At 42.2% G+C, this 121,896-nt stretch overlaps 2 protein-coding genes across 3 annotated transcripts; one reads left to right on the top strand and one right to left on the bottom strand.

The window, feature by feature from the left end:
- The first annotated feature begins 767 nt into the window (after positions 1–767).
- EIF2AK3 (eukaryotic translation initiation factor 2 alpha kinase 3) lies at positions 768–79,846 on the top strand. Its single transcript, XM_043468772.1, has 17 exons — positions 768–1,283; positions 16,599–16,728; positions 40,102–40,296; positions 42,232–42,365; positions 44,669–44,903; positions 45,905–46,067; positions 47,051–47,191; positions 48,045–48,167; positions 50,173–50,390; positions 50,770–50,882; positions 55,968–56,090; positions 60,150–60,299; positions 62,019–62,799; positions 66,067–66,234; positions 70,605–70,706; positions 76,402–76,464; positions 78,646–79,846. The coding sequence occupies exons 1-17, from the start codon at positions 973–975 to the stop codon at positions 78,844–78,846; spliced, it is 3,351 nt and encodes a 1,116-aa protein (XP_043324707.1). The 5' UTR covers positions 768–972; the 3' UTR covers positions 78,847–79,846.
- Positions 79,847–100,750: 20,904 nt separating this feature from the next.
- On the bottom strand, positions 100,751–105,025 carry TEX37 (testis expressed 37). 2 transcript variants are annotated; one of them, XM_043470459.1, is made up of 4 exons: positions 104,753–105,025; positions 103,950–103,986; positions 103,123–103,215; positions 100,751–101,278 (listed from the first exon to the last, which is right to left on the bottom strand). In XM_043470459.1, the coding sequence occupies exons 2-4, from the start codon at positions 103,974–103,976 to the stop codon at positions 100,856–100,858; spliced, it is 543 nt and encodes a 180-aa protein (XP_043326394.1). In that variant the 5' UTR covers positions 103,977–103,986; positions 104,753–105,025; the 3' UTR covers positions 100,751–100,855. The 2 variants fall into 2 exon arrangements, with proteins under 2 accessions (XP_043326394.1, XP_043326393.1); XM_043470458.1 differs by having other exon boundaries at positions 100,856–101,278; positions 104,946–105,022.
- Between the last annotated feature and the right edge of the window lie 16,871 nt (positions 105,026–121,896).

The raw sequence follows: 121,896 nt of genomic DNA, 5'->3' as shown, positions 1-121,896 counted from the left end.
TAACTCCTTATGTGACTGTAGACAAATGACGTAAGTGCACCGGCCTTGTGCTCCTTCTCCTTTCGAACAAGGAAGGGGCGTGTCGGATAGACTAGATTGCTGTAGGTCACCGAAGAAATCAGCATCTCTAAACAAGCCGTAATTCCCAGCCCGATGGCTGGATCGTCTCCCCAACTCACGTCACCCCTTCCACTTTCAGGAGCTACATGTTTTGTGCGGTCACTTATTTTTCCTGCTCTTCTTCTGGCTTTCCAAACGGACCAGGCTTTACAGAGATAACTCCTTGAAGATCGGCCACCTCCCCACCACCAGGGACTCGCCTTTCACTCTTCCCTTCACTTGGGACTGTCCTCTCCGCAGTCAGAATCCGCCACGTAGTAAGTGCTGCTTCCAACCAATCAAGAAGAAATTATCTCAGACTTTTGAAGGACAGCCGCTTCCACCAATGATCTTTAAGTATTCTCTAGCGCCTCGCTTTGAGGGGCGAGGCCAATCAGCACAATGGCCAATCTTCTCTGGGGAATGGTGTTCTGGGTACTGCCAAATCAACCAATCAGGTAAAAAAACTGCTTGGAGGGGCGTTTCTCATTGGTAAGCTCGTCCGGAAGAGGGCGGGCCTCGGGCTAAAGGCAGTACAATTTGATTGGCAGCTTTGCTGTTGACAACCCGGGAGAGCCCACCTACTCCAACAAGACTAGCGTCGGTGCCCAGAGTGGCAGAGTCTGCAGCCAATCAGCGAGCAGATGCGCGGAAAGCTCGCTCAATGGGCGATGTCCGAGGGAAGCTGTCACTCAGGTGGCGCTGGCGGAGGCCGGGCTGAGACGTGGCCGAGAGAAAGCTGCTGGACTTCCTGACCGTCTAGGCGGCGGCGGAGTCCCTAGCGCGTCCTCGCCTTGGTCGGGGATTCTGAACTGCGGGAGAGGCGGGCGCCGGCGGCTACACCTCCATGCCGGCTCGCGGGGCGGGCCGCTGATGGAGCGCGCCACCGGCCCGGGGTCGCTGGCACGGGCGCTGCTATTGCCACTGCTGCTGGGGCTCGTGGCAGGGACAGTGGCCGCGCGGCGCACCTCTGACCTCCTCGCACCGACAGCGGAGGCGGCGTTCGGCCTGGGGGCCGCGGCGGCTCCCACCTCGGCTACGCGGGTGCCGGCGGCGGGCGCCGTGATTGCGGCCGAAGTGACGGTGGAGGACTCCGAGGCGCTGCCGGCGGCTGCAGGCGAGCAGGAGTCGCCGGAGCCGGAGCCGGAGCCGGAAGAGGAGCCCGATATTCGGCCATGCGGCAGGTAAGGGGCGCGGGTAGAGCACCGGGATCACTGACCCCCTGGAGGCGACTTGTTTATGCGCGTGCGCCGCGGAGGATCCGGGGGCCGCGGTCCCCCCTCCTCCGCGACCTCTAGCTGGCCGAGGACCGCTGGTGACCTGGGGAAGAGATCGGTGCCGCCTCTCCATCCCCTGGACCAGAGAAGGGCCTCACTCTGCTCCCTGGCGCCCAGTTGTAGTTCCCTAGTACGAGCAGCATCCTCGAAGGTACCTGGAGGATGCTAGGAGAACGGACTGCGACGTGGGAAAGAAACGTTACTTTCTTTCTTTGATTGCTTTCGAGCTTTACTCGTACCCCAAGCAACTTACAGCACCCCCCCATCTTTTTTTTTGTTTTTAATGAATTACCAATTTTCTGCTAGTGTGACAGCTGTTTGGGGAAAGAACTTCACAAAGAGATTTCAACATTAAAAAAAAAAAAAAAATCCCTGTAGTGCCCACGCACCAAGGTTGAGGTCAGTATTTCTCTAATTGAGATCTGTGGAACACCTGCATCAGAACCGCCCGGAGATGCTGGTGGACCGTACAGTTTTCTAAGTCCCATTCCAGATTGACTGGATTAGACTGCCTCAGGGTAAGAAACTGGGATCTGCACATTTAATACGCACTGCAGACAATTCTTGAACACACTGAAGTTTAGAAGCTATGGTTTTGTTTGTTTGAATTTCGGCAGTTCTTTGATATTTAGAGGGTTTACTATATAAACATTTAATATAGGGCTGTTTTGGTTGAATTGTTTCATCTCCTTAAAAACGTTTCTTCAAGATACATGTTTTAAAGCACTTTTCATGGCTGGGCACACGTGTGAGGCATTTTAATGGTAGATTATTTCGCAGATGGCTAACCTTAGCACACCGGAGGAGAAAGTGAGATCCCATTTAATGGATGGAATGATAACAGGAGCATTAGGTAAATTAAACCAGAGGGGGTTACTGGATTAGAAAGTATTTTAAGTTTAAATGTAATAATGACTAGATTATGACAAATTAGGTTTAATTTTTCAGTTAAATATCAGAGCTTTGATCTGTATGCCTGGGTGAGGGCGCTAAGTCACTTCAGTCATGCCCAGCTCTTTGTGACCCTATGAACGGTAGCTCGACAGGCTCCTCTGTTCATGGCATTCTCCAGGCAAGAATACTGGAGTGGGTTGCCATGCCCTCCTCCAGGGGATCTTCCTGACCCAGTGATTGAACCCACCTTGGCAGGTGGGTTCTTTACCACTAGCATCACCTGGGAAGTACTAAGATTTTAGAAACACCCTTTGAATGTTTATATGTAGATGATTTCAAAATGCCAAACATTTGACAGAATTTTCAGAGGTTTTGCTAATGAATTAGCTATCCAGAAAGAATGTTTTTATTTATCTTAAACTTCTGAAGCACTTGCCCAAAGTGAAGTACATAAAGTAGAGTGGTATGTTTCATGTTTCTTAAAATACAGATCCACTAGAGCAGGTGTTTGTGGTGCTTAAAAGGCCCCCCCACGATACCCTGGGGTTACAGAGGTTAGGCAGTTAGCCCCTGTCCTCCAGCAAGAGGTGCAGTCCAGCAGTGAGGATTAAATAAGATGACCTGTAATGACATTATAGGGCAGAAGCCATGCAAATTAAGTGCTCTCAGTGTCCCATGTTTCTTGTGGGCAGTGAGTGGTACTGGGGTGAGGTTGGAAAGAAGACAAGAAAATACTCTGGCAGAATGAGTTGCTTCCTCAAAAGTGGGTAGAAATGTGGTGAGCAGAGCCTGGACTTGAGGACACAGTGAGGGGCACGGAAGCTGTGTGTTTAGGGAGGGCTTCCCAGGTGGCACTAGTGGTAAAGAATCAGCCTGCCAATGCAGGAGATGCTAGAGACGTGGGTTTGATCCCTGGGTCTGGAAGATCCCCTGGAGGAGGGCATGGAGCCCACTCCAGTATTTTTGCCTGGGAAATTCCACGGACAGAGAAGCCTGATAGGCTGCAGTCCCCAGGGCCCCAAAGAGCCGGACACGACTGAGTGCATACACACACACCCATTATTTTGTTTGTATGCATTTGTGTGTATGTGTGCATGTGAGTGACCTATAGGCACAAAAGAGTTACAAACATACATACATGTGTGCTGGGCAGGGAGGGGTAGAAGATAAGGCTAGAAAAATAGGTTGCAGCCATATTGTATATATACAGCTGTATGCTAGTAACATCATCATCACCTGGAAATGTTAGAAATGTTAGAAATCCAGAATCAGGCACTGCTCAGACCCACTGAATGAGTATCTGCATTTTAACAAGATCAGCATGCAGTTCACATGCACTGTAGTTTGTTTTCGGCTGCACCCCTTGGCATGTAGGATCTTAGTTCCCTGAATGGGTGCATGCTGAGTCACTTCAGTCGTGTCTGACTCTGTGACCCTATGTACCGTAGCCTGCCAGGCTCCTCTGTCCATGGGTTACTCCAGGCCAGAATACTGGAGGGAGTTGCCATTTCCTCCTCCAGGGGATCTTTCCATCCCAGGGATCGAACCTGTGTTGTTACATCTACCTGCATTGGTAGGTGGATTCTTTACCTCTAGCGATACTTGGGAAGCTCCCTTAGTTCCCCAACCAGGGATCAAACCCGTGCCCCCTGCAATGAAAGTGAGGAGTCTTAGCCACTAAACCATCAGGAAAGTCCCCCACACACTACAGTTTGAGAAGTGTTGTGTAGAGTATCTCAAATGCCAGACTTGATCTAAGCTTGTATTTAGGGACCGTTTCTCTGGCATTACCGTGTACATTAAAAAAACTTGAGGTGTGGAAACCAGAAGGAGCATGTTATGGCAGTGCCCATGAGAGGTGCACTGTCCAGTGGATAGAGAACAGAGGAGGTGGAGATGAGAAATTTCAGGTGGAACCTTGGTTCTTGGCAAACAAATTGATTCCTCCTCTCTTGGCACCACCGGCTGAAGATGCAGATGGGATGTCTAAGAAGTAGAGCACAGGTGGAAAGTGGAAAGATTAAGGGGAGCAGAGAGGAAAAGGTAACTGGTTGGTGTTGGACATGGTGACTTGGCAGTGCTGGCAGGATGTCTAGAGGGAGAGATTAAGTAGGAAGTTGAATGCCTGCAGGTCGAGAGATGTCAGGGTAAATTGTTGAAACTGCAAAGAGGAGCTTGTGATAAAAACTTCAGGAAATGCCCTTTATGTTTTGGAGAGATAAGCCGGCAAAGGAGACAGGTACAGCTGGCCAGGTTGTACAGGAGGCATAGGGTAAGGACTGAGAAGATGAAGGTAGTGGTAAAGATCCTGCCTGCCAATGCAGGTGGATGTAAGAAAGGGTTCAATCCCTGGGTCAGGAGTGACAACCCAGTCTAGTATTCTTGCCTGGAAAATCCCATGGACAGAGGAGCCTCGCAGGTTACAGTCCATAGGGTTGCAAAGAACTGGATGACTGAAGTGACTTAGCAAGAGAGCAAGCATACCTAAAGAAGGGGTTAAAGATTCATCCTTTCTGGGAATTCCCTAGTGGTTCAGTGGTTAGGACTCTGAGCTTCCATTGCTGGGGGCATAGGTTCAGTCCCTGGTTGGGGAACTGAGATCCTTTAAGCCACGCTTCACGGCTCCCTGCTCCCCCTGCCCCCCAAAGAAAAGATTCATCCTTTTGGCCCCACTTCCTCAGTCCCTCACTGTTAAACCTATTGGGATCGCTGATTTTCTTTATACATTCGGAGAGTGGGAGCTTATATAGACAGGTTGGAAAAGGAAGGAATAGGAGAGGAGGCGAAAGTAGTTGGCAAGCAGAACTACTTCTTTCTCAGAAAGAAAAAGAGTGAAGAGAGGAATTTCGCCTGCCAGAGAGTGAGAGATCTTTGGCAAACAGTATTGGTTAGGATAAGATGGGCTGGGGTTTAGGGGTCTGCCTAGTAGCTTAAGATAGTACGGAAAGTTTGAGAAACCTTGAGTAAATTGGTAGAATCAGCAAGAGATAAGCATGTAGTTTGTAAAAGACTTTTTTTTAAGTGCGCTACAGAAAAAAGTGAGAAAAAAGAGAGAGAGAATATCAGTTCTGTAATAATAAATCAATATCCTGTTTATTTAAACAAGGAAGATTAGGGGAACAAATTTGGATTAACCAAGCGTTTATTGCAGATAACTGTGAAGAACCATAGTCTTTGCAAAACTTTTTAAAAGTAGGAGGTGGGAAATTGAGATCTTTGTTTTTACAGGTTGTCTTTTATCTCCCAAGAAGCAGAATGCAACTTGCTCATTCTTTTTTTTTTTTTTCTCTTGATGGACTTTTCATTTTCTTGTGATGGAATTTTCAATCTAAATGCTTACTCTGCATCTCAGGCATGTAAATGAGTGAATAAATAATTTTTTTTCCCTTTAAAAAGTAGCTAAAATGAACTTGTTTTTCTTGTAGCAGTCTTGTTGTCAGCGGTTCTTCTGGTGAATATTACATTTAGTTGAAATTTAAATGAGACGGTCATTGCAGAGTGTTGGGAAGAAGGTCAGACTCTCACCTCACTGTTCAGTTTTATGCATGCATGTTGGCGTTATATGATGAGTTACCAGTTTTCTGACTTCAGCACAAAAAGCAAACTGCAGGATGTCATTTGGCATTCTTGTGATGGGTTGAGCATCCTCCAATTGATATCTGACAACCTTGGAAATTGTAAAGCACTAGTTTTAGCTATCACACCAATTTTAGAGGCAAAGTTCCTTTTGCCTCTGATTCCCCTCTAACAAAAGTATCACTACATTTGACATTCATTTCATCTCTCATACTTCTTTAATTGGTACATCTGTAAACTGGAATTTTTGGATTTAATGAGTTGTAACAGGAAAACACTTCCCAAATGTAAGATGATTTAATTTCTCTTTATTTTTTTCTCCTCTCTATCCTTTACAAGCTGATCTGATCTGAATCAATGGTTTAGAAATCTAGTCTTCCTCAGATTTTCAAATTCATAATCAAGCCTTTTTTTCCCCAACTAAAATGACCATTGAATAATAGAATTACAGGATACAGTGTTAAAAGGAAAGTCAGTTATCTGTTCACTTTTCTGACCCCAGACTTTTTTTTTTTTCACTTATTTAAAACTTTTTATTTTGTATTGGGGTCTAGTCGATTAATAATGTGTGACAGTTTCAGATGGACAGCAAAGGGACCTAGTCATAGATATCCATGTATCCATTCTCCCCCAAACTCCCCTCCCATCCAGGTGCCACATAACACTGAACAGAATTTCATGTACAATGCAGTAGGTCCTTGTTGCTTACCATTTTAAATATAGGACTATGTACATGTCCATCCCAAACTCCCTAACTATCCCTTCCCCTCGGCAACCGTAAGACCCCAGACTTTTAAAGTTGACTAAGAATCACACTGAAAGAAGAATTTGTGCATAACTTTCAAGGCAGGCTATAAGCCAAAGTAAATATACCTGGTGAGTAATGGATTATCCTTCCTGTCCTATAATTGTCTTTTTAGTGTAATTGACACCTGGACTCTGGCTTTGATATTGACAGGGTTGAAGAAACTGTTCTGTGTTCACACTCCTGGGCGCAGAAGGTGACCTGTCTTTATCACCAGCTGTAAGCTGTGGCTTCCACGTGGTCCTTCATTCCATAAATACTGTCTGGAAACTCCATCGGTTTTTTTTGTTGTTTTTTTTTTTGGTAAGATAGGAGCTGATTGTTTATTTTTATTACAAAATGTTTTAAAATGCAGAAAGGAAAGCTGGTAGATTTTAGAAATAAGTGTGAGGGGGGAAATTTTTTTTTAAGTTTTTCAGAAAGAGACAGACTTAAGAGAACAAATTTATTATGATTGACGTGGGGAGAAGGGGTAGTTAGGAAATTTGGGATGGGCATGTATACACTGCTATATTTAAAATGGGTAAGCAACAAGGACCTACTGTATAGCACCTGGAACTCTGCTAAGTGTTATGTGGCAGCCTGGATGGGGAGTTTGTAGGAGAACGGATACATGTATATGTATGGCTGAGTGCCTTCACTGTTCACCTAAAACTAACACAATATTGTTAATTGGCTATGTGCTAAATTACTTAGCTGTGTTGGACTCTTCGTGACCCTTTGGACTGTAGCCTGCCAGACTCCTCTGTCCATGGGATTCTCCAGGCAAGAATACTGGAGTGGGTTTTCATTTCCTCCTCCAGTTAATTGGCTATACCCCAATACAAAATAAAAAGTTTAAAAAACACTGTTTTAATGTTTTCCACCCTGTTCTATTTGTCAATAACCATTTTATTTAAAAGATTTCATAGAAGAAAGCAAAGTGCTTCAAAAATGTTTAATTCTAATTAGAAATGGATATCTGCTTCCCTCACTTGGTTTATGACATTGAAAACTTAAGAGTATTTCTGTAAGGCTTAGCTGATATGTCAGAGTTATATAGTCAGTCATTTTTGGCACTATATTTGTTTATATTGGGGGCATGACTAGTCTTGTGACAGGTTTAAATAAAGGAAGTTTAATCTGAAGATTTACTTAGTAGGTGAGGACTACGAAGTAAAGCCCAATTAATATATTTGTTTTTCTTTTTTTCTTTTTTTAATATATTTGTTTTTCAGCAAGAATATATGCTTCCTTGAGTGAGAGCATATGTTTTAGGTAGAGGATTCTTGGTTACATTAAAAAAAAGCAGATTTAACCCAATCACATTTTTAATTTTGTGACTGTTTTTTTTTTTCTATGAAAGGAAATGTGCAATTTTAAAATAAGCAGTTGTTAACATAGAAACCATTCAATCGCTAGAACTTTCTACTGTCACCTACTTCTGTTTCAAATGGGAAATTTATTCAGGCCAAGTTACTGTATGAAAGAATTCAGCATTTACTTATCAGACTCTGATAAACTTAATTATAAATAGGCAGGGATTCTAGGTGATGGACGTTGGAGCAAACAAAATTTTTTAAAATTGGTATTCATTGTGGCCTAAGAGCATTTCTGCTCAGTTAAGGGCATAATCAGAGCAGTAACAGATGTGTGACATTTTGATGAGATTTCTGGGGGAAATAAAAGCTGCACATTATAGTAATATAGGAGTCGCCACTTATGCAGACACATAGTTAACAGAATAGTTGAATTAGAATTAAAAAAAAAAACAAAATTTATGCTTCACAGTTCTGTCCAAAACCTCTTTTAGGTGCATGACCTTAGCCAAGTTGCATCTTTTCACATCTTTCTCAGCTCCTTTTTTGTTTTATGTGAGTAGTAGTATCTGCCCCAGCAAAATTTATTCATCCAACAAACATTTACTGCCTCTTACTAGGAGCTCCACACTATTGGGTGCTGGGGATGGATACATGGACTGTCCTTGAGTCCAGGCCTGAGAGGGAGCTACATGTGTTAAAGAATTAACTGTGCTGAAATGGATGATAATGACATAAGAGGAGTTTGAGAGCGAAGAGAATGGAGACGTCAAGTGAGCGAGCCCTTGAACATGAAGTGTCAGGGAAGGTCTCGGCTGCTGGGATGATGTGAGCACCGGCTCAAAGCTGTGGTTGCCAAAGCAGGGGACCCTTATGTACTTGCTTGTCGGGGAGCCAGGAGATGGGTTCCATGTTTTCCAAATAATATAAGGGAAATTGGCCATTCACTGAGGAGAAGGCTAATTAAAAAGGCAAGTTTTCTCAGTTTTGCACTGGAACTAAATACCAGACTTAATTAGTAATATTAGCTCTTTCTTTCCAGAAGTCTTGAATATTTTGATTAGTACTTAAATAGTTTCTCTGAAGATAGGAAAATTCATTAGAAGTGATATTTGGGGGATGTATAAAATCATTTAAGACACGAGACAAAAAAAAATAAAGAAAAAAAGACGTGAGACAAGAGCCAAGTTAACAAAGGAACTTTGTTCAAAGAGTTAGAAACCTAGGTTATGCCAGATTATGTGTGATACCAAGTAGTGTGGCCTTTAGTCAGTGGGCACAGGGAGCTTTGGAAGTTGATCAGATTTCAGTTATAGAAACAAAACTGTCAGAAGAATAGAGGAAGGAAGAAGCCAGAGGCAGGAAGTCTTTTGTTTGTTTGTTTTGGGTTTTGTTTTCTGTTAATTTTTTTTAGTCTTTTTTTTTTTTTGGTTTGTATTTGTATAGGCTGGATGTCTTTAAGATGTTCTAATGCGACATGCGAATCTGTCATAGAACAAGGGCAGTGAGACTGAAGAAGAATGAAAAGATTTAAAGGAAGCTTGAAAAACAGATCAAGAGTACACGACTGTTGTTTAAATGCAGGGGGTGAGGGAGGAGGCAGGTTTCATTTCTGATATGGATGTTCAGTGATAGGGTGGATGCAGAAAGCCTGGGGAGAGAAGGGAAGCTTTCTGAACGCGTTGTGGTGATGCCTTGCTGAAAATGCTGAAGTGGGGTTGGGAGAGGGATGAACTGTAAATACTACATTAGTTTAGGGATCTGTCAGATTACACATACAGTAAGTGGCGACTTTGGATAAAACTAGAACTCCTCGGCCTGCTTTTTGGAGATTGAAAGCTGTCAGGATGGCAGGTGAGGATGGGGGCAAGGACTGGTCTAGAATGGGAGACAGCCAGTATTCCAACTTAGGGCTTCCCTGGTGGCTCAGTGGTAAAGAATCTGCCTGCGATGCAGGAGACATAGAAGACACAGGTTCAATTCCTGGGTTGGAAAGATCCCCTGGAGGAGGGCATGGCAACCCACTCTAGTATTCTTGCCTGGGAAGTCCCATGGACAGTGGAGCCTGGTGGGCTGCAGTCCATAGGGTTGTAAAGAGATGGACACGACTGAGTGACTGAGCCCTCACACTGTGTCCCAGCTACCATTAGAGGGACAAACCTGATGAGGGGAGGAGACCTGGCCATCAAGTCGAGGTCATTGCGAACCTTTCTTGAAAGGGGCTTTGAAGAATCACGCTATGAGTGAGAGAACAGTGCTTGCTGTTGAACCATCCAAACAAATGACTTTGTAAACCAAAGTAGCCTGTAAGTGAGAGAAATTTCTAGAGTTTGCTGTTAGTGTTGATCAGTAGGCCATCTTCATCCAGGTAATGGATTATTATTATTTTTATTATTTTTTACTCCCAGGCAATCACCCTTTGAGGTAAATCACTCTTTGCCAGACTGGTCTTATCTTGAGACTCACCTTGGGTACTTGTTAAGCCACCATCTCTGAATCCCCTCTGCAGAGGGAACCAGTGAACCTTTACTGGTTTTTAACAAGCTCTCCAGATTATTTTGGTAATCAGGTCAATTTGAGTTATGCTGAGCTGGTGAAATCGTCCTGTTTTATCCATGAAAAAGCAATTTGAATGGAGCCATGAGCAGAACAACAGCAGGGCCATGGGGATGGGTACACAGGGTTGACTTCAAAGCTCTTTCCACTGGAAATGCTGCCTGTGTAGTTTTTTTGATTTTTAAATAAGTTAAAGAGTTTTTCATCTCGTTCATAGAAACTGCCAAATAGAGTAGATCATGGGGAGATAAACGGCCTTAGATTCTCCGTTTTTTTGTTTTTTTGTTTTTTTTGAGGAAAGGGAAGGCCTTGATGTTTGTTCTAAGTGCTGTATCTTATTTTGACCTCTGGTTGTTCTGAATTCAGCTGGAGGGACTGTTTTTCCAGCAGTGTCTGTCTCCTTCATGTGGCTCTCAACCAATAGTATGTCAGAGCACCTCTCTCCAAGAATGTGATAAGATGTAACTGTCTCAACTATTAACTATCTCTTTGCCCTCCAGCTGTTACTCATTTCCAGCAGCTGCAGAAGGGAAAGCCCTCTTCCAGTGATGTGCTTGAGACAGAGCCCATAAATTGTAGCAGTGGGGATAATGAATTTTTTTTTTTTTTTTGACATCTGACATGTGCTTCCCAAGTGGCTCAAGTGGTAAAGAATCCACCTGCCAGTGCAGGAGATGCCGGAGGCACAGGTTTGATCCCTGGGTCAGGAAGATCCCCTGGAGAAGGAAATGGCAACCCATTCCAGTATTCTTGCCTGGGAAATCCCATGGACAGAGGAGCCTGGCAGGCTATGTTCATGGGGTCGCAAAGAGTTGGCCATGCCTGAGCGTGCAAGAAGAATTGACAGGGTTTGTTATGGGAATTTCTGTTATTCCCATTAAGAGGAGTTAAAAAGAATTAAGGATATACCATTCAAATCTAAGAACCAGATTATACTAAATATCAATGGCCAGTTTAAGAGCGTGATGTACTTAATTGTCCCTGCCTGCATGTTTTTCTTTCTTTCACTTATTGCTTAAATTCACATATACCCTCTAGATCCAGTTCATCATCTGAAAATATCTTGTTTATTTTAAAAAGCAGAATCTTTACATAAGACATATGCATCTTTAAAAAAGAAATGTTTATTCTTGGCTGTTCTGTCTTCGCTGCTGCTTGGGCCTTTCTCTGGTTGTGGTGAGCAGGGGGTTGCTCTCCATTTGCGGTGCTTTGGACTCTCACTGTGGTGGCTTCTCTTCTTGTGGAGTACGGGCTCTAGACACGCGGGCCTCAGTACTTGTGGCACACAGGCTCAGTAGCTATGGCTTGCAGGCTTTAGAGCGTGGACTCAGTAGTTATAACACATGGGCTTAGTTGCTCTGTGGCATCTGGGTTCTTCTCAGACCAGAGATTGAAACCATACAGCAAAGTGACTCAATTGAAAGTACGTAATATACTCTATTTTATATATATATATATGTATATTATTTTTCATATTCTTTTCCATGGTGGTTTGTCAGGTATGAATTTTTTTTACCTTTCATTATGATATAATTTTTTGGCTCACTGTATCCTTCTCCATCTCCCGGTAGATCTCTATAGAATGCAAGATAATGTGTGGGGAAGGAAGTCCAATTGTTCCTTTTCTTTTGGTTTTTTATTCTAGTTTGTAGTATGGCAAAAATGTTTATTTTCATAAATTAGGCTAAGAGTTACTACTTGAACAATTCAAAGTGAAAATTAGTGTATAGATAGGGAACTAAATTAAATTAACACTTTTATTCACTTGATAAATTTATTCATTTGCTAAATGAGTAAGTCCTCTGAAAGGTTTCAAAGGAGTTTACTTGAACTGGCTTGTCTTATTTTCTTTGAAAGGTTTCAAAGGAGATTACTTGAACTGGTTTGTCTTGGTCAACTTGTAGCTTTACTTTGAATTTGTATATATCATATATGAAGTAGAATAGATAAAAGTAGCATTTTATAATCCAAGCCAGGAGTATAACTGTCTATGTTTGGAATTTGTGTCATCTTCGAGGAGTAGACAAATATACCTAACAAATTCCCAGAAAGACTGTTCTACACATCTTTTCATTCCGCAGATATTTGTTGAGAGCTTGTCATGTATCTGGGGTATATGTTCCAGGATGTGAAGGAAGAGCAGGTACAAAGACCTTGAGGGAAAATTGCACAAGATGTGTTTGAGGAATTGGAGGACTCAGTCTGCTGATATTGATTTTAGGTATGTGAACTCTGAGAAGCCTGTTACACAGTCTGAATCTGGCAGGCAGTTAGATATGTATCCCCAGAGTTCAGGGAAGGGGCCTGGAACCAGAAATATAAATTTGGAAGTTGTGAATGTATGTCGTTATTGTTGCTGCTGGCTGCTACTGCTAAGTCGCTTTAGTTATGTCTGACTCTGTGTGACCCCATAGATGGCAGCCCACCAGGCTCCTCTGTCCGTGGGATTCTCCAGGCAAGAATACTGGAGTGGGTTGCCATTTCCTTCTCCAGGGGATCTTCTCAACCCAGGGGTCAAACCCACGTCTCCTGCATTGCAGGTGGATTCTTTACTTTCTAAGCCACCAGGAATAGATGATATTTTAATCTAGGAGAGCACTAAAGAAAAGTACATGTAGGTAGAGAATATTTTTGGAGATAGGAGAGATGAGGAGCAACCAGGAAATGAGACTGAGAAAGGAAGCATAGAATGGAGAAAAAATAATTAGAATGGTGTCCTGGAAGCTGTGTGAGGGTGGTTGATGGAGGATGAACAACCAGGTCCTAATATATGTGTTATTCACTAAGTGGTGTCCTACTCTTTCCGACCCCATGGACTGGGGCTTGCCAGGCTCCTCTGTCCATGGATGGAATCCTAGTGTATAACACAGGGTTATTCAGTTGCTCAGTCATGTCTGACTCCTTGCAACCCCATGAACTGCAGCAGGCCAGGCTTCCCTGTACTTCACCATCTCCTGGAGCTTGCTCAAACTCATGTCCATTGAGTTGGTAGTGCCATCCAACCATCTCATCCTCTGTTTTCCCCTTCTCCTCCTGCCTTCAGACTTTCCCAGCATTAGGGCCTTTTCCAGTGAGTTGGCTCTTCACATTCAGGTGGCCAAAGTATTGGAGCTTCAGCATCAGTCCTTCTGATGAATATTCAGAACTGTTTTCCTTTAGGATTGACTGGTTCGGTCTGCTTGCAGTCCCAGGGACTCTTGAGAGTCTTCTCCAACACCACAGTTCAAAAGCATCAATTCTTCAGCGCTCAACTTTCTTTATAGTCCAACTCTCACATCCATACATGACTACTGGAAAAACCATAGCTCTGATTATATGGACCTTTGTTCGCAAAGTAATATCTGCTTTTTAATATGCTGTCTAGGTTTGTCATAGCTTTTCTTCCAAGGAGCGAGTGTCTTTTAATTCATGACTGCAGTTACCATCTGCAGTGATTTTGGAGCCCCAAAAAATAGTCTGTCACTGTTTCCATTGTTTCCCCATCTATTTGCCATGAAGTGATGGGACTGGATGCCATGATCTTAGTTTTCCGAATGTTGAGTTTGAAGCCAGCTTTTTCACTCTCCTCTTTCACCTTCATCAAGAGGCTCTTTAGTTCTTCTTAATGTAACACAGGGAATTACATTCAATATCCTATAATAAAGCAAAATGAAGAAGAATATGAAAAAGAACATAGATATATGTAACTGAATCATTTTGCTGTATACCAGAAGCTAACGCAACACTGTAAATCAGCTACAAGTTTTTTAAAAAGTGCCAATAAACTAGAGGGAAAAAAAATGTAGCTGATAGAGAGCAGGAGAGGTGGCTGGTCATGTGCTACTGGATGGTCAAGTGAATGGAATTTGTCAATGTGAAAGGCATGGATGAGTCCTATGAGAGCCTTTTCAATGGAGGGGTGGAGGGAAAAACTTGGTTAGAAATAGTTCAGTACAGGAATGGGGGAGAGGATTTGGAGACTAAGACTACACAACAACTCTTTCAAGGAGCTTTGTTCCAAAGTGGGGCAAGCAATGGATTGGAAGCTGGAGCATGGAGAGTTAATCTTCATGTTTAATCTGGTTTGGTTTTTAAGTTGGGAGAAATAGTAGCAGGTTTGATGGCTGGGGGTGGGGAGTGCTGTGTTAGTTGGGAAATAATTGATGTGAAAGCAGGAGGAGAGATTTTGAGGAATAAGTCCTCATATATGCATGGGGAAAGTACCTGTTGCCTGAGTGGAAGTGTTGGGAGTGGATGGGAATGTGGACAATTCACTTGCAGTACTAGGAGGTGAGGGGGATTTCATGGGTCCAAGTGCTGATACATAGAGAGATGGGATGGTGGGGTCTCTTGATTATTTGTTTTCCTTGGTAAACACCTGTCTAGGAGGCCTAGCCCCTGAGTTGCACGAGCTTGGAAGAAGTAGTGGAGGAAGTTTGAGGACAAAGGCAGAATGAAATAGTTAACCTAGGGCAGTGGGAGAGGATAGACTAGGGAGCCATATTATGATTGTGGAACATCATTTGTAGTCCTTTTGACGTTGATGGTAAATGAATAAAAGTGATACCTGTCAGCATGGTTATGTCTGTCTGTCTTCAACCACACAGATGCAAGAGGGAGCAAAGGCAGACAATTGAGTTTAACTCGGGTTGGAGTTCTGCTAGTCCAGTGTGATGTGTAGGAGAGGAAAAAGGGAGTTGAAGGCATGAACAGGGAAGTGCTTAAAATGAAAGATGTGGAATTTAAACTGGATAAGAGGAACTTCGCTGGCAGTCTGGTGGTTAAGACTCAGCATTCCCAATGCAGGGGTCCTGGGTTCCATCCCTGGTCAGGGAGCTAGATCCCACACTCGGCAGCAAAGATCCCTCATGTGAGAACTAAGTTTTATTTACTTAGTAAATAAAAACTATCTTGGCTTTAAGGAAATAAAGTAAATAAAAACTATCTTGCCTTTAAGGAAAAAACAAAAACAAAAAACTGGATAAGGACAAAGTAAAGACATAATGGTGGTGAAGTTCAGGGTAACAGTGGTAGGATCAATAGCTAATAGATTCTGGTGGGGTCAAAGAAGTAGAGGAGGTGAGCTGAAAAGAGGAGTTGGTGGCTTAGGGTTGGATGCTTAACATTTCAGTGGGACAGGGAAGCTGTGATAGATAATGACAGTGTCTTAGGCTCTGATCATGGGAATGACTGGGGCAAGGTAGACAGATCTTGAAAACCCACAGAATGTGTTAATATTGACAGTGAACCAGGAGCCCAAAATTTCCAAGGAATGGAGCCAAATGACCCAAAGATCAAAAGATAATTATTAGGAGGGGTAATGGATGGAGTGATTTGATCCTGAGGGTTTTTAGAGAGGAAGGAAAGAAAATAGTCTAGAAATGGTAGCACGGTATGAGGACTACACTTACCCCATCACTGGACCTGGTAAGGGTGATGGAGAAAAAAAATTCTCATAGCTTCTGAAGGAGTGTCTTCAGGTTTCTATTAGAGCAAAAAGGTGAGTGGACATTCAGGGGAGGCTGTTTCAGGGTAAAGGCTTCAGGAGTTGGGGAAATACAAGAGTAAGGGACAGAAGAGGGTATGTTGAGTTCCAAGTGGGGATTAGAGTGTGGGGACGAGGAGTGACCTTGGACTCTGGGGCTTTTCATAAGTGGCACAAACAGAAAAAGGGCATAGTGCAGTTGTCTTGGAGGGCTCAAGACAAGGTGAAAAGACTGCAGGTGTCACGGGGATGTACCCCTGCTCCCTGCCCTTACAGATAGAGGCCTGGGGAGAAGCTGGTTTCTTTCTTCATTCTTTATTGGCTGCACTGGGTATTTGTTGCTGCCCTTTGGCTTTTCTCTAGTTGTGGTGCGTGGACTTCTCCTTGTGGTGGCTTCTCTTGTGGAGCACAGACCCTAGAGCTTGGGCTCAGTAGTTGTGGCACATGGACTTACTTGCACTGTGGCGTGTGGGATCTTCCTGGACCGGAGATCAAACCCATGTCCCCTGCACTGGCAGGTGGATTCTTATCCACTGGACCACCAGGGAAGTCCGGGAGAGGCTGGTTTCTTTTGAGTGTGTGCCTTTGGAATCTTTTTAACTCTGTCCTTTTCATTGTGAATTTTACAGATCATTAGTGATCATCAGCACTTTAGATGGCCGAATCGCTGCCTTGGATCCTGAGAACCGTGGGAAGAAGCAGTGGGATTTGGACGTGGGGTCTGGTTCCTTGGTGTCATCCAGCCTTAGCAAACCAGAGGTGAGAATTTTCTGTTATGTGTTGACAGGAAAACTTAGTTAAAATGAGCACTTGCTGCTGTTACTAGTAGATATTTGCTTATAGGACTGGGGCTCAGGAGCTGGTCACCTAGGTGTGGGGGGTGTCTGTCTCTAGCAAGCTGTGTCCCCTGGAGGCATTTGCTTAGCTCTTCTTTCCCTCAATTCCCCCTTCTGTAAAATGAGGTGGATGATGTCACCTACTTCTTAGGATTGTTTGGGGCCTGAAATGAGTTAATCGTATAAATGAGTAATTGAGGATACTATCTGCTATACCAATAAAGCTCATTAGCTGTAACATGATCATAATTTCTTCTTCCTAACATCATCATCATCACCATCACGAGGTCCCTAGGAATAATAAAACAAATGTAAACAACTGTGTTTTAACAGTTGGAAATACATGTTGCAAAACCCCATAAATTATTCCCTATGTGTTCCCTCAGTTGTCCATCCTAATTTTGAATATAATTCATCTGACATTTTCTTTGAGTGTAATTTTAGACAAATTGGATTATTTGCAGTTAGCTGCTTTCAAAACTTTTCTGGCACATGACTCCCAAACTTGCACAGGTAACTTAGCCCCTCAAGAGCTTTAGCATCTGCTTGCGTAAAGTCACGACATTGCCTACCTTGATGAGCGGAGCAGGTTAAGGAGAATTAAATGACAGAAGTTTATTTTTCTGACCTTTAGTCTAGACTCAGATGAAGTCTCTCTCCTTTTCTGGCACTCTACCCTCTTGTTTAAATCATTTAAAACAGGTCCCTCTTTTGAGTTATGACTGCTGACATAGAAGCAGTCATCTGTTTTCTAGAACATTCTCAGCCTTTTACCTTGTTCTTAGAGGACAATCACTAGGATACTCTTCCTCCTCCTGCCCCCACCCCCACTCTTTTTTTTTTTTTTTTTTGCCTCACCTTGTGGGATGTGGGATCTTACTTCCCTGACCAGGAATCAAACCCAAGCCCCTTGCAGTGGAAGCATGCAGTCTTAACCACTGGACAACCAGGGAGTGTTAGTCTGTCAGTCATGTCTGACTCTTGGTGACTTCGTAGACTGTAGCCCTGCCAGGCTCCTCTGTCTGTGGAATTCTCCAGGCAAGAATACTGGAGTGGGTAGCCATTCTCTTCTCCAAGGGATCTTCCCCACCCAGGAATCGAACCCGGGTCTCATGCATTGCAGGCAGATTCTTTACTGTCTGAGCCACCAGGAAGGCCCCTCTGGAGCACCAGGGAAGTCCCCCTTTTTTTCCCCTTTCATTATCAATCTTTCCCTTTCAGAAAGCTTTTAAGCTGGTAACAAGTTTGGGAAAAACCTAGCATGAGGGGCTTGAGAATGACCTGATTAGTGATGATGGAATAACTGCTATCAGTGACCCCACTGCTCTCTAGAAAACCCAGGTTGAATTGTGTTCCGGAGCACCCAGGCAGATACTTAGGGAGATGGCACCGCCCAGCCTCCACGCTTGCTGTGTGCTGAGCCTTGAATAGACTTTCAGAGTGCCTGCTGCTTATCCAGCAGTATGCTGAAAACATCTGTTGAGAATCGTGAACTTCTCTGTTGTGAATTATTAATATAAAAGCACTTTGATTATAAAGTATGTTACAAATTTTGAATCAGGTGCAATAGTCAAATGAATTACTACCCAGACTGAAGAGTCGTTTATTTGTGTCCTCCTGGGATAATGCTTGGGCATGCACATTTTGCTTTATTTTCAAACTAGACATGAAAGATGATGAGCAAAATCAGAAGACTGTAAGCTGTTTACACCTGAGGTAACATTCTGGTGTGTTGTAGTGGTGTAAAGCATGTGTACTTTTACAAACTAAAATATGCATACTTACAAAAAGAGAAATTGCATGTTATGACAAATAGTTGTGATAACCTGGGTACCATTGAGTGTGTTTAAATTATAAGCAACTGGTCAACCTTGAAGCTTTTCTTACTATAGCAGTTATATTAGCTATTTTTAAACTACAGTTTTCTCACTGTCCCTACCATTTTCTGTGGCTTATTAGGGCTCTCTTGTTTTTTGTTTTGAAATTTATATATTTTAACTGGAGGATAATTAGTTTACAGTATTGTCATGGGTTTTGCCATACATCAGTAGGAATTAACCGTAGGTGTACATGTGTCCCCTCCATCCCGAACCCCCCCCCACCTCCCTCCCCACCCCATCCCTCCAGGTTGTCACAGAGTACTGGTTCTGTGTGCCCTGCTTCAAATATCAGACTCGCACTGGTTATGGGACTCTCTTGTTTTAAATGTCATGTTTCTAGTTTAATAGAAGACAACTTGATTTTCCTGTATGCTTCTGCCTTCAACATGTTGCATTGTTGTTTTGGTTGAGCTATATGATGAAGAAAATCCACAGGTAGTTGGGAAAAGATTTTTTTAGTAGCCTTTTCAGATAATTGTGATCATTCTTTTTTGGTTCTACACAAGAACAGGTGAAAGTTTCTGGAAGGTTAGTTGCCCTATGGAATCTGAAATCATATCAATGAGCAGTTGTACTCTGTTCCAGTAACATCCATTGGCCTGTCTTGCTTTTTACTCATGCATGATCTTCTAACATCATTGGGAACATATTGATTCATTGAGTTACAAAGATCTTGCAAATGTTGACATATTTCCTTGCAGAATGTTTTGTAAAGTCAAACTTTTTATTATCCCCACCAATCTCATGAGAAAATCCTTTAAATACTGGGAAGCTCACATGGGAAGATACAGCTTTTACAAGATTCTCATTTTCACTTGGCAACTTAGATTTGATCATTAACATAGTCAATTGTTTTCCTCAAAGTAAGAGGTTCACTTTGCTTATTTTTGAGAAAACGTCTGCCAGATACCCAAGTCTCATAATCATAGCTTTTCTCTCAGTTTTTCAAGTAAAAATGGAGCTTTGTGAGCAGTGCTGCTGGTTCAGCTCAAAACTCAGTCTCACAAGTGCTTTTTCTCAAAACATGCTTCCGTGTGGCTGAAGTCCTTCATGTACACCTCCTGGTTGGTTGGGCAGGATAGTAGAAAGGTATGTATTTGGGTCACAACTTGATGAAATTAATTTTTATTGTTTCATCAACACTCTTTTTTAACGAAATTTATTTTTAATTGGAGGATAGTTGCTTTACAATATTGCGATGGTTTCTGCCATACATCAACATGAATCAGCCATAGGCATACATATGTCCCCTCCCTCTTGAACATCTTTCCCACCTCCCTTCCCATCCCACCCCTCTGTGTTGTCACAGAGCGTTGGATTTGAGCTCTCTGCATCATACTGCAAATTCCCACTGACTATCTCTTTTACATATGGTAATGTGTATGTTTCATTACTGCTCTCTCAACTCGTCCCACCCTCTCCTTCCTCCGCTTTGTTCATAAGTCTGTTCTCTATGTCTGCATCTCCACTGATGCCCTGCTAATAGGTTCATCAGTATCGTCTTTCTATATTCTATATACATGTGTTAATATATGGTATTTGTTTTTCTCTTTCTGACTTACTTCACTCTGTATATAGGCTCCAGTTTCACCCACCTCATTAGAACTGACTCAAATGCTTTCCTTTTTATGGCCGAGTAATATTCCACTGTATATATGTAGCACAACTTCTTTATCCATTCGTCTGTCAGTGAACACCTAGGTTGCTTCCATGTCCTAGCTATTGTAAATAGTGCTGCAATGAACATTGGGGTATCATCAGAACATTCTTGAATGAAACTTTTTTTCTTCTATTTTGTCACAAGTGTGTGACAAGTGAAGATTCCAGGACTACAAATTTGGTGCTAGATTTAGGCTAAAGCACCAATTTTAGTTACTGTTGCTTCTACACCATAAATGCAAGTATCACCCCAGGGAAAGGCAAACAGTACCACCTTCTTATGAAAACCGCTTGACCGTCTGCACTTGAGACAGAATCCACAGACAGTGCTTTGAGACCAGCTGATCTAATATATAATAGAAATATTAGGAGAGTATTGGTAAGGTTATAAACATTAACAAGGAGAGAGAACTGTATTGTGAGCTTGGGTCACTTGTTATTCAGCAAGGTATGTGTCGCTCATCATCTAGAAGTTATGTTCAGAAACTGGACAAAACACCACTAAAAGGGGAACAAAAACTGCTCTTTGAAATGCCCCAGATTGGATGCTTAGCATGACAATACTTTTCTGAATGCATCTGATAGACTTTTTTATGGCAGTCCTTAGCTTTTAGGGAGAAAAATTAATTTTCTCTGTCTGAAACCCAGCATTTGCTAGGGCAGGTAGTGTAGGGAGAAGGACTGGGTGAACCCAGCAGGCAGAAGGAACTGGTGGGGAGATGTAACAGGAGCCACTCAGCTGACAGTAAGTCTCCATTTGTTGACTCCTCTGCTGGAGTGTCAGTTCCTCCATGCTTTCATCAGGAAAGGTATGGTATGAAGGTGAAACAGATTAAACCCAGAAGACCAGAGAAGATGTATTCTCTATGCAGTGATTATGTTTTATTTATTTATTTTTTGCTATTTGTTTATTTATTTTTGACTGCACTGGGTCTTCATTGCTCTGTGGACTTTCTCTGGTTGTGGTGCACGGGCTTCTCACTGCAGTGACTTCTCTTATTGCAGAGTCCAGGCTCTAGGCACACGGGATTCAGTAGTTGCGGCATGTGGGCCCTATAGCGCAGGCTTAGTAGTTGTGGTGAATGGGCTCAACTGCCTGATGGCATATAGAAACCTCCTGGACCAAGGACCAAACCTGTGTCCCCTGCATTGGCAGGCGGATTCTGAACAACTGGACCATGAGGAAAGTCCTCTGTGCAGTGATTATTAAGTGACTGATTGATCTGATGCTTCCCAGGTGACTCAGTGGTAAGGAAACTTTTAAAGTTACTAGTGCTAGAGGAATTGGTTGTGAGTCACATGTACTTTTGCTTGAATAATAGAGTAAGAGCATCACAGGGAGTTTGTGTGGTGTGGTGTATGCACCAGGATTCAGGGGCTAGTTCTAGTGGATACGCTGCTGTTAACTGGCTGTGTGACTTGGCTAAACTATTTCGGTTGTTGTGGCTGTTGTTCAGTCGGTCAGTCGTGTCTGACTCTTTGTGACCCCATGGACTGCAGCATGCCAGGCTTCCCTGTCCTCCACCATCTCCCAGAGCTTGCGCAAACTCATGTTCTTTATTTCAGGAGAGCTTTAATTTCCTTCTCTGTAAAATGATGGATAGGACTAAATTTCTTAAGATTGTCCTAACCTCAGGGCTCAGGTACCATCAAATACATGAAATACCCTTATAAATTATCTAGAGGAATTTTTTCACTTCCCTTTTTAGTGCCTTTAAGGATTCTTTTAAAAATAGCAAAAATTCATGACCGTTAGGTACATGTCTCGTTGCCTCTCAACCTGCTCTGATGATGCCCTTAACCTTTTCTGACTCAAAAGGCATATAAAATAACTTATTATGTTGTTTTAGTCATATTTCAATTATGTTAAGGAAAAAAATAAGTTCCCAGAGGATAAGAGAGATTGATGGTTCCATTAAAAACAAGGGTTTCACGTTATTTTTAGAATGAATTGTGAGCTGCAGGAAGGTTGAGGTGCCTTGGGACAGAGATCTAATTTGCCACTCTTTCCTCTTGACTAGGTGTTTATAAACTTCCTCAAAAGAATAGTGATATAAACCAAGCTAAAACTGTGTGTGTGTCTGTGTGTCAGAATGAATGATGAACCTAAAATTTACTCTGTTAGCTTTAGCAGATGTGCTCCTAGGTTCTAAATCTAATACTTTCTTTAAAAAATTATTTATTTTTAATTGGTGGATAATTGCCTTATAGTATTGTACTGATTTCTGCCCTGTATCGACATGCATCAGCCATAAGTATACATATGCCCCTCCCTCCTGAACCCCCCTTCCACCTCCTATCCCATCCCACCCCTCTAGGCTGTCACAGAGCCACAGTTTGAGTTCCCTGAGTCAGACAGCAAATTCCCACTGGCTATCTATTTAAATCTAATACTTTTGACAGTAGTTAAGAATTTTGTTTTTGGTTTTCAGAAGGACCACCTGAAATCCAATTTGCTTTTCTCTAGTGATTTATATGCAGAGTCAAAGCACTCAGGAGATTTGGCCATGGTTCTTCCCTGATGGTTTTAAAATTTTGTTTTGTGACATCAGTTCAGTTCAGTCACTCAGTCGTATCTCTTTGTGACCCCATGGATGGCAGCACGCCAGGCCTCCCTGCCCATCACCAACTCCCAGAGTTTACTCAAACTCATGTCCATTGAGTCGGTGATGCCATCCAACCATCTCATCCTCTGTCGTCCCCTTCTCCTCCTGCCTTCAGTCCTTCCCAGCATCAGGGTCATTTTCAAATGAGTCAGTTTTTCACATCAGGTGGCCAAGTATTGGAGTTTCAGCTTCAACATCAGTCCTTCCAGTGAACACTCAGGACTGATCTCCTTTAGGATGGACTGGTTGGATCTCCTTTGCATGGTTTTTCTTTTTTCTTTTTTTAAATTTAAATTAATTTATTTATTTAAATTTGAGGCTAATTACAATATTGTAGTGGTTTTTGCCATAGATTGACATGAATCAGCCATGGGTGTACATGTGTTCCGCATCCTGAACCCTCCTCCCACCTTCCTCTCCATCCTGTCCTTCAGGGTCATCCCAGTGCACCAGCCCTGAGCACCCTGTCTCATGCATTGAACCTGGACTGGAGATCTGTTTCACATATGATAAATATACATGCTTCAATGCTGTTCTTTCAAATCATCCCACCCTCGCCTTCTCCCACAGAGTCCAAAAGATTGTTCTATACATCTGTGTCTCTTTTGCTGTCTCGCATATAGGGTTGTCATTACCATCTTTCTAAATTCCATGTATATGCATTAGTATACTGTATTGGTGTTTTTCTTTCTTACTTACTTCACTGTGTATAATAGGCTCCAGTTTCATCCACCTCATTAGAACTGATTCAAATGCATTCTTTTTAATGGCTGAATAATATTTCATCTTGTATATGTACCACAGCTTTCTTATCCATTCGTCTGCTGATGGGCATCTAGGTTGCTTCCATGTCCTGGCTATTGTAAACTGTAGCATGGTTTTTCTTTGGGGTCTCTGGATGGCATTAGGATCATAGTTCACCAAATCTAAGTAGACATCAGATTCTTGAACTAGCTGCTTACTTCTCTGTTTTGAAACACACTTATAAATACAAAGACCTTCCTTATCTGTATTTAGAATGCATATTATAACTGTGTATTTATAGCTAGTCTGTCCTTAGACAATATCTTTACCTTTTCTTTATTTAGAGATACCATATTTGTTTTTTGTTTCATTTTTCTGTTAAAATGTCCTCCCCTTTTTTTCCCTCTTAAAAGGAACAAACAATTCTATTATAAGTCTATACTTAGAGTTTGGGGTTTTGTTTTATTTTATTTTAGGCATGTTTCTCCCCAAGGGACACACTGCCTTTCTGTTTCAGACAGGTGCAGAAACAACTATAATCTGAGAGCCTTCCAGCCTCCTCCCTGCCCTACATCAGACTGCATTTGTTAAGACGGGCCTTCATGAGGCTGAGGGTTGGTGGAGGAAGCCTTTGAAAAAGAGTACATTTTTAATGGTTACTTGATTTGTTCATAAAAGGTCCATCAGTAGGCTGTTTTGAGCATTGCTTTATTAAAAAAGGCTCTGTAATCTCTTTTAAAGATTCTCTAATTTATACTGAAAGATGTCTGATCATTTGGCAGTTTTTCATTTGTACATAAACTAGCACAACATGAGTCTTAGATGAGCACCATCTCAGATGGTAGTTTATTTGGAAAAGTCTCTGTCAGTCATGGAGCAAGCCAGTATTTAAATAATTGCTTAGGCTAATTGCTTTTCTTTTAATTATAGAACTGAAACAGTGCTTTGATATAATTTTGTCTTATTCATCCCTTAGCGTGGCTGAAAGCAGTGCTGTGAACTAAATCAATTTGTTCCAGCATGCATGTTGTCAAGTGAGAAATTGATTGACTCTGTTTTGTAGGAAACTGACTCCTTGTGCATATTGTTTTATCTACTTTGTGGATGTTTATTAACCTAAGTGAAGGCAGAGGTAGTTACTAAACTCTTATTTTTCACCATGAATGCCAAAAGTATACTTAAGCAGTTAAGCTAGTAGTTTTCCTTGAGGTATTTTGTTTTGTAGGTTGAGTATAGGTTAAGGAAAGAAAGAATGAAAGAATGATTATCTACTTGGTATCTCACTGCTCTTGGGCAATAATTCAGAATCTTTGATGATTGTAAATTCCAAATCACTTCAGGATTTGTTTTTTCTTCTGCATTTTCTTTCTTTCTTTCTTCTTTTAAATCTACATTTCCTTTTAAGCATGTCACACAGGATGCCTTTGACCAATAACCAAATCTACTGAAAGATTTCATAATTCTTCATGTTCGATCAACTAACTAGTTGTTAACCGTGAGGCCCTCTCCTTAATCCTTGAGGTATGATTCCCTGGAACACCAACCGTTAAGCAAATAAGCTTCCTCTTCTCTCCCTGTCACGTTAATTTCAACGTTCTCGTTGAAATTTAGGGACAAAGACATCACGTGTTAGTCGCTCAGTTGTGTCTGACTCTTTGAGACCCGCCATGGACTGTAGCCTGCCAGGCTCCTCTGTCTATGGAATTCTCCAGGCAAGAATACTGGAGTGGGTTGCCATTCTCTTCTCCAAGGGGTCTTCCCAACCCAGGGATAGAACCTGGGTCTCCTGCATTACAGGCAGATTCTTTTCCATCTGAGCCACCAGGGAAGCCCATCATAATAGAGAGCAAACTTACCATGGTGCTCAGTGCACTGTGAGCACCTGACTGCTGCTGCTTTTTTTTTCTTTTTAATATTTATTTATTTATTTTGCGGCATTGGGTCTCAGTTGCAGCACATGGGATCTTTCATTGCCATGGGCGGGCTTCTCTCTAGTTGCAGCTCATGTGCTTTGTTGCCCTGCAGCATGTGGGATCTTAGTTCCCCAACCAGGAGTGGAACCCACGTTCCCTGCATTGGAAGGTGGGTTCTTAACCACTGGAGCACCAGAGAGGTCCCTGCTTCTTAACCCTAGTGAGAGAGTCAGTGGTACTTGAACTTTAACACACCCAAAACTCAACTGGTCTTCAAGGCGGCAGAGGGTCCCGCAGGACTGTGCAACTGGGGTTTCAGCAATGCACAGGTTCGGTAAGATCCTAGCCGTTATGGAACTTATGTGGCACTATGTGGAGCTAGCAGGGGAGCCAGATATGAAACTATTATAGTGTAAATATCATAGTCTAATTACAGTAACTGCCACAAGAAAGGGTAGAACTAAGAGAGGCTTAGCAAGGGTACCTGACCTCCCAAAGTGGGAGGTCAGAGAGGGCTGCTCAGAAGAAACAGTGTTTACAGCTGAGATCCTGTGAGGATAAAGAGCTGTAAGAGATGGACAGAGATGCTGAGAAGGACTGCTCTGGGAGAGGAAATGGCCAGCATCAAGGCCTTGCAGCAGGAATGATCATTGTGTGCTCAGAGCACTAAAGAAGGTGAGGATGGCAACTAGGATGAGGGTTGAGGGTGAGGTAGAGATGAGTCCATAGAGGGAGGCTGGGGTCAGGCTATATGGGGTCTCGTAATGTATGGGAAGTGTTTCGGATTTCATCCTCAGCCATGGGAAGCCACTGAAAGGTTTTAACTGGGAGAGACTCCTCCATAGTCAAAATGGAAAGGGTTTTTTCACATTGTGTTTTGCTGAGACTTTCAATGAGACTGGTGAATCAGAAGGTTGGCACAGTGAGGCATTTGTATTATAAGCCAGTTATCTCTAACTGTGGAAGTATTTATATTTAGAAAATATTTGTAAAGGGACTTTCCTGGTGGTCTAGTGGCTGGGACTCCCTGCTCCCAGTACAGGGGCCCCGGGTTCAATCCCTGGTCATGGAACTGGATCCCGTGAGTGTGCTCAGTCGCTAAGTTGTGTCCAAGTCTTTGCGACCTCGTGGACTGTAGCCCGCCAGGCTCCTCTGTCCATGGGATTTTCTACATGCCACAACTAAAAGGTCACATGCAGCAACTGAAAGGTCCTGCATGCTGCCATGAAAGTTGAAGATCCTGAGTGCTGCAACTAAGACTTGGTGCAGCCAAATAAATAAATAAAAATGAAATATTTATGATGTATTCACACCAGCTAGAAGTTGTGGAAATCTGGAAGAAAGTAGATAAATTCTTAAAATCCTAGTAAAGCCAATCTCTCCTGTACTCTGCTGACTATGTATATTGTCTGTACTAACCATAGTATACTATGTTACATAGTTGTACTAACCATTACTTTGCCGACAAAGGTCCAAATAGTCAAAGCTATGGTTTTTCCAGTAGTCTTGTATGGATGTGAGAGTTGAACCATAAAGAAGGCTGAATGTTGAAGAATTGATGCTTTTGAACTGTGGTGTTGGAAAAGACTCTTGAGAGTCCCTCAGAAAGCAAGGAGATCAAACCTGTCCATCCTAAAGGAAATCAGTCCTGAATATTCATTGGAAGGACCGATGCTGAAGCTGAAACTCCAATACTTTGGCCATCTAATGGGAAGAACTGACTCATTTGAAAAGACCCTGATGCTGGAAAGATGAAAGCGGAAAGAGAAGGGGACAACAGAGGATGAAGTGGTTGGATGGCATCACTGACTCGATGGACATGAATTTGAGTAAGCTTGGGGAGTTGGTGATGGACAGGGAAGACTCGCTTGCTTTAGTCCATGGAGTCGTAGAGAGTCAGACACGACTGAGCCACTGAACAACAACCACCATGGAAAATGGACTGGAAGAGGAAGAAGAGCAAAAGTGGGGAGACTAGTTAAGAGACTAGTCTGGTACAGATGGGGATAGCTTGGATTGGAGTGAGACAGAGGAAGTGGAGGGAAGTAAAGTGATGGATCGAAGAGATGTTTAAGGAGGGAAGTCTTTGTGAAGTTAAAAGACCAAAGGAGGAATTAGTAGTAACTTAAGAACAGGTGTAGAGAGGGAGAACGTGAATTTGTTTAGACGTGATGAGTTCAGAGTGACTTTGAGAGCTCTCCAAGCAGAGAGGTTAAGAAGGCATTTGTATATATGGGTCTGGTGCTCACAGAGGAAAAGTCTGCACTGAAGGGAAAAGTTAGAAGTATTAGTGTCCTGGGAACTGAGAGAAACCATCACCTGGTAGAGGAGAATGATGAGAAAATGACCTCCAACCAACCTTTCCAAATCCCTAACCCTTTTTTTTTTTAATTTTTAAAAGTGTTATTGGAGTTTTGTTGCTTTACCATGCTGGGTTGGTTTCCGCCCACTGTACATACATCCTCACCTTTTTGGGTCTCATTCCATCTGGGTCATCGCAGAGCACCAAGTAGAGTTCCCTGTGCTCTGTGATGGGTTCTCGTTAGTCATCTGTTTTATGCATAGTATCAATAGTGCATATATATCAGTCCTAGTCTCCCATTCATCCCACCCCCACTTTTCCTCCTTAGTGTGCATCCATATTTGTTCTCTACATCTGTGTCTCTATTTTTGCTTTGTAAATAAGATCATCTGTATCAACTTTTTCTAGATTCCACATATATGTGTTAATATACAATATTTGTTTCTCTCTTTCTGACTTACTTCACTCTCTGACAGTTTCTGGGTCTATCCATGTCTCTACAAATGACCCAGTTTTGTTCCCTTTTATGGCTGAGTAGAACCCCTAACATATTAAAATTCAAGTAGAGAGTGATGAATCAGAGAGAAGAGGGTTTCAAGGATAGATTGGCTTTAGTAGGATTTTAGGATTTTCCTGCTCTCTTCTAGGTTTCCTGACCTCTTGGTTGGTGTGAATTCTTTAGAAGTATTTACAAATATGCTTAGAATGCACATGCCTCACTAAGAGAATCGTCAGTCTCATTGAAAGTCTTCAAGCAGAAGAAAATGTTAAAAAAACACCACCACCAAAACCCTTTCTGTTTTGACTGTGGAAGAATTGGGGGAACAGAGGAAGGAATGGGGAAAGCAGGATCCCCAAAATGGTAGAAACATTCATCCGTAGTTTGGGGACCAAGAGACATATCTTTTTAAAAATTAATTAATTTTAATTGGAGGATAATTACTTTACAATATTATGATGGTTTTTGTCATACGTCGACATGAATCAGCCACAGGTGCACGTGTGTCCCCCCATCCTGAACCCCCCTCCCACCACCCTCCCCCCTATCCTGAACCCCCCTCCCACTACCCTCCCTCCCATCCTGAACCCCCCTCCCACTACCCTCCCTCCCATCCTGAACCCCCCTCCCACCACCCTCCCCCCCATCCTGAACCCCCCCTCCCACCACCCTCCCCCCCATCCTGAACCCCCCTCCCACCACCCTCCCCCCCATCCCTCTGGGTTGTCCCAGAGCAACAATTTTGGGTGCCCTGCTTCATGCATCAAACTTGCACTGGTCATCTATTTTACCTATGGTAATATACAAGTTTCAGTGCTATTCTCTTAAATCATTCCACCCTCGCCTTCTCCCACAGAGTCCAAAAGTCTCTTCTTTACATCTATGTCTCTTTTGCTGCCCTGCATATAAGATTATTGTTACCATCTTTCTAAATTTCATATATTTGTGTTTTTCTTTCTGACTTACTTCACTCTATATAATAGGCTCCAGGTTCATCCATCTCGTTAGAACTGACTCAGATGTGTTCCTTTTTATAGCTGAGTAATATTCCATTGTGTCTATGTACCACAACTTCTTATCCATTCGTCTGCTGATGGACATCTAGGTTGCTTCCATGTCCTAGGTATTGTAAATAGTGCTGCAGTGAACATTGGGGTACATGTATCTCTTTCATTTCTGGTTTCCTCAGGGTGTATGCCCAGCAGTGGGATTGCTGGGTATTATGGCATTTCTATTCCCAGTTTTTTAAGGAATCTCCATACTGTTCTTCACAGTGGCTATACCAGTTTGCATTCCCACCAACAGTGTAAGAGAGTTCCCTTTTCTCCACACCCTCTCCAGCATTAATTGTAGACATACCTTTTTAAATAGCTGTGGAGGGGACTTTCCTGTGGGCCAGTAGTTAAGACCCCAAGCTCTCAATTTAGGAGGCCCAGATTCTATCCCTGATCAGGGAACTAGAGGCAAATCCAGCATCTAAAGTCTAACAAGGGGGACTTCCCTGCTGGCCCAGTGGTTAAGACTCTGAGCTCCCAATGCAGGGGGCCCAGGTTCGATCCCTGGTCAGGGAACTAGATCCCACATGCTGCAACTAAGACCTGGTGCAGCCAAATAAATGAATAAATATTTTTTAAAAATAAATAAATAAAGTCTAACAAGGGAAGTTCTTTTCTTTCTTTCTTTTTTTTTTTTAAGAAAAATTCTATCTAAGAAATGAAGAAAGAATGATAGAATTGAAAGTCATTCTTTTATCATTTTATTGAAGTAGTAGATCCTCAGTTGATACTAAAATGGTGAAAAGTTGATGGGGCTCTTTAAAATGAAGGGACCAGACTGACTCCACTGAATCCACTGATTAATAGTAACACATATGACATAACTCAGGGGTTGGCAAACTTTTTCTGTAAAGGGCTAGATAGTAAATATCTTGAGCTTTGTGGGCTATGCAGTCTTTCTAGTTGTAGTGAGAAAGCAGTCATAGGCGATACAGATATGAATGAGAATGTCTGACCTCTATAATAGGAAGTATACAGCACAGCCTGTGAGGTAGTCTTGTCCCAAAACATCAAAGCTGCATCAGATCAAAGCTCCAGTTGTTATTACACCTTTTAAAGAAAAGGTGTATTACATCTTTTAAATACAGGGAATAGGGACTTCCATGGTGGACCAGTGGCTAAGACTCCATGCTCCCGATGAAGGAGGCGTGGGTTTGATCCCTGGTCTGGGAACTAGATCCCACATGCTGCAACTAAAACCTCGCATAGCCAAATAAATTTTAAAAAGAAAAGAAAAGGGGGTGGGGGGAGAAAGAAAGGAAAGAAATACTGGGAATAAAGTAACAAGTTAAGTCACTTGCAAAATCCACACCGAGGGATATTCTGTAGGATGAATAATCTGGTTTCTCAAGTAAATCAAAGCAAGAAAAAGGGAGTAAAAGGGGCCCTGATAGGGGACAAAAAAAATCAAATGTGATATGTGGACTTTATATTCCTGTTGGAGCAAATGAATTATATAGTTCTGAGTGCTAAGTCACTTCAGTCATGTCCGACTCTGAGACTCCATGGACTATAGCCCACCAGGCTCCTCTGTCCATGGGATTTCCCAGGCAGAAATACTGGAGTGTGTTGCTGTGCTCTCCTCCAGGGGATCTTTCTGACCTAGGGATTGAACCCACGTCTCTCACACCTCCTGCCTTGGCAGGTGGGTTCTTTATCACTAGCACCACCAAGGAAGCCCCAATTATATAGTATGTCTTTGCAACAGTCAGGGAAATTTGAATGCTAGATGATTTTTAAGAAATTCCTCTTAATTCTGTTAGATGTAACATTTGGCATAGTCGTTATTTCTCAGCAGCAAATACTGAAGTATGTGTAGGTGAAATGACAATGATGCCTGTGACTGACTTTAAAATACTGTCCTAACAAATATATGTAGCAGATGAGTGGAGAGTAGCCAAATGTTGATGATTGTTGAAACTGGGTCATAGACACATGGGGTTTTATTATAGTCATCTCTTTACATTTGATGTTTTAAAACTTCCATTTTAAGTTAAAGTTGAATATACCCACCCAAAGTGTATGTGTTGATGGTGGGAGGTTTGGGCTGGGTGAGTGGAGAGGTGATCACATAGAAAAAGAAGGAAGAACCAAATGAAAATATGTTTTTTTCAAATAGGAAGAATTTTTGTTTTTAGTCAGTTCCTTTATTTTCTCAGTTGAAGTTCCTCCTGCCACTTGAAAACAGAGTTCTTATCCTCACATTCTGATTTCAAATAGCAGTCCTTGATTCCGGGTACCGCAGGTATTCATTATGCCATTCAGGTTTTGATCAGAAATGTTAACTGAATTACTTTTACTAAGCTGCTTTGTGACTTGGTGGTTAAAGACTGGGGTTGAATCTTTGATCCCGAGTTTGCCTGCCGATTTGACAAACCTTTTATTTTAAAATTATTCACAGGAAAAAACAAATAGAGGGAAACCCCATCACCACCCGCAGATAATAAGCATGTGGGGTTTTGAAAATGACTGAAGTGGGAAGCGAGGCACGTAATTAGTTTGAGATGCAGAGCATCGAATCAGAACAAATGGCTCCTTCCAGAGACAAACTGGTGGAATGTGAAAATGCATCACCATAACCTACATTTTTTTTATACCGAGAGATTTGCAGCCGACTCTCCGGGTGACTCATTCCTATGCTGGGAGGGTGAGGTAATGCTTTTCTGAGAGGTGAGGTCATCTCTCTACCTGAACTGCAGGCCTCGACCGCTTCTTGTGGCTCTCAAGGAAAAAGCACCATCTGCTTCACAGCTGCAGCCTCAAAGACTTCACAAAGATTGGTGCAGAGGTTAGCAGCCGTGAGTATGACTCATAAGCAGCCAATTAGTGAAGAGCAGCTATTTGAAAGTGAACTTTAAAATCATCATGCAGAAATATGACATGATCAAGGCTTGAATCATAATGCATTTTTGTTTTGGGTTTTGTCCTCTTTTAAAATAAGGCCAAAAAAAAAAAAAAAAACCAGCAGATAAAATAAGGCAGTTTGTCTCCATATGGTCAATCACATGACATCTTCTTGGTTGTTTAAACCATATTTTTAGTTGCAGATAAGTTTACTTTCTTTTACATTTGGAAGCAAAGGTGAACTTTAGCTCCTGTTCGTCTGATGGAGGTTTTTATTTGTTCTTTTTTTGTGTGTGGCGGGGGGAGTGATTGGGGATGGTTGCACTTCGAAGCCTTTGTGTTCCCTAAGGACCTGCTGCTTGTTTAGAGGAAGAGAAGTTGTTTAATGGAAGAGGAAACAAGTAAAAATAAATGTTATTTGTTTACTGCAGACCCACTAACCACTCTTCCTCTTTCTTGTAGTGATAACGCACCTGCTCTGCCTATTTGTCCTCAACCAGTGCTGCTGTTGACATTACCAGACAATACCTGTTTTTTAATTTTATCATTTTATTGAAGTTTTTATTATCATTATTTTTATTATCATTTGTTAAAAAAAAATATTTATTTCACTGCATCAAGTCTTAGTTATGGCATGTAGTAGGATCTTTGCTCTTTAGTTGCAACATGTGAGATCTAGTTCCCAGACCAGGAATTGAACTCAAACCCCCTGCATTGGGAGCGAGGAGTCTTAAGACATTGACCCACCAGGGATGTCCCTTATTATCATTTTTATATCATAGTTTGAATTTATTGTTCTAGTGAATAGAATGGAGAATATAATGTGGAAGGTAGAGAACAGTAAACTTGATTTTCTGACTAATGTATAACTTAAAATGGGTGATTACTTTGGCTAAATACCATGGTAACTTCACCATAGGGTATGTAAACTATGACTAAATCTGTTTTTAATGACAACTTCAAGTTGAACATTCTTCAAAAGATGAAAAACTTTGATTTTTGAAAATAGAATTGTTTATCTGTTGCTACCAAGAAATAGAAGAAAGCAAAGAATGAAATAGTAATGTTAAAACTCTAAGATAATATGCGGTGGTATACATACGTATACATGCCAGTGTCATTTGAGAGCTCATTAAAAATCAAATGTTTATTTTTATTTATGTATTTATGTACTTTTGACCATGCTACATGGCTTGTGGGATCTTAGTTTCCGACCAGGGATCGAACCCAGGCCTCTGGCAGTGAAGGGGCAGAGTCCTAACCACTGGGCCGCCAGGGAAGTCCCCCCAAATTTAGATTTCTTTAAAATAAAGAGAAATAGTTGGAGATCTTTAGATATCGAGAATTATGATGAACCTTCAATCTCATGGTATAGCCTTCTGAGTTTAATTACAGCTGCAAAGCTGAGTATCTTTTCTCTTTAACCTTTTATTTGGAAGTAATTTCACAGTACAAGAAGTTGCACACTTTTTGGTATGAAGAGTAGTACCAAAAAAAAAAGAACCAACCCTTGTATTCCCAGATGAATCTCCTCAAAACTTATTTGCTCTATCATTTGAGTTGTATGTGTAATCTCTCCTCTCCCAAACCCCCATACATGCTCTTTTTTTCTTGAAATATCTAAAGATAAATGAAATATCCATTATAGCTCTTTACTCCTAAATGTTTCAGTGTGCATTTCTTAATAGAGACACTCTCTTACGTAATCACAGTACAGTCATCAACTTCTAATCTATCGTCTATATTCCAGTTTTATCAGTTGACTTAATAATGTCTTTTATGGTGTCTTTCATTCCCAGTGTAGCATCTAGTCTAGGGTCAGGTAGTACAGTTACTTGTCACATTAGCTTCTTTTAATCTGGATTTTTTTCCCCACAGACTCTATCTTTTATGACACTGACATTTTTGAAAAATATTGTCTCTCTGGCTTTTTGCTTAAAAATAAAATAGAATTTTCCTTCTTTTGTGCTTGTCTGATGTTTCCTGATAATTAGATCCAGGCTGTGCATTCTTGGTTCAAAATGCTGTAGGGGTAACCTTCTCTTAGGGTTTCCTGTCTGTCAAACTCATTTGATCATCTAGTCAAGGGATTGTCTAAATTCTCCACTATATGACTTTTCTGTTTTTGTTTTTAGTCTATTGTAACTAATAAGCAGTTGGGAAGATACTTTGTTGTTGTTTAGTTGCTAAGTCATTTCCAACTCTTTTGCGACCCTATGGACTAGAGTCTGCCAGGCTCACCTGTTCATGAAATTCTCTAGGCAAGAATATTGGACTGGGTTGCCATTTTTTCCTCCAGGGGATCTTCCCGACCCAGGAATTGAACTTGAGTCTCCTGCATTGGCAGTCGGATTTCCTACCGCTGAGCCACTAGGGAAGCAGAGGAAGATACTTTAGGACTATACAGATATCCAGCTTCTCATCAAAATTTTCACCTAGATTTTAACAGCATAGCTGATTTTTGCCTGACACAATCTTAACTGCAATGACTGCAAGATGCTAATTTTTCCAACTGCAGTCTTCCCTTCAAATATATCAGTAGACTCTTCGCATTTTATTGCAGTAAACACATTCCCTTCTCTCCCATATGTTGTTTATCTATTTGTTAACAATATGGACTCATAAATTCCTTATTTTTTTCCAATGCTTTATAATTCAGTAGTTAATCATTCTGGTACTTCAGTTCCAGATGTGGTCAGTGACACGTTTTCATCTTTTTTGGGGGGGCATATTCTTACTTTTCAGACCAATAAGATATTAAAGGTTCACCTTCTACCTGCCTTGTCCCAGCCCAGGAGTCAGCCATGTCTCTCAGAGGCCTTTGTTCTTTTGCTGAGGGAATGGAATTTGATAAAATCTGGCCATTAGGTTTGAGTGCATTAATTTTACAGCTACTGTATAAGCATAAATGTGTACACATTAACATATTTAATATTTAACAGTACAGTGAACACTTTTTGAGACTGTAATATTGTCTCAGTATAGTTACAGCAAAAAGTATAGTAGTAAGACTTCTGTCAGTGAACTTCCACTGCTAAAATTTTCCTGGATTTCAAAGGAAAAGCATAAGTGATGCTAGCCTGAAGGCCAAATGGGATTTCAGTGGGCAGAGTTGGTACTGGAGGGTGCTCCAGGGAGAATGAATGACATTGACAATGACATAACATTAAATATCCTGCTTAAGTAATGATGCCTGATTTCCACCCACGTGGGGAAAGGTGAAAGACGAGGAGAAGATTGTACAAGGTTGTGTTTAGAGGACTTTGAATGTTGGACTTAGGATTTGGGGTCTTTAGTAAGAAGATAATGGAGAGCTATTGAGGATTTTTGAATAGTGTCATAACAAGCTTAACTCTGACTTAAAGATTAATCTAGAAGATATGCAGAGGTTAGGTTGAGGAAATTTCCAGCTAAGACCTGTGAAGAGATTATTAAAATAGTTCACGCAGAGATATAAGGATTTGAAATGAAGGAAAGAAGTGGATTAGAGTCCAGTTTTTCAGCCTGTTTTCTAGAACTCCAGGAGTATGGGACAGACCTGGGGGTAGGGGGTGGGGGAAAGAATATGTTAACTAAACAACAACTTAAAACTCTTTGTGACAGAAAAGGATCTCTTTAAAAGATCCCTGTAAGTATCTCTTTAAAGAAAAGATTCTGCTGCTTAAGGAACAAAGAAGTCCATAGAGAATTTTTTTTTTTTAAGTTTATATCGACATTTGTTTGGAGTACTTCTTTCACAGCCCCCTTTCCAAAGTTTTGAGCCTTCACAGTCAGGAAAATAGTTGTTGTCATTAGCTGAAATAAGTCAAGCTGTGTCCTTTTTTTTTTTTTTTTGCACCACATGGCTAGTAGGATCTTAGTTCCTTGACCAGGAATTGAACTCGGGCCCCAGCAGTGACAGCACCAAGTCCTAACCACTGAACCGCCAGGGGATTCCTGAGTTGTGTCTGTTAATGCTGAAAGGCCAGTGTCACAAAGGCATGTACTAATTTAACTCTTCAGAAACAAGGTGTTCTTGGTCAAAACCTTTAGAGTCATCCTGGGCTCTTTTTTTTGCTCGTGTGTATGGGGAATCCACCATGAAATCCTGCTGGCTTTACTTTATCCAACCACCGGCATCACCTCCGCTGCCAACCACCAGCACAGTCTCGGGCTTTCTGCTTGCTCTCCATCCTTTCCGCTCCAGCCTGTTCCCCTCCGTTGTCACCGTGTACTTCCCGCTTAGTACTTCCCGCTTAAGACCTTTGCAAGGGCTGTTCCCCTGTATCAGCAGAGTTAACACTTGTGTTTCAAGTTTGCTCAAATGTTACTTTCTCTGTGGGAGCCTGCCCTGAACTTAACCCTTAATGACAGTCCCTTCCCCTCCCATGCATACACTTTCCCTTCCTCCTTTATCTTGTTCTATTTTTTTTTTTCTTATGGCATTTATGCCCTAACATAGTCTGTAATTATTTATTATGTTATTTAGCTCCCTAATCCAGTTTGAGATCCAAGTTGGTAGGTGTTTGTTTTTGTTTGTTTGTTTTACTTACTTGTGTATCCTAAGCAACTGAATAGTCCCTAACATGTAATCAGTTCAGTTCAGGTCAGTCGTTCAGTCGTGTCTGACTCTTTGCGACCCCATGAACTGCAGCATGCCAGGCCTTCCTGTCCATCACCAACTCCTGGAGTTTACCCAAACTCATGTCCATTGAGTCGGTGATGCCATTTAACCATCTCATCCTCTGTCGTCCCCTTCTCCTCCTGCCTTCAATCTTTCCCAACATCAGGGTCTTTTCCAGTGAGTTGGCTCTTCGCATCAGGTGAGCAATTTATGAAGCTGCTTCAGTTTCAACATCAGTCCTTCCAATGAGCACCCAGGATTGATTTTCTTTAGAATGGACGGGTTGGCTCTCCTTGCAGTCCAAGGGACTCCAAGAGTCTTCTCCAACACCACAGTTCAAAAGCATCAATTCTTCTGCGCTCAGCTTTCTTTATAGTCCAACTCTCACATCCATATATGACCTCTGGAAAAACCATAGCCTTGACTAGACTGACCTTTGATGACAAAGTAATGTCTCTGCTTTTTAATATGCTGTCTAGGTTGGTCATAACTTTCCTCCCAAGGAGTAAGCGTCTTTTAATTTCATGGCTGCAGTCACCACCTGCAGTGATTTTGGAGCCCAAAAAAATAAAGTCAGCCACTGTTTCCACTGTTTCCCCATCTATTTGGCATGAAGTGATGGGACCGGATGCCCTGATCTTGGTCTTCTGAATGTTGAGCTTTAAGCCAACTTTTTCACTCTCCTCTTTCACGCTCATCAAGAGGCTCTTTAGTTCTTCTTCACTTTCTGCCATAAGGGTGGTGTTATCTGCATATCTAAGGTTATTGATATTTCTCCCGGCAGTCTTGATTCCAGCTTGTGCTTCAGCCAGCCCAGCGTTTCTTGTGATATACTCTGCATGTAAGTTAAATAGGCAGGGTGACAATATACAGCCTTGATGTACTCCTTTTCCTATTTGGAACCAGTTTGTTGTTCCATTTCCAGTTCTAATTGTTGCTTCCTGACCTGCATACAGGTTTCTCAAGAGGTAGGTCAGGTGGTCTGGTATCCCCATCTCTCTCAGAATTTTCCAGAGTTTATTGTGATCCACATAGTCAAAGGCTTTGGCATAGTCAATAAAGCAGAAATAGATGTTTTTCTGGAACTCTTTTGCTTTTTCAATGATCCAGCAGATGTTGGCAATTTGATCTCTGGTTCCTCTGCCTTTTCTAAAACCATCTTGAATCTTGAACATCTGGAAGTTTACAGTTCACATATTGCTGAAGCCTGGCTTGGAGAATTTTGAACATTACTTTACTAGTGTGTGAGATGAGTACAATTGTACAGTAGTTTGAGTATTCTTTGGCATTTCCTTTCTTTGGGGCTGGAATGAAAACTGACCTTTTCCAGTCCTGTGGCCACTGCTGAGTTTTCCAAATTTGCTGACATATTGAGTGCAGCACTTTCACAGCATCATCTTTCAGGATTTGAAATAGCTCAACTGGAATTCCATCACCTTCACTAGCTTTGTTCGTAGCGATACTTCCTAAGGCCCACTTGACTTCACACTCCAGGATGTCTGGCTCTAGGTGAGTGATCAGACCATCGTGATCATCTGGGTCATGAAGATCTTTTTTGTACAGTTCTTCTGTGTGTTCTTGTCACCTCTTCTTAATATCTTCTGCTTCTGTTAGGTTCATACCATTTCTGTCCTTTATTGAGCCCATCTTTGCATGAAATGGGGCTTCCCTGGTGGCTCAGAGGTTAAAGCGTCTGCCTTCAATGTGTAGGACCTAGGTTTGATCCCTGCTTTCAATCCCTGGGTCAGGAAGATCCCCTGGAGAAGGGAATAGCAACCCACTCCAGTGTTCTTGCCTGGAGAATCCCATGGATGGAGGAACTTGGTAGGCTACAGTCCACGGGGTCGCAAAGAGTCAGACACAATTGAGCGACTTCACTTCCTTTTCTTCTTTCTTGCATGAAATAGTCCCTTGGTATCTCCAATTTACTTGAAGAGATCTCTAGTCTTTCCTACTCTGTTTCCTATGAAAACCATACTGGAGTGTACCTGTGGGCCCCAGGAGATACAGGTTCTTTTAAATTGCTTTTGGTTGGTAAGCTGTGCACCTTCGTATGCTGCTCCGGAGGCCAGAGTACATCAGGCGTGAGACCATGGCACTATTTCCTGTGACAGGTAATAGGCCCTCCATAAACATTGTTAAAAGAAGGAACGACCTCTAAGAGCATGAAATCATTAAGCTTGGTTACCAGGTTTCTTGCTCTTAGCAGATCTGAGAAATTGCATGAAAGAAAGAGTGGGATGCTGCTTGAGTCAACCTGTGTTCCTTGGACCTGAATCGTTGGTGGTAACTGGCTTGGATAAAACAGGCCTGGAAAGTGCTGCATAAACTGTCCCTTTACTAGAAAATCACATTATCTGTTGGCATGGTAATCACCGTAAGAACTCCTCCAGTAACCTCTGCTTGAACCCACTGAGTCACAGAACTCTCATTTGGTAGCTCTTATTATGGAACACTCTTGGCTCCTGGTGAGCAGAGTTTGAGGAAAATCATATTGGGGTGTACCTGTGGGCCCCAGGAGAGATGGGTGGTTCTTCTAAATTGCTTTTGGTTGATAAGATGTGCAACTTCGTTTGCTGCTCCAGAGGCCAAAGTACATGAGGCATGAGACCACGGCTCTTAGTTCCTACTGATCCTTTTATTTATTTTTTTTAAGATTTGTTTTATTGACATATAGTTGATTTACAGTGTTGTGTTAATTTCTATGTACAGCAAAGTGATTCAGTTATATATACATATATATATTCTTTTTCATATTCTTTTCGTATTATGATTTATCACAGGATATTGAATATAATTCCCTATGCTATAAAGTGGGACCTTGTGGTTGGTTTATTCATTCTATGTATAATAGTTCACATCTGCTAATTTTAACCTTCCAGTCCATCCCTCCCCCACCCCTCCATCCCTTGGCAACCGCAGGTATATTCTTAGCGTCTGTTGTGAGTCTGTTTCTTTTCTGTAGTTAGGTTCATTTGTGTTGTGTTTTAGATTCCACATATAAGTGATATGATATGATATTTGTCTTTGTCTGGTTTACTTCATTTAGCGTGATAATCTCTAGGTCCATCCATGTTTCTGCAAATGGCATTGTTCTGCTCTTTTTTATGACTGAGTAATATTCCACTGTATATATGTAGCACGTCTTTATTCATTCATAAAATCCTTTTTAAAGTTAGCTTTTATTTTAGGTATTTGGGAACAAGATGATCATTCCTTCCCTGGATGGAGACCTCTTCCAGTGGGACCGGGATCGTGAGAGCATGGAAACAGTTCCGTTTACAGTTGAATCACTTCTTGAATCATCTTATAAATTTGGAGATGATGTTGTCTTGGTTGGAGGAAAGTCTCTAACTACATATGGACTCAGTGCATATAGTGGAAAGGTGAGTAAAAATGTTCAATTTGTTTGGGGAGAAGTCAGACTAAATAAGAATAGAAGAAATAATTTCTTAAACTATACTATTACTGGTTGAGATCTGTTATAATTTTCCCCCAAGACTGTCATTTCTTTTGATAAAAGAACTGTGAAGTAGAAAGGGGGAAATACTATTAAGAGAAACAGAATTTATCCAAAATAACAGAATAAACAGCAGAGTCAAACAGCAGAGCAGGAATAGCAGAAGGAAGAGAATGAATAACTGTGATCTGCTGTGTGTCAGTTGCATTTTTCATGCATCATTTTGAAATCATCACAATATTTCTAATGGTTGCATTAAAAAATTTTTATTTGGATAGATGAGGAATGCTCCAAGGATTAATAATAATCCTGATGATAAGAATAATTGCTACTACTATTTATTTCTCTAGTTTGAGCCTGTCATGAGAGAATCTAAGAGGCAAGTCTGTGCTCATTTTTTTTTTTTTTTTTTTTGTGTGCTCATTTTAAGATGAGAAAATTGAGGCTTTCAAAGGTTCAGAAACTGCCAAGGTCAAATTTGATTTAAATCTGTCTGATGAAAAAGTCATGCTGTTAATGACCTATGCTTTCTCCGTTATTAGCTCTTAGGAAATAATCTGACTCTTAAGATTGGATCTTATAAATCCATTGTTGGGAATAAGTAAAAACACACTTTTTTAGGAAGGTAAAAATTTCTTTCTAATCCCTTAACACATCAATACTTGAATATTTGTATATAGACTTGAAAACAAGGAAGAATAGAAAAAAGGTCTTTGATCCTTGAGTTTTCCAAACTTGATGATCCCTTGTCTGAGTGTTCGGCCCATCGGCCATTCTTGTTCTCGCAAACTTTTTTGCCTTCTCCAGCCACCTGCATCTATACTGTACTGAGGGGGCCTTGTGGTCCTCTCTCTCCTCCAGTGCTCTCATTGGTAAAACAGTGGGACTGAACCCGGGCACCTAGTTTCGTGATTTGATGTGCTGCTCCAAAATTCTGGTATCCTCGCAGGTACACTTTCTGTGAGGATTTTGGTCACACCATCCAAAGAATTTCCCCTTTCCTTTGAATGAGGATTTGAAGGAGGTACTTGAAAATGTTAACAGCTGTTAGATAAGGTTTGAATTTTTTAGAACTAAATGCTTCTGTTGTATGGAAACTCCGAGGCGATTTTTTTTTTTTTTAGCTCACCTTGGATTTTATTCATGGTATTATTACTAAGAGATCACAACTAGCTCTCCATTTCTTCATGGAAATGCTCACAGTAAGACTGAAATTGTCTAAATCCTGAAACTCGCTCCCTGAAGTAAATAGTAACTGGCACTTCTATGGTTCTGAATGTTTCATTTTAGGAACTGGTGGTAATCTGGCTATTGCTGCTTTTTTTTTCCAGTTTTTAAAAATTTATTTATTTTAAAAAAATTAATTGGCGTATAGTTGATTTACAGTGTTAGGTTAGTTTCAGGTAAACAGCAAAGTGAATCAGTTATACACATATCCACTCTTTTTTTTTTTAAGATTCTTTTCCCATATAGGCCACTGTCATCATTGTTCAGTCACTAAGTGGTGTCCAACTCTTTGCGATCCCTTGGACTATAGCTTTCCAGGCACCTCTGTTCATGGGATTTTCCAGGCAAGAATACTAGAATGGGTTGCCGTTTCCTTCTCCATTGAACCCATGTCTCCTGCTTTGGCAGGCGAATTCTTTACCGCTCAGCCAGCAGGGAAGCCCATATAGGCCATTACAGAGTATCGAGCAGAGGTCCTTGTGCTAAATAGTATAGCTGTTGCTTCTTAATCCTTGGGTACTTTTTACACATTTCCTCAATTTCCTTTCACTTTTTATAAATTATCGAGAGTCTTTTACTGTCTCTGATCTCCTGGAACATGTTCTCTTTACTAATTTTACACCTGTCTTTTCAGGTGAGGTACATCTGTTCAGCTCTGGGTTGTCGCCAGTGGGATAATGATGAAATGGAACAAGAAGAAGACATCTTGCTCCTGCAGCGCACCCAGAAAACCGTGAGAGCCGTTGGACCTCGCAGCGGCAATGAGAAGTGTGTATTTAGATGATGTTGCTGTTGATGTTTAGAAGTACGGGAAGAGCAGAGTTCATCGGCTTTTTCTTTGTTGAAATTTTCTGAACGGTTTTGTTTCCCCAGAAGCATACTACTTTTTAAGGAGAAATGTAGCCCCTCGATTTATCTGTTTATTTAAGCTGTGCTGGGTCTTGGTTGCAGCACACAGGCTTCTCCAGTTGTGATGCGTGGCATGTGGGATCTTAGTACCCCCACCAAGGGTTGAACCCACGTCCCCTGCATTGGAAGGCAGATTCTTTCCCCCTGGACCATCAAGGAAGTCCTTGTAGCCCCTAAATTTAAAACAGCTTCATGACAATTAATATTAACAAATCTTGAGCTGAACTTCTCACCATGTGCTTTTGGATATGGTAACCAGGAGGACTCCCATACAATGACTGTATATTAGCTTTGTTGTTGTTATTGCTTAGTCACTCAATTGTGTTTGACTCTTGGCCCCATGGAGTATAGCCCCCCAGGTGTTTCTGTCCATGGGGTTTCCTAGGTAAGAATACTGGAGTGAGTTGCCATTTCCTCCTCCAGGGGTTCTTCCCCACTCAGGGATTGAAACCAGATCTCTGCGTCTCCTGCATTACAGGAAGATTCTTTACCAGAGTCACCAGGGAAGCCCGTATATTAGCTTAGTTTTAGGTTAATGATACTTTTCACAGTAACCTCACTGGTCAAAGTTCTTTGAACACAGAAAGACAAAGCTGATGTGGTTTGTTTTACTTGGGCCTGTTGGACTCTGAAGTTCTCTCTGGTAGATAGTTTTGTAGTTTGTCTGACTATCACATCAATTTTAAGATATAATATTTTAATCTATTTTCTTAAAGTGTTAAAGTATAGTTTATTTGGTCAAATACTTTTTTGTTTCCTTTTTCAAATAATGTAAATCTTTACATTTAAAGTAACGTGATTAGGGACTTCCCTGGTGGTCCAGTGGTTGAGAATCTGCTTTCCATTGCGGGGGGATCTGGGACCAATCCCTGACCAGGGAACTAAGATCCAACGCTATGGGGCAAATAAGCCCACATGCCAAAACTATAGAGAAGCCTGCACGCCACAGCAAAGGGTCCTGCTTGCCGCAACTAAGACCCAACACAGCCAAATAAATAAATATTTAAAAAGCTAAAATAAAATTACATGATTGGATTAGATATACTAGTGGTCATAAATTACATGCTTGACTTTTTTTAAACCTAATGTTTAAATTCTAAATTGCCATGCAATAAAAAGAATTTGAGAGCCCATCTTTATCTTTTTGAAAGTGAACCAGACTTTGAGATTTTGTCTAATTTGATGCACAATAACTGTTTCCTGAAAACTTTTTTCAAGTTCAGTGAAGAATGTATTCTCTCTTCATTCCCTGGACTGTAAGTCGAGGGCTTTGCTGGCAACCAGAGCGCCTTTATCCTGATGAGATTTTGTTTCCCTAAATGTTGAATGCTTGTTGCGTGTTCAGCCACCATAGGAGCAGATGTTCAACTTAACAGAATTTGAATTATCAGAATGGGAAGAGTCTGACGTCTGAGATCCATATTCCTTGAGTATCTACTTTTTAACAGATGTCAGAATTCTAGGGCCATTTTATATCTAAGTGTCAAGACCATTATAGTGTCAATAGATATGTGATTTTTCTATATGTTAATTCTAGAGGAAACATTACTGCTACCACTTTACAGATATGGACACTAAAACTCAGACAAGGTTAAGGCTAACCAGATCTCAGTCAGTAGAGAACTAAGGCTGGAGCTGAGGTGTTATGACCTTCAGACTTGGTATACTGGGTCACATTGCCTTTCAAGGCTCTATTTTCATAAAAATCTAAAATTGATGTATTCTTCTTGCCTTTTACATTGGCTTATTGGGATATCCCAATAAGGGTTAATTTCTCTACGCTTGAGTGAAATGTTTCCACATTTTAATTAAGCAGTAGGACTGACTGCAAGCTGCGTCATTTTGATGTGACTTTAATGTGTTTTGAGAAAATCGCCTTGATTTAGAAATGTGAACATTTGTTAATCTTTGAGAGAAAAATCTATCCCATAGCTGTTGTCACATCACAGCTCTCAGAATCCCTTTCTAAAGGGTCACGACCCAAGTTACGCCCTCTTGTGGCTGAAATCAGTAGTGTGCGCTTTTCCTGAAGATTGTGTTTAATTGTTCCTTTTCTCATCACCCAGGTTTTAGTGTTTGTTTCTTCACTCTACAAGAGTTCTTTATTGTTTGGTCCCTTTTTTTAAATGTAAATTTCTAAAACACGCCTTTGTAAATTTAAGGTGGAATTTCAGTGTTGGCCACTTTGAACTTCGGTATATTCCAGACATGGAAACTAGAGCCGGATTTATTGAAAGCACTTTAAAGCCCAGTGGAAACAAAGAACAGTCTAAAATCATTTCAGACGTGGAAGAGCAGGAAGCTGTCATGATGGATACAGTGATAAAGGTCTCCGTTGCGGATTGGAAAGTTATGGCGTTTAATAAGAAGGAAGGACACCTGGAGTGGGAATACCAGGTACCTAGAACCACTGAGAATTTATGAATGTGTTTCTTTCCTTCTCAGTCTGACCAAACATGTTGGGTAGAGGGAGGTGACTGCCATTTTGCAGTTTTTCAACTTGTTCTCTGTGCTCTAAGAAATTTGTGATTTTATATCTTTTAAAATGTGAAAGTTGCTCAGTCGTGTCTGACTCTTTGTGACCTCGTGGACTATACAGTCCTTGGAATTCTCCAGGCCAGAATACTGGAGTGGGTAGCCTTTCCCTTCTCCAGGGGATCTTCCCAACCCAGGGATCAAATCCAGGTCTCCTGCATTGCAGGTGGATTCTTTACCAGCTGAGCCACAAGGGAAGCCCTCTGTTAGAATGGCTATTATGAAAGACAGAAGACAGCAAGTTTGGGTGAGGTGAACAGTGTACAGCAGCGTTTCTTTGACCTAGATGTTATGGAAAACAGCATGGAGGATCCTTACGATATTAAACAGAAGTGAAGAGAGTTGATCTTAAATGTTCTTAAAACACACATACAAAATAACTATGAAGTGATGGATATATCAGCCTGATTGTGCTAATTATTTCACAGTGCGTACATGTACCAAAATAGCACATTCTATACCATAAATGGCTTCCCAGATAGCTCAGTGTTATAGACCCGCCTGCCATGCAGAAGACGCCGATTCAATCCCTGGGTCGGGAAGATCTCCTAGAGAAGGAAATGGCAACCCCCACCAGTATTCTTGCCTGGGAAATTCCGTGGAGAGAGAAGCCTGGCAGACTGTAGTCCATGGGGTCATAAGAGTTAGACATGACTTAGCAACTAAACAACAATATCATAGGTACATACATTTTTATTTGTCAATTATACCTCAGTAAAGCTGAACAACAACAAAAAAGCTGGAAAAGTGAAAATTTTTAAAATAAATCTGTGGTTTTAAATGGTATTTCAGGAGTTGGGATACATATAAATACTGCTTGAAGATATTTAAATTTTCTTTTCCATTTTTGTTTGTTTGTTTAGTTTTGTACTCCCATTGCATCTGCCTGGTTGGTTAAGGATGGCAAAGTCATTCCCATCAGTCTTTTTGATGATACAAGTTACGCCCCCAATGATGGAGTTTTAGAAGATGAAGAAGATATTGTAGAAGCTGCCCGGGGAGCCACAGAAAGCAGTGTTTACTTGGGTGAGTGGATGTCTCTTATCTCGAGATAGTACATGTTGAATTCAGGTTTTATTCCTACATGGTCTCTCCCTACTTCAGGTGTGCCTATAGTAGTTTTAATTCCTTAGTACATTCTCTGGCCTTAGGATTTATACTTTGATTTCTGTTCTGCAGTGTTTTATCATTTTTTCAGTTCTGAAACTTCTGATTACCATAGTGTATTCTTTTTCTTGGAGACCTTTATTTAAAAGGCTTAAAAATGTTGCCATTACGTAGCATGGTTTCATGTTACTTATGTATCTTCAAAGTCTAAAACTTTTTACATTTGTATTGGTATCTCTATCAGCTTGCTTCCTCTTAAAGATTATGTTTAGTTTTTTCTATGTGTCTATACAGCTTATCTGAAAAATTAAAACAAAATGCTTGTGTGCTACTGGGCAATTGAAAGCCTTTAATATAATACATTTTGAAAACCCTAAAATCTAATTATTTGAACTAATTTTGTGGCCAAATACTCATAAAATTCTTTTAGTGCTATCAATGTGCTACCCACCCCTCAATCTCAGTGAAATGCAAGAATTTGAAAGAGTAACATGTCACACACATGATATGACAGTATTTAATTGAATTGTTAGTATCTTGTGAATGGCAGGTGTTTTAGGTTTCCTTAAAGAAAAGGTTACTTCATCTAAGCTATTAGTTTCCGAAGAGAACAATTATTTCTTTCAGTTTTCCTGCCAGAGGGGTTTCCCAGTTTTTACCAAAGATTATTCAGTGAGAAACATTGTAACTTGTACATAACTTTCCTGCCCTGTTTTTGTTGAATAACCTTTGGGTCAAATTTGAGTGCTTCATGCATGAGTCTTTGAAAAGAGCTGTGTAGCACATGAATAATAAATAACTGAAATTCGTCTAATTTTATTAAACCAAAATGAACCTTTTTGAAAAAAAATATCATGGGCACTTGATTCTAAATGCGATTGACAGGGTTCTGGTTGATTTAGGAATGTACAGGGGCCAGCTGTATCTGCAGTCATCAGTCAGAATTTCAGAAAAGTTTCCTACGAGTCCCAAGGCCTTGGAATCTGTCAACAGTGAAAATGCTATTATTCCTTTGCCAATCATCAAATGGAAACCTCTAATTCGTAAGTGAACTGTGAACTTTTATAAATGTTATTAAGATGTTCAGAGGCCTGATCATGACTGTCTTTGCCCTAGTTTTGAGTATCACAAGGATCACAACTGTTGTATGCTCTGTACTTTCTAATGGCCTCCTAATGGCTCAGCAGGTCAAGAACCCGCCTGCCAATGCAGAAACAGGTTTGCTCCCTGAGTCGGGAAAATCCCCTGGAGGAGGAAGTGGCTACCCACTCCAGTGTTCTTGCCTGGAGAATCCCATGGATAGAGGAGCCTGGTGGGCTACAGTCCGTGGGGTCACAAAGAGTAGGACATGACTGAGCACACATGCTCATCCTTTCTAATAAATGGGGAAGGCATTTCAGAAGTTAATGAATTTTAATTATCATTTTACAACATGATTTCATCGAAGCAACAGCTGCTTCTGTAGAAATCAGTGTTAATAATAAAATGTTTCTCTAGACAGGTTAGAAAAACTTCTAACCATTCTCTGACCATGCCTTGGTATCATTTAGTTTATATTAAGAATATTTGTGAAACATTATCTGGCTATCACATCACACTTCTTTGAGACACTCAAATGAATTAAATTCAAATACTAAGCCATCTGTTTTCTTCAGCTGTCTTTCTATACCTTGTATATGTTTTTTTTTTTATCACATATACCACATCATATTTTAATGACTTGTATAAATGACTCATCTTCTCTATAAGACTGTTTTTCAAGGGAAAAAACCTTGGGCCATTGTTTGACTAACATATTTAAACTGAACTGTGGTTGAATATCTGTGTTTTGAATGAATGAGGCATACACATTTTCATTAAAATCATAACAGTTAAGATTTCACCGTTTTCTTTTAGATTCTCCTTCTAGAACTCCTGTCTTGGTGGGGTCTGATGAATTTGACAAATGTCTTAGTAACGATAAGTTTTCTCACGAAGAGTACAGTAATGGTGCACTTTCAATCTTGCAGTATCCTTATGGTAAGTGTGATTACATTTGAACTGAAAATGGTGTCTGATTTTTCTGTTTATTTTAGTTTATTCATTTGAAATTAATTAATAGAATTCAGAAGCAGGGCAGTCAGTTCGAGGGTAAAAAATAAAATATCTTGGGAAGCAAATGTTGTATGTGGTGGCCAAGGTTCCAAAGACTGTTTGCAGGGGTTTTGTCACATGCTAGATTGGACACACCTAACTTACCTATGTCTCTATTCCTTCGTCTGTAAAACAAAGATATAATAATCCTATGCATCTATTTATCGAATTGTTCTAAGGTCTAAATGAGATAATGCAGTCATTTTTGTTTTGACATGTACACGCTCCTATATTTATGTTTTTATTTTTGGCTGCACTGGGTCTTCGTTGCTGCATGAGGGCCTTCTCTAGTTGTGCAGAGCAGGGGCTACCCACTGTGAGAACGCAAGGGCTTCTCATTGTGGTGGCTTCTCTTGTTGCAGGGCACAGGCTCTAGTGCGTGAGGGCTTCAGTAGTTCTGGTGCACGGGCTCATTAGTTGTGGCTTGTGGGACCTAAAGCATCCAGGCTTCAGTAATTGTGGCTCAGTGGTTGTGACTCACAGGCTCCGAAACACAGTTGTGGCATGTGGGCTTAGATACCCCTCAGCATGTGGAATCTTCCCAGACCAGGGATTGAACCCATGTCTCCTGCTCTGGCAGATGGATTCGTATCCACTGTGCCACCAGGGAAATCCAATAATGCTTAGTCTTAATTAGCACCAAGTCTGGCAAATAGTCAATGTTCAGTAAGCCTTAGTTCTTGTTATTACCTCTTATTTAATGATCAGCTCATATAATATAGTCTATGTAATATCTGTCTGTATAGTGAAAACAGATGTTTCCCATAGAGCTATGTGAAAATGCTATACAATGGGATTATTTTAATTTTGTTTTAAGACAAGGAAAATTAGCATGGAAGTCAAAAATAGGTGAAATTTGGCATGCAGCACATTCCTATTTATTTAGGAAAGTGAAAGTGAAGTTGCTCAGTTGTATCCAACTCTTTGTGACCCCATGGACTGTAGCCTACCAGGCTCCTCTGTCCATGGGATTTTTCAGGCAAGAATACTGGAGTGGGTTGCCATTTCTCTCTCCAGGAGATCTTCCCAACCCAGGGATTGAACCCAGGTCTCCTGCATTGTAGGCGGACACTTTACCATCTGAGCCACCAGGAAAGTTAGGGTATATTCAGATATGAAAGTCTTTTGAACAGTTGAACATTAAAAAAAAAATCCTCGAATCTGTATTAGGCAAAAACATAGACTTCTCATCAGTTACTTACCCTTGATGGTAGAACTGGAAAGTTATTGTAGAATTTAAATTGATTTAGTAAAAAAAAAAACAAACAAGGTGCTAAAGTCTGCTATTGATTAACATAGAAGGTAAAAGAGAACTGTGTAATCTGCCCACATGGTGTAAAACAGAAGTTAAAAAGAAAAGCTGCTTTCTAGGACAGACTCATTTTGACAGCCTGAAATGAACCAGAGGGCACAGTGGAAATGTTTTCCTTTCCTTGTGAAGAATTAGTCATGCTAAAATTTGGTATTTTGGAGGGGCTAAAGGGAGGCCTGGCGTGCTGCGATTCACGGGGTTGCAAAGAGTCAGACACGACTGCACGACTGAACTGAACTGAACTGAAAGGAAAGTTTAAAATCCTCGAAGGAAGTTTGAGTACTAATTTTTTCTTCCACTTAAGGGATTGAATCAGATAATAAGAGTTTTTTTTTTTTAGTCTTATTATTATTCAATAGAAAGAAAATGTATGACGTTATGGAATAAAGAAAAATATATCTGTGTAGAAGGAAGAAAAAGCACGGTAAGTGAGGCTGTGGAAATGTTCTAAAGAGATGAAACTTTAGGAAAAGGAATTCAAAGTGTTATGTCATAACAAATGAGATAATTTTTAGCAATTGGTGGTGGAACTATATTGGTTTATTTTTTTTAAAAAATCTAATGTTTATTTTTTTGAAGATAATGGTTATTATCTGCCATACTATAAGCGGGAGAGAAACAAACGGAGCACGCAGATCACAGTCAGATTTCTTGACAACCCGAATTACAAGAACATCCGCAAAAAGGACCCCGTTCTTCTCTTACACTGGTGGAAAGAAATAGTTGGAACCATCGTGTTTTGTATCGTGGCAACAACTTTCATTGTACGCAGACTCTTCCATCCTCATCCTCACAGAGTAAGACATTTTTTAGAATCTCATTTATTTCAAAGTGTTGGGACTATAGAAAGCTTTGTGTGTGTATGTGTGTGTGTGTGCGCGCGTGCGCGCGCCCATGTGCTGGCCAAGGGGTACGTTTCCTTAAATTTCACCCTAAAATCACTGTTGCCTGTACTTTTGTTTCCACGTGTATGTCACCCCTCCATCACTCTTCAATCCTGGCTCCACCCTGATCGTTTCCCTTCCCTTTGACAAAGAAAATGCTGTTGTTTTTCATTCTTCTAATACAGTTTCTCAGTATTGTTTGTTCTTCCATGTTATTTTGCAGCCTAATATTGTTAGCTAACTTCAATTCAGCTTTTGTACTGAGAGTGATTTTTTTCCCCCACCTCTTCAGCAAAGGAAGGAATCTGAAACTCAGTGTCAAACTGAAAATAAATATGATGCTGTCAGTGGAGAAGCTAACGACAGTAGCTGGAATGACATAAAAAATTCCGGATACGTGTCACGGTAAGAGTCTTATGCTAAAGTGCAGGTGTGTGCGTTGTAGCTTCTGGTGGTGACTGTTCAAATCCAGAAAGGAATAGTCTCAGATACAGAGAGCAAATGGATTGCCAGAATGGAGAGGAGTGGGACTGGTGGGCGAAATAGATGAAGACTAGAGTAGTTGTTCATTTAACATGTGCTCTAAACCTCCAGTTATATAATAAGTCACAGGGATATAATAGACAGTGCAAGGAATATGGTTAATGATGCTGCAGTAACTGTCTGTGGAAAACAGATGGTTACTAGACTTACCATGGTGATCATTTTATATTGTATACAAATGTCAAATTGTTATATGGTGCACCTGAAACTTACATATTATATGCCAACTATATTTCAATTAAAAAAGAAGAAACAACCTCTAAACGAAGGTCTTGTTTAACTTTTTTTTTTTTTTTTAATGTATGTGTACTAAGTCGCTTCAGTCACATCCAACTCTTTTTGACCCTGTGGACTGTGGCCCATCAGGCTCCTATGTCCATGGGATTCTCCAGTCAAGAATACTGGAGTGGGTTGCCATGCCCTCCTCCAGGGGATTTTCCAGACCCAGGGATCAAAACCTATTATCTTATGTCTCCTTCATTGGCAGGCGAGTTCTTTACTACTAGCACCACGTGGGAAGCCCTGAAACAGACTTATCCTTCAAGTTACTTAAACTCATTCAAAGTGGCGTATAAGACGGATAGAAGTATAGTGTTACAAAAGTTTAAAAGTACAGCCACCATGTATGTCAATTACATCTCAGTAAAATTGGAATTAAAAAAAGAATTATGGCCACAAAATTGAGTTGTTATTCAGATAACTTAGTTATTGAGGGTTTACCATGTACTGGGCTTGACATTTTTAATTGATAATTATTACATTACTAAAATATGATATAAATGATAATGTTAATATATTATTAGAGTATGATATAAATCTCCTGTGTGACTTAATCCTCAGTTATTTATCTCATCCTTATTCTGTCTAAAATAAAAAGCAAAAAAATGGGAGGAATATACCAATAGAATAGATCATTGTTAAAAGTGGAAGAGATTGGTTACTTAAAAAGCAGCCAAGTCAAATAATTTGAAAGTAAAATATGAGTAGAGAATCTGTTAGCAGGTCTGTCAGGTGTACGGATTTTAATGCTTTGTGGGACTAGAAATGATGCTGTGGTTCAGTTTTCTTATTCCATGGGTTATTGCTACATTTCCCCTTGGTTTTGATATCGTGCCTAGCACTTCTGTAATGTCAGGACAAGGGGAAGTTCTGTATGAAACTTATTGCTTAATATCCAGGATAACAACAGCTTTATGACAGAAAAGACTGATAATTACAACTAAAATGTGTGTTATTTTGATTATCTGTGGATTTATCTAAGCTGCATTCATACTGTATTCTCAAAAATTGAGAATTGACTGTAATCAGTATGTTCTAGCAAAACGTCCTGGGTGACCAGCAAGTGGTGAATAAAGGCTTTAATACCCTTGCTAATAGAGACGCTGACCTACATGTCAGTGGCCAACACCACCAGCAGGCGGGGAGGGAGAGGAGGGGGGGCCCACCAGCTCCACGGGCAGTCCATCACCCAAGCCATTCATTGTGCATTCAACTTCTATGCTGAAGAATTGTGTGCAGGACAGTAGCTTAGGCTTTGGGAGAAATATCAATAAAAAGACTGGGCTTATCACCTGGAGGAGCTTAAAGTCTGTGGAAGAAGGTGATACTAGATAAAACATAAACATATGGAGGAAAAAAACCATGAGCTAAGTGACTAATCCTGATTGTGATGATTCAGGAAGGTGTCATAAATGAGGTCACATTTTAATTGAACCATAAATCATGAGTAAGTGACAGGTGGAGATGGAGGGTGAGTGGGGTATGATGAATAAGCATATATTTGTAAGGCTGTTCTGAAGAGAATTGAGATAATGTACTCTAAAATTGTATCAGACTTAATTTTCCTTTCATTTTATTCAATATGAAGAGAATGCTGGTTGTTTTTAAAATATCAGAGCTCTGTGTAATACCTGGCGTTTATTGAGTGCCTGCTATGTTCTAGGCATCATTAAGAGCCTGAACTCTGGATTTAGTCATGAATTTAAGTCCTACGCTGGGACCTGAGTCAAGGTGATATTTATGTTTACAAAGTCTGTGATCATGTATAGGATAAGATTTTATATATATATATATATATATGTATATATATAAAATACACTTAGGTTATATATATATATATAATGGATATATCTCTTTTTCAAAAGAAATATCTGTTTTCATATTAGTGTTTTCTTTAATGTAGGAAGATAATTCAGTTGGCCCTCTAGGAGGAGTACGTGAACTTCATGGGCTTTTGCAGTTGGGGAGATGGATTTGCACTGAAGTACCTTGAGTAGCTATTTTTAGGCATACAGATTATTATTCTTCATTCTCTGGACAGTAATTGGCCCATGGAGGGTTGGGATATATTGTCTCTCCTCCTTACACCACACTCTAACCAGCTGAGCCAACTGCTAAATTAATATGAGTGTGCGAGTCATAAAATAATAAACTTAACCTTATGAGGGACACCAAAGGTAATCTAGAATATCTTCCACAGCACACATGCATGCATTCGTTTGTTTATTAATTCATGCATTATTCAACAGATATTTGTTAGACCTTCTATTTGCCAAGTAAAACCAGACTTTGGAAATACAAAGAGAAAAAACAATGCTTTCCTGCAGTCAAGTCTGTTAGTCGCTCAGTCATGTCCAACTCTTTGCAATCCCATAGACTGTAGCCTGCCAGGCTCCTCTGTCCATGGGATTTCCCAGGCAAGAATACTGGAATGGGTTGCCATTCCCTTCTCGAGGGGATCTTCCTGACCCAGGGATCAAATTAGGTCTCCTGCATTGCAGGCAGTTTCTTTACTTTTTGAGCCACTAGGTAGTCAAGTCCCCCAACAGTGGAAACAAAAGCCCTCAAGTTTGAGAAAACCTGGTGCAAGCTGACTGGAATATACAAGCTGAATATAAATAACTGCAAAATAGTAAGACTTAATTTAAATATTCCACGTACTGTGTGCAAAGTGCTATAAGATCATTAAGATCGGGGTCTAGGAAGGCCTTACAGAGGTGGTGAGACGAGCAGAATGAATGAAGAATAGAGTTTTATTAAGTCCAAAGAAGTTCCCATTGGAGCAAATAGTGGAAGCAAAAGCCCTCAAGTTTGAGAAAACCTGGTGCAAGCCGACTGGAATATACAGAGCAGAGCAGCAAGGCCAGACATTAATGGGGAGATAGGCTACAAAGTGGGGGTCTACCTGCAAGTGCCAGATGGTGAGTTAGCTCTGTCCAAATACCTTTGGACTGAACTGAACTGAACACTGTCTCCTGAGGCATCTCAGCAAATTTCAGATAGCTTTGGTTCCTAGAGAAATTTCTGGATAAAAATGTACTTAAGGGACTTCCTTGGCGGTCCAGTGGTTAAGACTGCATGCTTCCACTGCAGGGGGCATGGGTTTGATCCCTGGTCACGGAACTAAGATCCCACATGCTGCATGGTGCAGCCAAAAAAAAAAAAAGTTACTTAGATATAATAGTACTGATTAAATCTTTTCCATAAAATATACAGGCACTGACATAAGAGTAAAGTACATTTTCTGCTTGAATACAGAATGCCAAAGAAGATAAAAGGTTAAAGAATTAAGGATTAATTATTTGATGGATGATGGAAAGTATTGGATAGGACAGAAGAGTTTTAAAATTGCTATGAAAAGACAGCCTTCAGAATGGGAAAAAACAATAGCAAACGAAGCAATTGACAGAGAATTAATCTCAAAAATATACAAGTACCTCCTGCAGCTCAATGCCAGAAAAATAAACGACCCAATCAAAAAATGGGCCAAAGAACTAAACAGACATTTCTCCAAAGAAGACATACAGATGGCTAACAAACACATGAAAAGATTCTCAACATCACTCATTATCAGAGAAATGCAAATCAAAACCACAGTGAGGTACCATCTCAAGCCGGTCATAATGGCTGCTATCAAAAAGTCTACAAACAATAAATGCTGGAGAGGGTGCAGAGAAAAGGGAACCCTCTTACACTTTTGGTGGGAATGCAAACTAGTACAGCCACTATGGAGAACAGTGGAGAACAGTGTGGAAATTCCTTAAAAAACTGGAAATAGAACTGCCATATGATCCAGCAATCCTACTGCTGGGCATACACACTGAGGAAACCAGAATTGAAAGAGACATGTGTACCCCAGGGTTCATCGCAGCACTGTTTATAATAGCCAAGACATGGAAGCAACCTAGATGTCCATCGGCAGATGAATGGATAAGAAAGCTGTGGTACATATGCACAATGGGATATTACTCAGCCATTAAAAAGAATGCCTATTATATGGAGTGAAGTAAGTCAGAAAGAAAAACACCAGCACAGTGTACTAATGCATATACATGGAATTTAGAAAGATGGTAATGATGACCCTATATGCAAGACAGCAAAAGAGACACAGATGTAAAGAACAGTCTTTTGGACTCTGTGGGAGAAGGTGAGGGTGGGATGATTTGAGAGAATAGCATTGAAACATGTATATTATCATATGTGGAACAGATCGCCAGTCCAGGTTGGATGCATGAGACAGGGTGCTCGGGGCTGGTGCACCGGGACGACCCTGAGGGATGGAATGGGGAGGGAGGTGGGAGGGGCTTCAGGATGGGGAACACATGTATACCCATGGCTGATTCATGGTAATGTATGGCAAAAACCACTACAATATTGTAAAGTAATTAGCCTCCAATTAAAATAAATAAATTAAGAAAAAAATTGCTCTAAGAATAAGTGATTAACAAGTAATTTCCCCATGAAGCAGAAGCTTTTTAACTTTTTATAAATTTCCCAGGGAAAAAAATTAAAATGTGTTTGCTTGATTTATACAAATAGAAAAGCAAAGAAAGCTAAATAAGAGTTTATTTGCAGTCTATTAAGGTAATTTCTAGGAGATTTAGTTTTTACAAAGCAAAATTTAAAACTATTACAAACTTTTATAAATTTACCTTTTTTTTTTTTTAGTTATCTAACAGACTTTGAACCAATTCAGTGCATGGGCCGTGGGGGGTTTGGAGTTGTCTTTGAAGCTAGAAACAAGGTTGATGACTGCAATTATGCTATCAAGAGAATCCGTCTCCCCAACAGGTAATGGATGGTACTTTTAGTAAACTTGGAGTTGGAACTATATTATCTAATCTCATAGGCCATATGTCCTTCTTACTGTACTCCATAGAGACTATAGAAAACATAGTTTCTGAATCTAATGTCCTGTGCCACCAGGTAATCAACTCTAAAAAATGTCATCTACTTTGACCGCTTTGTATCCTCTTAAAAAATATGCCCTGTTTTTGATTCTTAACAATTCAGGGCATTCCCACAGTGAATTTTGATAACTACAAACTTCTATTACATATCACCATTGAAAAATAATCTATATTTATTGTGGAAAGTAAGAAATAGCATTAAAACAAAGACCAATCCATGTCTGCTCTACCCAGTAATAACCACTTTTAACATTTCAGAGTATTTTCTTTTGATTTTTTTTACTGATCATAAATTTACCTCATTGGTAGCACAGTTATCAATATAATACAGTTTATTTACTGCTTCCTTTGCTGTGTGCTCAGTATTTTCCTTGCCATTAAGGGTTTGTTATTGAGATGCTAAAATATTTTGAAGATGTGTTATGACTGGATAATAGTCCAATGAATCCTTGTGCCATATCTTATTTAACTGTTTGCTGTCATTAAATACTTAGGTTTCCAATTTGTTGAAATTAAAAATAACTTTGCAGTGTTCAAATTTTACGGAAAATTTTGATCACATCTATTTCCTTAGGATAGATTCCTGAAAATAGAAGTTTGGGCTCAGAACGTGTGCTACTTAAAATGATTGGCCTTCAGTAATACCTTTCTTGCCATCTACTGTTGAAGCCTCCTGTGGGTTCTTTTCTTTAAATAATGAATGTATTTATTTTTGGCTGTGCTGGGTCTTTGTTGCCGCACGAGGGCTTTCTCTAGATGTGGCGGGCGGGGGACTTCTGTTACCGCGGAGCACGGGCCCCAGGGCACGTGGGCTCAGTAGCTGTGACGCATAGCCTCAGTTGCTCCAGCCGGGCATGTGGGATCTTCCTGGACCAGGGACCAAACCTGTGTCCCTGCATTGGCAGGTGGATTCTTAACCACTAGACCGCCAGGGACATCCTCTCCTCTGGATTCTTGATTAAACGTTCACTAATTGCTGGACTGTCATTCTAACGAATAGTTAAACATACTGTCCAACAGATAGAGACACAGGAATGAGACGGTCTGAGTGAGACAGGCTGGAACCTGGACCCTTTGCTGCGATGCTTGCACCTAGACACACCTCTCCTGAAGCAACAAAATACAAAGAAACTGTTACTACATAGGACTAATAAATAAGTGCATGCATGCGCAGTTGGGGCAAATTGTGGACAAAAGATACAAAGAGACCGAAAAACCCAACTGCCACTTTTGAAGATCCTGGAGCAAGAGCAGGGTACTGCGCATGCCCTCTGCACACAACACCGCCTAAGGCGTGGGCAGACCACCTAAGCCACCCCTCTGGCGCGACCCCTCGACACATGCCTACACTCACCCCATGTAAGGAACCAGCCTGCCCCTCCTCAGGCAGCGAGTGAGCAAGGGAACCTGTTGGTTATTCTTGCTGCCCCTTCTATAGCAGGGGCCCCCATAAAGCCTTGCCTGAATTTCTTATCTGGCTTCTGATCAATTTCTATTGATTAAGGAAGCCAAGAACGCTGGTTGGTTGGTAACATGAGTGCTTTGATTATAATTTTCTTTCCTTTGGTATATAATTTTTGAGTAGTTTAAATATTCCTATATATTAGGCTCTGCATAGGATGTAAAATTAAGAAAGGCTTCTGCCCTCCAGACCTGTAACTATTTGAGGCCCTTGTATATGTACTCAAATAACTGCAAAGCGAGGAAGATTGTTACCCATGGCTTAGCTTAGTAAATAGGTTCTCATGAAGAAAGCACAGATGTAGCCAAACAGCAGTCAAGGAAAGCAAGCCTTATGATGGTGGTGATGTCTGCACCATGTTCAAGGGGAGCCTGTCCGTTGGTGGACACACATGTAGGGGAAGGACAGCCACATGCACTACTTGGGCTGAGCGTAGTCTCTAGGCAGACACTCGCAGAGGTGTAAAGGTTAGTAAGGATTCTGGCAGGAGTGAAGCAAGGTTAAAAACGGAGGGGTAGGACTTCCCTGGTGAACATTGGTTAAGATTCCATGCTTCCACTGCTCAGGGCATGGGTTTGATCCCTGGTCAGAGAACTAAGGTCCTGTAAGCTTTGCAGCATGGCCAAAAAAAAAAAAAAAATGGAGGAGAGTATGGAAGAAAGATGGGAAAAGTGGCTTCCAGCACCTGAAATGCCAGGCAGAGGAGTTTAGATTTTATTCCATGGACAGTCAACTTTGTGCCTCTGAGCAGAAGAATGACGTGATCAAAGTGGAGGTGGTATGTAGTAAGAGACAAGCATGTAAGCATGTTCAGTAGATTTGTTTTTTTTAGAAGTTCAGTCCTAAGATGCAAAGCATTAGTACAACAGAAGTGGAGACAGATGAGGAAGGAATTGTTCAGTTGCTCACTCGCGTCCGACTCTGTGGCACCCCATAAACTGCAGCACCACAGGCTTCCCTGTCCTTCACTATCTCCCAGAGTTTGCTCAAACTCATGTCCGTTGAGTCGATGATGCCATCCAACCATCTCATCCTCTGTCGCCCCCTTCTCCTCCTGCCTTCAGTCTTTTCCAGCATCAGGGTCTTTTCCAATGAGTAGACTCTTCAAATCAGGTGGCCAAAGGATTGGAGCTTCAGCATCAGTCCTTCCAGTGAATGAATATTCAGGGTTGATTTCTTTTCAGATTGACTAGTTTGATCTCCTTGCAGTCCAGAGGACTCTCAATAGTCTTCTCCAGCTCCACAGTTCAAAAGCATCAATTGTTCCACAGTCTTTTTTATGGTCCAACTCTCACATCCGTATATGACTACTGGTAAAGTTATAGCTTTGACTGTATGGACCTTTGTCAGCAAAATGATGTCTCTGTTTTTTAAATGCTGTCTAGGTTTGTCATAGCTTTTCTTCCAAGGAGCAAGCTTCTTTTAATCTCATGAGCGCAGTCACCACCACAGTGATTTTGGAGCCCAAGGAAATAAAGTCTGTCACTGTTTCCATTGTGTCCCCCCCCCCATCTATTCTCTATGAAGTGAGGAAGGAATGAGTATCAGGAATTAAAAGGAGGAGCTGATAGGATTTGGTCACTGAATGTGAAGAATTCAGAAATCTGTTGGAATTTTCAGGGCAGGACCATTAACAGTAATAAAGCCCAGAGAGAAAAGTGGGAGTAGCTGACTCTCTCTTGGTGAGGGAAGAGGATATAACATATTCATTAATATTATGTTGTTTCAGGTGATGGTGGAATCCCTTGAATGTGAGCTTAGATCCATTAGAAAAGGTGTCAAAGCAGATGAAATCCAGATGCTTTTCTAGCTAAACATTACTGCCTGTGATATTCAGTGAAAGAAAGTGTTAGTCATGCAATCATGTCCGACTCTTTGCGACCCCATGGACTGTAGTCTGCCAGGCTCCTCTGTCCATGGAATTCTCCAGCGAACACTGGAGTGGGTTGCCATTCCCTTCTCCAGGATATCTTCCTGACCCAGGGATCAAACCTGGGTCTCCTGCATTGCAGGTAGATCCCTTACCGTATGAGCCAGCAGGGAAGCCTGAGGCTTTAAACAGTCAGGGTACACATACAAGCCTTTAGGATTCTTGTATATACCTTGTCGGGGTGCTCCTTCTGTTTCCTCCAGAGCTGCCAGGCTGAGCTCTCTTTTCTGAATACTTCACTTCCACCTCTTCATCCCCCTATTAAGGAATGAGCATTAAGCAGTTACCTGTAAGGGTCTGTAAGTTAAGAACTCTTTATTTGAATGGATGGATATACTTGTAGCACTTATTTCTAGAAGAGAAAAGAAACACTCTACATTTTTTTTAATACAACACTTTGTTGGTTTTTAGAATTATGCTACTAGGCTGATTTTTCTGTTTCTGATTTTTAGAATCAAGCAAGAATTCTTTTCTTATTATTTTGCACTGTTGGATATAATTGCTTCTTCAGAGCAACCTTCAGTGTCTTCTTTGTTTCTCTGTTTCAGGGAACTGGCTCGGGAGAAGGTAATGCGAGAAGTGAAAGCCTTAGCCAAGCTTGAACACCCAGGAATTGTGAGATATTTCAATGCTTGGTTGGAAGCGCCACCAGAAAAGTGGCAAGAAAAAATGGATGAAATTTGGCTGAAAGATGACAGGTAACTTGGTTTGACATAGACTTAAAAATGAGTGTTTCTTTCCGGTTAGTCTTTGACTTACATGAATAAAATATCCTTTCTATTAGTATAACTTTAGAGGTTTTTTTTTTTTTAAACAAAAGAATAGCACATTACTGATTCTGTTATCATGTTTTAGAATCTTCTCTAATTACTTAAGTTGGTTTAGTTTTTAGAACATGAACTTTTTTTTTCCTTTTTTTTGTCCAGAACGTGAATTTCCAAGCTTTTTGGTAGATAGGGCTATATGATTTATAATTCACTGAGGGATTTACAGTAGCCTTTCTCAATGAGAGACATTGTCTGACTTTTGTCTCCATTTTTTATTTTCAATTTTCATTTAGTTTCTTAGGATTGATGGTTAGCAATTTTACAACTCCTTTCTGAAGTAGTTTTAAACTGCTTGCATTTAAAAATATGTGAACTTAGGCAACCTGTAGATAATTCCTATGTTAAACATGCTATTTATTCCCTAGGAGAGAAGGTCCTTTTTAAAAACTACTAAATAAAAAGAAAAAGGAAACAGGCTACTTACTAAAGGGCTGGAGTAAAAATAGACTACTTACTAAATAGCATGAGCTCATGCGTGTATGCAAGCATGTGCATGCTCAGTTGTGTCCGACTCTGTGACCCAATGGACTGTAGCCCGCCAGGTTCCTACGTCCATGGAATTTTCCAGGGAAGAATACTGGAGTGGAATTTCCTCCTCCAAGGGATCTTCCCCACCCGGGGATCAAACCTACATCTCCTGTGTCTCCTGCATTGACAGGCGGATTCTTTAGCACTGAGCCACCTAGGAAGCCTGCTTACTAAATAGACTACTTACTAAAGAGCTGGAATAAAATTTCTGCCTAGAAGTATCTGACACAGCCCTAGATCCATATGAGATACCTAGTTAGCTGCAGTGACCACTGTCTATAGCCCAGCCACAGAAGGACCAGGAGAAGTGGCTCTGTATGTCAGGCCCTGATTTGGATGGGGGCTTCCAGATCACAGGTACGAGGGTTCCTGGCCTTGGTCTTCCTTTGTGCTTTCTGTTTTACATAGAACATGGCTGCTCTGTGCATGACAGTCTCAGATAACAGTTTCTGGTATGAAATCAAGCTTTCCAGTTAAGGAACGGCCCAACTGTGACCTTTGTCTCCTGTGGCATGCTTTCATTGAATTTTTGTGTCCTCCTCTGGGGACTGGCTTTATTATAGATGAAGCTTTGGAAGCAAAGGGTGTAGTTACAACATTGTAAGTCAGCTATACCTCAATAAAATTAAAATCAATGGAGGGCAGGAGGGAGGCTCAAGAAGGAGGGCATATATGTATACTTAGAGCTGATTCATGTTGCACAGCATGCATGCTAAGTCGCTTCAGCTGTGTCAGACTCTTTGCAACCCTATGAACCGTGGCCCACCAGGCTCCTCCCTCCATGGGATTTCTCCAGGAAAGAATACTGGAGTCGGCTGCCATGCCCTCCTCCAGGGGATCTTCCCGACCCAGGGATCAACCCCTTGTCTCTTACGTCTCCTGCATTATCACTAGCGCCACTTGGGAAGAACATAAGATTGTAAAACAGTTGTACTTCAGTAAAAAAAATAAATTAAAAAAAAAAGCTACTCTAAAAAAATTAATAAGCAGATAGAGGATGTAGTTCATGCAATTTAACCTGCACATGTTCACTCCTGTGCCTTTTACTTCTCCCACTCTTAGCACAGACTGGCCGCTCAGCTCTCCTAGTCCCGTGGATGTGCCTTCTGTTAAAATACGCAGAATGGATCCTTTCTCTACAAAGGAACGTATTGAAATCATAGCTCCTTTGCCACACAGCAGCAGGTCTTTTTCAGTTGGGATTTCCTGCGGCCAGACCAGTTCATCCGAGAGCCAGTTCTCTCCGCTGGAGTTTTCCGGGATGGACCACGGAAATGTGAGCAAGTCAGCAGATGTGGTATGCCAACTCCAGGACAGCTGCCTTACAGACTGCGATGGGGAGGATGGTACCATGGATGGTAATGATGAAGGGCACTCCTTTGAACTTTGTCCTTCGGAAGCTTCTCCTTATGTAAGGTCCAGGGAGCGAACCTCCTCGTCTATAGTATTTGAAGATTCTGGCTGTGATAACGCGTCCAGCAAAGAGGAGCCCAGAATGAACCAGCCGCCTGTGGGCAACCATTATGCGGATAAACTAACTGCGCTCCGGCATTCCGGTAGCAAATCTCCTTCAGAACCTACTGTGTCTGTTTCTCCGTCAAGACCGACCACTTTAAGTTTAGACCTCACTAAAAGCTCGGTGGGGAAACTCCAGCCCAGTTCGCCCAAGGTTTATCTGTACATCCAGATGCAGCTGTGCAGGAAGGAAAACCTCAAAGACTGGCTGAACAGCCGCTGCACCATCGAGGCGAGAGAGAGGAGCGTGTGTTTGCACATCTTTCTGCAGATTGCAGAGGCGGTGGAGTTTCTGCACAGCAAAGGGCTCATGCACAGGGACCTCAAGGTCTGTTATCTGTGGCTTGTCACCCGAGGGTTTCAGCCTGTTCTATTTTTCTATTCATTTATTTCGTTTACTTATTTTTTTAAAAATTGATCTTATTTATTTATTTGAGTGCATTGGGTCTTTGCTGCAGCACACGGGATCTTTCAGTGCAGTGGCTTCTCATGTTGCAGAGCACAAACTCTAGAACGCTTTGACTTCTTTAGTTGTGGTGCATGGGCATGCTGCAGTCCATGGGGTCGCAAAGAGTTGGACATGACTGAGCAACTGAATTGAACTGAACTGATGGGCTTAGTTGCTCCCCAACACGTGGGATCAAACCGGTGTCCCCTGCATTGGTGGGTGGATTCTTAACCACTGGCCCACCAGGGAAGTCCTTTACTTATTTATTTTTCTTTTTAGAAGATTGACTTGACTTTTCTGAACCACTTTTCAGAGTCAGACCCATCTGGGCCAGCCCCCTAGGAGCTGAGTGACTGCACATCTCAGCCTCAGTTTGTTGTTATTGTTCAGTCGCTTGGTCGCATCTGACTCTTTGCCACCCCATGGACAGCCAGGCTCCTCTGTCTGTGGAATTTCCCAAGCGAAAATACTAGAATGGGTTGCCATCTCCTTCTCCAGTACTTATTTATTTTTATTGAAGTAACACAATGTTGTGTTAGTTTCGGGTGAACAGCAAAGTGATTCAGTTATATATATATTCCCGGTTGAAAAGTTCTTTACTGTGTTCATTCTGACCTGTCTTTGAGCCTAATGTTAAGCCTTCTAGGCCGTCTAAGCTTTTTATATTTTGGTCACGTGTTTGTCACATGTCAGTCTCAGCATAACTGCCAGCAGTTCTCAGGGCTCCACGTTTTAAGTCTTTTGGAGATGCTGGGGAGAAAAGTATTTTTTTCTGCTACTGTTGATCACGAAGTCCTGGGCTTTCTTCTAATTGATAAGCCAAGGACACACGGTTGTTCAGTCGCCGGTTGTGTTCAACTTTTTGTAACCCCATGAACTGCAGCACACCCGGCCTCCGTGTCCCTTACCATCTCCCAGAGTTTGCACAAGTTCATGTCCATTGCATGCCGGCCAATCATCTCATCCTCTGACGTCCTCTTCTTTCCCAGCATCAGGGACTTTTCCAATGAGTTGACTGTTCACATCAGGTGACCGAAATACTGGACACATACCCATCCCCAAACCAGTCTTCTGGCCAGGGCCTGGGATTATGCTTATGGTGGATGCAAGCTCTAGGTGCAACCTCCAGATAACATCCCACATGAACCATGGACTTGCTGCCCAGAAGAAGGAAATTTCTAAAGTCACTTCCAGATGCTTCCAGGGAAGCATAGAGGGATGGATAGATGGTGGAGAACCAAAAAGGAACCAAAGTCTGTTAGTGCTGGGTACATAGAAGCTGACACCAGAGCCCAGAGAGGGGAGGAATGAGGAAATTGAAGGCAGCACAGTCTAATCCTATCTCTTGTACAAGGTTATTTGAGGAAGAATGGGGGTTATGTGCAAAGTCACTCAGTCTTGTCCAACTCTTCTAGACCCTGTGGACTGTGGCCCACCTGGCTCCTCTGTCCATGGGATTCTCCAGGCAAGAATACTGGAGTGGGTTGCTATTTCCTTCTCCAGGAGATCTTCCTGACCCAAGGATTGAACCTGCATCTCCAGCATCTCCTGCATTGGCAGGCAGATTCTTTACCACTAGCACCACCTGGGAAGCCACATTTGAAGCCCAGTGAAAGTAAATTTTATGAGCTAAATGGCTTTTTTCCCCTTTTATTTCAAAGGCCTATGAATGGTGGTCATGTTAGCTGAGGTTAGAGTAAGCTGTAGGGAAAGATGATAATATTATATATACATATATATATATTTATTTTTTGCTGTGGAACATATTTAAAATCTTTACTGAATTTATTACACTATTACTTATGTTTTAGTTTTTTGGCCAAGAGGCACGTGGGATCTTAGCTCCCTGAGATCAGGAATCCAACCTGATTCCCTGCATTGGAAGGCGAAATCTTAACTTCTGGGCTGTCGGGGAAGTCCCAAGATGATATAGTTCTTGTGCAGGACTTTGAATGTGAGGAGCCCATGGTTAGGTGTATCCAATGAGCAGTTGCATATAAGAGTTTAGAATTCGGGACAAGGTTCATGCAGTATTTGGGAACCTGTATTAGAAGAGACAACGTAAGATTGTAGTTAAGGGAATTTCCTGGCAGTCCAGTGGTTAGGACTCTGCACTTTCACTAATGTGGGGCCCAGGTTCAATCCCTGGTTAGGGAACCAAGATTCCTCAAGCCGCACAGCCAGAAGAAAAAAGAAAAAACTTTATATATGTGTGTATATATATATATATATATAAAGATTGTTGTTAAGAGCTCTTATTATTCTCCATGACAGCCTACATTTCCCTTTCATAACAAGCCCTAGATCCTTCTGTTTCATTCATTCACCAGGTAGTAGTGATTTGCTGCCACAGGGCAGTGGGGCAGATGCCCTTTTCTCACGGAGCCAGACCGCCTGGGTTTGAAACCCTGCTCCACTTCTTACTAACTGGGTGACCTTGGGTGATTTACTTAGCTTCTCTCTGGGCCTCAGTTCTCATATCTGTGAAAGGAGAGACCAATAGGACTAAAAGGGTTATGAGTATTGCATGAGTTAATAATAATAAACAGTAATAAAACCACTTAGATCATCTTCTGGCCTATTGCAAATGCTCTGTATGTGTTTGTTGTTATTATAAACATCCTGTAGGTCAGAAATGTGGAGAAGCTTGCCGAGAGAGTGTACAGAATAATGAGATTTAGTGTTATGTGGCAGCCTGGATGGGAAAAGGAGTTTGGGGGTGAATGGATACGGGTGTGTGTGTGTGTGTGTGTGTGTGTGTGTGACTGAGTCCCTTTGCTGTTCACCTGAAACTGGCATAACATTGTTAATTGGCTATACCTCCAATACAAAATAAAAAGTTAAAAAAAGAATAAGGAGATTGAGGATTAAGCACCCTAGACACTAGGGAATGTGACTCTCTAAGGGTTTATTTAAACAGATGTTCAGTGAATACTTGCTTCCCTTGCCTCTTCTTTATTCACAGTACTTGTCTAGCATTGAAGGATTGTTTTCATTTTCATATTAGTGCATTATAAAGGGAGAGATGCTTGAGAATATCAAGTGTCCTGTATTTATTTTCTGTAGTCATTTAAATAGTTCTCTTCCCTGTCTCTTCTCCATACACACCCACTGTGCTTTTATCTGCTTTTTTTTTTTTTTTTTCAGCCTTCCAACATATTCTTTACAATGGATGATGTGGTCAAGGTTGGAGATTTTGGATTGGTGACGGCAATGGACCAAGATGAGGAAGATCAGATGGTTCTGACCCCAATGCCAGGTTACGCCAGGCACACAGGACAAGTGGGGACCAAGCTGTATATGAGCCCAGAACAGGTGAGCTGTTCCTTTTCCTTCTGAGGAATAACTAGATTTTTGTTAAAATTGTTTTTTTAAGTATGCTCTGTCCTTTTTTTTTTTTTTTTAAGCCATGAAGTCTGGCATGCAGGATCTTAGTTCCCTGATAGTAGATCGAATCCATACCCCCTGCTTTGGAAGCACAGGGTCTTAACCACTGGACCACCAGGGAAGTCCCTAAATAATTTATTAATTAGGATGGTAGCAAGCTAGATGTTTCCCTGTGAATCTTCATCTGTGCTCCATTTAAAATACCCAATAAAATAAAAATATGAAAATGATGAAAACTGACAGTAGTGTTCCACAGGCAACACAGCTAGGGTACAGTTTCTGCAACCTGGATTGGGGGTGGATAAAGAAAAATACTCACAATGCATGAAATGTGCTTGCCCTTTGAACCAGAACCTGACAACAGCCAGAAATTTAATGTTTATTTATTTTTGGCTCTGCTGGGTCTTCATTGCTGCGCGGGCTTTTCTCTCCTTGTGGCAAGCAGGGGCTGCTATTTGTTGTGGTGCGCAGGCTTCTCATTGTGGTGGCTTCTCTTATTGCGGAGCGCAGGCTCTAGGCAGTGGGCTTCAGTAGTTGCAGCCCATGGGCTCAGTAGTTGCAGCTCCCAGGCCGTAGATCACTGGCTCAGTAGTTGTGGCCCACGGGCTTAGTTGCTCTGCGGCAGGTGGGATCCTCCCAGACCAGGGATCGAACCTGTGTCTGTTACATTGGCAGGCAGACTCTTTACCACTGGACCACCAGGGAAGTCCCAGAAATTTAGAGGAGACTTTGAATGTCCTCCTCCCACACCTAACTCTCATTTCCCCTTATGTGAACTAGGTAGGAACTGTTTTCAGAGACAGTTGGAGGTAGTTTAGCAAACTGCCCTCTGTGTTAATCCACAGGCACGGCAGGAAACAGGCGGACAGGCTGAGCTGTGTTGCCTTGTGGGAAAAACTCGGTAAACGGAACGGAGACCGGAAGTGGTGGGAGCAGGGCATCCTGGGAGATTCAGTGTAGCATCCCCAGCGCTGATGATATTCACAAGCTTATAGATGCTTAGATGAGTGGTTCTCAGACTTTTTGACCAGTGCCTGTTTATACTTAAATATGATTGAGAGCTTAATAATTTTTTCTTGTGAGATTATATCTATCGATATTTGCCATATTAGAGATGAAAGCAGAAATTTATAAAATTTTAGTAATTCAATTAAAAATAGCCGTCTTAAATCTATCACTTCTTCAAGATACTTTCGGAAAAATATTTATTTTTCTAGTGAGAATAGTGGTATTTATTTCCATTTTTATAAAGCTCTTTACTATCTGACTTAAAAGGGTTAGATTTCATATCTGCTTTTGCATCTAATCCCTTGAACTATGTTATTTTGGTTCAAGTATATTAAGCAAATCTGACTTTAAACAGATATGCAGTGGGGAAGGGAGGAACATTTTAATACCATTTTCAGGTAGTTGTGGGCATGACCAAAACTCAATAAGCAAAAGTTTCTGAAGTTTCTGAAGAATCATTTGCCCTCTAGAATCTAAAACCATAGCAGTGGACATTCTGTATTCTGTTACTGTAGCATCCATTTCACACTTTGAATGGACCTGTTTTCCATGCCTGAGTTTTTAAAGTTGTGCATTGGTCATTTGGAAACTATTGGTTCTCTACATTATGTGTCTTTCCAAAAATTGTCACAATTCATTATTGTTGTTGTTCAGTCGCTAAGTTGTGTCTAACTCTTTGCAATGCCATGGACTGCAGCCACCAGGCTTCCCTGTCCATCACCATCCACCAGAGTTTGTTCAAACTCATGTCCATTGAGTCTGTGATGCCATCCAACCATCTCATCCTCTGTCGCCCCCTTCTCCTATTTCTCTCAATCTCATTATATAATATTTTTAAAAATCATCAATATTTTAATATCACCAGCAAAGCTCACCAGAAAGAGGTTTTAAGTATTAAGAAAGCTGTCAGGTTCCCAGTGATGGACACAAATTTTCCAGAATTCTGAAGTTCACTTTAAAGTTCAACTTTTATCTTTGGCAACAACTGTCAGTTTTCCTTGAAGTGCCATTCTCACTTCATTCATCTTTAAGAAAATACTGTCAAGTATCCAAGTCTGAATAACCACAGTTGGTCTACCAGTTTTTCTTTCAAGTCAAAGTGGTGCTCGATGAGAAGAGCTCAGTTAGACATTCATATAGGAACTCGAACAATTACATAAATGCTTTCTCTTGAGACAGCATTTTACTTCAGTGTGGAGCAGAACTGCTTTATGAACACTGTTCATTTTGTCACACAGAATATTAAAAAGATGTGTGCCTAAGAGGCAAGACATAATAAAATTAATCAGTTTTACTGCTTCAGCAAGGATATTTTAAGTGAAACTGTCTTTCTCTCTTACTTCCACTTTCTCTTTCTCTTTTTCTCTTTTCTTTTTTGCTTTCTCTTTCTTTCCCTCTTTCTCTTTCTCTTGTTGTTGCTTTCTCTCTCGCTTTCTCGATTTCTCTTTTTCCTTTTCTCTTTCTGTCTCTCTTCCTTTCTCTTTCTTTCTTTCCCTCTTTCTCTTTCTTTCTCTTGCTGTTGCTTTCTCTCTCGCTTTCTTGCTTTCTCTTTTTCCTTTTCTCTTTCTGTCTCTCTTCCTTTCTCTCTCTCGCTTTCTCTTTCCCTCTTTGTATCTCTTACTTTCACTTTGTCTCTTTTTTCTGTTTCTCTCTGTTGCTTTTTCTTTCTCTTTCTTGCTTTCTCGTTTTCTCTTTCTCTCTTTCTGGCTTGCTTTTTTCTCCCACCTACTCCCCCACTATGTAGACTGAAGGACATAATTACTACTAGTATGCTTTGGTGCCACTGCCTTAATTCGTGCTAAGATTCAGCAGAGCAAATGTCAACATAGTGAAAAGACAAATCATGTCTTAGAATTATTGTGAAAACAGTCTTGATTTTGTAGACTTCCTGAAAGGATGTTGGGATCCCCAGGGATCCATAGACCACACTTTAAGAACCAATGGATTAGATTATCTTTGGAAGGTTTTATCAGAGACCAGTCATAGGAATTGGCCTTTATTTTACTGTTGTACAGTATCCTTCTAGACTACCTGAGTTGTTTGCATTATTCAAGTGTATTCTTTTTCATGCTTAATATTTCCATTTTTTAATTTAATTAGGTTTTTTTATATAGTCCTATACTTAGACATCTTGAATTTCAAGATAAAGGAAAAATAGTATTAAAGTATTTAGGTAGAGGAAAAACCAGGTTACAGCTTAAAGAGTTTGTTTTCTGTAATACTCAACCCTAGAAGACAATAAACCAATAAGTACAGTTTTGATGAAAAATAGCTATGACCTGCAAATCATGTTTCTGGAAAAAGTCATTTGTGTATAAGAAAATAGGCATTTTTAGGTAAATAAGATTAAAAAAAAAAATCATGGGGCATTGGTTGGTGGTCCAGCGGTTAGGACTCCATCCTTTCACTTTTGGGTGCCCGTGTTTGATCCCTGGTTGGGGAACTAAGATTCTGCATGCCTCATGCTGTAGTCAAAAAATTTAAAAACTAACTAACTTAAATAAAAAGAAATATTGATGTGAGTATTCTCAAAGTTCCAGCCTTCCTTGGCCTTTGCCAAGTGTCAAGTTATGTGCCTAGCTTTTTTTCCCAAATGAAAGGCTTCTTCTGAGTCCTAGGAGGTCACTTTTAATTTGAATGAGACTTTTTAAGAGTCTGTTGGGTTGTAATTCGTTTGTTCCTTTTAGCAAATAAATTTTTGTTGAAGGCCTTCTCTGTACTTAGCTCAGTTCTGGATGGTAGGAATACAAAAGAAGCAGCTCCCTTCCCTCCAGGTCTTTATAATTTAGTTGTGAAGAGTAAGAAATAACACACATGAAAAATACAACCAAGAATGCAGAGAAGTCCATAATTAAGTGCTGTAATGAGGGCTAACCACAGTTGATGAGTGGTTTGGAAGATTTTCTCATAAAAATAGGTGAGGACTAAGATAGTCAGAAGTGAGAGATTTGCTTTAGATAGTGCCGGCTTTGAAAAACTTCACCTCAGGGGTAGGGGGGCAGCTTTTCCTGGCTCCTGGCTTCCGATGGGCCTATTTTACTGATGCATATCTCAGAGCTATACCTGGGCTTCCTTCTGTGATGCTGAGTAGTTTAATTACTCTTTGCTGTGGGTGACTTGAAGAAAAGGGGCTTCAGAGATGATTAACTCTTTGCTGACATTTTTACCTGCAGGATTACGTTTAAACCAAGTAGGGACTAAGTCAGTGTTGGGATTCACTCATGCTGTATGATCGTCTGTCATACTGTCTCTGTGACTGTTCTCCTAATCCTCTTTATTTGGGATTGCAGATTCATGGCAGCAGCTACTCTCATAAAGTGGACATCTTTTCTTTGGGCCTCATTCTGTTTGAATTACTGTACCCGTTCGGCACTCAGATGGAAAGGGTCAGGGTAAGTTCTTCTCCTCCTCTCCTAAAAGGCAGAAGAAAATACTCTTCAATTTACAAAAGAATGAGTTGTAAAAGAAAAATAAGTTATTCTTAATACTAGCAACTTTGTTGACTGCAAGTAGAAGAGAAAGAATTTGTAGGCTCTTTGCTTCCATTTAAAGCTCAGCCTTCAAAAATGGTTGAGGTGAATTGTCTGTTGCTTGCTGTTGCTTAAATTCATCATAACTTAACCATATCTTGCACTCAAATTTGCCACAAGGTGGGGCGATGGTTGTGGTCAGAGAATTTTCCAGAGAACAAATGGCCACACAGTCATATGCTTAAAAGCTGAAAACCTAAGCATAGTTAAGTTTTCTTTCCCCTCTCAAAATAAACCATGACTGTTGCCTTTAAGGAGTATAGTAGTGAAAGTCTTAAAAGTAGTGTCTAGCATATGTAAAGAATGACTACAGTTCAACAACAAAAAACAAACAACCCTGTTAAAAAATGGGCAAAGGACTTGAGTAGATGTTTCTCTGAAGATTACAGATGGCCAATAAGTACAGCATCACTATTCATCAGGGAAATGTGAATTAAAATCACGGTGAGATACCTCTTCACACCATCCAGAATAGCTCTAATAGAATAAAACAAAAGCAGAAAATAAGTGTTGGCAAGGATATGGAGATATTAGTGCTGTCATACATTGCTGGTAGGAATGTAAAGTGGTACATTCTACTGTGTAAGACAGTTTGACACGTCCTCAAAAAGGTAAACATGGAATGACCATGTTCTTCTCCTAGGTTCTACTCGTGTTTCTCCAAGAGAAATAAAAACATAGGTCAACACGGAAACCTGTACATAAATGTTCATAGTAACATTTTCATAATGACTAGAAGGTAGGAGCAACCCAAATGTTAATCAGCTTGGACCCTGGCTTGGATCCCTTGTTTCCTAGATTTCATGTTTTGTTTTGTTTACATTACTCTCCTATTTTGCTGGAGCACATTCTGCCGTAAATTTCTCAGAAAGAATGTATGAGAGGGAAAATTAATTTAGAGTCCTCAGGTATCTGAAAATGTATTTTTTTCCCCCATCCTTATACATAATTGATAAATTGACTATGTTCTAGTTCTAGATTGAAAATAACTTTGCTTCAGAACCTTCAGGGCATTGCCCCATTCTCTTATAGCTTCCACCACTGCTGTTGAAAAGCTGATACCATTCTGATGCATCATTTTTTTTTATATGGAGTATTTTGGACCCATTATATCTTCCTTTCTGAGGGCTTTAGGGATTTAGTTTTTATCAGTGCCATTATGAAATTTAGTCCACTCAGATCCTTAAAGATGTCCCCACCAATCCCGCCCACCCACCCCCCCCCCCACTCCCCTGCTCACTTACTATACTTAGCACTTGGTAGATTCTTTCAGTTAGAAGGGATTCATCCTTCAGTCTAGTAAGTTTCTCATATTTTTTTTGATAAATTCTTCTCCAACTTTTTTGTTTTTTCCTGGAACTCTTGACTTATTCCTAAAAATGTCTAATTTTTCCCCCTCCTATTTTCTATCATTGTCTTTTTGTACTATTTTTTGCAGAAGTTCCTTAACTTGTTCTTATAAATTTCCTAATTCCTTTGACAATTCAGTTTTTACCATCTGAGATTGTTCCTTTTTTTGTAGTATTTGCACTCTTTTTGCATGAATTCATTCTCTTCATATTGCTGACAATCTCAATTATATGTATGTATGTATGTATTTCTTCCCCCATACTGTCTCTTTCCTTTGTTTTTTTTTTTAAGCCTTCTATTTGAAATTATTATAGATGCACAGAAAGTTGCAAAGATAATACAAAGAGATACCCTCCATCCAATTTCTCCTAAGTGTAACATTTTACATAATTATAGTACAACATAAATTTGACATTGGTACTTTGTATTATATATGGCTCCATGGTATTTTATCTCATGTATAGGTTTCTGTAACCAACACTACAGTCTAGATACAGAAGTGTTTCATCCTTCTTGCTACCCCTTTATAGTCACACTTACTTTCTCCCTACTAATATCTCTGAGTTTTATAATGATTTGTGTGTGTGTTTCACATGTTGACAATCCTGTCCATATTTAAGAATGGTGCTCTAAAATGGTAACTAGAAGTGGACATTAAAAAATAAACAAAAAAGGGAATTCCCTGGCAGTCCAGTGGTTAGGACTCAGAGCTTTCAACTGCTGTGGACCCCTATTCTATCTCTGGACAGGGAACTAAGATCCTGCAAGCCAGGCAACCAAAAAAAAACAAAAACAAAAAACCCTGAGGTGGATATGACTGTTAAGTGTTATGATCCAGTTCTTTCTTTGGGGTGGCGATGGGGGAGAACACTCACATGTTAGCATCTCTTGGACTTTCCTCATTCTCTCCAGAGAAGAAGCTTCATTCTCCTGCCTGAGAAAGAACTGGGATGGATGGGGGGGTGGAGAGTGTCTTACTATTGCAGATCTTCGCTTGTTCTGTTTTCCATGCCCACCCCCGACTCATCCTCATGCCTCTGTATTGGCCCTATGTTTGAAAAGCCTTGGTTCAGTTTCTTCGAATAACAAACCTATGTGTTCTGTGAAAAGTGAAAGCGTTAGTTGCTCAGTCCTGTCTGACTCTTTGCAATCCCATGGACTGTAGCCTGCCAGGCTCCTCTGTCCATGGGATTCTCCAGGGAAGAATACTGGAGTGGGTTGCCCTTCTCTTCTCCAGAGGATCTTCCCAACTCAAGGATTGAATCTGGGTCTCCCGCATTGCAGGCAGATTCTTTACTGTTGGAGGCATCGGGGAAGCCCTTGCCTGTTGGAGGCATGGGGGTATGTAATATCACTTCCTGTACAGAACTTCCGACAGCTCTCCTACAGCCATCTTCATCCCTCACCCCACCTCCTGCAGGTTCCACACAGCTAAGCAATTCCCCATCTGTTGGCCTTATCCCTCTTGGGTGCCCTGGTTTAGCTTTCTCTGTTGAGCTTAAATAGTTACACTATGTTTCCATCTACTTTGTCTCTCTTTCCAAAGATGTGATCTTTTCTTCCATTGCACTCATTTTAAAGATTTAAAATGTTTTTCCTTTCTTTGCCCTTGCTTTAGTGAAAATGTTTCGAAATGTAGTAAAAAAAAAAAAAAAAAAGAAGAATCTGCCATGTTTACTCTTTTTTTTTCTTTTTTTAGTATTTATTTATTTGGTTGCACTGGATCTTAGTTGTAGCACAGAGGATCTCTGATCTTTTGTTGTGGCACGTGGGATCTAGTTCCCTGACAAGGGACTGAACCCAGGCTCCCTGCAGTGGGAGTGCAGAGTCCTAGCCACTGGACCATCAGGGAATTTCAGAAAATCTGCCTCGTTTAGGCAGAACCCCTCTGAGATTCTATTAGTGAATGCAAAAGAGACTATTCAATGATTTGACCAAGATGTTTTTCGAGAAACTAATTTTATTGAGCTATAATTTACACACAGTACAATGTACCCACTTTGTATATTTTTATGAGATTTTGATACTTTTAAACCTTCATGTAACGACCACTACATTCAAAATACAGAATATTTCTATCATCCCCAAAAGTTGCCTTTTGTTCCTTCCCAGTCAGTCTCCTGTTCTTTCATCCCCCATCCTGACTCCAAGCAACCACTAATCTGTTTTGTCTTAGAAAGTTTCGTATGAATGGAATCATACATGTATATACATTTTTGTGTCTGCCGTCTTTGACTCACCTTAAAGGTTTTAAGGTTCATTCATTACTCAGTGTATCAGCAGTTTCTCCTTTTTATTAAGTAATATTCCATGGTATATATACATAGTTCATGTCCATTTACCTGTTGGAAACACCTATGAGTAACGTGACTGTGGGACTCTCCTGGTGGTCCTCTGGTGGAAAATCCGCCTGCCAATGCCGGAAGCAGGGGTTCGATCCCTGGCCTGGGAAGATCCCACATGCCAGAGCAACTGAAGCCTATTTACTACAATTACTGAGCCTGCACTCTGGAGCCTGTGCTCTGCAACAAGAGAACCCACCACAATGAGAAGCCCGTGTGCTGCAGCCGGAGAAAGCCACTGGGCAGCAAAGAGGACCCAGCGCAGCCATAAATAAAGAAATAAAGTTGCTGTGAACATTTGTAAACTGGTCTCTTTGTAGACATACATCTATTTTCATTAGTCTTGGGTAATGAGGAGGTAGGGTTGGTAAATTATGTGTAAGTGGTTTAACTATATAAGAAAGTGCCATTTTATATTCTCACCCACAGTGTAGGTGAGTTCTAGGTCCTCGGCATCCTCATCAACACTTAGGTTTTTTAGTCTTTACATTTTTTGGGTATTCTGATAGGAGTACAGTATAATACAGATTGTGGTTTCAGTTTGCATTTCTCTGATGACTAATGACCTTGATCATCTTTTCAAGTCCTTTGCCAAGTATATGTATTATGACTAATTTATTCCAGCCAGTGGCTTCCCATTTGATTTCCTTAATGATGTCTTTCAAAGGGCAGCAGGTTAAAAAAAATATATATATCTGATGGGATTAAAAATTCTGTGATTCAAGACTTAAGCATTTATCTGCACATTGTTTGGTATGACCTACCTATTAGCAGGTGAAACACTCCCTTCTATGGCCTGCGTCATAGATTCTTCTAGTGAAGTTTCTGTTTTCCTTTAGTGGGAAGTGACAAATGCCAACCCAGTTCATGTTTTTGTTTAAGTACATTTTAGCTTATTTCTCAAGAAATATGAAGACATACTTGCTGTATTTCATTCCTCAAAACTGATTCATTACAAAAGGAGTATCAGGGACTTGCCTGGTGGCACAGTGGTAAAGAATCCACCTGCCAATGCAGGGGACACGGGTTCGGTCCCTGGTCCAGGAAGGTTCCATGGGCTGTGGGTCAGCTCAGCCCCTGAGCCACAACTCCTGAGCCTGTGCTCTAGAGTCCGGAGCCACAGCTACTGAGCCCACGTGCCACAGCTACTGAAACCCATGTGCCTAGAGCCTGTGTTCTGCAACAAGAGAAGCCACCACAATGAAAAACCCACACACCACAGCTAGAGAGTAGCCCCCACTCGCTGCAGCTAGAGGAAGCCCAAGTGTAGCAACGAAGACCCAGAGCCACCAAAAAGAAATAAGTAATAAAAATGTTTTAAAGGGGTTTAAGGCACTGTGCCAAATAGTTTGCCTCAATTACCTTATTTAAGTCTCAAAGTGGTCATACAGAGTAGACACTGTTATCCTGTTTGTATGAAAATTTCCCAAAAAGCTAGTTTGTTTTGTATATTCAGAATTTAGCAAAATTGACTTAGTTTTCTTCACTTAAAAAGAAGACTATGTCCTTTTATATCAAATAAAGTGATTAGTGACTAGTACAAGAAGTTACCCACTTAAGAACACAAATGTGTGTTTATGAATGATTGAATTATTTTTGATGCAGATCAGTCCATTTTCAGTTAAAATTCAGATGTCAGGATCATTTACAGTTCTAATATATGTAAATTATTTGGTGATTTGGTGGCAGGTAAATCTGTGCCCAGGGAGCACTGATGTATAGATTATCAAGTCAGGAAAAGCTATTGATAAATTTTCCATCTGCTTAATGGTCAGCCTTGTTTACAGTATCAAAAAATATCTGTTTAAATAGATCCATATATCAAAATAGATTTAAAGATAAGTAACACTTTTCTTTCTTTTCAGATCCTAACTGATGTAAGAGATCTCAAATTTCCACCACTGTTTACTCAAAAATATCCTCGTGAGGTTGGTATAATTCTCATCTTTTATTTTCTTTAAAATCTTACTTAGGACATGAAGTCAGCAGTCAGCTCATCAGTTTCCACGTTTTACAGATGAGGAGGCCTAAGGTCTAAAGAGGAAAGTGACCTGATCCCAACAACATACAACTTGTTAAAACCAAAGCCTGGGGAATTCCCTGGTTAAGAATGTGACCTTCCACTGCAGGGGTGCGAGTTTAGTCCCTATTCTGGCAGCTAGGAGTCTGCTCCATGCTGCATGACAGCCATCCGGGGATTGTAGCAACCTCACTTTTCAGTAGGGCTTCCCAAGTAGCTCAGTGGTAAAGAACCTGCCTGCCAATGCAGAAGATGCAAGAGACACAGGTTCGATCATGGCAACCCACTCTAATATTCTTATCTGGAAAACTCCATGGACAGAGGAGCCTGGCAGGCTGTAGTCCATGGGGTCACAAAGAGTCCGACATGACTTTCAGTAAGGCTGAACGTAAAGAGCTCACCCTCATAGGAATCAAGTTGCCATTATAATCAGGCCATTAATTTCTTTATCTTAGTGAATTTGACACAGATCTTAAAAACCAGCTTCTTAAAAAAAGTCACTCATTTCCACTGATTTTGTGTGTTGGAATTATACCCCTCAGAGAAACAGTAAATGATTCAGAATAGTGGGAAGGGAAAAGTAAAATGGTCTTGATGGTGAAAACCGTGTGTAATGAACTTTTGAAGTTTCTTTTTGCAGTTTTTGTTTATTTATGTTATGTCCACAAACACATCGCTTTAAAATTTATGCATGAATTTTCTTAGTAAATTCAGTTGAAGTAAATTAAAATGTGTGGCTAATTATCAAATTGGAAAAAGTCTGATTGATCTTTCAGTATTTTAAGTATATTGAAGGATTGCATTAAAAATGAACTTTATAACAATGTAGAGATATGCTAACTTGAAGTTTATTTTACTAAAAATTAGTTTGTTGTGTATTTTGAAAAGTGGTGAATCATTTCCTGGGGGACTCACAAGAATCTGTGTTATACTAAAGTGGTTCGAAAAAAATCAGGGAAAGGGGCTAGGTACTGACCCCTGGCATGATTTATTTTTCTTTTTATTTATTGGGGTGTAATTGCTTTACAATGTTGTGTTAGTCTCTGCTATACAATGAAGTGAATCAGCTACACATTTACATATATCCTCTCCCTCTTGTATCTCCCTCTATAGGCCCCCTTATCCCACCCAGCTAAGTCATCACACAGCACTGAGCTGAGCTCCCTGTGCTATAAAGCAGCTTCCCACTAGCTATCTCTTTTACACATGGTAGTGTATGTACATCAACACTACTCTCCCAGTTCATCCCATCCTCCCTGTCCCTCTGTGTCCACATGTCCATTCTCTGTGTCTCTGTGTCTCTTTGGTATGGTTATTTTTTAATTGAAATCTTTATTGAAGTAATTGTACATTCACATGCAGTTGTAAGATGAATTTATTTTAAAGGTCAGACTGTGTTTCAGAGATGTGATTTGGGGCCCTTTATCTTAGGAAACAACCAATTAACCTGAAATAGTCCAGGTGTATTTGGAGCAAGACTTGGCCAAACTATGACCTATAAGCCTGCTACCTGTTTTGGTAATAAAGTTTCATGGGAACACAGGCAGGCCCACCTGTTTACGTACGGTCTGTGGCTGCTTTTGTATTTCAGTGGCACAGTTGAGAAGTTGCTCACACACAGATGTAGAGAACAAACATATGGACAAGGGAGGGTGAGGTGAGGTGGGTGGGATGGGATGGGGGACTGGGATTGACATACATACCCTGTTGACACCATGTATAAAATAGATGACCAGTGAGAACCTTCTGTATAGCAAAGGGAACTCCACTCAGTGCTCTGTGATGAGCTAAATGGGAAGCAGATTCAAAAAAAGGGGGATATATGTGTACCTATAACTGATTCCCTATGGAATCAAGTGGCTCAAATGGTAAAGAATCTCCCTGCAATGCCAGAAACCCAGGTTTGACAACATTCAACACAACTAACACAACATTGCAGAGCAATATACGCCAATAAAAATTAATTTAGAAAAAAAGAGAAACTGGCATACCAACTTAACATAGTTACAGAAACGTAATATTTGGCAGACTGCTGATTTAGGCAATGGTTCAGTGGCCCCTTGATCACAAAACAATTTTTATCTTTCAGTATGCCATGGTGCAAGACATGCTGTCCCCATCTCCTACTGAACGGCCAGAAGCTGCGAGCATCATTGAAAATGCGATCTTCGAGGACTTGGAGTTTCCAGGAAAGACGGTCCTCAGACAGAGGTCTCGATCCATGAGCTCATCTGGGGCGAAACATTCAAGACACTCCAGCAGCCCCCACAGCCCTTTGCCCAGCAATTAGCCTTATGTTCCGCTCACGCCCCTAACAGGTGACAACGGAATAGCCTGCTTCAAAGGAATATTGCTTTTCCAAAATCACAAACTTGAAAATATGGTTCTCCACTTGATTTTGTTTTAGGTTGCCTTTTCTAAATCAGATTTTAAACTGGATTTTGGAGCGCACACCTCATTTGAGCCAACTTTTGATTTTCGCTCCAGTCAAGGGGAGGGCTGTCACATGCGGTCCTTTCCCTCGCTGGTCTGTTGAAACTGGCTGGCCAAGCATTCCGCCCTCACGTTTTGCCTAGGGAGGTAGAAGCAATCCCTAAAATGTATAGAGATAATTATAAAATGGAAATATTTTTATAGTACAGAAAATGAAAGTCCCTACATGGTGGTAACCATATTGTTCTAGAAAGACGCTTTCTAGAGAGATCATGGGGGTTTTGAAACTGATTTCAAAACAAAGCTGACTCCATTTTTGTCCCTGGTGGGTGAATTAGGAAGCTGCATTATTTTGGAGGACAAGTAGCACAAATTATATAGCTAGTTTTCTAGGGTCATTTGTAGCATTAAATAGCTTTATTCCTCAGATAGTTCTAGAGAGAAAAATTTTTAAGAGCTTTTTGTACTTTTACCTCCAATAAAGGGAAAATGAAGCTTTTTGTGTAAATTGGTCAAAAATTCTGGCTTGGAGAAGGAAAAAAAGCCGTAGTAAGAAACAAATCATATATCACAGCTAACTGCTTCAATTATGGACTTCTTAAACCTAATGAAATCTTACATGTCTTAAATGTAATACTGTAGGTTGATACTGTCTCAGAACTGATTGTAGATAACAGTCTAATCATCTAACTTGCTAACATGTTTTTATTTTTCACTGTAAATAGGTTTATTTTTTATTTATAAAAATCCTGAACTCAATCCATTTGGGTTGGTGGTGTACAGAACGCACTTAAAAGTGTGTTAACTATTGTGACTTCTTTCAAGTCTAAATGGTTTAATAAAACTTTTAGAAATGATTTATGGTTGATTCTTATTTGAGGGAACTAGCTCCGAAATGGAATTTTTCAGATTTTAAAATGGGATCATAGGTCTCAAAAGAGTCATAACCCTACTCTCAAGAAAACTTATTCCTGATAGATGATCTTATTTACAAAGCAGAAATAGAGATACAAATGTAGAGAACAAACATAAGGACATCAAGGACCAGGGGATGAAATGGGAGATTGGACTTGACACATACATACTATTGATACTGTGTGTAAAATAGATAATTAATGAGAACCTACTGTATAGCACAGGGCTTCCCAGGTAGCTCTGTGGTAAAGAATCTGCCTGACAATGCAGCAGTCGCAAGAGAAAGGGTTCAGAAACCTGGGTTGGGAAGATCCCCTGGAGTAGGAAATGGCAACATGCTCCAGTCTTGCCTGGAAAATTCCATGGACAGAGGAGCCTGGTGGACTACAGTCCATGGGGTCGCAAAGAGTTAGACACGACTGAACACACACACACACACACACAAACACACACACTGCATAGCACAAGCAACTCTATTATTCAGTGCTCTGTGGTGACCTAAATGGAAAGGAAACCCAAAAAAGGGGATACATGTGTATGTATAACTGATTCACTTTGCTATACAGCAGAAACTAACACAACATTTCAAGCAACTATACTCCAATAGAAATTAATTTTAAAAAATAGAAAACTTATTCCTAACCTGTTCTAATGGACGTGAGTTTGGGTAAACTCCGGGAGTTGGTGATGGACAGGGAGGCCTGGCGTGCTGTGGGTTCATGGGGTTGCAAAGAGTCGGACATGACTGAGCAACTGAACTGAACCTGTTCTAAACAGGCATCTTCTCATCCTCTCCCAAAGAGTTGACAGGATCAAGTCCTTTTCAAAATTCACTGGACTCATAATCCAAACACGTTAGCTGAGTTTCTACTCTGTGCCAGAGACATAAAGACCATAAAGACCTAAAGGGAGGCTGCGTAGAGCAAAGGCTACGTACGGCAAAGCCAGTTGTGTTGGAATCACGATGTGTCTGATGGAGGCATGTGGCATGCTCGCCAGGCCCAACCTTCAAGGGTCAAATGCATGATTATTTCCATCTTACAGACACGTTATGTCTGCCCCATAGATTCTGAGCAGTTTGTAAGCTGGGCACACGTCACAGATCCTTGTGTGCTCTTCCCAGATTCCCACTGCTCAATGAGGCTCCACCTCGTCTTTCTTCCCTGTTCTGTTTGGCTCCTAGCCAGTTCAACTCTTTTTTTTTCTTCCTCTCTTAGCCTGCTTCAGTTACTATTTTCCCCTTCATCCCAGCAAGGGATCTTGTTGATTTCTTCCAGTTTGCCTGCTCAGTTCCAGCTGCAGACCCTTTGACCCTCATGACCACCCTGAGAGCTAGCTATTTAGGGCCTTCCCTGGTGGTCCAGTAACTAGGACTCCAAGCTCCCAATGCAGAAGGCCCAGGTTCGATCCCTGGTCAGGGAGCTGCAGATTCCACATGGTGTAACTAAAGATTCCACATGCAGCAACTGAAAAAAAAAAAAAAGATCTCCCTTGCTGAGGCTGGGACCTGGTGCAGTCAAATAAATAAAAATATATAGTAAAATAATAATAAAAGTTATAAAAACACTATGACAGATGTTGTTATTACCATTCTTATTGTACAACTCAGGTCCAGAAAGATGCTGTGATTTGCCCCTTGATAACAGCCAATCAGAGCAGAACTGGGACCAAATCCCAGGAATTCCAGTCCCTAGTTAAGGTTTTTGTCTACTGCCTCATACCAAGCTGTCTTAAGGATTTGCACATATCTAACCTGGGCTGGGAGGGATTGGGGGCAGGAGGAGAAGGGGACGAGAGAGGATGAGATGGTTGGATGGCATCACCGACTCAATGGACATGGGTTTGAGTAAGCTCCGGATGGCCTGGCGTGCTGCGATTAGCACACAAAGAGTCAGACACGACTGAGCGACTGAACTGAGCTTGCTTAAGACTTCCCCTCCAGATTCTGGTCCTGCAACTACCGTAACTGAGCCACCAGGGGGCTCATTTTCGCCTTTTCTCCCAAGAAGTTTGGAAGTAAATACAGACCTTTCAGGGGCTTCCTTTGTAACTCAACTGGTAAAGAATCCACCTGCAGTGTGGGAGACCTGGGTTTGATCCCTGGGTTGGGGAGATCCCCTGAAGGGAAAGGCTACCCACTCCAGTATTCTGGCCTGGAGAATTCCATGGACAGTCCATGGGGTCACAAAGAGTCAGATACAACTGAGCAACTTGCACTTCACTTCCACAGACCTTTCAAACAGGATCTTTGGACATTATAGTGAGGCGAAAGCGATATACATTCAGTAGAAACTGTACTTTGAATTTAAAATTTTGATCTCCTCCTGGGCTAGTGATACACTGTGTGACATATTCTCTAGTGATGCTGGGAATTCAGCCACACATTTAGGAAGAGAAACAACCAGTACACTTAAAATCATTCTGCACCCAGACAGCTATCCTGTTTTTCACTTTCAGTACTATATTAAAAAAATGAGGACTTCCCTGGTGGTTCAGTGGATAGGAACCCACCTGCCAAAGCAGCGGAACAGGTTCAATTCCCAGTCCGGGAAGATTCCACATGCCACAGAGCTGCTAAGCCTGTGAGCCACAACTACTGAGCCCGCGCTCCAGAGCTCCAGGGGCACAACTACCGAGCCCGTGCGCTGCAACTGCTGATGTCCGTGCACCTGGCCTGTGCTCTGCAACAAGAGAAGCCACTGCAATGGGAAGCCTGCGTGCACACCACAACTGGAGAGTAGTACCCGCTCACCACAACTAGGAGAGCCTGCCACAGCGATGAAAGACCCAGTGCAATTAAAAATAGTAAATAGGCTTTGTATTAGGAGATTTTGCCTGACTGATATGCCGACGGCATCACCTTTATGGCAGAAAGTGAAGGGGAACTAAAGAGCCTCTTGATGAAAGTGAAAGGGGAGAGTAAAAAACCTGGCTTAAATCGACATTCAAAAAACTAAGATCATGGCATCTGGTCCCATCACTTCATGGCAAATAGATGGGGAAACAATGGAAACCGTGACAGACTTTATTTTCTTGGGCTCCAAAATCACTGCAGATGGTGACTGAAACCATGAAATTAAAAGACATTTGCTCCTTGGAAGAAAAGTTATGACCAACCTAGACAGCGTATTAAAAAGCAGAGACATTACTTTGCCAACAAACGTGCGTATAGTCAAAGCTATGGTTTTTCCAGTGGTCATGTATGGATGTGAGAGTTGGACCATAAAGAAAGCTGAGCACCAAAGAATTGATACTTCTGATCTGTGGTGTTGGAGAAGACTCTTGAGAGTCCCTTGGACTGCAAGATCAAACCAGTCAATCCCAAGGAAATCAGTCCTGAATATTCATTGAAAGGACTGATGCTGAAGTTGCAGCTTCAGTACTTTGGCACCTGGTGTGAAGAACTGACTCCTTGGAAAAGACCCTGATGCTGGGAAAGATTGAAGGCAGGAGGAGAAGGGGATGACAGAGGATGAGATGGTTGGATGGCCTCATTGACTCCATGAACATGAGTTTGAGTAAGCTCCAGATGTTGGTGATGGAGAGGGAAGCCTGGTGTGCTGCAATCCACAGGAATTGCAGAGTCGGACACTACTGAGCTACTGAACTGAACTGAGGCTGATATTCCGAGCACATTTAAAATAGGTGTGTTGCAGGAAGGGGGACCCCTTCCAGGGCCCGAAACTGGGCTCTTGTCTAACACTCGGAAATGAATTGTCCGAGGAGACACATGCTGACAAAGCAAGAGGTTTTATTGGGAAAGGGCACCCGGGTGGAGAGCAGTAGGTAAGGGAACCAAGGAGAACTGCTCTGCCGCGTGGCTCGCAGTCTTGGGATTTATGGTGATGGGATTAGTTTCCGGGTGGTCTTTGGCCAATCATTCTAATTCACAGTCTTTCCTGGTGGCGCACGCATCGCTCAGCCAAGATGGATGCTAGCAAGAGGGATTCTGGGAAGTGGACGGACACGTGGTGTCTCCTCTCGATCTTTCCCGAACTCTTCCGGCTGGTGGTGGCCTATTAGTTCCGTATTCCTTATCAGGATCTCCTGCCATAAAACAACTCATGCAAATGGTTACTATGGTGCCTGGCCAGGGTGGGCGGTTTCAATCAGTGTGCTTCCCCTAACAGGTGAGGCTATGATATTCAGAAGGTTGGCTGTTTTAAATGCATTTTCGACTTAGGGGTTTATGGGTATGTAACTCCATGATAAGTCGAGGAAAATCTGTAGTTGAGAGCTGGAATAGAAAACACTCTTCCACCTATAAAGGTATTCCCCCTCTTCCAGACATCATGAGAACAACATAACAAGCAGGTCCACAGTGACTGACTTAAACATGCCAGACATAAAAATATTCAACCATAACAAGTCTCATAATGCTTCTGCCATGAGGTACTTTTAAATTCCTCAAGTGACTTAAAATAATAAACCCAGGGCAATATGTACTGGCTACTTCCAACAGCTTTAGCATCCCTCATCCTTGGCTCAGCATCCCTCTGTAGAGCAAGAGAGTAGCTTCTTCTGCTGCTTCCCCTGCTCGGGCTGGTGCAATAAGAAAAATGGGGAAAGCAGGAGGAACAGCCCAATCAAAAGCTTGATGGGGAGGGGAGGAATGAGAAAGTGAGATCTCTGTAATGGGAGTGGAGAGAAATAGAAGAACTTGACAATTATTTTTGAGGCAGGAAGGCCAGGGACACTGGAATTAAGTGAATAATTCAGTCAGTCATTCAGTCAATTCAGTCGCTCAGTCGTGTCCCACTGTTTGCAATCCCATGGATTGCAGCACGCCAGGCTTCCCTATCCATCACCAACTCCCCAAGCTTACTCAAATTCATGTCCATTGAGTCGGTGATGCCATCCAACCACTTCATCCTCTGTCGTCCCCTTCTCCTTCCACCTTCAATCTTTCCAGCATCAGGGTCTTTTCAAATGAGTCAGTTCTTCCCATTAGATGGCCAAAGTATTGGAGTTTCAGCTTCAGCATCGGTCCTTCCAATGAATATTCAGGACTGATTTCCTTTAGGATGGACAGGTTTGATCTCCTTGCTTTCTGAGGGACTCTCAAGAGTCTTCTCCAACACCACAGTTCAAAAGCATCAAGTCTTCGGCACTCAGCTATCTTTATAGTCCAACTCTCACATCCATACATGACTACTGGAAAAACCATGGCTTTGACTAGATGGACCTTTGTCTGCAAAGTAATGTCTCTGCTTTTTAATATGCTGTCTAGGCTGGACATAACTTTCTTCCAAGGAGCAAGCATCTTTTAATTTCACGGCTGAAGTTACCATCTGCAGTGATTTTGGAACCCCCAAAAATAAAGTCAGTGAATAAGTGGTAGAGGGGAAAAAGATGACTCTTGGATTTCTTTTTTTCTTAAGGTTTATTATTTATTTATTTTTAATTGAAGGATAATTGTTTTACAGTACTGTGTTGGTTTCTGCTAAACATCAACGTGAATCAGCCATAGGTATACGTATGTCCCCTTCCCTCTTGAACTTCCCTCCTACCTCCTTTCCCAGGCTCTTGGATTTCTAGTGCAGAAACTTCCATAGAATCTAAAAGAAGGAGGAGGTGGTTTGGGGATAGATTGCTACCTTTTGAAAATAATGGATTTCCCAGGTCTCTGTGGTTAAAAAACAACAACAACAACAACAAAAAAAAAAACCTGGGGCTTTAGTTGGGAGACAATGGGAAAGCATTCCAACTTTCTGAGCCAGGGAGGCTCAGATGTGATGTGATCCTTAAGATCCCTGTGGCAAGTGAGGAAGAGAATGGACTGGAGGGAGGAGTCACAGAGAGAGAGAGACAGAGGCCTTCACCCAGCAGAGGGGGCAAAGGGCCTGAGCCTGGTCTGTGGGAGCCAGAAGACACCCCTTGTCCAGTGATTAAACCTGGGCTGGCTCCTGGGAGCCCAGGGACTGCTCCTCTATCATCACTCTCTAGGGCTGGGTATGGAAGGATTTCTCCAGGGGCTGTTGCAGTGGGAGGCTCCCTGTCTTCTGCCTCCTGAAAAGAAGGGAGCTTTTATTTTGCAATTTTTTTGTAGTTCTACTTTAACTTTTTTAAAATCAATTTTTACTGGAGTAGAGTTGCTTTACAGTGTTGTGTAGTTTCTACTGTACAGCAAAGTGAGTCAGCCACATGTATACATATATCCCCTCCGTTTTTATTATTTATTTATTTATTTATTTATTTTTTATTAGTTGGAGGCTAATTACTTCACAATCCCCTCCTTTTTTAAAATTTCCTTCCCGTTTAGGTCACCACAGAGTACTGAGTTCTCTGAGCTATACAGTAGGTTCTTATTAGTTACCTATTTGCTATATACAGTATCAACAGTATATATATGCCTTTCCCAATCTCACAATTCATTTAGAAAAATGGTACAGATGAACCTATTTGCAAAGAAGAAATAAGAGACACAGAGAACAAGCAAACAAATGTATGGGTACCAAATGGGAAAGGGAAGGGGGTGGGATGAATTGGGAGACAAGGACTTTCAGAACTCACTCTTTCCTTACTGTTTCATGGACAGCAAGGAGATCAAACCAGTCCATCCTAAAGGAAATCAACCCTGAATATTCATTGGAAGGACTGATGCTGAAGCTGAAGTGCCAATCCTTTGGCCACCAGATGCAAAGAGCCGACTTATTGGAGAAGACCCTGATGCTGGGAAAGATTGAGGGCTGGAGGAGAAGGGGGTGACAGAAGATGAGATGGTTGGATGACATCATCAACTCAATGAACATGAAATGAGGAAACTCTGGGAGACGGTGATGGACAGGGAAGCCTGGTGTGATGCAGTCCATGGGGTCGCAAAGAGTCGGACATGATTGAGCTATTGAACAGCAAGAGCTCACTCAGAGAATATGTCAGGAAGGATAACAGCAAGGTTGGGATCAGCTCAACCTTGGCATCTGCTTTGTTGCTAGCAGCAAGAGCATGGGTAGGAAGAGGAGCCCAGACAAGGTAGAGTTCACCAGTCAGAACTCAGGTGCTTTCAGGAGACAGAGGAAATTTGCACTCACCAGAAAGGTCACAAATTTGCCCAGGTGCAGGGAGAGGCTTTGATACTGAGAAGTAATGAAGGGGAAAGAAAGGGTGTTCTTTCTTCAAAAGGATCTTTTGAAGAAATACTCAGACTAATGGCTGAATAGATGAAGATACATTTGTACTCTGATATGTTGCAAATGAGTCAGCAGCCTAGATGGAATGATTAAATGTCTGTGAAGCAGATAAGCGACAAATCTCCAGGTTGCAGAGGAGTGTGAGTAGTATGACTGCAGCCAAATGGAATGGCTTCTATATCTGTTTAAATGGAATATTTTCATCGGGATAAAGTTTAGAAGTATCTACACCAAACGCCACACTGGTTACCTCAGGAGAGAGGAGTAGGGGAGGAGGGTCAAGGGAAGAGATTATTAACTCCAATCTTCATCTCACCCATCGTTTGATCTCTTCCAACAGATGCACTATTTTCAGGATTAACAATATCCAAGGGCTTCCCTGGTGGCTCAGTGATAAATAATTCGACTGCCAATGCAGGGGACATGGGTCCGATCCCTGGTCTGGGAGGATTCCACATGCCACGGAGCAGCTAAGGCCATGCACCACAACGGCGGAACCTGTGCTCTAGAGCCTGGGAGCCGAAGCTACTGAAGCCTGTGAGACCCAGAGCCCGTGCTGGGCAACAAGAGAAACAAACCACCACAATGAGAAGTCCGCGCACGGAAACTGGAGAGCAGCCCCCGCTCACCACAACTAGAGAAAAGTCTTTACAGCAATGAAGACACAGCACAGCCAAAACTAAACAAGTAAATAAAAATAAAAATTATAAAATATCAAATAATAACAATCAATTAATAAAACAAGAAAAAGGAAACCAGCAAACTTTCCACTATTTCCACTATTTTAATTGATGTCATCTTTGTATTCTGCTCTTTATAGTTCAGACAGACGTGATATGGTCTCATTTAATTCTGCTGGGCCCTCAGCAACTCAGATATTTTCATGGTAGTTTTATCCATAAAGAACCAACATCATTGTTAAAATAACAACAGTCACATAACAGGAAGTTTGTAATAATCCACTTACCATCCCACTACCCATAATTTCACTTCTCTGAATTTCCTTCAATCCAGAAGGCGATTTCAAAGAGTGACAGGTAACAAAAGAGACTGCTTTGTAGTCACAATCAGCCGTATTACTATTTACTTGTTTATTATAATTTTCCTTGAGGTCTCTAATCTGTTTCTACAACTGCAAGTAACAGGTTTTGAAGATCAAGGGGATAAGATATATAATGTTTAGCACAGAATCCTACAAGTAGTAAGCACTCAATAAATAGAAATGAAAACAAAATCATAACCTCAGTTTCAACTCGAAAATGGGTATAATTTGGGACTTCCCTGGTGGTCCAGTGATTAAGACTCCCCCCGGCCAATGCAGGGAGCTTGGGTTCCATCCCTGATCTGGGAACTAGGATCCCCCATGCCCTGCAGCACAGCCAAAAAATAAAACAACAGAAGTAAACAAGTAGGGTTTCCCTGGTGTCTCAGTGGAAAAGACTCTACCTGCCAAGAGACAAGGGTTCAGTCCCTAATTTGGGAAGATCCCAGTTGCCAAAGAGCAACCAAGTCTGCAAGCTGCAACTACTGAAGCCAGAGTGCCGGAGAGTCCATGCTCCACAACAAGAGAAGCCACTGCAATGAGAAACCCACACACTGCAATGAACACTGATCCCAACTTGTTGCCCGCAACTAGAGAAAAGCCCGAGCAGCAACAAAGACCAAGCACAGTCAAAAATAAACGAATAAAATGGGCATAATTTTTTGCAGAGTCACTATGAGGATTAAGTGACATAATTTGAGTTAAAGAGTCACACAAACGTGCATATATGCAAATCTACGATTACCTGATGAGGGGGGAAGGGAAGGTAGAGAAAGAACCCCTGGCTGTTAGCTACCCTCAAGGAGTAGAAAGGAAGGAAACGAGGTGAAAGCAGGAAAGATCCCAAAGTAAAATATATAGCTTATAAATTTCATATAGTTTCTGCAAAACTACAGACATTGAATATACATATGACAAAGACCAGAGGCTGACAGTTGATGTTACGAGGATAATGTTAGGTTAAGGTGAAAGTGTGGTTATTATTAAAGTAATCAAGAGACGCCCTTTGTTAGCCGAGGGGTGTGGGGCTGCCGTGTGGGGCAGCCCTGTGGGGCCAGGCAGGTGGGGGGTGGTGCTGAAAATTCCCCCTTTCTTTCAGAACTTTGACCCTAAGCTTCAGGTCAACAGGGCAGCCTGAGAATCTTCCTCGGTTTGACTCCGCGGGGAGCCGGGCCGCAGGGTGGCCAGAGGGTTTGGAGACCAAAGGTATGTGGATGAGACTCCTATTCTCTGGCCCGCGGTCTGAGGTCTGGCTCCTGCGCAGCCCGGAGCGGCGCCAGGAATTGTTATTGGTGCCAAGACTGGTCGCGGAGGAAGAGAGCTCCGATCGACCACGTGGGGGCGATAAGACACCGAGGGAAGGCCGTGGGGTTTGACTGGGTGGTACCTAGTCGGCCCAGTGGCTTGTCTCTTTGCGGAGCAGATGCAGGAAGGCGAACTGGACAGAGGGCACTTCAGTGGGGATGTGATGGAGCGCGGACGCTGCGCGAACGGTGCGCGCTGAGCGGAGGAGCTGGTACCTCCGCGTTGTTAATTACCTCCCACCTCCAGCCCTCTTTCCCTCTCCGCTCCCTCGGGTGGAATGAACCTGCCTGGGACTCAGACCTGCTGGCCGCGGCAGGGTGGGCTCCTGCGCGAGTTTCAAAGGCAAACATTTCTGGAACGCCTACTGTACATCCACTCCTATACTAAGCACTGTATATTCATGTGATCCCTTCTAATCTTCACAACCGCCTTGGGAGATAGTATTGCCTACATTCTATAGCGGAGGAAAGGAAAACTAAGTCGAAGGATTTACCCACAATAGGGATAATCAGGCACACCAGGAGGATTGTAAATAGTTTAAAATAAATATATGAATGAAGAGAACTCAACCTCGCTGCTCAACAGGGAAAGACGAAAGAAAGCAACAACGGGGATCCCATTTTTCCACTCGTCGATGGCAAGAATTTGAAAGACTTACCTGTGGGGGTGCATGTGTGATAAAAAAAAGAATTCTCCACAGTGTTAGGAATGCAAAGAGGAATGCATTTGAATGAAGTTTGGTATCTGTTGAAATTTGCAAAGAAATTCCTCTTGATACAGAAATTCCCCTTGTGGAATCTATTCTTCAGAAATAGCCACACACTATATTAACCTTAGTGGGAAAGGCAAATAAGGTTTTGTTTTGTTTTAAGGTGATTTATCTGCAATTATGCAGCTATTGAATGAGCCTGGAGTCCAAACCCGCTGTATCTGATTCAGACAATCGCTGGCCTTGGGCATCGTTTGGAGCGGGGGAGGGGGAGCGCTCCCGCGTGAACGCGGTTCATGGGCAGTGGAGTCTCTAGGGGTTCCTGCTAAAACGCACATTTATTTGGGAATCTTTTCCAAGGCTTAAAGAATCAAAGGCTTTAGGAATGGTTATCCTAGAACATGTTGTTGTTTAGTCCCTAAGCCTTGTCGACTCTTTGCGACCCCATGGACTCCTCTGTCAGTGGGATTCTCCAGACAAGAACACTGGATTGGGTTGCCATGCCCTCCCCCCAGGGGATCTTCCCATCCCAGGTATAGAACCCGCCTCTCCTGCTTTGGCAAGCAGATTCTTCACCACTGAGCCACCTGGGAACCTACATTTAAAAAAAAAAAGCTCCCTGGACGATTTTTAAAGCTCTGCTTTTCCATTTCTGCAGCAGGTTAGGATACTGGGACCTTTAAAAATTCCAGTAACCCCTGGCCACACTCCAGCCTTAAAAACCCGCACTCTCTGTCTGTGAGGTCCAGACATCAGGCTTTTTTTTTAAGCTCCCGGGTGATTCCCCAATACAACCAAGCCTGGGAACCACAAGCCTCAACAGTCATAGTGAAACTGCTGGCCCAGGAGTGTGGGCAGAAATGCAGAATCTCAGGTCCAACACCTCAGACTGGCTGGTTCAGAATCCACACTTTAACTGGAGCCCCCAAATGATTCATAAGCAAATTAACGTTTGAGATAGATGTGGGTGAGGTTTTCCATTTATTTCAGCATTCCTCCAGTAGCCTAGCCTCAGTATGATAGTGTGGAGAGAAGACTGAAATTATGAGTAGCCTCCTACAAGTAGCATAAATAACTGGGCCATAGTTAATTCTACCAACATCTCCTATTGTTGGTCAGTCGCTAAGTCATGCCTGACTTCTTGCAACCTCGATGAACTGCAGCACACCAGGCTTCCCTGTCTATCACCAACTCCGGGAGCTTGCTCAAACTCATGTCCATTGAGTCAGTGATGCCATCCAACCATCTTATCCTCTGAAGCCCCCTTCTCCTCCTGCTCTCAGTCTTTCCCAGTATCAAGGTCTTTTCCAATGAGTCAGCTTTTTGCATCAGGTGGCCAAAGGATTGGAGCTTTAGCTTCAGCATCAGTCCTTCCAATAAATATTCAGGGTTGATTTCCTTTAGGATTGACTAGTTTGATCTCCTTGCTGTCCAAGGGACTCTCAAGAGTCTACTTCAGCACCACAGTTCGAAAGCATCAATTCTTCAGTGCTCAGCCTTCTTGCTTTTCTTTTTAGTTTATTATCATTTTTCCAATTGGTATGGAATCTCCTTGTCTTACTGTTCTTGCTATATTCCCAGCCCTTAGACTTGTGCCTGGCATATACCATTAAACAAATATTTGCAAACAAGTAAAGAGTTGAATTCAAAAATAATTTTTCTCCTGCATTGTTGGCCTTTTTTTTTTTTTTTTTTTGGTATGTAAGGGACTCAGATGCTTTTTTCATTTGTGTTCTAAATGTGTATACATATATATAGGCCTCCCAGGTGGCACTGGTGGTAAAGAACCTACCTGCCAGTGCAGGAAACATAAAGTGATGAGGGTTCAATCCCTGAGTCAGGAAGATCCCCTGGAGGAGGACATGGCAAACCACTCTAATATTCTTGCCTGGAGAATCCCATGGACAGAGGAGACTGGTGGCCAGACATGAGGAGCCAGATATGACTGAAGTGACTTAACACACACACATATTTATATATTTTATGTGTGATAAAATGTACACATAACATAAAATGTACCATTCCAACCACATTTAAGTGTATAGTTCAGTAGCATTGAGTATATTCAGACTTTTGTGTAACCATCATCAATCCCCCTCCAGAACTTTTACATCATCACCTTCCCACCTCCTCCCATCCTTGGGCAATCACCATTCTTCTTTCTGTCTCTATGGGTTTGACTACTCCAAGTACTTCTTAAAAGCGAAACATATACATACATATATATATACACACACATACACATACACAAGTTTTGAAAGTGAAAGTTACTCAGTTGTGTCTGACTCTTTGTGACCCCATGACTGTACAGCCCATGGAATTCTCCAGGCCAGAATACTGGAGTGGGTAGCCTTTCCCTTATCCAGGGGATCTTCCCAACCCAGGGATGGATCCCAGGTCTCCCACGTTGCAGGTGGATTCTTTACCAGCTGAGCCACAAGGGAGATGTTTGGGAATTAATGCACACATTCTGGCTTGTTGCGTGGCCAAAACACTCTTGAGACATTTAAATAGGTGTTGAAATTCCCTGACGGTCCAGTGGTTAGGACTTGGGGCTTTCTCTGCCAAGGTTATTGCTGTTGTTTGTTGTTTAGTCTGTAAGTAGTGTCTGACTCTTTTATGACTCCATGGACTGTAATCCACCAGGCTCCTCTGTCCATGGGATTTCCCAGGCAATAATACTGGAGCGGGTTGCTGCTGAGTCACTAAGGGAAGCCCTCATGGCAAAGGGTCCAGGTTTAATCCCTGATCAGAGAAGGAAGATCCCATAAGCCAGTGTGTCTCAGTCAAAAAAAAGAGATGCTACTCTGATCCTCTCCCACCCCCTCCATGCTGTCTCCTGCACCCCACTTTGTGATTTAGCTCCATCAGAGATTTACTACTGGCTGATCTTGTCAAGACTTCCAGGAACTCGGCATTCTCTTCTGCTGCTTCTCGCAGCACCAGGGAGCCAATCTCTAGGTAAACTGGATACAAATGCAGATGCTTGACATTTGCTCCAGACCTAGTGACTTTCCACCCACACCTGGTGGGGCTGAGGAATCAGCATTTTATCAAGGTGCTCAGATAGTATTGCCTGCTAGGCGTGACTTCAGAGTTTCCAGTCCACAGTGGATCCAGAAGAGGGCACACGGCAGTACAAGCCTGAGGTCTGCAGCCCCACCCTGCCTTAGGTACTTACCCTTCCGTGAAATGGGGCTAAGAATTCCTAAGTCACAGAGATGAAATGAACATCTTGGAAGATAGCATCTGTGATTGTGTTTTGTAAACGCTGAAGAATATACACATGTAAAGGCTGTTCATATTATCTCACAGAAGCCTCCCGGTCCTGTTTCTGCAGGCTCATCATCAAGGCCCCACCCCAGGCCAAGGAATGACAAAAACATCCCATCAGGTTGACATCATGGTGGGTGCGGGGAACTCAGTGCATGTGTCATGTCTTAAGCAAATGAAGCAAAACACTTTATTAACATTTACCAAAATTTTAAAATATCCATTCATGTACATTCTTTTTATTTTCTTTTAAATACACCTCTTTTTTTTAAATTGAGATATAGTTGATTTACAATGTTGTGTTAGTTTAAGGTGTACAGCAGAGTGATTCACTTATATATATATATATATTCACTTATATATATATATATCTCCTGTTTCAGATTCTTTTCCCCTATAGATTATTACAAGGTACTGAGTATTGTTCCCTGTGTTATCATGTACTGGTTTAGATGGTAAATAATCCACCGGCAGTGCAGGGACCCTGGTTTGATACCTAGGCTGGAGAGATCCCCTGGAGAAGGAAATGGCAACCCATTCCAGTATTCTTGCCTGGAGAATTCCATGGACAGAGGAGCCTGGCAGGCTATAGTCCATGGGGTCACAGAAGAGTCAGACATGACTGAGCAACTAACGTGCACATTTGTACCTTGTAAGATGGGTATAATTATCCTCATTTTACACATAAGAAAACTGAAGGTTTTCATGGAAATGAGATTTCATGAAAGAAAGAAGCCAAGCTTTAAATCCTGTGACATTTGGCTAAGTCACATGATCCTTCAGGTTCCTCGGCTATAAAGCAGAGGGAGAGGTAGATTATCTCCTCAATGGTTATGATGGGTATTTCATGAGGCATGTGCCTGGCCTGACACCGGGGTTGGCACATGGGTCCCTTGCACAGTCCCTGCTCCCTGTTCTGTGCTCTACTCATATGCCGGGGGACCTCAGAGAGCTCTAAACATGGAGAGCAATGAAGACAGATGGGGTGGCTACTAGTATCCAGCCATGTTCTGCTGCAGGAATAACCAGGCATGGAGCTAAAAGCCTTCTGCTGAGAAAATTGCCATGTCTGTTGGCCATAGCAGGCTTCTCCTGGATCCACTGATCAAACAGTCTAGGCTAGGATCAGGACTAGGAAGGCATGGGGCCAGGGAGATTGGGGGGGGGTGGGGGGGAGTTGACAAACTTTATTTGAAGTTCTCACCATCCTGCTTTTCCCAAAGATGACTCTGATTGGTAGAGAGTAGAATTCAGTGGGCAAAGGTGTGGACCATCTTCGAGAATGTCTGCCCAGGTAATTTCACTCGACATGGCCAGGTGCAGAGAGCTTCCCTGGCTGAAGTTGGACAGACCACCTTGTCTGGAGCCTGATGCAGCTGGAGGCCAGAGTGTGGAGAGCAGCTACAGAAATGCCTGGAGGTCAGGCCTGGCACCTCCCTTCTGTGTCTCCCCTTGGAAAGCCTGTCCTCTGCCATTCATTCCTTTGGTGTTTATCCAGCACCTGCTATGTGCCAGGTCTCAGGAGCCACCAAGATAAATAAAACAGTAATAATTTTAAGTGTTAGTTGCTCAGTCGTGTCCAACTCTTTGCCACCCCATAGACTGTAGCCTGCCAGGCTCCTCTGTCCATGGCATTCTCCAGGCATGAATACTGGAGTGGGTTGCCATTCCCTTCTCTAGCAGATCTTCCTGACCCAGGGATTGAACTCAGGTCTCCTGCGTTGCAGGCAGATTCTGTATTGTCTGAACCACCAGGGAAGCCCTAATAATTCTAAAGATAATAAAAATTAAAATTAAAAATATCTTATTGTTATTGAGCCTTCACTGTTTGCCAGGCTCTAACACTGACTCATGTAACCCTCAGAGCATCCTTATAAAGAATGGAATAATGAAAGGACCTAGGAACCCAAACTGCTGGGGGCAGGAGAATATCAAGGCAGGCTCTTTGGAGGAGGTGATAACGCAGTTGGGAGAAAGCAAAAGGACTTTCTAGCAGACAGAAGCAGCAAGTGCAAAGCACAGAGGTGTGAAATGTGTGTGTGTGTGTCTGTGTGTGTATAGGGAAGGCAGGGAGGTGGGGTTGGAAAGGTTGATGCCACATATGAAGCGCCTTTGCAGTGACGACCCCAAAGGGCTGGTTCTTTCAGGGAGATGAGAAATAATCCGACCTTTTTTCATAGGTTCCTCTGGGGTAATACAATGAGAAACTGCAGGGGGCGCTCCTGTGCCAACAGAGGACTCTTCTGCAGCGGCGTCCTCAGGGAGAACCAAGTCAGATATCTGAGGCAGAAACTTGGGACTTTAGTGGCTGTTGCTCAGAGAAAGCCCAATTTATCAGCCTTCAGACCTTAAGAACGTGGAGCTAGTGCCTCATATGCAGCGTGTTTGGGTCTCATCCTCCTCTTTTGAGCGGATCCCTCCTGGGACCCACCTCCGCTGTCCTCTCCTGCTCCGCGTGACCCAGGGCTCAGCTAGTCTTCTTGCCCCGTCCAGTCCTGGAGCTGTCCAGGCATGTCTGGATGGTCAATTGTCTAACTTAAGCAGAGCCAGTCACACCCCTTGTAAGGCTATGATGAAGCCTGGGACCTCCTGAACACCTCAGATTAAGAACCCCTGAAAGGGGGCTTCCGTGGCGATCCAGTGGTTAGGAATCTACCTTGCAATGGAAGCGACACTGGGTTGGATCGCTGGGCTGGGAAGATCCCACGTGCCTGGGAACAACCAAGCCCATGCACCACAAGGAGAGAAGCCTCTGCATTGAGAAGCCCAGCACCACAACTAGAGAGTAGCCCCTGCTGGCAGCAACTAGAGAAAGCCTGTGCCCAGCAATGAAGTCACAGCACAGTCAAAAATAAATATTTCAAAAAAGAAACATGTAAAGAGAGAGGGAGACATTAAAAAAAAAAAAGAAGAAAGAAAGAACACATTATTATTCATGTTTTCACCTCAACTAAGTCATTTTGTGGAAGAAACTATATGTTCAAACAGTCAGCTGATTCACATGACAACCCTGGGGAAAATGTTATTTATTAACAGGTACTGAGAAGCAGTGCAATTTCATTCTTTGATACCTTTTTTATGGACATGTTGGAAGGCAGCATGGATAAAAGAAATTCACTAAAGAATATAACAAGTGAGGGAGAAGGGAACATACTAGGTAGGAAGCATTTTACAACTGATGAGGAGACAAATATCTGTGAGTCCAATTGTTTTGTTATAGTTATTCATTTATATTTTAGTTTCCACATATAAGTGAAAGCATATAGTATTTGTCTTTCCTCTGTCTGACTTATTTCACTAAGCATATTACCCTCCAGATTCATTTGTGTTGTTGCTAAGGGCAAATTTTTGTTCATTTTTATGGCTGAATAATATTCCATTATTAGTTAGTTAGTGTAAGTTGCTCAGTGGTGTGTGACTCTGTGATTCCATGGACTGTAGTTTCTTTGTCCATGGAATTCTCCAGGCAAAAATACTGGAGTGGGTTGTCGTTCCCTTTTCCAGGGGATCTTCCCAACCCAAGGATCAAATCCAGATCTCCTACATTGCAAGTGGATTCTTTACCATTAGAGCCTCCAGGGAAGCCTAATATTCCATTATGCATATATTCAGTTAGACACACACACACAAGGAAATGGCGACCCACTCCAGTAGTCTTGCCTGGGAAATCCCATGGACAGATGAGCCTGGTGGGCTATAGTCCATGGGATCACAGAGTTGGATATGATTGAGCAACACACATACACACACACACACACACCCCACAGACATAGAGAACGAACTAGAGGTTACCTGTGAGAAGAGGAAAGGGGGAGGGGCAAGAGATTGGGGTATGGGACTAAGAGGTACAACACAACATGGTAAATCAACTTCAATAAAATTTAAAAACTATACCTGTTTTATAAGTGATTTGGTAATATGCATCAAGAACATATTCATACACTTTGACCCAGTAACTTTGTCTTTCTTTTTCTACCTAACTGGAGAAAAATGTTTATTCTGTGGCATTATTTGTAAGAGAAAATACAACATTGGAAACTTGGATGTTGAACAATACTAATTATGGTATGCGTTCGTGCAATAATATTTATGAAGGTTTAAGGTTGAGTAACAGTATGTATACTTAATGCAACAAGACCAAGGAGAATGTAAAATAACGTATTCAGTGTGAGATTTGTAAATATGCATATAAACACATAAAATGTGCATATAATTAAACACAGACTGTATCACAGGTGTTATCTTCACTCAAAATGTATTAGCATTATTAATACCCCTTACAGATGAGTAAGTTACTGTTCAGAGAGATGAAATAAGTTTCCAGAATACTCCTCAACTGGTAAATTGTGAACTCAGGAACCCCAGTTTTGCCTGGCTCCCCCAAACTGGTGAAATTCCAGTTTTGTCTGGTTCCACTGCACAAGAATTTAACAGTTACTTTGACTTCCTGGGCATCGAAAAGTCAACCGAAGTTGTCGGTGAGCAGTGGGATTACAGGTGGTTTACTTTTTTTCTTCACACCTTTCTTCATTTTGCAACATATTCCAGAGAAAATATATGCAGATTACATATTTAAACTTTTATATTTGAAACTAAATAGTGAACATATTTGGAGCATGCGCTAGATAAAAGTTTATCACAACCAATGTGCAAAAAGCTCCTATAAATTGATAAGAAAAAAGATAAATAACTCAAGGGAGAAAGATGCAATTCAGAAACCCAATGGCTAGATTCAGTAGCCAAAAGATTCAATATATTCCTAGAAGTTAAATTAAAACCATGCTGGGACATTCTGACGAACCAGTAGTTAATACTCCATGCTTCTACTGCAGGGGACTTGGTTTCAGTACAAGAACTAAATTCCTACATGCCTTGTGGTGTGGCCAAAAAAAAAAAAAGCCAAAAACGAAAAAAAAAAAAAGCCCAAACAAAAACATGATGAGATACCATTCTCCATCTTATCAAGTTGGCAAAAATTTTAAAGATTCATAATATCCACAAGCTGGTGGGGAGATGGGAAAAGAGGCACCCTTACTCACCACTGGCGGGAAGGGGGCTGTTCTGGTAGGATCTATTAACACTACATACGCATATGGTTTGACCTGGAAATCCCATTTGTACAATTCTGCCTAATAGAAATCAAAGCACCACTTGTAAGGATATATGTTTAGGAATAATTATTGTGGCATTATTTGTAGAAAAGGAATTGGAAAAAGCATGACTATCCACCAATATGAAAATAATAAATCAAAATCTACCAATTCAGTGGACTATCAGTCTGTCACGAAAAAGAATTGGATCTGTAAGTAATGGAGTGTGAAAAGGAATAGATAGAGTACTGTATATAGCATCACTACTGAAGTGTGATCCATCTCCCAGCAGCACTGGCATCATCTGGGAGCTTGTTTGGAAATACAGAATCTTGTCCTCATTCTTTTTTTTTTTTTCTTGATCTTTTTTTTTTTTATGTGGACCATTGATCATTTTAAAAGTTTTTATTGAATTTGTTACAATATTGGTTCTTTTCTATGTTTTTTAGGCTTCGAGGTATGTGGGATCTTAGCTCCTCGACCAGGAATCAAACCCACGCCCTCTGCATTGGAAGGAGAAGTCTTAACCACTGGATCGCCAGGGAAGTCCCTTGTCCCCATCCTTGACCTACTGAACTGGAATCTGCATTTTAACAAGATTCTTTACAGAAACACCAGTGTTTAGTGTGTTCCCCTATAAAGGGGAAGCCTTCTCATGTGTCATGGCAAAAATGGATAATCATCTGCCAAAGTCCGACCTTTCCTTCTACATTAACTTCTCGCTTTTAGCTGGGTGCATGGCCACCGGGGACAAAGATTATGTTTCCCAGCCTTTCTTGCAGTTGGGTGGGACCATGTGGCTGAGCTCCGGCCAAGAGGACAAGATTGGAAGTGAAGAGGGTCATTTCTGCATTGTGCCCCTAAAAGGGACATTGCCCGAATCCCACTGGTTGTTTCTTACTTACATTGTTTTTTTAAGTGTGCACTTATTTTATTTATTTAGTTTTGGCTCTGCTGGGTCTTTGTTGCTATGAGGACTTTTCTCTAGTTGTGGTGAGCAGGGGCTACTCTTTGATGTGATGCAAGGGCTTCTCATTGCGGTGGCTTCTCTCATTGTGCAGAACCCCTCTAGGGCATGTGGACTTCAGCAGTTGCAACACACGGGCTCCAGAGCACAGGCTCCATGGTTGTGGCTCACAGGCGTAGCCACTCTATGGCCCTGGGATCTTCTTGGACCAGGGATCAGACCCGGGTCTCCGGCATTGGTAGGTGCATTCTTTCTCACTGAGTCACCAGGGAAGCCCTGCTTCTAACTCTCTGCTAACTGAAAGCTATCAGCCACTATATGAGTCTGTTCAGCTGCCATAACAAAGTACAACAGTCAGAAATTAACTTTCTTCCAGTTCTGGAGGCTGGAAGATCCCAGATTAAGATCTGGCAGAGTGAGACCTCTTTACGGCTCCCAGGCTAACGTTTTGCTCCATCTTCACGTAGCCTTTCTTTGGAGTGTGTGTGTGTGTGTGTGTGTGTGTGTGTGTAGAGTTCTCTTTCTTTGTGTGTGCATGTGTTTACTTTTTTCTTTTTCTTTTTAAAGACCACCAGTCTTTTCAGATTAAGGCTTCACTCTTTTGACCTCATTTAACCTTAATTACCCCCTAAGTCCATGGGGTCATAAAGAGTCCGACACAACTGAGTGACTGAACTGAACTGAAAGGCCCTGTTTCCAAATACAGTCACGTTAAAGGTTAGGATTTCAACATATGAATTTGGATGGGGGACACAATGGACTCCACAGCAGTCACCTGGGACTCAGAGCTAGAAACTGCTGCAAAGAATGCCCTTTCTCTCACCTGCTTACCTCTAAACTGTTAGATGAGAGACAAACTAGTACATTATTCAAGACTTTGTACTTTGGTTCTCTTTGTTACAGCACCTTAGACTGTTTCCTAACTGACTCTTACATTTGTGTTCCCCAAGGTCCACTGAGCAAGAAGAAACACAGGAAATGAAGCAGTCTAAATGGTTACTGTTGATTGCTACAAGGGTGGGAGTGCGGAATGAATTAAGAGCACTGAGGTAAAAAGTTATCCAACAGCATTTTAAGGTTTACAATCATACCCAACATTCAATGACTATGGGAAACATGATTATTTTCCCTTTTGTAAGACTCCTTATAGCAGGGTTCTTACTTATCCTGAAACACACATGTTCCAGCCCTTCATACATACCAGTTTCCCTTCTTCCCTCCCTCCCATCTTCCTTCTATGGCGGGGATGTTGTGCCCCAGGGCAAGCCAGGGAGTCAAGTCAAATCAGGCAGGCCACGTCAAACAAGCACAGTCTTGGTGCCACTGGATTGTCTTTCCAGAGTTTTATTTTTAGTTCTCCGATCCATACTCCAAGGGATTTCCTTGTGAGAGGGAGGAATTTCCACAGGGCCCTTGGAAGGTGTTCTCAGCCTACCTACTGGTAAAATGGCATCAAGGGCCCCCATCGGTTCAATATGGGAACCTTGACCTTACAGTGATAAGGGCAGGCACAGCCGGGCAGTAGAAAGTAGCCTTTGCCCACGTCTGGGGCAGGCTGGCGCTCAGGCTCCAGAAGACAGGGGAAGTCGGCACTCTGTCGAATCCGGTTTGGGTCGCTGTGGGCCAGGTACAGAGCATGGGAAGCTGGGTACACAGATGGACAGATGCTGGTGAACCTACATTCATCCTCCACTGGGGCCACGTGGTCCTGTGGTGGGAAGAAGCCAGGTTGCCCCAGGTCCTTGGCGGTCATGTGGGGTCTTTTGAAGGCAGGGTATCCATCTTCTAGCTTGGGGTTGGGGCTGGGGGTGGGTCTGTAGAACTCTTTGTCCCGGAGTTGGGTGTCCAGCTTTGCTTGCTGTGGAAATAAATCATACACAAAAAGAGGGCTGAGAGAGGCAACAGTGGAGCTTCTTCCCAGGAAGTCTCCAAGACAGAGCACACTTGGGACTTCCCTGGCAGTCCAGTGGTTAAGACACCAGATTCCACTATAGGGGGCATGGGTTCAATCCCTGGTTGGAGATCTGAGATCCCACATACTGCAAGGCGGCCAAAAAAAAGAAAATTAAATTTAAAAGTAAATAAATAAATGAGACAGGGTATGCTTTTCTTTATTTCCCAGAGATTAAATAGTTTTTGAATGGTAATATATACAACAGAAGGATGTACTGAAATAGTACAAAAGGGTTTATAGTGAAAAGTAAGTCTATTTCCTACCCTCTTTCTCTCTCAGGTCCCATCTCTAGGGACAACCACTGTCATCAGAGTGTTCTGCGTCTTATTAGAAATATTTTATGTACATGTAAACTTATATGTATATATCCAGATGCCTTTCATCTGTACACAAGTGATATATATTATTATTTCAGTCTGCACTTTGCTTCTCCTAAATAATTTAATCTCAGAAACTGTTCCACCTTTGTTTGTATAGATCTTCTTATTAATTTTAGTGGGGTTACCTCAAGATAGAAAAAGATGTCTTGAATAAGACTTAAAAAGAGCAAGGGTTTCCCAGGTGGCTCAGTGGTAAAGAATCTGCCTGTAGTGTAGGAGTCGCAGTTTTGATCCCTGGGTCAAGAAGATCCCCCGTAGAAGGAAATGGCAATCCACTTCAGTATTCTTGCCTGGAGAATCCCATGGACAGAGGAGCCTGTTGTGCTACAGTCCATGGGGGTCTCAAAAGGGTTGGACAGGACTTAGAAACTAAGCGACAATAAAAAGAGCAAATGATAAAGGAAAAGACTGATACATCTACCTATATTAAAATGAGAATTTTTATTCAGTGAAAGAGTGAAATGACAAGTCACAGACTGGAATTTTGCCACTATGGACTATAGCCTACCAGGATCCTCAGTCCATGGGATTTTCCAGGCAAGAATACTGGAGTGGGTTGCCATTTCCTTCTCCAGGAGAGACCCAGGGATCAAACCTGGGTCTCCTGCATTGTAGGCAGACGCTTTACCGTCTGAGCTACCACACACACACAAGAGAGTGCTTAACCCAAAACTCGGAAGAATGATTACCTTTGGAAGTTGGGGGAGGGGTGGGAACAGGGAGGGGCACGCAGCGCTCTAAAGTGTTGTGTTTTAAGCTGACTGATAATAGGTACATTGGAGTTTATCAACACTGTGTTTGTTAGTCGCTTAGTCGTGTCTGACTCTTTGTGACCCCATGGACTATAGCCCACCAGGCTCCTCTGTCCATGGGATTCTCCAGGCCAAGAATACTGGAGTGGGTTGCCATTTCCTTCTCCAAGGCATCTTCCTGACCCAGGCATAGAACCCAGGTCTCCTGCATTGCAGGCAGATGCTTTACTGTCTGAGCTACTAGCTGCTGCTGTATCAACATTATTTAAACTGTAAATATTTATTATTTACTATGTGTCGTATGGGTGACATACTTGGTATATATTTGAAAACAATACACATGAACTTCCAGGGTGGTCCAGTGGCTAAGACTCTGCCCTCCCACTGCAGGGGGCACTGGTTCCATTCCTGGTTGGGAAGATCCCGCATGCCCTGAGGCATGGCCAAAAAATAAATAAAACAGTACACACACATACACACAGAATACCTCTTTAGATCTCCTGGCTTCAGACATTGTTCTCAGTAAGTGCCCTCAATGTCCACACTCACAATAAAAATGGATGAAGAGGATTTCAGTGGGCCATTGAATGGAAGGCAGGACTGAGTGACTTCTTACCTCTTCTGATGTGACCCTGGCATATTTGTGTTTCCCATAGGGTTTGTAGTCGATCATGTAGGAGCTTTGGTATATGTCCAAATCCACAGGGGCCTAAAGGTTAAGGGAGAACACTAAACAAGAGATTTCATCCTGTCGTTCTTCCACTTAAAGGCTTTCAATGACTTCTCATTGTTTGTAGGACAAAGGTTAACTTTTGAGCCTGGAATTGGAGCTCTTCATGATCTGGCTTCTACTTGACTCTACCATCTCAACCCCCTTGGCCCAACTCTATGCCCATTACCCCAGCCTCACTGCTTTTGACTCTTCCAAGTGGCTGGCACATATTCTTATCTCTGGCTAAAAACATGAGCTGTATTCTTCACCTGCTAGCAAACTCCTACACATCCTTCAAAACCCATATTAAATCCCTTCCCCCAAAATTTCTTCCTCCCATCTCTCTCTACCTTCCAACAATTAAACTCTTGTTCTTCTGCTTCTACGGCACATTTTACATCCCTCACTACAGCAGTTATCATGGTGTGCTATCACTGACTTAGTGAAGGATACTCGATTAGGATTTAATTTTAGGCATCTCTTCAACCTCAAAGCCCAATGCATTGCCCAACACACCTAGGGTGACCAATACATGTACACTAAGCAAGTAAAGGAATCTCCAGAAAATTGTAAACTCTTAACTTTCTTCTGCTTATTTAAAAAAAAAAAGAGAACGCCACACAGGGATGGTAACCAGAGGGAGCTTCAAGGAGCCTGGCCCTCCCTGGGGCTATTTGTCAATGCTGCCAATCTTGAGGTGGTCACAGCGGTCAGAAGCTCACAATACTCACCTGTCCAGGGAACACCATGCCTGACATAGCAGACGACCTAGACACAGACAAGCTGGTTAGCCCCGCTTCTGCCACAGGCAGGGAATATAGTCTAAAGCTCCACCAACCAATCACATTACTCAATCGCCAGGCACTGGTGATGGCAGCAGGGATAAATGGGCTGGTGGACAGGGGTCCTGGGGCAAGGGGGCTCCAGCAGGACTCAGAGGGAATCACAGTTGTTGAGAACATCAGATTTACCCCTCAGGCAGAGGTGAATCTGGTAGCAAGGCAAGTGTTGTGCTAGTAAATGTTTAGCAATCTCCTTTTGGGCAGGGGAGGCAAATAAACCCCAGTTTTTAGCATTTGCGAAGTTCTGCTATGTCGTTTCCACCCTGGCCCATTTCAACCCACTCCAGTATTCTTGCCTGGAGAATCCCATGGACAGAGGAGCCGGACAGGCTACAGTCCATGGGGGTCGCAAAGAGTCAGACAAGACTGAAGCGACTTAGCACTCATGCAAACAGAATGTGCTCCCAGAGCTGGGATGACTAGAGTGCACGGGGTCCCCAGGAGCCAGCGTTCTGAACAGCCCGGAGAAAGCAACCGTCAGGCCTGGAACTTAGAGGCATCCTGATGCAGAAGCACAAACTATGTTTCTAGTGGAGACCGAAGGGATCCAGGGTGAAGGTTTTGAGGCTCTGCATTCTCGGTGGACAACAGCCACGGATGGGTCCAATCACCCCCCAATCCTGATATCTTAGTGGGGAGGCCTTTCTGCCTGGGCTTGGGGGAGCTCTCTGAGCCCACTCTGTCTCATGTACTTGGCTCTCTAGGTTCTGGATGGCTCCTCCATTTCATTCCCATGGCATCCTGCCCTGAGCGCCATTCCATTCAGGGACCGTGGACCATCAGGGTGGTTGACAGACCTCAAATAGCCCCCGTGTCCCTTCCTTTTTGTGCAGAGACAGCTCCTCTCCCAGACAGGGGGGCAACTTCAATGCAAACAGCACCTACCCTTCCTTCTGCCAAGAGGATAATGATGTTTCAGCCCTGCCAATTCCAAGTGTCCCTGCCACCTGGACAGTCTTGCTGCTGTGTCCCTCACCACAGCAGTCTGTGAGATGAACCCTGACCCGTACGATGTTGGCTATTTTGGTCACAGTCCCTGGGCATTGTGATGGGGTGACCGGCCCACCTCCTGTGTGTCAGTCCCCTTATCCCTGGCTCACCCTCTCTCACAGAGAGCTGATGGTATTCCAGCACACCTGAGCCAACATGAACGCTGGCAGCAGCGAAAGGTACCCAGGATGCAAGGCTGTCCAACGCTCTACTGAATCGGTCTATTTGCAGGTTAAAAAGAATCTCATGGGGATTATGACATCAGACTTTGTGTGACTGAAACCACCTCATACCAGAGCCCTTCCAAGCGTCTGTTGCCTGAAAGCCTGGCTTATCCCTCCTCTGTCTGTCAAAGTTCCACTCTCCTTCACAATTATTTGGATGGTTGTAACCCAAAACAAAAAATCATAAGTGTAGACGAGAATGGGGAGAAACTTGTGCATTGCTAGAAGGAATGTAAAATGATGCAGCAACTGTGGATAAGTGCTTGATGGTTTCTCAAAAAATTAAGCATAGATTTGCCATGCGTGCGTGCATTCGTGCTAAGTTGCTTCAGTCATGTCTGATTCTTTGTAACACTATGGACTGTAGCCCACCAGGCTCCTCTGTCCATGGGATCCTCCAGGCAAGAATACTGGAGTGGGTTGCCATTTCCTTCTCCGATAAATTTGCTGTTTGATCCTGCAATTCCACCTCTGAATATGTACCTAAAAGAACTGAAAGCAGGGACTCAAACAGATATTTATACATCTGTGTTTCTGGCAGCATTATTCACAATTGCCAAAGGATGGAAACAACCCATGGTCCATCAGTGGATGAATGCATGAACAGACTGTGATGTATACACACAATGGAATATTACTCAGCCTTCAAAAGGAAGGAAATTCTGGCACATGTTACATGTATGAACCTTGAAAACATGCTAAGTGAAATAAGCTAGACCATAAAGGACAAATATTGCACGATTCCATTTATATAAAATACCTGAGTCAAATTCATAGATACAAAAAATAGAATGGTGGCTGCCAGGGAGCTGGGAGGAATGGGTATCAAGTTTCAGTTTGGAAAGAGGAAAAAGTTCTGGAAATAGAGAGTGGTGATGATTGTGCAACATTGTGAAAGTATCTAATGCCAGCAAACTGTGAACTTAAAATGGTTCAAATGATAAACTTTACAGATATATACTATTTGCATAAATGTTAATATATTTACTCTCATACACACAAATTCCACTCTAAGGGCCACCTCTTCCACAAAGTTTTCCTTGGTTTCTCTCTAGATACGCTATAGACTCCTTTCATTGACCCAACCAATATTTATTGAGGACTTATTTGGTGTTGGGCACCCTTCTGAACCTTGCAGATTCATCAGTGAACAAAATAGATGGAAATTCCTGCTTGCATAGGACTTACATTCTGGCGTGAACAAGACATAGAGTAAACCAAGAACCAAGTGATTCAGCCTCCATTAGATCCAGCAAAGAAGCAAGATGAGGGAAACTTCCCTGGTGGTCCAGCGCCTAGGGCCTGGGTTTGATCCCTGGTCAGGGAACTAGATCCCACATGCCACAACTAAGACCCAGCATAGCCAAATAAATAATTTTGTTTATTTATTCAGCCTCCATTAGATCCAGCAAAGAAGCAAGATGGGAGAATGACTGAGGCACTTCAGATTGGGGTGGAGGTTGTCCAAAAAGGAGAGAGATATTAAAGCAGCAATCTAAGCAGAGAAAGAACCAGCCCTGCAACTGTATAGCTCCATATATACAGTAGGTCCTTGTTGTTCATATATTTTATGTATAGTAGTGTGTATCTATTAATACCATATTCCCAATCTATCTTCCTCCCCTTCCCTTTTGGTAACCATGAATTTGTTTTCTGTATCTGTGAGTCTATTTCTGTTTGTAAAGTCCATTTGTATCTATTTTTCTTTTAGGATCCCACATGTAAGTAATAGCATATATTTTCTTTCTCTTTCCAAACTTACTTCACTTAGTATGATCATCTCTAGATCCCTCTCTGTTGCCAGCAAATCATCTTTATTTCCTTATTGATAAAACATATATCCATAGATTGGATGGGAAAACTAAAGGAGAGAAGGGCTTTCCCACTGGTTCAGTGGGGAAAGACCTGGAGAAAAGGGCTTCCTAGCACGGGGGTCAGGAGTGCAAAGCTTGTAAGACAAGAACAAGAGTGGAACAAGAAGAGGCAAGGAAAGGAGTGGGTGAGGGCATGAAACCAAGAGAAGGGAGTATGTTGCGCATCTCTGACTCCCCCCTTTTTCATTCCAGCTTCCCTTTAGAGAGCTGTTTCTCTCCCTTTCAGGAATCATGTAGTTTGAGTGGTGCTGATCCTACCCCAGCTCTAAATGGGTGTTATTGTTGCCAGAAAATTCCAGCTCTAGGCTGCCATTCAGGGAGAGGATGGTGACCCAAGGTGGGCTGGTGAGTACCATCCCTAGCTCTTGGGAAAGAGGATCTCTCTTTCTGAGACAGTGTACCTCAGGGTCCCTATTTCTTCGCTGAGAGTTGAAACACTGTGTTATGCTTCAGACTTCCTCCAACCAGACTTCAAATAGTCAGAGATTTTTGTGAAGCTTGTGATGGACCATGCGAAATATCACGTGGTGCCAATTTTTAAGTTTGTACAGTGTGATTATTGTTTTTCAGTCGCTAAGTCGTGTCTGACTCTTTGAGACCCCATGCGCTGCAACATGCAAGGCTTCCCTGTCCTTCACTGTTTTGACAGTCCATGGGGTTGCAGAGTCAGACGTGACTGAGAATGCACACATGCACAGGGCCAGGTTGGGTCTGATAAAAACAATAGTTATAGTGTGATACATGTTATTTTTCTGAAATACACAACACAGGTAAATTTCTCATGCTTCTTGCCTTCTCCTTCAACAGCATGTGTGTGGGGGGGGGGGGCATCTTTTCCACACTCATTAGGTATGAAAAAGAAACCAGAAAGAAAATCCTGGTTGTTGTTAATTTTAAGCCTAAATCACATACAAGTGCTGGCTTCAAATTGTGTGGGCTAAGATAAACTAAATTTCATAATACACCAACATGAGTTCATAGCACACCAACACACACACACAAAATAAATAACACACCAACACAAGTGTATTTCTGAAAGCATGGTTAAGGTGAAGTAAATGTTGTTTAAAAAGCACACACAAAAAGATAGTGTGTGGACAGAATTCAATAAACAGTGTATAACAAAGCACAGAGCACAACAAAGGCTCTCAAAAAATCCTCCCCCGCTGCCTCTGGGAGGAGATTAACCTCTGCATCTTTATTTCTTTTCTTTCTTTACATTGAAGTGCAGTCGATTTACACTGTTTCAGGTGTAGAGCAAAGTGACTCAGTTATACACACAAACACACATTCTTTTCCGATTCTTTTCCATTTTAGGTTATTGGAAGATATTGACTATAGTTCCCTGGGTTAGATAGTAGGTCCTTGCTGTTTATTTTATATATAGTAGTGTGTATCTATTAATTCCAAAGTCCCAATTTATCCCTCCTCCCCTTCCCTTTTGGAAACCATGAATTTGTTTTTATCCCTCTCTATAAGTCCATTTCTATTTTGTAAAGTTCATTTGTATCTATTTTTTTTTAGGATTCCACATGTAAGTGATATCCTATGATATTTGTCTTTCTCTGTCCAAACTTAATTTCACTTAGTATGATCATCTCTAGGTTCCTCCCTGTTGCTGCAAATCATCTTTATTTCCTTATTGACAAAATACATATTCATAGATTGGAAGGGAAAGCTAAAAGAGAAAAGGGCTTTCCCAATGGCTCAGCCAGTAAAGAATCCACCTGCAATGCAGGAGACACAGGTTCCATCCCTGGGTGGGGAAGATCCGCAGAAGGAAACTGCAATCTACTCCAGTATTCTTGCCTGAAGAGCCCCAAGGACAGAGGAGACTGGTAGGATACAGTCCTTAAGGTTGCAAAGAGTCCGAAAGGGCTGAGCGAATAGGCAAACAAAGGAGAAAAACGCGGACAATGCCTTGGCACCTGATCTGATATGCTGTAGGAGCTTAATTATTGCAACCTTCATTCATCTGAGAGAAATTCCTATTGGCTTTCTCTGAAGGAAAACCTGGGCCCGCAGTTTCTGTCTATGCAAATTCAGCTTGCTAATGTTGTAAATCACAGGAGGAAATTCTTCTGGAAGCCCTCGAGTTCCTCCAGGCTTATATTAAAGGGATTACAATCCATTTCCTTCCTAATTCGCCTAATGCGCTCTGGGAAGCCCTCAGGCCCGGGATTAAAGCATTTACGCCTTTAATTAGGAGCAAACCTCCCCCCAGAGCCTGAAGCACAAACAGCGAGGCGACACTACAAAGACCTCCTCCCAGAGCCGTGGGGATATTGATCCCCCTCCGGGAGCCCGGAGTCTCGGAGGGTTTAGCAAACGCTGCTTTTCCCAAACTGGGTATCTGAGCCGGGAAGGCCCTCAGTAGAAATAGAAACCCCTTCACGCCAAGAGCAAACAAACAAACAAAAGTCGATCCCTGGAGTTCGGCAGCAGCGGAAGCATCTTCGGGAGGGGGAGGGGCCGCGGGCTGGTCCCACCGCCTCTCTCTTCTAGGTTTTCCTGTACGCTCACCACCGGGTCATTCGCTTTGAAGTGGACGGCTCTGAAAATTAAGCTGTGTTTGCGCATCAGCGAGGTCTGTCCCCACACGGATGCTTTCGCCAGCTCCCAACACAGTCTGCCAGCCCCTTCCATGCCAGATTCCTGGGAAATTCCTGGGTCGCCAAGCTGTGGATTTCTTCAAGGGCAGCGCGGTGACTGCTTCAGAGTCGCCTGGGATGCGCATTAAAACCCAGATTTCGGCTGCCACCTTCAGTGCCAGAATCTCTGGGAGAGGGAGCCAACCAGGGAATCTACCTTTTCACAAGCTTCCCCGGTGATTCTTAGGATTCCTACACTCCTCTGGAAGGAAATCCTGGCGGGGCTACCCCCAGCCTTTGTTCAGGAGGGAGCTGAGACCCAGAGCCTTCCAGGATCTTGTACAAGGGCAGACAGTCAATCGACTGGGTGGGATTAGTACACTGTGGTGGATGTGTAGGGTACTCCAGAAATGATGCCAAAAGAGCTGGGGAAATTGTTAAATTGGGACAAGAATGTGGGGCATATGGCTTCATTTGTTCAACACAAACCTATGACCACCTTAGGCGACGGAGACACGTGTTGGATGCTGCTGCTGCTGTGTGTAGTAGGAGGAGGAGGAGGAGGAAGGGTGTGTTGTTGGAGTGATGATAAAAAATGGAAAACATGGACTTCCCTGATGGTTCAGTGGTTAAGGCTCTGCACTTCCAATGGTAATGGACTTCCCAGGTGGTGCAGTGGTAAAGAATCTGCCTGCCAAGGCCAGAGACACGAGATGCGGGTTTGATCCCTGGGTCTGGAAGATCCCCTGGAGAAGGGCATGGCAACCAACTCCAGTATTCTTGCCTGGAGAATCCCATGGACAGAGGAGCCTGGCGGGCTACAGTCCATGGATCACAAAAGAATTGGACACGACTGAGCACATGCATACACACTTTCAATGGTCAGGGAACTGAGATCCCACATGCCACATGGTGCCACCAAAAAAAGAAAAAGAAAAACACCAGGTTCCTGCCATCCAGCACTTTATAACCTGGTGAGTGGGGGGGAAGGAGGAAGAATGAACCAGCACAGGTGGGCGTGTGGAGGCAGGACCACGTGGTATAGAGTGGGGCCTGGAGACTTGGCAGACACGTGGTGGTAAAACCAAGTCTTAAATGAAGAGCTTTCTTTTGCCAGAACCTGACCCTTCTCTGAAGGTTCCATTTCCTGTCCACCCCTGCTCACCCACACCCCTTTTCTCTGAACATTTAAGACACTCCAACAGACATCTATCACTTTTATAGATGCTATTTCCATTAGGTATGCATTTTTTACTTCCTCAAGAGATCTGAACTGCCTTTTGCCTCTCCACACCCATTGAGCCTCCCAGACTAGACCTGTAAATGCTGGGTCTTCCATGACACTCTTTGATTGTCTGGGGAATTTTCAAGGTCAAACTGGAAGGGCAGACTGCGGTAGGACAGTAAAGGCCTTCAATGCTAAGGAGTGTGGACTTTCAGACAAGAGGCAGAGTACGAAGAGGAAAGAGTTTGAGGGTCAGATGACTTTGCATTTGAACCCAGCTCTATCACTTACTGGGCTTCCCAGGTGGCTCAGTGGTAAAGACTCTGCCTGCCAATGCAGGAGATGTGGGTTCGATCTCTGGGTCAGGAAGACCTGGAGAAGAAAATGGCAATCCACTGCAGTATCCTTGCCTGGGAAATCCCGTGGACAGAGGAGCCTGGCAGGCTACAGTCCATGGGGTCACAAAGAGTTGGACATGACTGAGCATGCACCCATGCACTACCACTTAACAACAGTGTGTCCTTGGATAAGTTACTTATGTTCTTAAGTGGTCAAATGGGGGTTGAAAATGCTTTGCTGGCCGGAGAAAGCAATAAAATGCTGTGTTGGTCCTGCTCAGCACAATGCCCAGCACATACCGCAAATGGGAAGTACTCAGCGAAGGAGAATGAGTGTGGTAGATACCGCTCAATAGTAACATGATGAAAGGGATATTTTAAAGAGGTCAGTGTGGATGAGTGTGCAGCACAGACAGGAAAGGGGACACAGCAGAGAAATGACAACATCTGGAGCCTCTACAATCAACTGGGCACTTGAGAATTGGCTGGACAGCTGGAGATGCTGGTAACAAACAACAGAGCATGCACCCTGTGCTGGTCACTGTCCTGACAGCATCATCTTAACCCTACAACACAGATTCTTCTTCTGTTTGATTGTGCTGAGTCTTAGATGTGGCTTGCGGGATCTTGTTCCCCAAACCACGCCTCCACTGCATTGAGAGTGTGGAGTCTTAGCCACTGGACCACCAAGCAAGTCTCTACACAAAGCCCTTTTCATCCCTCTCTCCATTTTGTAAATGAGGAAAATGAGGCACAGAGAAGTTAAGTGACTTGCTTAGGGTCCCTTGTGCCTCGTAAGTGGCAGAATCAGGATTGCAGCCCTGGCTGCCTTGGGCCAGAGTCCACATTCTCCATCCCAGGGCCATATGGCCTCCACACACCTGGAGAGACAATGGACAGGGTTCTAGAAGAGGGTAACCTGGATGCTGCACTCCAGGGGATGGTCTTCCTTTCAGTGTCCTGAAATTGCCTGAGAAAATGAAGTGGTTCCTAATCTAGAGGCTGGCACCCACGGCTGGGCTGTGGTGTCCTCCTGCTAAATGTGAAGATTCACATAACATACACATTCGACAAGACCCCTATGACTACAGTGGATCAAGGCAGAAACAAGACTACTCTGTAATTACGTCTGAACCCAGACAAAGGAGGAACCCTGTCCAATACACAAAAATGACCAAACAGCTTCATTCTGGCTAATGAGCCACTCCTGCTTCTCAACTTAACCTTCCTTCCTGATAGACAAAAATTATTGTGATACCCAATTATAGAATTACACCTGCTTCCCAACATTGTCCGATACAGACCAAAGCCTCGCTTCCTTGAACTCTCCCTCAAAACCCTAACAACAAGCCCAAATCCTATGCTTGGTACTTCCTGACACCCCATTCTAACAACTCCCCTTGTGTGTCTTCTCTCTCTTTGCAACTGGACACAAACCCAGCTGTTCAGTCCCAGGCAGGTTCCTGACAGTCGCTGGATGGAAGTCACTGACAAGTCATTGGAAATCCTAGTGTTTCAATAGCCAAGCTGTTTCCCAGTTTGCCTCTCCCAGTCAGAAGTGGGGTCTTGGTCAGGCTATGCCATGACTGGGGCCTCAGAAAGAGTCACTATAATCATCTTTGTGTTTCCCTAATCCCAAGTGGCTCAGTGATAAAGAATCCACCTGCCCATGCAGAAGACTCTGTTTTGATCCCTGGGTCGGGAAGATCCCCTGGAGAAGGAAATGGCAACCCACTTCAGTATTCTTGCCTGGGAAATCCCATGGACAGAGGAACCTGGTGGGCTGCAGTCCATGGGGTCACAAAAAGTCAGACACGATTGAGGGACTGAGCATACACACAATCTCTTTACAGAAAAGAGAAAGAATTCTTCATTAAAGTGATGGCGAGGATCATATTGACATCAACAAATTGTTAAGAAGATTCAGTAGAGACTTTGGTCCAGTGGTAAAGAATCCACCTTACAATAAGGGTTCAATCCCTGATTGGGAAACCAAGATCCCACATGCCTTGGGACAACTAAGCCCATGAGCTGCAACTAGGGAGCCTGTGTCCAGCAAGCAAGACCTGACCCAGCCAAATATATATATAGGGCTTCCCTGGTGGCTCAGCTCCTAAAGAATCTGCCTGGAATGCAGAAGACCTGGGTTCAATCCCTGGGTTTGGAAGATCCCCTGGGGAAGGGAATAGCTACCCACCCCAATATTCTGGCCTGGAGAATTCCATGGACTGCATATAGTCCACGGGGTCACAAAGAGCTGGACATGGCTGAGCTACTTTCACTTTTTTATTAAAGAAAATTCAACAGCAGAACATGCAGCCATGTCTAGTATGGTGACTGGCAGAAAGAGCTTAGACTGCAATTCTTAATTCATTTTATTGTTATTTCAGCAGTGCTCAAAAGCATTAAAAAAATTCATCCAGATTATTGGCTTCTCTGTATTAAAACAAGGCTCAAGTTATGGAATATAGGTGAAGAATGAGGTATTGAGTGCCCCTATATCATACATTTTTCCCAATAATGAAGCTTACTTTTCTAAAAATTGAATATTATAAAAATTAAACTGTGTCATATTAAACAATCTTTTTCTTGTGGTTAGCACAGGATTAGGCATTTCTCAGAATAAAAATACACAAATGACCAATAAATGTATCATTTCAAATCGAAGGAATGCAAATAAATATGAAATTTCCTACTTATGAGTGCCAAAAGGAAGTTTTATTAATAAGTATAACATCTGGTACTGGCATGAGGCAACAGGCACTTTTTCAGACACGATTGTCACGAGTATAAATGACCATAGCTTTTTCAAAGGCAGTTAGAGCTACCTGCCTAAAGATTAGAAGGCTGTACCCTTTGACCTAGCAATTACACTCCTGGATGTTGGTCTGACATCAGTTATCACTCACATGTACCAAGACAGGCATAGCATGGTTCATTATGGAATTGCTTGAAACAGGAAAAACTTGCAACAAATGAAATCTACATTGGCAGGAGCTGATTAAATAAACATAGATAAATCCACACTGAAATATTAGCCCACCTTTAAAGGAAATACAATAGACCTTCAGATGAACTGAAATGAGAGGATGTTCATGTCCATGAGAAGGAGATACTATTTCTGTGAAGATATTAAAGAATAATTGTGATATCCTTAGAGGTGGTTGGATAAAATCCTTTTGCCTAAAGACCTGGAGGTGAAATGGAGAATTACACCTCTCGGGATCTCTTTTCCATAGTAAATCTAAACGGTATCCCGTGACTGCTCAGTAACTAGTGATTATTGTGATGGTTGATGATGAAGAAAGAAGTGGTAAAGATTCTATGCCCCAAATAATTAGAACACTATTATCCCTAAAAGATCTTACTTTGCCTAACAGTTACTCCAGCATATCAGCAGCTCTTATTTTGTCTCCGTGTACCTCTGCTGCCTTCCCTAAATTCTTTTCAGTGCTTTTTGGGTTGTGGGTCTGGGGTCAGTGGTGGGTCGGGCTGTTAGATGTTGAAAGGGCAAGGTGATCAGTAAGTCACACTCCCATCCCCTCCCTACCTGACCTGGCACTGGCGCCGTAATCTGTGAGAGGATCTGCCTTCATGCCATCACATTGGAATGAAGTGCCGAGAGGAGCATCTTCCCAAGGAACCCCGTTGACAGATTGGTCAGTCACCTTGAGGTCAGACCCCCTCATACCTCATACCACAAACCTGGCTGCGAGAGGTTGGGGAAAAAAATGACTTTTTTGATCACAAACACTTTCAAGGTAAGTTGGTGGATCTTTAAGTGTAGTCCTTGGACCTCCACAAGTAACAGCTAAAAACAGAGTCTCAAAATCCCATTCCCCATCTTCCAAATCAGATTTTGATGGGAGAAGCTGGAGTCAGGCATGGGAGTCAGCATGTTAGACAAGTTCTCAAGAAGATTCTTTTGTGCCCTGAAGCTTGAGGACAACCTAGACAGACTTTGGTGATATTTTGCCCATAGGCAAGTCTTTCAGCAACCCATGATGACTGATCATATCTTTGTGTGAAGCATTTGCAGACAGTCAAGTGACCTTATGTCTCCATTATCCTGAGGTAGAGAATAACTAGAAGTAAAAAATGCAACTTGGGACTTCTCTGGCAGTCCAGTGATAAAGACTTCACCTTCCAGTGCGGTGGGGTGCAGATTCCATCCCTGCTCCAGGTGCTAAGATACCACACACCTCGGGGTCAAAAAGCCAAAACATAAAGCAGAAGGAATATTGTAACAAATTCAATAAAGACTTTTAAAATGGTCCACATTTTAAAAAAAATCTTTAAGAAACAAATGAAGCTTGATTTAAGTGGGTGCCTCTGTGTATATTCCAGCAAATATCAGATGGAAGATAACACCAAAAACAATGTTAGGAAGACAAATAAGAAAATCTCAAGACATAGTGTATAGATACATGCCATTTACTCTGTGTGTGTGTGGGTATGTGTGTGTGCCTGCACTTCATGGCATGTGGGACCTTAGTTTACCAACCAGGGATCGAACCCATGCCCCCTGCAGTGGAAATGAGGAATCTTAACCACTGGACTGCCAGGGAAGTCCAATATGCCATTTACTGATTCTTAGCAAACAATTATTGAACAGCTCAGAGAGATAGATAAGAATTTATGAAAAAGAAAGACTTTAAAACTTGAAATAATTACCCTTAGTTCTGAGATTTCCTCCCCGTTTATGTATATTTGTAAAGTATCATGGACACAGGCTCCAAACCTTCAGTGACGACTTTTCATTCTTCCAGGCCTCACATACCAGAGTGTCCTAGGCAGGGAAGGCCCCTTCCCAGCTCCAAGACAGTGTGTCTGAAGCATTTCTCATGCTTTTGTAGACGGTCCCTGCTCAGTGAGGCAGTAACACCTGGCTCTGCCTCTCACCTGGCCCCGACGTGCCCCAGACATCTACCCAGTTCCTGACTTCCATCAGACTTGAGCACAGGTTTTCCTGTCCATCCCACTCCTTCCAAATCAGACATGATCCCAGATCCCTACCAGGTCCATCCCATAGCCCAGTCTTGGCCTTGCATCACCTCCTCCATCCCAGGGACGTTCTCCCCTCCTCTGCGTCAGCTTCCATGTCCCATCTACCATCTCTCTCACCTTCTAAACCTTAAACACCAACACTGCACACCGCCCACTGTGAACTCAAGGCTTTCTCCTCCTCTGGAAAACACTACAGTTTCCATCAGACAGGACTGAGCGACTAACACTTCTCTTCACTGTCTTATGGAGACCCAGAGGAGGGCTCAGAACTCAGAACCAGTGTGTGAAGGGGAGGCTAAGAGTGACAAAGGCTTCCTGGAGGATCTGAGCCCTAGGTTGGCAGGTGAGGTGTGGGAATGGCTAGGGCTCTGCCCTTCACACACTCACATACACACACACAGGCGCACCTCTCAGCAGGTAAGCTAGTTTTTGTTGAATCACGCCCCTTATCTGAGGCTGTCTTTGGTATTCATTTGAGCTGAACTGAACTGACAAAGAAAAGCTGTGGAGTCTACACTGGGCCTATGGCCAGCCAAGGGTGAGACTATAATAGCTTCAACACTTGATGAGAGGGGTGAACGTTGTGGAAAGAAAGTGGACCAACTATCCAAACACTTGTTTTCTTGCCCAGCTTGCCACTAACCAGCTGTGTCACTCTGGGCAGCTCATCTAATTTTTCAGGGGGCGGGAAAGAGGTAGGAGTAACAAGACCTAGTGAGGAGAAAGGGAGAGAGAGGGAGAGAAAGAGAGAGATATCATTGGTACCTGAGACCTGTTTCCCTGTGACACAGACTTCTCGAAGGCAAGAACCTCTCATGATTAAAAAAAAAAAAAAAGATTTGTTTATCTGGTGTGTTTTGTCTTAGCTGTGGTGCACGGGCTTAGTTGCCCCCTGGCATGTGGCATCTTAGTTCCCCAACGAGGGATCCTCTACATTGGAAGGTACATTCTCAATCACCGGACCACCAGGGAAAGTTCCAAAGCTCTCATGATTTTATTGACTATTATACTTCTAGGGTTGGACTATACTATGTCTTTAAAAAAAAAAAAACCATCCTCAAAATAAAAATGTTAGCAGCTGTGGTAAAATTTCCCCTCAATTCTCTGAGTCAGGAATAACAAACTCGACTTGTTTTATTTGTTTAAATTTATTTTACTGAAGTTTCATCAATTTGTGTGTTAATTTCTGCTGTACAACAAAGTGTCTTAGTTACACATCTATGTGCATATGTTCTTTTTCATATTCCTTTCCATTATGGTTTATCATAGAATATTGAATACAGATCCCTGTTGCTATTTAGTGGGACTTTGCTGTTTATCCCAAACCAGACTTATTTTAAATTTCAGGGGTACTGCAGATCCTGTGACCATGTTAAACTTTTATTTTCTTCATAACCCTCACACCTTGCTGGTGAATCTGTCTGCCTCAGTGGGACATGGTGCCTTAGCACCTCATTTGGAGATAAGAAAAAGCTGTTCTTTTCTTCTCACATCTGTAACATCACTTCCAGGAGTCCAGCCAGCTCTGACTCCCATCTGCAGACCGTGGACGTTTCCACCCTGGCTTAGTTGTTGCCTATTCTTATTTTCCCTACTTATTATTTTGTATCTTATTGTGTAGTCTGTGTTTTTGCAAATCACCCTGAACCCTTCTAGAATAAGGCCAGGCACACTCATATACCTTATTGATCATCAGCATTCTCTTTCGGAGACCACTGAACTGCTTTATTCAACTCATTCCTTGGTTAGAGTCTGTTACCCACTGGTCTTTTCATACTGTTCATGGGGTTCTCAAGGCACCTTTCACCATCTGATATGAAGAGTCGCCTCATTGGAAAAGACCCTGAAGCTGGAAAAGATGGAGGGCAGGAGAAGGGGGTGACAGAGGATGAGATGGTTGAATGACATCACCAATTCAATGGACGTGAGTTTGGGCAGACTCCGGGAGATGGAGAAGGACTGGGAAACCTGGCATGCTGTGGTTCCTGGGGTGGCAAAGAGTCGAACATGACTGAGCAAATGAACAACACACTGGTCACCCTGCTAGGGGGAGGGCAACACTCACCACACAAGTAATCAAAGAAAGAAAATTGTTAGCAGATAGAATTAGTGCAAAGGAGGAAATAAGCAGTAAAACAGAGAAGGAGGGCAGCATTTACCCAGGAAGGTGCAGGCAAGGCCTCTCTGAGGACCAGACACTTAAGCAGGGACTTGGAGGACAAGGCGAGGTGGCAGAGGTGAGCCCAGGGGAGAAGCACAGAGAAACAGGCTGGGTGGCTTTCAGGAGGGGCAGAGGACGGTGTGGGAGGGGGAGGGGAAGGGTAGCAGGCAGGCAGAGACGTGTCAGCCAGGTGTGTAGATTTTGGTTTCAGCGCAATGGGAAGGCCCCTCTTGTACCTGGAAATGACAGGCTCTGTTTCTGAAGATGGCAGCCATACCACTGAATACCACTTGGAATGCAAAAGGAACAACTATGGATACATGCGATGACTAGGATGGGTCCCAGGAGCATAACGAGGCAGGAAAAAGAGACGCCCATCTTGGAGGGTCACAAACCGCATGATCCCATTCATACAACGTTCTCAAAATGACAACAAGATAGACAAGGAGTTTATAGACAATTATAGAGTGGACTTCCAGTATTCTTGCTTGGAGAATCCCATGGACAAAGGAGCATGGTGGGCTACAGTCCACAGGGTTGCAAAGAGTCAGACATGACTGAAGCAACTTAGCAGGCACCCACATAGGGTGGATGCCAGGGGTCAGGGGAAGAAGACTGGGTGACACTATGAAGTGTAGCATAAGGAAGATCTTGTGGTGATGGAACAGCTCTGTATCTTAAAAAAAAAATTAGTTAATTAATTAATTACTTTGGTTGCACCAGGTCTTACTTGCAACACTGGGATCTAGTTCCTGGACCAGGAATTGAACCCAGGCCATGGAGCACGGAGTCTTAGACATTAGACCACTGAGTAGATTACTCAGAACTCACAAAATGGATGCAAAACAGCAATGTCTTAGGTTTGTCTAGCATCTTGTGTGTGGACATGTAGAAATATGTATATAAGACATTCATGCTTCAGAAAATATTTGTGTACATAGGTCGTGATTTATGAGCATAGTAATAAATCATTTGATGATTGGGATCCATTTATTCGGGGACTCTGGTATTATTATGTGGGGTCAAACCTGTGGGTTCTGAGACATAAACACAAGTAACATGATGAAGGATTACAAACACAGAAGAGCTTCCAAGAAGCAGTGTGCTTGGAGGAACCCAGTCGCAACTGATGCTGTCAGTGGTTGTGGTGAGAGGGTCAGAGCCCTTTGAGGAATAAAGATACCCTGTAGCACTGAGGTTAGGGTCTCACCTCAGGGTATGGTTGGCCTAGGGCAATGTCTGAAGCAACTTTTGAAGGAGCTGCCTTAGAACTGCAGGTCAGATCCCTACCCAACCCCCCACTCACCCTGTTCTGTAGCCAGATTGGCCCTGCCTTGACTCTCTGGCCCAATCAGTGCCCTCTGAGTTAATACAAGGGGACCTGGACTTCGTGACACCACCAGCCCAACAATCCTATCTTTATGGTTATTAATGTCAACATCAGTGAAAAGGACTTACCTCCAGAGCCCTTCATCTGGCCACACGGATGGGTGTTGTCATTTCAATGAGATCAGTGCTGCCAGAACTGGACAGGAAGCTCCCATCCCAGGGCCATCAGGATAGAAAGAGCGTTTTAGCTGTTCACATCTCCTGGTCCTGAGAACTAAAAGAACACATGCTTTTGCAGAAACAAGTGTTCTATGCTCCCACTGATCTTTGGAATTACGTTAGAAAGCTTTTGTTTTTGTTTTGGCTGTGCTGTGCAGCTCCTGGGATCGTAGTTCCCTGACCAGGGAGTGAACCCCGGGTGACAGCTGGGAAGAGTCCTCACCCCTGGACTGCCAGGGCACTCCCCACAAAGCTATTTTCTGGAAATACATACGGAAATTAACTTGACTTTTTAAAAGAACTCTTATTTATTTGGTTGCGTTGGGTCTTGGTTGTGGCATGTGGGATCTAGTTCTCTGACTAGGGATCAAACCCAGGCCCTCTGCATTGGGAGTGCAGTCTTAGCCACTGGACCACCAGGGAAGTCCCATTAATTTGACATTTAAGACTTCACAAGTAGTAAAGGAAATAGCAAGACAAAAGGGATATCTTGCAGCAAACCCTGAAGTTCTTACCGTCTTCCTCGAGTATTTATAATATCCAAGACTGGGTGATGTTGTCATGAATGGCTCTCCTCCTTCCAGCCTCAAAAAAGAAATAAAAGTCTTAAAGGATATGAAGATTTGACCATATTCCAAGGCTCAAGGTGTTAGAAGTTTAGAGCTCTTTGAATTCAGACATTTACTTGAACGTCTCATGGCATCTCAAACTGAACTTGGCTGATGTATACTTGGAGAGATACACTGGAAAGAAAACCGAGGAGGCAATTTCCAGGCAATACACTGGAAAGAAAAACTAGAAATCAGGATGTCAGTTAACTCTGTGGGGCGGGATATTTGTGATCAGGAAGAATGCTGATGGAGTGAGTGATTTGCAGGGTTCCGTTTCTTGATCTGGGTAGAGATTACTTACGTATGTTAGAATAATTCATTACATTATGTACATTTTAAGCATTTTCCTTTTTACTTATTCATTTATTTTTGGCTGTCCTGGGTCTTCGTTGCTGCATAGACTTTTCTCTAATTTCGAAGCATAGGGCTACTCTCTAGCTGCTGTGGACAGGCGTCTCATTACAGTGGCTTCCCTTGTTGCAGAGTACAAGGCTCTAGGGCACATGGGCTTAAGTAGTTACAGAACGTGAGCTCAGTAGTTGCAGCTCCCAGGCTCTAGAGCACAGACTCAGTAGTTGTGGTGCACAGGCTTAGTTGCTCCTCAGCAAGTGGAATCTTCCCAAATCAGGCATTGAACCCGTGTCTTCTGCATTGGCGGGCAGATTCTTTACACTGAGCCATCAGGGAAGCCCCAAGCAATTTTCTTTATGTGAACTTTTTTCCACCATCAACAAAAGAAAAAGTTGTGCTGCCCATGCAAGCCTGGTCTTCTTCCCTTCTCTACCATTTCAGTAATTGGTGACACCACCCTCCATCCAGTTACTAAGGTCTAAGACCTGGGGGTTTATTCTTGACTCTTTTCCTCCACCTCTACACCCACTCCATCACAGTCTCAAAAGTTTCCTCCTTTCCCTCCACGCTTCACACCTCCACTGTCACTGTTCCATCCAACCTCCATCAAGTCTCTGTGGATAACATTACCATTGACATCCACTCTTCCTCTTCAACACAAAGACCATGAACTTCTTAAGAAAACTTTCTATTTGAAATGATTGCAGATTCACAGGAAGTTACAAATACAGAGTGTTCTCTAGTTGCCCCCAATGTTAACATCTTGTGTAAATATATTATGCTGTCATACCAGGAAATTGACATGGATATAATCCATGGAGTTTATTAAGATTTCACTAGTTTGACCTGCACTTATTACTCATTTGTTGGTTTTTTTTTTTCTTTCTTCTTCTTTTTTATTTTTGGCTGCATTGTG

Source organism: Cervus canadensis, chromosome 5 (assembly GCF_019320065.1).
Source record: "Cervus canadensis isolate Bull #8, Minnesota chromosome 5, ASM1932006v1, whole genome shotgun sequence".
NCBI lineage: Eukaryota > Metazoa > Chordata > Mammalia > Artiodactyla > Cervidae > Cervus > Cervus canadensis.
Note: the sequence above shows the minus strand (reverse complement) of the source record. Positions and strands in the feature narration are given on the sequence as shown.

Excerpts from the sequence above, each read along its gene's own strand:
- TEX37 (XM_043470459.1), bottom strand. The coding sequence starts at position 103,976 with ATGTCAGGCATGGTGTTCCCTGGACAG. Across the intron at positions 103,216-103,949 it reads GCATGGTGTTCCCTGGACAG|GCCCCTGTGGATTTGGACAT; the intron begins GTGAGTATTGTG and ends CTTAACCTTTAG. Across the intron at positions 101,279-103,122 it reads CCAGGGTCACATCAGAAGAG|CAAGCAAAGCTGGACACCCA; the intron begins GTAAGAAGTCAC and ends TTATTTCCACAG.
- EIF2AK3 (XM_043468772.1), top strand. The coding sequence starts at position 973 with ATGGAGCGCGCCACCGGCCCGGGGTCGCTGGCACGGGCGCTGCTATTG. Across the intron at positions 44,904-45,904 it reads ACCTGGAGTGGGAATACCAG|TTTTGTACTCCCATTGCATC; the intron begins GTACCTAGAACC and ends TTGTTTGTTTAG. Across the intron at positions 70,707-76,401 it reads CTCAGATGGAAAGGGTCAGG|ATCCTAACTGATGTAAGAGA; the intron begins GTAAGTTCTTCT and ends CTTTCTTTTCAG.